Raw genomic sequence first — 116,520 nt, forward strand, 5'->3', positions numbered from 1 at the left:
GTGTCTTTGGAGTGAAGCCAGTTTGCGTGAGGAGATTCGGAGTGCGGAAATGGAGCGACTGAGCGAGGGAGTGAAGCGTGTGGAGTGAACGGAGCGAGGATCAAAGAGCAAGGATGGAGTGTTTCTTCCCTGCACCCGCTGAGGATCCCTGGAGCCCTGTCTGTCCCCTCACGTTGTATATAGTTCACCTGGTGCTTAGTGTAGATAAAGACTGTTTTCTGCTTTGATTCCAAGTCTTCGTAGGAGTCCATTCTGTCAGCCCTGACACTTGCAAGTGAACTAAATATTTTTTTTAAGTGTTAATGCAAAAAGTAAGTTGTGGACAACATCATTTTGTAAATATTCCCAAAAACAAGCTTTTTGGGGTTGTTTGAGTTGAAATGAGGTATGAAATGTTAGAAAGCATGAGTAGCTCTGGGGGAGGGGGGGGGGAATCCCTGCCTTAGAGTATCTGCTGGTAAAGCTAAAAGCTAACCATTAAAAACAGCACACATGTTAAGCCTTAATAAGATTTAAAATAAACTTATCCAGCTGTTTCAAGGTGTTTAATATGAGGAGTGAATCAGATGCACACTTAATGGAACTGAAAGCAAGCCATTTATTGTGGGCTGACAGCAGGTTGTACAAAACTTGAAACAAGTACAAAATAATAAAAATGAACAATAAACTTAATAAAACCAGAAACTAGAAAACATACTAAGGCTAGCAATACTAGGGGAGAACAGACACTGACAAAGGACAAGGAGAGACAGCAGCTTTATATACAAAGAAAGGCAATTAGGGGAAGTGGACAGATGGGGAGAACAAGACACAGGTGAACAGAGTCAAAGGCCGTTTCTCAATTCTCAAGTACGCGAGTACGTACTCGCGTTCTCGGTGAGTACGTACTCGCCGAGAACGCGAGCACGGACTCGCGATATGTACAATTGGTACACCTGCGTACGTGATGATGTCACATGTCCGGAGTTTTTACTGCCGTCCCCTCCTAATTTAACTGTGAGTAACATGTTATGAAGCTTAACTTTAATCACAGCCAAACCGGTTTACTCAGGGACAAATAAAACACTGAAATAAACCAAACATTAACATTTAGAAGTGATCTAAGTGACTTATATATCATTTTTAACCTCAGTAGTGAAACCTCTATTAATAAAAATAGTGTACATGTACATACGTGTACATACCTTAATAAAAACAAGCAGGTGAGATGTTAGAACGCTTTTATTTTTATTTTAGTGGACACTCAATACTATAGAGTTTGATACTATAGAGTTTTCACGGGGGGGGGGGGGGTTGAAAACGATGTGCCGGGAGTCCACTGTTGAGTTTTGGATGAAATGCATTCTGGGATATTTAGCTGTACACCGATACATGCTCGATAAAACGGGCGGAGCGAGAACACATCCGGGACTTTTTCGCATTCTCGGCTTGATGCGTACTTCGAATTGGAACAGTACTTGGTCTCCAACTGATGACGTATCACGAGTACACGAGAACGCAAGTACGCACAAGTACGCATATTGAGAAACGCCCAAAGGGTAAGCAACACTGAACACAACACACACAAGACTAGCAAAATAAAACAGGAAGTAGCTAATTAAAGGAACATCTAACATTATGATGGAGAATATACAAGATACGGGCAAACATGGGCACGAAAAAAACTAAAATAAGAGACAGAAGACAGAAACTTCAAGAAAAAAGCCTTAGGCTATATAACAAAATCAACAAGAAATAACTAATACAGCTACAAAACCAAAATTATATGACTAGAAGTCAGACAGAAAAAATAAAAATGACAGAAACTGAAAGTAGAAAAAGTGAAAAGGCTGGATCGAAAACTCCAGGATTCTGACAAACTAATCAAATGAACTGGGAAATTAGCCACAGAGACCAAAACCATTTTCTTGTGTTATCCTGTAACCATGTTTATTTCTACTGTAAACTTTGAGACAGCCTCAAGTGGACATTTAAAGAACTGCAGGCTTTGGCACTTGGACATCATTTTTCAGCCCTGGAGATGACCGCTTATGGTTTACAGGTTGTATTTTACACTTCAAGTAAATCTTTGCATCACCTGCTAATGGTACAGCTCATGGTTGGGAGCAGCAAACACAACATAACTGCTCTCCTCCTCAAACTGGCGTATTGAGCTCCTTGGTCAATATGCCTGTTCATCATATCTTGATAATGCCATCTCATTGAGTTGCGATGATGGTTTCCTTGTTACATCTCCGAGGTCGTAGAGCAGAGGGGCTTCCTCTTTCCAAGTGCTTGAAGATGACTTTTGAAAAGAATTGATCCACCATGGGGATCTCCATCTGCTGTAAACATCCAAAAATGTTTGTGGGGTAACATTATTGATGGAAAAATGTGATAACCTTGAAATATTTTATATCTTACCTGATTTTCAGCTTGACTGTCCTTCTTTGGCTTCCCTGCAGGATGGACAGTTTACATGTTTAGTATTCAGTACGTCTGGTGATGTTTTATTTTGAAGAGGAGAGAGAACAGCTCACCTTTACAGCCTCGCATTGATATGACAGATATGATTATGACTATGATGACGAATGAGGTGACCCCAGCAGCAGAGTACACGTACAGCAACAAGTTTTCTGTGTTGTCAGGAGCAGAAGTTGTGCTGACTGCAAGAAAAACAGGTTTCAGTCAGTTTGGATTTAATACAGCTACAACAACACACACTTAACGTAAAACCTTTCTTACCTCTGACATTATTCTGTGTAACAGTGATAATTTCACTATGATCTGTAAAAACAAAACAGAGAAGCTGTCTGAGGTCTGAACAACACAAAAATATCATGAGATTGAAAAAGTCCACTGTTCAGTGTGAGTGAAGGTTTCTTAGAGAAGTATAATTAGTGAAAAATCCACACTCACCGTAGACATTGACAGTGATGGCATAACTCACACTCCCTCCACCTCGACACTGATACTGACCAGAGTCAGTTTTGAGAATGTTTCGGAAGATCAAATAGAAGATCCCCACTGGTTTGTCTAAATGTTTCCACTCTGTTTTAATGTGACTGTCACCACTGACATTGACGGGGACACCAGTTTCCTCAACTTTATACCAGGAGACTGTTGGTGGTGAATCATTGCAAAAAAATACTGGGCAATTAATCCAAAGTTGTTGTCCAGCTGATGCATTATAAACTGTGTTGCGACGTACTTTAATTTCTGTGGAACAGTCAGAGTCACCTGCAGAAGAGAAATTATAGTAAACAGATAAAGAAGAAAAATTAGAAGTTAAGAAATGTTTGATGTTAATTTTAGTCTAATTAAGATCATATATATCGTATAATACACATGAGATTGATCGAATTAAGACAATACATTTATAAAAACACTTGAGGGCAGCACGGTGGCACGGTGGTTAGCACTGTTGCCGCACAGCAAGAAGGTCCTGAGTTCAATTCCACCATCAGGCCGGGGTCTTTCTGTGTGGAGTTTGCATGTTCTCCCCGTGTTTGCGTGGGTTCTCTCCGGGTACTCCGGCTTCCTCCCACCATCCAAAGACATGCAGCTTGTGGGGATAGGTTAATTGGATAATCCAAATTGCCACTAGGTGTAAATGTGCGAGTGAATGTGAGTGCGAATGGTTGTCTGTCCCTGTGTGTTAGCCCTGTGACAGACTGGCGACCTGTCCAGGGCGTACCCCGCCTCTCGCCCTATGACAGCTGGGATAGGCTCCAGCGCCCCCCGCGACCCTGAAAAGGATAAGCGGAAGCGGATGGATGGATGGACTTTTTAATTGGACCAAACAAATAAATATATAAACACAAATACACATTGTGCACATTCCTAAAATCTTCTTAGAAAAATTAAAAATTAAAATTAAAAGTTTAATATATACTTACATACATACACAAGAATGATAAAGTCCTATTGTATCCAACAATAAGATCAAAAGAGAAGTAAACATGGTGTATGACAGACAGTAAAATTAAAAAATTAAAAACAATCAAGAAAAATCACTTTGTGACATTTATTTGATGATGAGTGGAAAAGTAATTTGCATGAACTCCAGCAGTTCAGCAAACTGTGAGTGAACCCGTCCTAACACAAAGGGGAACCTAAAGCCACCTGTATTAATTTCATGTCTACCTTTTACTGTCAGATATTCCACTGCTCTTAAATACTGAGCTCACAGTCTCACTACAAGATCCACCAGCAGGTGTCCCGGGGACGTTTATCATATGACAGAAAAACTGGAAGTTTAAACTTCTGTTTTCAGGACAGCACCGATCATTACTGTCCTGTAGAAAACCTTTAAGAAATTATTTTGCTTTTCACCCAGAAGCAGTTTAAAAAATAGCTGTCAGATGTTTGCTGTATATCAGTATAGTCCGGACCACCACTGGCACCCTGTGTTTTTCACCAGCTTCACCCTGAGCACATGTGACAGATGTAAATGAGAATCTGTGGAGATTATTCTGCCATTGTGGGGGGTCACACAAACTGCTGAGCACCATTTTGAGTTGCTACAGTAACCGTTTGCCATAATCGACTAGCCTCAAGTCATAATTTTTGTCTGACTATGAATTCGGCCTTTGTAGGTCTATAATTTTCATCTCCAGTATAAAATGTGGCATCTTGTCATTCCTAACACACTACCCAGTCCATAGTTTTCCCCATTTGCATTTTCAAAGTTTTCCTTTAATTTGTTTTTTTAGCTGCATAGTTTATAAATGACTTTGCACTCCAATTCTTAACCAGTGCACAGAAAAGGTTTCATAGGTTTGCATGCTGCAGTGGTGTCCACCAAGCAGTAAATTCATGTAAGGACGTCATCTGTGGTGTGATGGCTTCAGTTACAGCCACACATATATTGGGTAATATCCACCAAACATCACAGTGCTACAATCAGTGATGGGAATAAAGGTGTTAAAAGTATTGGCATTACTAACGCCATTACTTTTTTCAGTAACAAGTAATCTAATTATTATTTCTATCATTACAAGGCCGTTATCGTTACTAACAGAAAATGCAGTCTGTATTTTTTTCAACACACAGACAGGTGAAGCTATCTTCGCCTTACCAGGAGCTAGAGGGGTGAAACAATTGTACAAGTGCTACTGGCTGGCTGAGGAACAATAAAGCAGTCATTGTAAACCAATCACATGACCAATTTAAGATGACATAGCCAGAAGATGCTATGTCAACCCAAGAAAACCCAGAGTCTCTATTTTTGTGTTAAAAGTGGGAACTTAAAACTATGTACCAGTTTTTAAATGTTCTATCTGTAACAGTAAAAATATTAAATTCAGCCGTGAACAGAGAAACAACGGCCTGTTCAGACTTCAATGGAGCCATTTAAAGTTAATAAGAATCACTTACTCTGAGCATCCAGAGTGAGGATGAGGATTGTGAAGATCAGCAAATAGAGGATGGTCCTGCATGAGTAATGTTTCATGGCAGACACTTAGTAAACCAGCTGCCTACATGTGTAAAGCCTATGTGCTCTGTAGAGACAGTGCATGGTATCTGGCTGACTTCATCACTTCCTGTTTCTGATTACAGGCGTCTTTGGATGCATAATAGTGTTAGTTTGTGCTTTGGAGGCTGATACACTCAGTATATATCTACCAATTGAAACTTTGGGCACTGATGAGATTAAAACAAAAGTTGTTTTTTTTTTCATTGCTTTAGAAGAAACACAGTATGAGAATAATTTGTTATAATATTTTAAACCTAACAGATATGGAGAAAATTTAATGTTTTTTAATCGTAAAAAATGATTAATTTTACATTTCGCATTTCCAAATGAACCGCAAAAATTTCAAGAGCTCATTAGTCATTCATGTAGTCGTGAAGTGAGCGGATAGCTTGTTGCTGTACGTGATATGTACACGTACAGCAACAAGTTTTCTGTATTGTCAGGAGCAGAAGTTGTGCTGACTGAAAGAAAAACGGGTTTCAGTCAGTTTGGATTTAATGCAGCTACAACAACACACACTTAACGTAAAATCATTCTTACCTCTGACATTATTCTGTGTAACAGTGGTAATTTCATTATGATCTGTAAAAACAAAACAGAGAAGTTGTCTGAGGTCTGAACAACACAAAAATATCATGAGACTGAAAAAGTCCACTGTTCAGTGTGAGTGAAGGTTTCTTAGAGAAGTATAATTAGTGAAGAACCCACACTCACCATAGACATTGACAGTGATGGCATGACTCATACTCCTTCCACCTTGAACTTGACACTGATACTGACCAGAGTCATTTCTGAGAATGTTTTGGAAGATCAAATAGGAGATCCCTGCTGACTTGTTTAAATGTTTCCATGCTGTTATAATGTGACTGTCACCACTGACATTGATGGGGACAATAGTTTCCTCAACTTTATACCAGGTGACTGTTGGTGGTGAATCATTGCAAAAAATAACTGGGCAATTAATCCAAAGTTGTTGTCCAGCTGAGGCATTATGAACTGTGTTGCGACGTACTCTAATTTCTATGGAACAGTCAGAGTCACCTGCAGAAGAGAAATGATAGCAAACACATAAAGAAGACAAGTTAGAAATTAAGAAATGTTTGATGTTAATTTTAATTTAATTAAGAACATAAAACAATATATTACACAAGAGTATGATCAAAGGTCTTTAGACAATACATTTATATAAAGATTGTTTAACTGGACAAAAACCAAACAAAAATATAAACATAAATACAAATTGTGCATATTCCTATAACCTTCTTAGAAAGATATTAAAAGTATAACAAATACTGACTGTACATAAAAAAGAAAAAGTATGATATGCAACAATAAGATCAAAAGAAGTAAACATGAGGTATGACAGACATCAAAAATTGAGAGAAAAAAAAAAACAGAATAAAAAGAAAAATCACTGGGTGACATTTATTTGATGATGTCATGATAGGCTTTGCGGCAGACAGGCAGCAGGAGTGGTGGACCCAAAATGCAGGACTCTTGGAGACAGGACTTAAACTCAAAACCCAGCTTTTTTTGCTGGAAAAAAACTCTCAATAAATTAAACTCACCAAAACAAAACCAAAATCCAAAACTCTGAACATAGGTACGATGGACTGAATTGGAACAGCGACCCTAAACAGGAGACAATCACACAGCACATAGAGGGCAGCAACATTGATGACACGACAGACAGTAAAGGAAAACACAGGGCTTATATACACAGGGTAGTAATCAGGGAATGGGAAACAGGAGGGAGACACAGCTGGGAGGAATTAGGGCAAACGAGACAAGGGGAAGTAAAACTGAATACACTGACAGAAGACATGGACTTTCAATGTAAAACATGAACCAAGAAACAAGTAACAAAGATGCAGACTGAACTAAATCTAGAATAATGATAATCAACACAGCACAACTAAAGAATCAGAACATAAATCCTAGTACAGAAAAAACACCAAAATATTATAAAAAAAAGAAAATGCTGGGTCAAAATGACCCAGAACTGTGACAGGAAAAGTAATTTGCATGAACTCCAGCAGTTCAGCAAACTGTGAGTGAACCCATCCTAACACAAAGTATTGTATTAGTGTATTAACTTCATGTCTACCTTTTACTGTCAGATATTCCACTGCTCTTAAATACTGAGCTCACAGTCTCACTACAAGATCCACCAGCAGGTGTCCCGGGGACGTTTATCATATGACAGAAAAACTGGAAGTTTAAACTTCTGTGACAGCACGTATCATTACTGTCCTGTAGAAAACCTTTAAGAAATCATTTTGCTTTTTCTTTTGTACCAAAGAGTTTTATGTTGAGAAGAATAAGATAAACCCTGAAGATTCACAGTAGTTTAAAAAAGAGCTGTGAGATTTTTCCTGTGAGAATATCAGCATAGGCAGGTCCACCACTGATGACCTGTGTTTTTCACAGATGGTTTGGTGAAGGGTCAGTGGTGGAAGGAATGGTGATTAAATCTGGGAATTAAATTCTTGCACCCACTATCAGACTCTACACTGGTGCAGTGAGTCCTGGGCAGAGATGGGCAGTAACGCGTTACTTGTAACGCGTTACTGTAATCTGATTACTTTTTTCAAGTAACGAGTGATGTAAGGGATTACTATTGCAAAAACGGTAATTAGATTACCGTTACTTTCACGTAGGAACGCTGCGTTACTGCGTTACTAAAACCGTGATTTTTTGCGAGAACGTCTCATGACAGTGACGTAAGCGAGTGCGACGTTCGTGACAACAGCTGTGTGCAGATCATAATATATCGAGTGCGGGACAGAGTGTAGCATGCAGCGTTTAAAGCGTGGAAGTACTGACCTTATTTTGAGTTTGATTCTATAAAAAGTGACAAAAACATTAGTGTCCGTTGTGCGTGGGAAGAAAACTTCTTTTTACAGCGAAAAAACCCCTAAACTTCCAAGCAAGCACCGAGTGTACTATGACGTAATGTGAAATTCACAGAGAAACTCGCGGATTCTTCCACTGACCACCGCGGCACACCTGCACCAGGGTAAACCTCCGCCTACCCCAGTCCTGCTTTACAGGTGAAAATAGAGCAACAGGACCGCTGAGTCTTTGATTTTATTTATTTTCTGCTGTGTTTTACTTGCATCTATTTGAAAGAGTGAGTGTAAACACAAAAAAATATTTTATTTTATGTGCTGGAATGTGCAGAAAATAGGTTTAAATGTTAAACAAATTTCTTCCAGTCAGAGAATGTTGCATATAATTAAGTTTTTGCTTGATGCATAAAGTTAAAAGATTTATAGTTTAAAGTTTTAAAAAGAGACGTTTCCATTTGATTACATTTTGTATGATGGATTATGCAGAAAAAGTAGAATTGGGCTGAAAGATCTATTGCTTTATCACCTATTCAGGTTGTAAATTGTGTTTTTAAAAAGTAACTAAGTAACTAAGTAACTAAGTAATTAATTACTTTTGAAAATAAGTAATCAGTAAAGTAACGGGATTACTTTTTGGGGGAAGTAATCAGTAATTAGTAACTGATTACTTTTTTCAAGTAACTTGACCAACACTGGTCCTGGGTTCCTCCTGGTGCACAACAGTATCCGGCCTTATGTGGCGAGAGTGTGCACATGAGAGGATGAAGGAATTTGCACCAATGATTGGCCTCCACACCAACCTGACATAAATCCAACAGAACACTTATGTAATGTTATGTTTCAGTCCATCTTACACCACCAGGTTGCACCTAAGACAGTCCAGGGACTCAGTGATGGCCTGGTCCTGATCCGGGTGGAGATCCCCCAGGACACTAGTCCTTCCTCAGGAGCATGCCCCGATGGTGTCTGGCATACATTCAAACATGTGGGGGGGTCACACAAACTGCTGAGCACCATTTTGAGTTGCTACAGTAACAGTTTGCCAAAATGGACTAGCCTGAAGTCATCATTTTTGTCTGTCATTGAATTCGGCCTTTGTAGGTTGATAATTTTCATCTCCAGTACAAAATGTTGCATCCTTGTCATTCCTAAAACATTACCCAGTCCATAGTTTTCCCCATTGAGATTTGATGCATTTTCAAAGTTTTCCTTTAATTTGTTTTTAGCTGTATAGTTTAGAAATGACTTTGCAGTCCAATTCTTAACTAGTGCACAGAAAAGGTTTCATAGGTTTGTGTCCACCACACAGTAAATTCAGGTAAGCAAGTCATCTGTGGCGCATCTGTGGTTTGAGCACTTTGCTGCTCTGGGGTCTGAGTTGAAACCAATTCTTTCTTTTAAAACAAGTTTCATGTTCAAATTTCTGAATGTTAAAGGCTGGCTGTTTTTACGATTGGCTCAAAATGCACAAAAAGAGACTCAATATGAGGTGAAACAGCTGCAGTGTGACCTTAATTGAGATTCTGTTATGTCAGAAAAGTTGTCGAAAAAATATTCAGATTTTATATTGATTCAAGATTGGTACAGTAAGTTGATGGTATTGTTTTAGTAATATTAAAAATTTATTTTATTAAAAGCGGGTGTGAATGTGAATGCAAATGGTTGCCTGTGTCTGTGTGAGCCCTGCAGCAGTCTGGCAACCTGTCCAGGGTGTACCCTGCCTCTCACCCCGGGACAGCTGGGATAGGTTCCAGCCCCCCGCAACCCTGAAAAGGGATAAGCAGAAGCGAATAGATGGATGGATGAAAATTAAAACATCCAGAAAAACTCTAAAGATCGTTACATGTGTGAACTCAACTAAAATCTGTAGCATAGCATCAAAGACCATTTCACAGCGTCTTGTTTTGTCCTTCATGTTGAGGCTTTCTTTGAAGGCGGAAGGTTTGAAGGCTGCGCGGTCAAGCCTTTCAACGCATCCTGTAAATTACTATAAAAACTACTAAATGCCTGCTTTGGATTATTGTGTATAGCAAAAGATAAAGGATATTTTAAACCTTTTACAGCTGTTTTCCACAATTTTCGATGTGTAACAGTAAAATTTTTAAACTCAGCCGTGAACAGAGAAACAAAGACGTCTTCAGACTGAAACGGAGCATTTAAACTTAATAAGAATCACTCACTCTGAGCATCCAGGGTGAGGATGAGGACTGTGAAGATCAGCGAATAAAGGATGGTCCTGCACGAGTAATGTTTCATGGCAGACATTTAAGAAACCAGCTGTGTAAGTGGTTAAAACCTGTTTGTGCTCTGTATGTGACAGTGCATTGTATGTGGTTGACTTCACTTCCTGCTTCTGATTACAGGGGTCTTTGGATGCATAATGGTGTTAAAGTTTGTGCTTTGGAGGCTGATACACCCAGTATATATCTAACACTGGCAACACTGGAGCTCTGCAGCACACGGGAAAAACACACTGAGATAAAACCTTAAGAAAGTCCATTTGCAAGAGTAAAACACAAATCAAGAGACTGTCTTCTTCTGTCAGAGTGTTATTATTTTTGGTCATTTTTGGCTAACCCTATACTTATGCATTTTAAGAGTCCTCCATGAAGGTGGTGCATCTATATAAATACTTCTTTCACGTCTCAGTCTTTTGCACTTGTTGGCACCTTACATCTTTATCTCTAGCTACAGTGGCCATTGTGATCTCACCCACAGGTTTGAGGTCTGTTGTTTTGAAGCCTTGACTTTTTGAAAGGTGACATTTTGTTCTCTGTTTGCTTATTTATTTATTTTTTAACACAGTGGGAACATATTTAGTTCACAGGGTTAGACAGACTAGCTCTGATTGGCTTGCTTGATTAGTAAAATTCTTATCCCTGTGACATTAAATAGCGTGGTACCTTTAGCGAACTTAAAAAAAATTCTCAAAATAAAATGAACTTCCTGGAAAAACTAGACAGCATACTTCTTAGAGCAGGAGCATCCAACATGTTGCTCCTTTTCAAATAAATTTCAAAACTTGTGTAGTCAAATTTGATTGGTCAATCATCAAACAAACTTATATGTACGACAAATCAAATTCATAGTTTTCCCATGAGATGATTATTTAACAATTACATGACAAACAGTTGCATTGCTGTCAAACCTGATGAGTCTGTCATGGTCCTCAGTCTTTGGACTCAGTGGTTTTGGTTTTGATTATTATCTTATGTTTTAGGTTCATTCTTGTTGGGAATTTCTTGTTCTTAGGTTCAGTTTCTGTTTTGTATTTCAAGCTCTTTTTGTTCTGTGTCTCTGTTCCTGCCCTGGTCCCACAGCTTTGTGTTCCCTCCCTGCTGCCATGTCTTGTGTTAAGCTCGTGTCTGTGCACACCTGTTGTATTTCCTGTTTTACTTTGAAGGTCCTTGTCTTATGTCAGTGTGTTCAGCTTATGTTTCTCCTGTCTCATCAGCTCTGATTTCTCCCAGCTGTGTTGCCCTCCTGTTTCCCATTCCCTGATTGGCCCTGTGTTTTCTCCTGCTTGTTACTGCTCTGTCTGTGTTGTCTCCCTGTGTTTCCACCATATGTAGGTTTCAGGTCAGTTTTGCTAGTTTGCTCAGTTTAGTTTTCTCTCGCCAGCCGTGACAGAATCAGTGGTGACGGGCAGTATGAAGAAGGCCAATGCAGCGACAGAGGCCTCGTTTAAAGTGGTGCATATTTTAACAAAGCACAAAAAGCCCTTCACTGATGGCAGGATTGTAAAGGAGGCTATGACTGCAATGGCTGAAATGTTATTCAGTGACTGTAAAAGTAAGACAGAAATTTTGTCTGTTATTGCCAGTGTACTTGGTGCAAATACTGTGGCAAGTACACCGGCAATAACAGACAAAATTTCTGTCTTACTTTTACAGTCACTGAATAACATTTCAGCCACTGTGACAACTGATGGAGCTCCTGCTGTGACAGGTTGTTACTCAGGATTTAATTGGACCTGGACTTTAAGTTTCTGAACTATCATTGCATCACTTACCAACAGGCTATATGCCCATAGTTATGGAATTTGACCATGTGGTGCTGCCTGTTGTTGGTAATGTTAATGTCATCAGCTCCATTTGAGCAAAGGCAAAGCAACACCGAAGCTTCAAGTTGTTCCTGGAGGAATGCCCTGTAGAGGGAGTGGGATCACCTCCTCCACACTGAATAAGACGGTTAAGTCGGGGTTAGATACTGAAATGCTTTCTTTCATTGATCGGTGAAATTAAGGCTTTTATGGAAGTGAGGCAGGAGGATACCACACTATTATCTGATATCACCTGAGTTGCTGCTTGATCTTGGTTTCCTGACAGACGTGACTGAGAGAGAAAATTTATTACCTGAACCTACAGATACAAGGCAAAGATAAAATCATTTTTAGTGTCAATGCTTTTGAGAAGTAAAACAGGCACATGTAACAAAATCATAATTGAATAAATATCTGTGTATTTGTAATTGCATTGTTTTGTTTTGACAGCATTGTTTTAATTTAGTAGTGCGAGATACATTTCTTTGTAGTGTATACAGACATAAAAATGTACATACAAGTGAACTAAATATTTTTGTTATGTTAATCAAAATTTTAAGATGTGGACACCAACATTTTGTTAATGTTCAGGCAAGACGAGCCTTTTCGATTGGTTTGTGTTGAAATGAAACATTTGAAAGGATGAGTATCTCTCAGAAGGGAAAAAGGTTGGAGACCCTGCCTTAGAGTGTCTGCTGCTGAAGCTGAAAGCTAAACATTAAAAAACAGCACACACGTTAACCCTTAATAAGATTTAAAAGAAACTTATCCAAAAGCTGTTTCAAGGAGTTTAATGTTAGGAGTGAATCATAGAGGCAGACTGAATGGAACTGAAAGGAAGTCATTTATTGTGAGCTGTACAAAACTTGAAACAAGTAGAAATTAATAAAAATGAAAACAATAAACTTAATGAAACCAGAACCTAAAAAACATGCTAAGGCTAGCAATACTAGGAGAGAAGAGACACTGACAACAGCTTTATATACAAAGAAGGGCAATTAGGGGAATTGGAGACGGATGGGGAGAATGAGACACAGATGAACAGAGTCAAAAGGTAAGCAAAACTAAACACAACACACGCAAGACTAGCAAAAAAAAAACAGGAAGTAGCTAAATAAAGGAACATCTAACACTGTGAAGGAGAATAAACAAGATACGGGCAAACACGGGGACGAAAAAAAACTGAAATATGCAAGAGAATACAAACAAACTAAAACCGTGAACAGAAGACAGAAACTTCAAGAAAAAAGACCTGAGGCTATTGATATAACAAAATCAACAAGAAATAACTAATACAGATATAAAACCAAAATTATATGAGAAGAAGTCAGAGTCAGACAGAAGAAATAAAGATGACAGAAATTGAAAATAGAAAAACTGAAAAGGCTGGATCAAAAACTCCAGGATCATGACAAGCTAATCAAATAAACTGGGAAATTAGCCACGAAAAACAGAAGCATTGTCTTGTATCATCATTTTATCTATAAGGACTGGCTTTTGGACACAGCCTCAAGTGGACATTTAAGGATCTGCAGGTTTTGGCACTTGGACATAAATGTTCAGCTGTGGGGATGACCGCTTATGGTTTACAGGTTGTATTTCACACTTCAAGAGAATCTTTGCATCACCTGCTAATTGTACAGCTCGTGGCTGAGAGCAGCAAACACAACAGAGCTGTTCCTCTGTCTCTCTCTGCCCACATGGATTGGTCAATATGCCTCCTCATAATCTGTTGATAATGTCATCTCAATGTGTTGCATTGATGGTGTTCTTCCCTTGTTACATCTCCGAGATCGCAGAGCAGAGGGGCTTCCTCTTTCCAAGTGCTTGAAGATGACTTTTGAAAAGAATTGATCCACCATGGGGATCTCCATCTGCTGTAAACATCCAAAAATGTTTGTGGGGAACATTATTGATGGAAAAATGTGATAAGCTTGAAATGTTTTATATCTTACCTGATTTTCAGCTTGACTGTCCTTCTTTGGTTTCCCTGCAGGATGGACAGTTTACATGTTTAGTATTCAGTACGTCTGGTGATGTTTTATTTTGAAGAGGAGAGAGAACAGCTCACCTTTACAGCCTCGCATTGATATGACAGATATGATTATGACTATGATGACGAATGTGGCGATCCCAGCAGCAGAGTACACGTACAGCAACAAGGTTTCTGTGTTGTCAGGAGCAGAAGTCGTGCTGACTGAAAGAAAAACAGGATTCAGTCAGTTTGGATTTAATACAGTTAATACACACATATTATGTAAAACCTTTCTTACCTCTGACATTATTCTGTGTAACAGTGATAATTTCACTATGATCTGTAAAACAAAACAGAGAAGTTGTCTGAGGTCTGAACAACACAAAAATATCATGAGATTCAGAAAAAGTCCACTGTTCAGTGTGAGTGAAGGTTTCTTAGAGAAGTATAATTAGTGAACAACCCACACTCACCATAGACACTGACAGTGATGGCATGACTCATACTCCTTCCACTTTGACACTGATACTGACCAGAGTCACTTCTGAGAATGTTTTGGAAGATCAAATAGAAGATCCCTGCTGAGTCTTTTAAATGTTTCCACTCTGTTTTAATGTGACTGTCACTGCTGACATTGACGGGGACATTAGTTTCCTCAACTTTATACCAGGTGACTGTTGGTGGTGAATCATTGCAAAAAATAACTGGGCAATTAATCCAAAGTTGTTGTCCAGCTGATGCATTATAAACTGTGTTGCGACGCACTCTAATTTCTGCAGAACAGTCAGAGTCACCTGCAGAAGAGAAATTACACAAAAACAAGAAAACACACAAAGAAGACAAGTTAGAAATTAAGAAATGTTTGACTTTAATTTTAATTTAATTAAGAACATAAAACAATATATTACACAAGAGACTGATCAAAGGTCAGACAGTACATTTATATAAAGACTGTTTAACTGAAGACTAATAAATATATAAACATCTCCATCATCTGCAACAATAAGATCAAAAGAGAAGTAAACATGAGGCATGACAAACAGTAAGAATGAAAAAAGGATTAAAAAGAAAAATCACTTTGTGACATTTATCTGATGTTGAGTGGAAAAGTAATTTGCATGAACTCCAGCAGTTCAGCAAACTGTGAGTGAACCCGTCCTAACACAAAGGGGAACCTAAAGCCACGTGTATTAACTTCATGTCTACCTTTACTGTCAGATATTCCACTGCTCTTAAATACTGAGCTTACAGTCTCACTACAAGATCCACCAGCAGGTGTCCTGGAGCCGTTTATCATATGACAGAAAAACTGGAAGTTTAAACTTCTGTGTTTTCAGGACAGCACCTATCATTACTGTCCTGCAGAAAACCTTTAAGAAATTATTTTGCTTTTCACTTTGTTCCATTAGAGAGGGAGAAGATAAAAAAGAGCAGTTTAAAAAATAGCTGTAAGATTTTTTCCTGTGAGAATATCAGCATAGGCCAGTCCACCACTGGTGACCTGTGTTTTTTAACAGATGAGAGCAGGTTCACCCTCAGCACTGTCTGGTATGCATACAAGCACGTGGGGGTCACACAAATTACTTAGTACCATTTTGAGTTGCTGCAGTGACAGTCTGCCAAAATGGACTAGGTCTGAAGCAACTGGTTTTTCAATTGGATTTTCAGTCTGTCTTTGAATTCGGCCTTTGTAGGTCGATAATCGTCATCTTCATTACACAATGTGGCATCCTTTCATTCCTAACACATTACCCAGTCCATAGATTTCCAATTGAGATCTGATGAATTTTCAGTTTTCCTTTAATGTTGTTAACTATAGATTAGAAATGACTGTGCACTCCATTTACCAAAATTACTAAAGTAATCTTAGCTAGTGTTCCAGTTTTTGAATATTAGAGGCTGGGTGTTTTTATTACTGGATCAAAATTTTCAAAAAGAAGATAAATATGAGGTGAAACCGCTGTACAGTGACATTTCATGAGATTTTGTAATGATAGAAAAGTTATAGAAAAAAATTTATATTGATTCAAGATTAGTATAGTAAATGGATGGTGTTGTTGTAGTAATACTAACATATCCAGAAAAACTCTAAAGAACGTCCACATGTGTGAACTCAACTAAAATCTGTAGCATAGCATCAAAGATCATTTCACAGCGTCTAGTTTTGTCCTTCATGTTGAGGTTTTCTTTGAAGGCGGAAGGTTTGAAGGCTGCGCGGTCAAGCCTTTCAACGCATCCTGTAAATTACTACAAAAAAAACTTGATGCCTGCTTTGGATTATAGCAATGGAGTATAGCAAAAGATAAAGGATATTTTAAACGTTTTACAGCTGATTTCCACAATGTTTGATCTGTAACAGTAAAATTTTTAAACTCAGCCGTGAACAGAGAAACAAAGATGTGTTCAGACTGAAATGGAGCCGTTTAAAATTAATAAGAATCACTTACTCTGAGCATCTGGAGTGAGGATGAGGACTGTGAAGATCAGCGAATATAGGATGGTCCTGCACGAGTAATGTTTCATGGCAGACATTTAAGGAACCAGCTGTGTACTTGTGTAAAGCCTGTATGTGCTCTGTATGTGACAGTGCATGATATGTGGTTGACTTTACTTCCTGTTTCTGACTAGGAGTGTCTTCGGATGCATACCAGAGTTACCAGAGTACCAGAGTTTATGGTTTGAAGGTGGACACACTCAGTATATATACCAGCTGAAACTTTGGGCATTAATGAGATTAAAACAAAAGCATAGATTTTTTTTAAATTCATTTCTTTACAGGAAAAACAGGATGAGAATGAGTCATTATAATCTTTTTTAAAATCTAACAGATATGGAGAAATATTATAGTTTTTAATTGCACAAAATGTTTAATATTACATTTCTATTTCCCAATGAATCACAATAATTACAACAGTTCATTAGTCATCCATGTAGTCAGAAAGTGAGTGGATAGCTGATATGATACAGACAGATAACCATTACTGCTATCATAGGTGAAGTTTCTCAAGAGTTAATTCAAGTCATGGATGTGCAACAGAACAACATCACAGTGAGTGTATGACAAAAAAACAAAAAACAAACAAACATTCAAATCAATAAAGACAATCATAAAAATCTCCAAACATTTGTTTTGTACTACAACTTGACCTGACTACAGCTTCTGTGACACCTCTGTCTTAGAGGACAGTTTACTCATGTGTCATGTACATGTACACAAATACATTGACAATAATCTTCAGAACAAAGATCATCTCTCTCTCCCTGAGTTTGTTATACCTGTATATGGCTCTTAACCCACATCCCTGCAGACGTTGTACATCTTTCCAGATCTGGTCACAAATCTACATTTTTCTTATTTTAAAAGGATGCACTAATATCCCAGAGCTGATATATTTTCAACAATTTTTACTCTAACACAAAAACAGTGAGAACCTAATTTTAGTAGCATGTTAATAAATATTTGGTAAACTAATGAGGAATAATGGCAGGATCATCGTGTATATAGAATTGATCTAAAATACACTACAACGCTCACATTCCTGCTAATGAACTAACATGCTAACAGGAACAGGGCTGTTGTTTTACATCATTTTGGCACAGGAGCTCTGCAGCACACAGGAGTAACATACACAAATAAGTAATCCTGACTGCTGTTATATTACCAGCTAGTTTGGTATTATTTTCAACCCTTTACTTTTTGACATGCTGTCATGTTATTCCTGGTGTAAACTTGGACATTTTAACTACAAGGATTGACTTTTGTAGTCAACCTCAAGTGGACATTTGAGGAACTGCAGTTTTTGGCACCTCTCATTTTTCAGCCCTGGAGATGACTGCTTATGATGCCACATGACACAAACTGCTTCTATTAAGCACCATAAGAGGCAACAGCTTTGGTGTTAGAATCCCTAACAGCTTTAAATCTAAACACAATGTGATGTTTGTGCCTATTAGTCCTTACTCTTTGCAGTTTGCTTGGTACAGGTTGTATTTTATGGTTGATTGACGCTGGTAGGTGTAATTTGCTAGGTACACTGGTTGATACTGTATGTGCTGAGACACTGTGCCCATATATATCAAACATGCTCTAACACAGCTCTTGTTAGTGTACCAATTGTTAGTGGCATGAAATCTGGTGAAGAATCTCAGCATAACTCTGCTAAATCCCAAACTGAGCAGAGGCATAATCAGCGAGAGTAAAAACACTTATGAAGGCTTGTAGGCTTTTAAATATTGACCAAACTGTGAGGGTTCTAATTCTGCTATTTAAATTATCAACAAGTCTTCAGGATCTCAGGTAGACAAGGTGTGATGGTCTGTGCGGTATGACTCAACGATCAAAGAGCAGTTTTGACAGAAGTGATGAGTTGTGTTTTATGTATCCACACTCTTTACTTCGAGTCTCTGCATTCCCTTCTAACTGTTCTTCAGGTCTCCTCTGGTGGAGTTACACCAGCTTCAGATATTTATCAGTTGTCCTCTAGTGTGATTTAGTCAAGCAGGTTTTTGGTCTTTATCCCAGACGGATGGCTGCGTACTCTGAGGTCTCCTCCACCTCCATCCGTGGCCGATGAGCCCGCTGAGGAAGCCCGTGGTTGAGAGCAGCATACACAACAGAGCCGCTCTCCTCCTCCACTCTGTTCCTCTGTCTCTCTCTGTCCACATGACTCGGTCCATAAGCCTGCTCATTATCTCTTGATGATCTCAACTCATTGGGCTGCCTTGGTGGAGCTTTCCTCTTGGTAGATCTCCGAGATGGCACAACAGAGGGGCTTCCTCTCTGTGAGGGCTCCAAGCTGGGTTGTGGAAGAGGTCGCTCCACCATGGGGATCTCCATGTACTGTAAAAATCCAAAAAATTTTGAGTTCAAATTATTGATGGAAAAAATGTGATAAGCTTGAAATGTTTTATATCTTACCTGATTTTCAGCTTGACTGTCCTTCTTTGGCTTCCCTGCAGGATGGACAGTTTACATGTTTAGTATTCAGTACGTCTGGTGATGTTTTATTTTGAAGAGGAGAGAGAACAGCTCACCTTTACAGCCTCGCATTGATATGACTGATATGATTATGACTATGATGACGAATGTGGCGATCCCAGCAGCAGAGTACACGTACAGCAACAAGGTTTCTGTATTTTCAGGAGCAGAAGTTGTGCTGACTGCAAGAAAAACAGGTTTCAGTCAGTTTGGATTTAATGCAGCTACAACAACACACACTTAACGTAAAATCATTCTTACCTCTGACATTATTCTGTGTAACAGTGGTAATTTCACTATGATCTGTAAAAACAAAACAGAGAAGTTGTCTGAGGTCTGAACAACACAAAAATATCATGAGATTCAAAAAAGTCCACTGTTCAGTGTGAGTGAAGGTTTCTTAGAGAAGTAAAATTAGTGAAAAATCCACACTCACCGTAGACATTGACAGTGATGGCATGACTCATACTCCTTCCACCTTGAACTTGACACTGATACTGACCAGAGTCGTTTCTGAGAATGTTTTGGAAGATCAAATAGAAGATCCCTGCTGAGTCTTTTAAATGTTTCCACTCTGTTTTAATGTGACTGTCACTGCTGACATTGACGGGGACATTAGTTTCCTCAACTTTATACCAGGTGACTGTTGGTGGTGAATCATTGCAAAAAATAACTGGGCAATTAATCCAAAGTTGTTGTCCAGCTGATGCATTATAAACTGTGTTGCGACGCACTCTAATTTCTGTGGAACAGTCAGAGTCACCTGCAGAAGAGAAATTACACAAAAACAAGAAAACACACAAAGAAGACAAGTTAGAAATTAAGAAATGTTTGACTTTAATTTTAATTTAATTAAGAACATAAAACAATATATTACACAAGGTCAAAGGTCAAAGGTCTTTAGACAATACATTTATATAAAGACTGTTTAATTGAAGACTAATAAATATATAAACATATCCATCATCTGCAACTATAAGATCAAAATAGAAGTTAACATGAGGCATGACAGACAGTAAGAATGAAAAAAAAAAGATTGAAAAGAAAAATCACTTTGTGACATTTATTTGATGATGAGTGGAAAAGTAATTTGCATGAACTCCAGCAGTTCAGCAAACTGTGAGTGAACCCGTCCTAACACAAAGGGGAACCTAAAGCCACGTGTATTAATTTCATGTCTACCTTTACTGTCAGATATTCCACTGCTCTTAAATACTGAGCTTACAGTCTCACTACAAGATCCACCAGCAGGTGTCCTGGAGCCGTTTATCATATGACAGGAAAACTGGAAGTTTAAACTTCTGTGTTTTCAGGACAGCACCTATCATTACTGTCCTGCAGAAAACCTTTAAGAAATTATTTTGCTTTTCAATTTTTACCAAAGAATATTATGTTAAGAGGGAGAATTTAAACCCAGAAGCTTCAGAGCAGGTTAAGAATGCCTGTGAATTTTTTCAAATTAATTATTAGACATTTTTACTGAGACAAGAATTTGACAATAATAGTTATGCTTTAAGTGAAGTCCATATAAACTGGTAAAAATAAATAAATATACCTTTTGTGTTATTTGATTGATTTTTGATTCCTGTTGTAAAAGACGCACCTGGGAAAAACAGAAAAATGTGCCATAAATGTATTAATTTTCATGGAAATTGTCATAAAGTTATAAATAATTTTTGCATAAGCAGACACAATTTATAAAATCATAATTTTCAGCTGCTGCTGTCCCAAAGTGTTTCTGTCGTTTAACATTCACTTTAAACCGTGTTTTTAGGCAGAGTCCAGCATTAGGGCAGACAAATATTTGGGTCCCACCTTCATGATTACTATTAATATTAGCACTGACAACTGTATCACCTTTAGACCACATTTAAGGACACCTTGTAGTAGACCAGAGTGACTACAGCAAGTAATCTGTAGAAAAAGGCGTTTTAATAAGCACTACTGTGAGCTGATATTTGCATTGTCAATTTCTTAAATATGTGATTAAAGCACAAGATGCTTTTTAAACATTTTTAGAAACAGAAATTTTACGGGATGTGGGGTCCATGTGGGGCTTCATTGGGCCCAGACAAGAATTGCATCATCACAACAGGTGACCGTGTCTGTGTTATCATTGTTTCTCCTCTTGTATAATTATAATAGTATGTTTGTGATCACTGTCATGAGGGAAAATCCCTCTCTGAGCAATATTCTTGTTTCTCTTTTAGCATTTTTGTAACAAATACTGACACGTAAACAAACGTGCATTCATGCTGTTTTCTAATAGCATTATCTACACTTCTTACGAAGCCTGATATCTGCTCAGTCTGACGCCTCACAGTCAGCACTGTGCGGTGTCTGTAGCGGGCCTGGTCGGATCCACGTAAAACACAACAGACTTTATCTGATCCACAGAAATATTTTGATTTCATTTAACTAAAGATCTTTGAAGCCATTAATCAGTATTCTTTTTATGAGCATTGGGCGAAGTTATTTTGTGTTTTATGAGCAGTTTTTTTTTTTTCACTTCATGTCTCACCCACTCCAGTCTTTTTGGTTTTTTGTCTTTCTGTTTGTCTAGACCATTGTTGACCTTTGGTTATGGACAACATTGCTCTTCCTACTCCATTAAAACCACTGCTGCACATCTTGTGTCCTCTCTAGGAAGTTGCACAGTTTCATTTCTTACTTGTGTGGCTAATTCCTTTTAACACAGAGTCACAGACACAACCTCTCCCAAAGTCCACACAGTGTTTTTAACCTTATTCATAACTGAAAATTACAGCAGCTCTATTATGTCTGACGTGATACTTTCTGCTTCCTAATCTTGAACTATGTTTGTTTTTAATGACAGCACACACAAGATTAAATACCTGACACTTCACCTTTAATATTTTTAATTATATTAAAGGAGTGCACTTATTTGCATATGTCACTATAATGGCTGTGAATAAAGTTGCGTGCATCTTGTGTTTCCCATGTGAAATTAAACAGGAAATTACACGGAGCTAGTATCTCGCCTGATCCAAACCATCACACACACAAAAAGCACAAGGAACATAAAGTAGGCGATTAATTGAGCTGATGAGCAGTTTCTGAGAAATTCTTTTTAATATTTTTGATCTTTTCCTCTTGTGTAAATTGTTTCCATCGAGCTCCCACACGTAAGAAACCCTGCTGCTGTGGGAGAACAGAAGCAAAAGTTTTAGCATCTGAAACAGAAAGCTCTGCAGGTCTTTAAAGGCAAGTTGTGCCGTTTATGGCAGAATCTGCCTTCGATATCTGATACCACCGATAGTTTGAGTTTGAGAGTTTGAGATCTAACTGAATTCTGCCTCTGATCTTTTCTAAAGCTGCACGACTGGCAGCTACTTTTCACTCTAAAGTTACATCATATGTGGATGTGGCACTTTCCGGGTCACAACCTTTAAAAAAATCAGGCCAACAACTTTAATCAGATCATTTCCAGCACGACTGCAAACACCTTACTTCTCAGCCTGACTGCCTGAGAAGAGAAGAAAGCAAATACTCCACAAATACTGACACAACACGATCTGTACAAAAACATCAACTTACTCTGAGCATTTAAGGTGAGGAGCAGCCCAACCAAGATGGACACATGGAGGATGGTCCAGCATCGATTAGGCCTCATGATGCTGAGAAAAGCTCCCGTCATCGTCCAGTAACAGCCAGCCCAAGGCAGTAATGTTCCTCCAAGCGCATTATTATGTGATAAACCAAAAAGAGAAACACTGATATGAAACTTGCTGCTTCCTCTTTCTGCTCACTCCTTTCCCCTTATCTCTGTCTCTCTCCCACCCTCTGCGTGATTGTAGCTGGGGTGTGTACACCAGTGGGTGGTCTTGCTTCTGCAAATCTTGCAAGTCAAATTCAGTGAAATATCTCAAAAACAGGGGGTTCCCACATGAGCCCTCTCTCGCGCACACTTTTCATTTCAGAGTCTTGTTTCGCTCTGTGAACCTGTGCACCTTCATCATCACTTCTGGGTAGAGTGTGTGGTTCACCTTCTTTAAGCTGACTTCCTTTCCCCTCTCCTTTCCTTTTAAGTTGCCGTCTGCCTCTCCTGCAAACTTGTGCGACCTTGTGCAGAGCACTGTGGTTTGAGCGGAGGGTGTACATTGCTCTGAAGAGGAGATGGGGACTTTGTGGCCTGTTAGGCTTTAATGCCCACTCTGTTGACATGTGTGTGTGGTTGCTGTTTTGGTAAGACCATCAACCTGTGGACCCCCTATCTGTTAGTCAATCACCTTCAGTTGGGTTTTAATGGAGTCCTCCAGGAGGTTTCTGAAGATATAAATCAACACCGAAGATGTCAGGCTTGCTTTTTTATCTTTTGAATAGAAATATACTGTGGTTGGGGGCTTCACCTATACTTAAAAATACACTGACCTATTTTTCTTTTGCCCATATCTCTCAGCTTTGACCACCAGCATCTGGAAAAGTAGCTATCCACTTAAAAAAAATAATCTGCCTGTTTTACAAGTAAAAATATAATTATAATATTTTGTAATGCTGCTTCCCAACTGGAAATAAATTTGCTTAATTTTTTCCAATTCTATATCTGGAAACTAGTCTGCATTTTGGAGGGGAATAACGTAAAAACTACTTATTTAAAGGGAAATTTTTATGCTATTCGGGAAAATTTAAAAAAAAAAAATGTCACAGCGCTGTTTGTAGAGCAGTCTGTTCACCCGAGGAATGAACTAATTTCTGAAACAACAGCGCTGTCAGCCGGCGGTACGGCTAAGTACAGGATGAAAACCATACGCAAGCGCCCACTCTTTACGTAATGACGTAAGGAGGACGTTTCCGACGACCCGAAAATGGCGGAGTACCTGGCATCCATTTTCGGTACAGAGAAAGACAAGTAAGTTTTAAACAGTTTTCAGTCAGTTTTATATATTATTCATTCTTAAAGTCGTATAAGATATCGCTTTTATGTAAAGTGTGCGTGCAGTGGTTCTATTTTGCCGGCGGTGGGGCTTATTTTGTACCCACAGCTCAGCTGCATGTCCCAGTCAAGCTAACCTTAGCAGGAGGAAGCTAACGTTAAGCTAAAGCTATGAATGAAACCCATGCCCTGGCTAACTTGCAGCCTTTGCGTACTGTTAGTTTGCGCCAAAACATTCAGTTGTTTTAAATGTCTCCAGTTTGTGCGTGCACGCGTTAACACTGGAAGTGTATGTTAAAGATATTTAAAAAAATAAGAAAGAAGAAGAAACACCTAACGCGTGGCCCGCTCAGTTAAGAAGCTGATTAGCAGAATAGCTGTCAGGCTTGTATTGTTCCGCCCCACCGGTGGAGTGCAGCAGAAAGCATCTTCCACTCTGTGCCTGCTGAAGTCTTAAAAGTAGCTTTAAGTTTGCTATACGTTTATGTTCTGATGTGATGATTTCTACAAGTAGGATCTTTGGTTTCGTACGGGCGAGGTCTAGACGACTAAAAACACAACAGTGGTTGAGATACCCAAGCAGAGCCATGTAGTCATCATCACCGTACTTGCATTATTAGATTAGGGAAACGTACAATTCCACCCATTTGTACTGCGCGTATTAAGAGCCTAGATGTAATTTAATTCCCGGACAAACTTTGGTCAAGTATCGCGTTAATGAAAAGATCAGTAAGTAGGCCAGCCGTAGCTGTAATGTTCACACGGTCTACTATGCTACTGATGTCTTTTAGTACTAGCAGTGAACCCCGCAGTGCTTCATTGCTTCAGTCTTATATGAAAAATACGTGACGTGGTGGTAATGTGTCATGATGGCGAAAAAAAGTTGTTCATGTACACCAAACAAATGACTAACATATATTTATTGTTCTTCTTTCACATTCATTGTATAAGACAAAGTAATCAGTTACAGGCACTATTAGTGTTACTGTTTGATGAACTCTTTATTTACAGGAATGCGCGACTTGTCCCAAATAATAAAACAAAACTGAAAATTGTTTAGAAAACTGTATTTACTAACAACAATGTACACATATTGTAGATGCTGGTTTTGAGATAAGCTACTACACATAATATGTATATATATATATATATATATATATATATATATATATATATATATATATATATTTCAACAGATTTGTGGGTCATAAAGTATAATTCCCAAATTCAGTATAGTTGTTGATAACCCTGGTAACCTAAGCAGTTTGTATAGGAAGTTTAGTCCATATTGCATAGTCCATCATTACATTAAGATTATCATTTGTATACAATCAACAAATTTCACAGAGAGCTATGAGTTGATTAAAATGCTGTTAATAGTTAAAATAAATGCTAAAAATATGTTTTGGGAGTTTTTTGGTACCTCTTTTTTTTTCTTCTCACATCTGTTCGAGTAAGTATTAAATGTAAAACACATAACACCTCTGCACCTGGTGTCTGCAGTACTCTGACATTTCACGTGTCCTAATGAAGCAGACACAGACTTTCGTTTCCTGACTGGGTTTTGCCCTGACTTCCTCTGGGAGTGGGTAAAGCTCCAACTTGTATAACTTCACAATGACTCCCAAGGACCTGACTGCCATGGCCCTGATACTTTTGGATTTCGTTCTGTAATGCCCCCCCTCCCTCCCATTTTGGTCAGGCCATGTAAATCTGGTCTTTCTGTTTTGCAAGGTAGCGTCTGTGTTTTGTGGACTTAGCCAGACGTCAGGCCTGGTCTGGCAGCGACAGCACCTGCAAGACTAGAGCATCTACAACAAGTGATTGGGTTGTGAAGTGTAGTTGGTCTCATTTTCTAACTTTGTTGGCTTTATGGTCTTTAAAACCAGCCTCAGATGTTAACAAACCTTCAACCAAACCTTTGTATTTATAACAGTCATTTCATTCATTATCTTACCAGTGCAAGTGTGCAGCATTGTGCTGTTTTTGTGCAGTGTTATGGGTGTGGCTGTCTTACTCTGGTGCAGCTACTGTTATTGTATTTTGCATCTGTAATAAAAAAGTTATTGTCTATTGCTTATAAAGGTTATATCTCTATGCTCTGTATTAGGTTTTGTCTATAAACGGTTTAAGACCCATCACTCATGGTTCAGAACAAACAGGGTAGTTGCTTTCTGCTTTTTCATTAGTTCTGTTAATATGTCAACAATCTTACACCTTAGCAACACCCAAGGTCAGATTCTGAATATGTGTGATAATGATTTTTCTTCTTTTTTCAGGGTCAATTGTTCCTTCTACTTTAAAATTGGAGCTTGCAGACATGGAGACCGCTGCTCGAGATTGCACAACAAACCAACCTTCAGCCAGGTGGGTATCCCAGCAAAGTTCCTTTTTAAATTGATGACTTTATTGTATGAGGTCAACCACGAACCCTCAGCCCTGCAGTAAACTGATAAACAGTGTACCTCCTGACCCACCTAGTTTGCCCTCTCGACTTAATGAGATGCGCGCCGTGGCCCTGAATGATTTAGACACGAGCATAAAACCGCTCTTATGTGCTCAAAGTCTTTTTGGTTTTAAAGTTATGCTAGGTTTGCATGGTGTGTGTAAACAGTGGGGGTTTTTCCTGGTTCAAAATGAGCCTTTAGAAGTGGCTACGCTCATAAGCACAATTGGTCTGCATACATAAAGCAATGAGTCTTTTACCCTAAAAAATGTCTGTGAATTTTCTTGTTAAATGTATCCCATGCATGAGTATATTTGATCCCTTTTACAAGAGAACTTGTTCTGGTTCTGGTGATTTTCCTTCGGTGGGCGCGTGTAAATGTGAGAAAAAAGTGTTCTGGTCATTGTCCTGTTCATGTTGTTCCAAACTCATGTGCTTTGTTTGTCCTTGTCTCAATGGTAAATGGCCTGTATTTATATAGCGCTTTACTAGTCCCTAAGAACCCCAAAGCGCTTTACACATCCAGTCATTCACCCATTCACACACACGTTCACACACTGGTGATGGCAAGCTACGTTGTAGCCACAGCCACCCTGGGGCGCACTGACAGAGGCGAGGCTGCCAGACACTGGCGCCACCGGGCCCTCTGACCACCACCAGTAGGCAGCGGGTGAAGTGTCTTGCCCAAGGACACAACAACCGAGACTGTCCAAGCCGGGGCTCGAACCGGCAACCTTCCGATTACAAGGCAAACTCCCAACTCTTGAGCCACGATCGTCCCAGATCGTCACTGACTTCTTGTTGATCATTTTCAGTGTGGGTTTTTTTTTTCATTTGTTTGTTTTTTTGTTTGTGTGGTATTCAGGAACCTGTGTTTTGAAACTGGGAAAAAGTTAGTGCTTTATGTTATGCGAAGTATGTGAAGTTGCGTGAGGTAGGTTAACTGAGGTTACTGTGAGTGTGGGCTAAAATGTAGAGAGTGGGGAAGACGTGGCAAACTTGCCACAAACCTGGCCAGCCTACATTCCAGTGCAGTTTAACATTGACCCTAATATGTCACACTTATCATATTTCTTTTTCTTTTAAGTGTGCTAAAGCATGATATTCCTGTCAGGCTCAAGCTGAAGTTTATGTTACCAGAAAAGGTTGAAAACCTGACACTCCTGGCTCACCAGATACACCTTTTCTTGTTTCCTCCACAGACCATCTTGATTCAGAACATCTACCGCAATCCTCAGAACAGTGCGCAGACAGCCGACGCTTCTCGCTGTAAGTGAAACTTTCATCAGCAACGTTTTCTTGCTGTTTCCTAAAAGCACTGGTCCAATATAAAAGCACAACCGAGGGACTGCTTCAGCTTTCTTCACTGGAGAACTGGTTCGGACCCCATTATCTCCCACGAACCCCAACAATGTTGATGTGCAATATCTAACCCAGTGGTTCCCAAACTAGGAAGGCACAGTTATGAGAGTAATGGCCCAGCAGTGCTGAATAAAATGACACATGGGTCTGTGAAGCAAAGCATGGAAAGACCACAAAATATACCGAGGCATATCTCAGTCTCTGCTTCACCACAGTGTGCAATGAAGATGGACCACTGTGTCGTATAATGCTATGCCTCTTTTCCACTAGCACCTGCTGAACTTGGTTTCAGTTGTTTTCCATTAAAACTGAGGACCACCTTAACGCAGACAGGATCGTTTTAGTAACGCGGCTCGAAACTCTTATGATGTTGTTTGCATGCGACACAAAGAAAACCTCGAGCTCTCTACGGATCCTGTCATCAGCCATCAAACACAACAACGCCTGCCACTTTAAAAAAAAAAAAGTACCTCCTAACAGGCACTACCACCTAATGGAAGACCATAAAAACATAGTCGAGTAAATTATTCCACATTAAAAAAAAAAATAAACATGGTTATACTCAAAATAATGTGTAGTATATTATAACAAAAGAGAGAATAACAAAAGTCTCCACTTTGAACTTGTTTTGACTGAACTACAAACTTTTTAAAGTATGTAGCAGTTTTTAAATTACTCCCTTGGTGGAGGTTTGTGCTCCCAGAGTACTTGTTGCTTCTTATTTATTTATTATTTTTCTTTAATAATTTCACATGCTTAAATTGTATTTCTGTTTTGATTACTAAAAAGCTGTTTGGAGTTTGTGAGAAAAGAGCGTGTATACGATTGCATGTAAGGGGTGGCCTTGAAAAATGTTTTTATCTACTGATGGAGGCCCTGCAGAAAAAGTTTGGGAACCACTTGCATAATACAAACAAAAAAAAAAGCATGAACACCTGCTTCTGATGCCTCTGCTTTTACGTAACTCAGAGTGCAGTAAACAACCGTCCGACTAGTGACACTAAAGCAAACAGTGCTTGCAAACTGTGCTGATTATGGAAGAAATGAGATCAGTAAATATGTCGAGCCCAGTCTGGCAGAGCTGAAGCAGACCCTCTCATACAGGTAGGTGGGTAATGGAGTCATAGGCTGCCTGGGGTTTGAGAATTAGCTTGTCTGTTTTTCTTTGGGTTCTGTGATCAAACTACACATCCAGCTAGCTTTAACAGGCCTGTGTTTGGTTTAATGTTGATAGACTGATTAGTCTTTTAATACACAGCTACTCTGTACTTGATAAATAAAAAAAAAAAAGAAATGGAAATTTGTAGTACTTGAAGTGGAGCTATTATGCTTTTTCCTATACTCTGTTATAGACGTACTTGTGGATGTTGTCCAAAGTTTCAGATAATGTGCTGTGTGTGAGCATATGGACGAGTAGTGCCTGTGTGCCTTCAGACTGCTCTGAATGCTCAGATTCGTAGAGTTTTTTTATACTCTTGGTTTTGTATGATGTCATAGAGAAATGGGTACAGAAACGCCTCCCACCTGCTGCTCTCGTTATGAGAGGAAGCCGATCAGAACACAGTTTACTTAAAGAGAGGGCAACCGGAGCCAAATCAGATAGATGTAGAAAGATGGTGAAATGGGCTTTTGTGCCAAGGCGTGAACCATGCAGAGCTACTCTAGTAGTAACCAAGAATTAAAAATTTGGAGCTTCAAGTGAACATAATGGGTACTTGTGGTGGATTTAGAAGTAGAATGGGAGGCAGAGCCTTCAGCTTTCAGGCCTCTCTTCTGTGGAACCAGCTTCCAGTTTGGAACCGTGTGACAGACACAATCTTTACTTTACTTTTTGATAAGTCATTTAGTTAGGGCTGGATCAGGTGACCCTGAATCCTTCCTTAGTTATGCTGCAATATGTCTAGGCTGCTGGGGGATTCCCATGATGCATTGAGTGTTTGTTCTTCTTCTTGTTTCACTCCCTATGTGTTTATACACCTCTGCATTTAATTATTAGTTATTATTAATCTCTGGCTCTCTTCCACAGCGTGTCTTTGTCCTGTCTTCATTCGCTCATCCCCAACCGGTCGTGGCAGATGGCTGCCCCTCCCTGAGCCTGGTTCTGCTGGAGGTTTCTTCCTGTTAAAAGGGAGTTTTTCCTTCCCACTGTCGCCAAAGTGCTTGCTCATAGGGGGTCATATGATTGTTGGGGTTATTTTCTGTTTTCTTATTGTAGGGTCTTTACCTTACAATATAAAGCACCTTGAGGCAATCTGTTGTAGTCATTGGGCACTATATAAATAAAATTGAATTAATTTTAGTAATAGATCCACTTCAAAGAAAAATCCAAGTGAGGCTGTAAATGTTTTAAAGAACAAGTTCAGATTATCCATTATTTTAGGTGAATCTTTAATGAATGAATGAATCTTTAAGCAGAGTTTTCATCTAATGAATCAACTCAGAAACACTAAGAGACTAAACAGGTGTCATTGCTGATCTCTTACCTCCAAAATTAAACCTTGAGTCAAACAGTGTTCTCTTAGACCTTTATTAATATTACAGCCTTTTCATGATGAGCTAAAATATTCAAAAGCTACATTATACAGCGTGATTGTGCAGTCTTGCCTTTTTGTACCACAGATCTGCTATATTAACGGGAAAAACAGTGGAGTGGTCTAGTTTTTCCTGAGATTGTGCAAACGGGTGTAACCATCACATGATCAGCAGGAGCAATTTCACAACAGAAATTATCTAATAACATTGTTTTCCTCCTCAGCTCTGTATTCGGTTGGATTTATATCACAGCAGTTTACGTTTTGTATTTCAGACCATTTCCCTCTTGAACATTTACCTTCATAACCTTGAAAACTGCCCAGTCTGCTGATGCTTACACTGTAAGTTCTCCCTTCATCTGCAGGACCCTCCAGCACTGACTGCACTTAATTCATTATACCACACCTCCCCACATCAATTCGGTCAAGTATAGAATTGTGTCCTCTGTACACACACACAGTTTTTGGGCCTCATGCTGTTTTGCATGTTTTCCAGGCCTAAACTCAAATTAGCCCAGTCAGTGTCATGCACTGATGTGCAAAGAGCAGCTTTTCTTTCACTTCTCTCATTTTCAAGATGTGATTAAACCAAAAAGCTATAATTAAAGTACTGTTTCTGGGTTTTCTACACTTAATGTTTTCACACTGAGTGCACAGTGATTGCTTCTGCATTACTGAACCTGGCTTCTACTAGTGATGCCCCCGACTTAGTCAGGGGTTTGTCATTAAAATGCATATTTAATGTTAGGATCCCTGTGTACTCAGTGAGCAGTTCTGTAAAGGTGGCAAAACACTGCAAAAAAAAAGTCATTTTAAAGTAAATCCACCAACCTGGAGAAGGCTAAAGGGTTTTCTTGTGAAAGACAGTTGTGTAGCATCTCCTTCAGAATTTTTACTTTACATTATTAAGTTGGTTTAGTAAGATTTGATGTTGCTTAACATGGTCTGAGTTTTTAACCACCAGTGTCTGTCTAGCTTTGACATGACTGTCCCTTTCTGGGCGTTTTTTAGGTGCCGTCAGCGATGTGGAAATGCAGGAGCACTACGATGAGTTCTTTGAGGTGAGTGAACTTTTGTTTCTCCTTTGTGTCCCACGTGTGGCACTGTTGGACGTCACGAATGTGTTATCTGCATATTTCAGCCAAAAAGAGCAACTGGGGCAAGGTGTTATTGACAGTGTATTCATGAAGCAAGAATCTTTTATTGGTTTAGAGGGGCTGGTATTTGGCTAACTAACTAATAACCCAATAAAAACTGAGTTCATCATGTTCATAGGTTTTGAATATGAGATTTAAAAACAGTTTGATAACATGCGTTTGTAAAGGTTAATAACTGGATAATAGCTGTTGTATAACTTATTACTCACAGATTAAAAGCCTGTCAGCATGACTCCACAATAATAACATTGTTTACTTCACAGTCTTTACATTACCGCCGCAGTGCTTGCCCTCTGTACTTTAGTTAGTTCATGTGGTAGGCTGGGTTAACCAGTTTCCTGGTTATAAGAGGTGCGCTATAAGAATAGAACTGGTTTGACAGGTTTCTATTGTTTGTTTGTTTTTTCCCCCCGTCCTATTTCTGACACAGGAGGTGTTCACAGAGATGGAGGAAAAGTATGGAGAAGTGGAAGAGATGAACGTCTGCGATAACTTAGGCGATCACCTCGTCGGCAATGTCTATGTCAAGGTCAGTTTTAGGATCTTGGTGTATTTAATAAACGGGGTTGAATCATGATGAGCTTCAACCAGTAATTTCCTAAGTATGTGTGTGTCTTTTGGGTGTAGTTTCGTCATGAGGAGGATGCAGAGAAAGCCGTTATGGACCTGAACAACCGCTGGTTCAATGGCCAGCCCATCCACGCAGAGCTCTCCCCAGTCACTGACTTCAGGGAAGCCTGCTGCCGCCAGTATGAAATGGGGTGAGTATTGTGCAGAAAACTGAGTGTTAATTTAATTAACCAGCTGACTAATAAACTATAGAAAGAAAAACTGTCTTCTTATCTAGCGCCAAACCACAGCAACAGTGGCCTCAAGATGCTTTATATTGTAAGATTAAAACCATATGATAATACAAGAAAACCCCAACAATCAGACAACCTATATGAGCAAGCATTTGGTGAAAGTGGGAGGGAAAACTCCCTTTTAACAGGAAGAAACGTCCAGCAGAACCGGAGGGGCAGGGCAGTAGTGAGTAAGAAAGGAGTCGAGGCTAAACTTCGTTCAAACAAATATTGCATGTTGCATTTAACAGAATTTTGAAACTGTTGAATAATCAAACTGAAATGTGTGTCACTTTGTACCATGTGTAACATCGCACGCTCACACAGTGTCAAATTAGTTTGCTGTCGATGCTGGCACTATCAGCCTGTTTAACACTTGGGTGGTTATATACTAGTTACTGTGGCGCAGCCGCTCATTTTTCTACATAAAACTGCTGCAAAGCCACACTGGTTAGCACGGCTCAGTGTCTTGAAAGAAGGACTGAGGTGCTGCATTACATCTTAGATACTGTTGCTGTGCTTTATTGCATACGATTAATTAATTTAACCGACTCGTATTTCTGTTGCTGATTAGTGGGGACAAAAACGTTTAAACTTCTTGTCTTCTATCGCCCTGGTGATTTAGTATAGCTGTTTGAATAGTGGCCAAGAATTTAATGTACCTGAAACTTTGACGGTTGATAAGATAATGTGGACAGTGTCATCATGCCGCTGATGGATAGATGACAGAGCCTCACCGTTCACCCTTGAGCTAACGCAGCCAAGTGGAAAAGGCAGCTAGCCTCAGGATGCAGCACTCGAAGCAACTGTAATGGTCCTGGCTCACTGAGTGTAAAACAATCACATTTAACTAAAAGCACAGCATCAGCTGACACGTTGATGGCACAGAGCAAAGGAGAAGCGTGCACACGCAGTTACACTCTGTCCTTGGTCAGTGATAGCGTCTTTCCAATCCTTTCCTTTACGAGTCCCCGTGTGATTTTTCCATTGGATCACGGGGGTTGTTTGCTCTCCCTCAACTCTGGAGGCAGATAAAGATTCGGTGTTCTGCTTGGTGGGTTGGCAGGGCTCCTCAGAATGTGCAACTATGAGCCAACTTTTCCTCGTGGCACAGATCTACCAAATGCAAGGCCAGCAACTTTAACCCTTCACGTCCTGTTTTCCTGTGATACATACTGTAGGATAATACTGCTAAGCTAAGTTCCATTGTTTCCTGCTCTAAACTGAAGATTGTTCTTCATGCATTTATTTCATCACATCTGGCTTCATTGTTCACTTGTTTAAGCAAAAACCCCCGAATGGCGTACTCTCACATCACACAGTTGCTGATCCAGCTCCCTGTTGAATCCAGGGTCCATTTTAAGATTCTGGGTTTGACTTCTAGAGCTTTTCATAGGCAAACATCAGCTTACATGAGCAAACTTTTAGATCCCTGTGTTCATGTGATCAGGGCCTGCTGGCTGAGCGTCTTAGGAACTCCGTCTTCTTTACGAAAACTAAAGGAGACGAGGTTCTGGGACTCTGGAACGCTGTCCTTCTAAGATAGAGATCTGTGACTGGAACTTGAGACTTTATATTCTGGTGTTTTGTTTGAAGCACTTGGTGATGTTTATGTAGAAAGGTGCAATAGAAATAAAATTTTACACACTTGCTTACTTACAGAGAATGCACCCGAGGTGGTTTCTGCAACTTCATGCATCTGAAACCAATATCGAGGGAACTGAGGAGGGAGCTGTACGGCCGCCGCAGGAAAAGGTACTGAAAAGCCCGAGAGCGAGACAACTGCTTTTGTGTCTCGTTTTTTAATTTGAAAAATAAAGATCTTTTATTCTCTTCTTCACCAGGCACCGCTCACGGTCGCGCTCCCGGGAACGACGCTCCCGCTCCAGGGATCGACGGCGGGACCGCGAGAGGAGGAGGTCGAGGGATCGAGAACGCTCCGGAAGATTCTGAAAGTAGACGAAATGGACCCACCAAATTTCTCCCCCTAAAGCCCAACAGTGATGACAGTTATTTTGTTTTTTGTTTTTGTTTTTTTTGTGAATTGTTGGAAGTGTTCTTTCTTTTATTCCCTTTTTTTTTTTAAGATGAGCTTGTGCCGCTTTCTCAATAAAAAACAGATTTGTAACTGCATCTGCACCGCTTTCTTCAATATTCAATCCTGTTCTAGGAAGGATTTTATTACGATTTATTAAGATAAGATAAGAACTTTATTTATCCTGAGGGAAATTCTTTTGTCATACACATGCTCAATGCAGCAAGAGAGACAGAGAACAGAGGAATAAGACATACATGGCGGTCAGTTCTGCATTTCGGGGCGATGAGTCTTTTGCTACGAGTGCTCCGATGGTCCATCATGGAGGCGTGCATGGGGTGGGAGGGGTTGTCCATGATACAAAGAAGCTTTTTCAGCATTCTCCTCTCAGACACCTCCAGGTTCTCCAGTCTGACACCCAGGACAGAACCAGCCTTTTCAATCAGCTTGTTCAGCCTGTTGGCATCAGCTGTCTTCACCCCACTGCCCCAGCACACAGCTGCAAAGGGCACAGCGCTCTCTACCACAGAGTGATAAAACATGGTCAGCATTTTCCTACAAACGTTGAAAGACCTGAGCCGCCTCAGTAGGAAAAGCCGACTCTGCCCTTTTTTTGAAGACAGCATTGGTGCTCTTGGTCCAGTTTACAGTCCATGTGTACCCCCAGGTACCGGTAGTCCTGCACGATCTCCACATCTGCCCCTCTGATGGTGACAGGGGTAGGAGGAGGAGCATGCTTCCTAAAGTCCATGATCCTTTCCTTTGTCTTTGTGATGTTTAGTTGTGGATGGTTTAGCTCACAGCACTCAACAAAGCTGTCCACCACACTCCTGTACTCCTCCTCCTGTCCATCCCTGATACAGCCCACAATGGCAGAGTCAGAGTGCTGCTCAGTATGTTATCCGAGCGGCAGCTCTTCAGACAGACATGCTGTGGTCGACTTGTCAAATTTTCATTCTGCTATATTTTTATACCAAAGCTGCTAAACAGAGACTAATTTTAAAGCTCCTTCGTGGTCCTGTCAGACTGTAAACTGTCCTTCACACAGTCACTAACAGCACAACTGTTGCTGCATTTTTCTGGTGAATGGCTGATGCAATGCTAACTAAAGCTTAATCAGCCAGTTCTTTTGCTACTTCCCCCTTTTTTTTGTACACTTGCTTTGATAAATATTTATCTCCAGGTAGATCTCAGATGTGAACTTATTTTGTCATAGTATTGATTGAAAAAATTATTAATATAAAGTTAAAGATGATCAGGAGTGGGTTAATTGAACTGTTTAAAATGTTAAGAAGCTTAATGAGTTATGAAGATACAAATACTACAATAAAGTAATAAAGTAAGCTTTTATGAAAATACAGTACACGTGTTGTATTTTTAAATGCTTCTCGGTAGTTAAAAAGAAGCTTTTTATTTTTGTTTTTAAAAAAGGATATTTTATAAATCTAGTTACGGTGTCAAAAACAACTAAATTATTAAACCCTTGCTTGCTTGAATTTAAATTTTACGAGAAAGAGACGCTCGTGAGAAGCTCTCAAGTTGTTACACGCGGTGTGTGCGTGCGCGGGGGTGTGTTTGGTCAGTAAAAAGTAAACAGGTGCCACGGACTACTTTACCTCAGCGTTTTTTTTTTCCCCCCTCAACCCCTTTTAAAGAAATCTCCGCTCTGATTGGTACAGCCCACAGACAGACGCCCCCACCGCAGCCAATAAGAGCATCTCCCTAAAAATTCTGCGCTCCATACAGTTTCGTCCACGTGCGTCGGCACGTTAAAGGCTTGCTTTGTCGGAAGTTGATCCCTAGGCTGTGCAGTCGTCGGCTCGTCGTACCGGTGTGCGGTTTTCACGCAGATTTCAAGGCACAGATAAATCTCCAGGTGAGTGAAAATAAAGCCGCCTGACACAGAGGATGGAAACGACGAGAAGTCGACGCATTTAAACACTATTTTTTCTAATTAAATTAATTTATATTTTCCCATGGGCTGGTAAAAAGCTGCCTCCAGCTCCTCAGTTCTGATGCAACATTGTAGCTGCGCAGTTCAGGCTTTTGTTGGACCTTTTCTAGCCCATGTGTTATAATTCAGTTGTTCACATACACGCTGCAGTGTCCTATATTTATTATATTAAATTATGTGAGCATTACTGGGGTTTTTTTTGTATTGTTTTTACAATTAATCGTATTTTTTTGTGGTTACCTTTTGTGGTTTGTCTCCTTTGTATCCCGCCACATCATCTATTATTTTCAAATGACGCAGCTTTTATTTCTGTCGTGCTGTTTCCATGATCTGGTTCGTTTTGAACAATGCAGCCAGGTGAGGTTTCCCCCCTTTTGTTTTAAAGAATATTCGCTTATTTACACGAAGCCACAGATTCCTAGGGTTCTGGTTCAATCCCGCTCTAGTGATAATTATCTTTTTTTTTTCCCAGAAAATTGTAATAATTTTTTTTTTGACTTCGATAGCTTTAATTTGTATCGTTAAATTGTTTTATTTAAAAAAAAAAAAAAGGTTAAAAACAACTATTTTCCTATTAAAGGTCATGCAGGTGGGTGCACCTTTACATAACCTTTCTATGGCCATCATTCCTGCTATTCGCATTTGCACATCATTTGTGATGGCTCAGTGGATATCTATAGTGTGCTATTGTTTTGCCAACCAGCAGATACTTCGGTTGTGTTTGTTGCTGCCAGAGTAATTAAATGCTCCAAACCATAAAGAGATGCTGCAAAGTCATAGTCACCACTGGACTCGCAAGGGTGGTGAACATACCAGAGGTGCTTTTCTTTTTCTTTAAAAAAAAAAAAAAAAAGAATCCCTCAGCATAAGCAGATAAACATCTGATGAGGGATTTTTCATTATAGTGGGCCGGTGTTGCCAAACTCTGATCTTTTGTGTTATGTTTCTTTAGCCTGGGAGCTTTAATTAGGGATTGGACTCTTGGCTTAAATGTGGCGTATTAAACCAAACTAAAGTTTAAGCTTGGCAAATCCTCTTTCAAGTCTTTCTTGCCCTGCAAGCCTGGCTCAGACTTGTGTTGTGTGTGTGTGTCTTCCCCCAGGAGGATCATATTTCCCTGTTAAACCCTGTAAGGCCAACACATACCACACACATTTGCCAGCACCGATGTTGCAAGTGTTACTGTAATTAGCAGTGTGCCTAGCAGTGGTAAGGGTTGGCGGGTTAGCGGTCGACACCTGTAATTGGTTTGTGCTTCTTTTTAAATTTTGGATAGCAGATCAAATGCATTTATCATCGTAACTGCAACATTCCCCGAAAGCATGTGAAAGCCATCTCCACCCTGTGCAGAGCTGGGAGCTGCAGGCTTAAGAAAATGTGTTTAGTCCATTCCTGTGGACATTGTCTGAACTCATTCTGCAGTCAAAGAGAGGGGCCCCTGTTGTAACAGCTGGCCCTACCGGTGTGTGCTCTGTGTGTTAGTGAAGCCTCATGTGCTGCCATTGGAGCTGGGGGATGGGAGGGAAACAACAGGATGTAGTAAGAGGAAAGAAAATCTGTGGCAGTCTTAGCTACTGGTAGTTATTACTTATCTGTCTTTATTTGGTTCTGTACTTGTTTTGTTTTTTTTTAAGTCATTGATTGATTGAAAGTCTTATAAAGTTATCACAATGACAGAAAGTAGTAAGATTAAAATATACTGAAAGTATAAGAAGCTGAATACTTCTAAATATAAAGCTGTTGTTGTACTGCTCTCGTGTTTGGAGTCGTATAACCGAATTGTAGCTTGTTCCCAGCTAATCTTTCTTTTGTTCCTGCTAGTTTAGCCAATCTGCCAGTCAACGGTTTAGTCCTCTTCCTGGAAAGTTATTGGTGAAGTTCATGTCTGGTATTTCACCTCGTGCTTAATAACCCAGCTTATTTGTCAAATTAACGATCAAAGACTGGATTTAAAACTTCCCTTTGATCTCATCAGACTGTTAAACACCAGACTCAGATTTAAGGTAATGCTTAACATTTGGTTATCCATTAGTAGCATTTATAACCAGTTATAACTAATTACAAAATCTTTTTATGGTTTAGATTAACTACATGTACAAACAGTGAGATAAGTGGTGATTTTCTTTTCTGTAGATCCTCAAAACGGATGCGTGCCTGCAGAAGTCGGTGTTGTGTGTCTAAATCTTGACTCATATCCTGATATGTGGGACTGGCAATCAGTCTTATGATTTATGAAAACAATATTGCTTTCCAAACCCCTAAAAAGAAGCTTTTGTTCTCTTCCTGTGGAGAAGAAATTATGTAATATTAACTGAAGTTTTATCAGCCCCGCCCCCCCTTACTTACTCCCACTTTTGCTTTCTCACGTAGCTTTGAGGAGGGCAGAATTTGTCCACTCGTCATGACTAGGCTAAATGTTATGTGATTAATATATGCTGGACTGAAAGCAGTGGTAGATGGGGATGAGCTGTGGATTTGTTTTAGCAGTGCAGATGTGACTCAGCATTAATAAAAGAAAGGAGTGGTTCAGTGTTTGCTTTGCACTGTGTTCGCTGATTGGTGAAGATGAATGTAAGCTTTAACAGATTGTCCTTTAGCTCACATTTGTCATGTCTTGGAATTTTTTTTATTTTTTTCAGGTTATCATGTTTATCATAAAAAAGCCCTTCTTTTATATTGTAAGGTAAAGATCCTACAATAATACAGAGAAACCCCAAAAGTCAGACAAATCCTGTGTCCAAGTAATTGGTGACAGTGGCGAAGAAAAACTCCTTCCTTAACAGGAAGAAACCTCTGGCAGAACTTAAAAGTAGAGAGGGTATCTATCCCAAAGCTGGTTCCACAGCTGTGGATAATCAGTCCAGCACTTGTGACTGAAGTATCACAACTGTATGTTGGGTTTCCACAAAATTGCGCACCAAATTTGTCCAAATACTCAACTAGAAACCCATCCAAATGTAAGCATTACCATGCATTCATGCGGTTCTTGAAAGGTTGGATTTCCTTCGTTTGGAAAGCGTTCCACTTACAAACATGACATGTTGGATTTTATTGCTCAGAGGATCTAAACCGCACTTTAATAGTTATTTCTGTAAAATACAACTCAGTTGTCAGAACTATTGGTGATGACTTTTCTAAAAAGTAATCTTGGTCACACTTAGGTCACACAAAGAAAATGATTTGCAATACTCATGTTTTTACACACTATACTCAGATGGGATATCAGACTGAAGGATTGAGCCCAGTGGGCTTAGTAAACTCACAGGACTGAATATTTTGAGCCTAAATGAGCAACAGAAACCGGAGCTATTTAGTTAATAATAGAGAAGTGCATCATGCCTTTGATACCTGAAGATGCAGGTTGCAGAGAAAGAGACTACTGTTTGTGACAGAAGGTCAGAAACCACAGTATTTAATTTCTTGGCTGTGAGCCGAGTCACTGATACAGGAAAGCTTATCAGAACATGCTGTAAGAACAGTGTGTTACACAATTAGATAACCCTGCTTCCTGTTGTTTTTGTTTTTCCTAGGTTGAGCCATGCCATCAGTTCCTTCATCCAAAGAGACCACAGTCAAGAGCCCCGTGTGCCCACACGCTGGCAAGCTGCACGGCTTCAGCAACGGAGAGAACAAAGTCAAGAACGGAGTTGAGAACCTGAAGACGGAGGAGGAGTCGCAGGAGGCAGCCAGAAACATTCAGATCAAAACAAAGCATTCTTCTCCCGAAAGGAAATGGATCCGGCCCGACCTTCCCAGCCGCTGCACGTGGAGCCTGGAAGCCTCAAAATCCGACTCCCCTCACACACAAGTTCCAAGGTCAGAATGCCAGTCAGATATCCACTGCTTCTTACACCTCAGCACTGTTGTGTTGATCTGCTGTTACAAATACTGTTGACCAAAAAGAACGCAGAGAAACTGTGTCGTAAAGGTGTTACACTGTTTGTTTAAAGCTCTGAGAAAGAGGTGGTTGTTTTTGTTGTTGTTAAGACTTCTCAGACCAGTGAAGTGAGTGGAAACGGGTGCTATTATCTCACACTAGTGATAGCAATAAAAGTCAGTCTGAGCCTGATAAAGAAGTGATTACCTTCCAGTTTATCTGCATAGCCAGACATGGCGCTTATGTTTATCGTCTCGCTGAGGTTTCTTCTTCTTTCTTTTTTTTTTTTCCTTTCTTTCCTTCTTCTCTCAGGACTGTGCTACCAGCCATTCTCCCCAACATCCTGAACAAAATCGGTGACACTCCCATGGTACGAATCAACAACATCCCCAAAGCCTTTGGACTCAAATGTGAAATATGTGAGTCATGCCACATTCAAGCTGAGACACATTCACAAGTCGGTTAAGGTCTGACTGGTTACCTTTTAATACTGTGCAAACTTGTGAGCGCTGGTTGGGGTGTGAGCGTTTCTTCAGATCAAAATTGTATCTTAATTGTTTCATTTGGCTTCTGTGATTAATGTTATTGTGGCACTTTTTTTTTTTTGTGTAGTGGCCAAGTGCGAGTTCTTCAATGCGGGCGGCAGTGTCAAGGACAGAATTAGTCTGCGGATGGTGGAGGATGCTGAGAGAGCCGGGATCCTCAAGCCTGGAGACACCATCATAGAGCCCACCTCTGGAAACACCGGTAATCCCCTGCACGCGCCTGCGCTGGTGTGAACAAATACAGCCTGCGCTCTAAAACCCACTCAAATCTGCTTCTTTGTTTTGTTTCTTAAGGTATCGGACTCGCTCTGGCTGCTGCAGTGAAAGGCTACCGTTGCATCATTGTCATGCCAGAGAAGATGAGCATGGAGAAGGTGAATTTCCTGTCATATAGAAACCACAACTCACAGAAACACTGCAGTTTTTTTTCTGTCAGAGTAAAGCATGTCTAGACTGCTACAGCTAAATTGAAGGGTAGGATTTCCTGAAAGAGAAATGCGGTTTCTGTTCAGAGGGGCTTTTCCTGAAAATGTTGCGAAAAAATATGCAAATCGCAGCCTGTTACGGAGGCAGAGGTCACACTTTAGCGCTGCTATTGCATCATATGATGCAATCTTTAAGGGTTGACATAGAAATGCTGTGCAAAATATAAATCTAGTGTATATTTGCAAAATATGTTCAAAGTTTTTGTCTGAGGTCTACATTCTCTTATTATCTTGTTTCTTTTATTTTTTGGATATTTCTTTTAAAGTTTTTTATTTATTTATTTAAATAATTGTATATTTTGTGTGTGTGGTTTTTTTGTTTTGTTTGTTTGTTTGTTTGTTTTTTAAAAAGATTTTAATAATATTTTTCTGATTATTTTTTCCCTTTTTTTGTACAGTTTTTTGAACATTACAACAAGCTATTAACAAATCGACAGTATTCCTTTTTAATTTCTTTTTTAATTAATTTATTTTATTAATTTATTCCTTTTTCAAGCTGTTTTTCCACCGTAGCTTTCATTAAATTACATTAAAGTAAAAATGTTAGTACCCTTTTAAAAAGACTACTGTTCTCCAAGCTTGCTGCATATCTAATTTAATCATAAATCTATTAATTCTAATGAATCTTGAATGTTTGAACAAATTCCTATCAGTGTTTCTCACTGCAGTCAGGCCATCAAGTACAAGTGTTAATATTTGTTGGATGTTTTTGACAGGTGGATGTCTTGAGAGCGCTCGGAGCAGAGATCGTACGTACGCCCACCAGCGCCCGTTTCGATTCGCCAGAGTCTCACGTGGGCGTGGCCTGGCGCCTTAAGAACGAGATCCCCAACTCGCACATCCTGGACCAGTACCGCAACCCGAGCAATCCCCTGGCTCACTACGACACCACAGCCGAGGAGATCCTGGAGCAGTGTGACGGTACGAGCATCCTGAGCTATAAAATTTACAGAAACTCCTTCAACGGCATTATTGCTTTTTCCTTAAAACTCACTTTAGAAGTTCACTGGAAATCAAGTCACCAAGGTTGTTTGTCTCTTCTGTGTTTCTACTGACAGGTAAGGTAGACATGCTGGTGGCTGGTGCAGGCACAGGAGGGACGATCACAGGCATCGCCCGCAAGCTGAAGGAAAGATGCCCAAATATCAAAGTAAGCTCTTTCTTGAGATTATGTTTCTGCTCTTTTTCCAAATAAATATCTGCTGAGCTACTTGTTGCTTATGAATGGTGTGTTTTGTGTGCAGATTGTTGGTGTTGATCCTGAAGGTTCAATCCTGGCTGAGCCTGAGGAGCTTAACAAGACCGATAAGACCCAGTACGAGGTGGAGGGCATCGGGTACGACTTCATCCCCACCGTGCTCGACAGATCGGTTGGTTCAAGCGGCGTCTATAATCCCATCTCCTTTTCTAGGTGAGCATGGTGATGTCGTATGTTTAATTTTTTTTTCTTTTTTTTTTCTTTTTTCCCTCAACATTTCCAGGTGGTCGATACGTGGTACAAGTCCAATGATGAGGAGTCCTTCAACATGTCTCGTTTGCTGATCAGAGAGGAAGGCCTGCTGTGCGGTAAGTCTTTGTGGTCCCTGGTTTAGGTAGGCTCTTTTACCCCAGGACTTATTAGTTTTTTATTTTTTGGGTGGCCAACACATAGCACTTATTTCAGGGCCTGTTCTGAGATAGTGACTTGTGATTGGCCTTGAAAAACAATATGGAGCTTTATGCTGATTGGTTCAATTCATTCATTTTTTGATTTATCCTACCACTGATGGTCCCAAGAGACTTTGCTTCAACCGGGACAGGCAGGAGGAATGAGGAAAATGTTGTGGGCACCTGGGTGCCACTTAAAACAAAACTAACCTTTTGCCTTTTTCCTGTGACAGGAGGCAGCTCGGGGACGGCCATGGCAGCAGCTGTGCATGCCGCCAAGGAGCTGAAAGAGGGCCAGCGCTGTGTGGTGATCCTGCCGGACTCCATCCGCAACTACATGTGAGTTTCCTTATGTGTTTGTGCTAGAGGTCCTTCAGATATATGCAGACAATTTGTTTGCTTTCTTTATGTAAACACAGATCAATCTTTTCTTTATCTTTTCTTAATCTTTTCTTCTTTACCCCCCTCAAGGTCAAAGTTCCTGAGTGATAAGTGGATGGTACAGAAGGGCTTTTTGAGGGAGGAGGACCTCATGGTGAAGAAACCATGGTGCGTGTCATTTAAAAAGACCAAATCTCCTGTTGTTCAGTCTCCCTCTGTGTGCACTCATGAAGCATGCCATCATGTTCTCACAGGTGGTGGAACTTGAAGCTGCAGTGTTTGAACATGTCGGCCCCGCTCACTGTCCTGCCTACCGTCAGCTGCCAAAAGACCATCCAGATCCTCAAGAATAATGGCTTCGACCAGGCGCCGGTGGTCGATGACACAGGGTGGGTGTGCTATAGGTAGAAAGATCAGCTTTACAGCAGAAAAGCACAGAATGTTTGATCTTTACATATTCCTGGAAGCTGTGTTTTAGACCCTGAAAACCTTATCTTTGACTAACCTTTAACTTCACTTCTTGTTTATGTTTGTTTGTGTGTGTAGATTGATCCTGGGCATGGTGACTCTAGGGAACATGCTATCTTCGATCCTTGCAGGGAAGATCAACTTGTCAGATCCTGTCAGCAAAGTGCTTTACAAGCAGTTCAAACAGGTTAGTTTGGTTGGAAAGTTAATGGATTTTAAAGACTACCCTCTTGATTCTGATTGGCTGAGGACGATCTCTAGATGGAAAAAAAAGATTGTAAACTTGCTGAACTAGAAAGTCGGGGTTTGAAATAAGGCTCCGGGGAAAACAACATCAGAAGGACCCCAGCCTGAAGCAAAAAAACATCGAAACTTTGCGTCTTTACCAACTGTTAGCATCTACGACACGTTCATCTGTGTGTGTGTGTGTGTGTGTGTGTGTGTATATAAAAAGTGTTACTATGACAGATGTGAATGAATGTGTGTGTATACATCTATATATTTATTTATATACATCTTCAGCACATCCTCTTATTTTCATTAAGATCACACTGACTGACAACTTGGGAAAGTTGTCCTCGATATTGGAGATTGACCACTTCGCCCTGGTGGTACATGAACAGATCCAATGTGAGTACAGCATTGTGCGTGCACACACACACACACACACACACACCACCAGAAGTTTGTGCTGTGGCTGCTTGAGCTCCTGTTGTCTGTGGATGTAAGTCCTGACAATCTCTGTGTTTAAACTATGACAAAGGGTTAGTGATTCGATGTGTAAAAACACTGACTGAGTTTGCGTGTTTGCAAAAACCACATTTTTAACAGCTCTGTGAGCTCAGTATATCCGCTTTCTGCTGCTCCTTGCTTGCGTATAGATGCACGAGCTCAGTGTGAGAATCTGCGGGCAGGCTTTAGACGACCTTGACCTGTCCAAGTAGAGACAGTTTAGCAAACAAAAAGCTGATTGTTTGTCTGTTTGTCAAGGTTACATTTAAGCAGGCTTTTTTTTTTTCTTCTTCAGTATTGAAATCCAAAATGTGCAGGCTGAGAAGGAAACTTCAATCTTCATCTTTTTCTTTTGGCTGCGCCCATTAGGAGTGGCCACAGACGACCTTACCCTGCCCCTAACATCCTCCTTTGTCACACCAACCCTTTGCTTATCCTATATCACTACATCCTTCAATCTTCTCTGTGGTCTTCCTCTTTTCCTCCTGCCTGGCAGCTTCATAATAAAACCAAATCTGCATCTTTAAATTGATCAAACATGGACAAACAGACCTGTCAATCAAACTTACACTGTGCAACTTTTATCATCCCCATCTGGCTGTCAGTGGTCACACAAACCCTGTAGGCATTGATTTTAAAACGGTTGAACTGTAAAATACAGAGATTTACCTGCCACTGATCGTAATCAGCTTTAGATGGTGAGTAATGCGCACACTGTGGTGTGACCAGCTCGATTAATTTACACCCCCCCCATACTGCACATTCTGGCATGAGCACTCCCTGGTGCTGGTAAAATGGAGCTCTGACAGCAATAAATAAACTCCAGAAAGGTGGCAGCTACTGTTACACGTCAGCTGATACACAAGCGTAAGTGTAGTATTGCTGATGCTGAACATAACTGACATTCCACGTGTGTATTTAATCATACTACACGTGTCTCATTTACATGCGTATACCGACAATAGCATGTGACCACACTGTATACTGGATACTCTGCATCAAATGGCTAAGGGACAAAGCTGGCATTTGGCAGCTAAAGAGACAACTCCGACGGAATATTGAAAAGTTTATAGAGCGCACTTGGCTTGTTCCACTGCCCCCTAGTGGCCAGAGTCCTATATTACAGCAGTAGGAGGGTGGTTTTTTATATGTGTGTGTGTGTGTGTGTGTGTTTGGGTTTTTTTTTTTTGTTTTTTTGTTTTGTTTTTTTTGGTTTTTTTGAAGTTGTTACTGATGAAAGTTTAGTGGAAGCATTGCAAAACTTTAAAAGTTTTAACTCATCTAGCAGACTAATAATCTCTCTATTACTGTCTTTCCTCCTCCTCGTCCTCCGCCAGACTTGACTGATGGCTCTCACAGCAAAAAGCAGATGGTTTTCGGGGTGGTGACGGCTGTCGACCTGCTCAACTTCGTCACAGCCCGGAAGAGGCTGGAGCGCTCCATGTCAGAATCCACCGATGAGCTGAATTAAAAACAAAGACACTACATGCCTTTACATTTCTTACTTTAATGTGACGAACACGTTGACATTCAGTTTAGCGTCTTAAAATTGGCAGAAAGTCTGTTTTTCAGAAGTTTTGGTTTGACTTTGGCTCTTATTTCTCTCTTTTTGAATCATTTTTCTATGTTTGACCTTGAGTCTTAAAGCGTAATAAGCAGAATAATTTGTCCTACTGTCAGCTTATGATGGGGGTTGTTATTATTGCTTAAGCCTGTAGTGCTCAAATCTTTTAGAAGTTTTGTTACAGTGTAGACTTTTATTGTTTTGTATCAGACTTGAAGAGAGGCTGTGAGGAAAGTAAATGATTGTATCATCACTGTGGCCTTGTGTACCAGACAGGAATACAAAAGTCACATTCAACTCATTTATTATGGGAGTTGCTGTGTGTATGTGTATATATGCATATTATATTTTCATTATTGCTCACTGTATGCTGATTTCATGATTATTCAAGTGTAAAGTAGTCTGGACTACTTAATCTTTGCAGTGTCTAGGAGAAAACATTTTCTATGACATCATTTTTCCTTAATGAATGTATAAGGCTAAATAAAAATTACACTCTGTAGCGGTGTGGCTTCTTGTTTTCCTTTGTCACAATTTGAGAAAAAAATATTCAGAAACAAAAAGATACTTAGGGACACTTAGGTATTTAATAATCTCATTCCTACCAAGCTGTACCTCCCAACCACTCTGTTAAAAGTGGCGGGTAGCTACACCTTGCTGGTGCTAGGTTGGACCCATTTTGCCTTCAGAACTGCCTTAATTCTTCCAGCAAGGTGCTGGAAACTTTCCTCAGAGATTTTGGTTCATGTTGACATGATGACATCACACAGTTGCTACAGACTCGAATCTCTCGTTCCAACACATCCCAAAGTTGCTCTGTTGGATGGAGATCTGGATCACTGTCGAGGCAGTTTGAGTACAATGAACTCCTTTTCATGTTCAAGAAAGCAGTTTTAGATGACTTCAGCTTTGTGACGATGTTTGAACAGTGGTCTCATAGTACCAAGGGACCCAAAATGCATTAAACTCATTACCCCCTGACATCATTATACCACTTAACAGCAGGTTGAACTATTCATACAAAGTAGGATGGATCTGTTTTTGTTATTTACACCAAATTCTGATACTATCATCTGAATGTCACAAATTTGAGGCTGCCAAGAGCAGTCGATGTTTTTCCAATCTTCCATTGGCCAGATCTAGAGAGCCTGTGTGACATGTAGCCTCAGTGTGGTTTTCTGCATATAACAAGTGATTATTTGAGTTACTGTTGCTTTCCTATCAGCTGGAAGTAGTCTGACTGTTCTCCTCTAATTGTTGATATCAACAAGCCACTTGTTACTCAGTTGATTTTCCATCTTTTTCAGACCATTCTCTGTAAACCATAGAGATGATTGTCTGCCACCAACAACCATGCCACATGAAAGTCACTTAAATTGCCTTTCCTCCCCATTCTGATGCTCTGGTTGGACTTCAGTAGGTCATCTTGACCATATCTATATGCAGAAACATGTTGAGTTGCTGCCATTTGACTGGCCGAATAGATATTTGGATTATCAAGCAGTAGAACAAGTGTACCTACTGAAGTGGCCATAAGTGCAGTTTGTTCAGTAGTGCTGAGTGGTCTTTACATACACTGTGAAAGCTCTCTCAACACTGTCTACAGTGCTTGCAACAGAGTTAGTGTCATCCTTCAGTAGATGGGGGCAAATTTAATTGGTGTTTTCAAAGTATGGTGCAACACAACGCAAGCTCATCATTTTTCTTTTTCTATACAATTCAGATATATTCAGATAAAGGCCCATAACCTGTGTGGTCCTTCTGGGTGCCTAAAACTTATGCTGTCGAAGTGCTACAGGAGTGTGTTTTTTAGTTGAAATTTAATCAATTTAACAATATGAGTGTTTAATAAAATACAAGATTGCCGCATTTAAGGTAGGTTGCTTCTTTATTAGACCTCATGTAATAGTTAGGTTACATTAGTTTACATAGAGCACCTGAACACACCTATTCAAACAATTCTATAAATATTTGAAAATGTACTTTATATAATATATTTGTGAACAGGCTGATCCATAGCGCCACCTCTGGTCTGGGGCACCTTCTTGACCCAGTGGAGGTAGTGAGTGACAGGAAAATGGTGGATAAGCTGTCATCCCAGTTAGAAAACACCTCCCACCCTGATGCAGGACACTCTGACAGCACTGAGCAACATCTCCAGTGACAGTGGCATGTAAGGAGCCACTGTCAGGCTCCATAGTGAACATGAGCAGTAGACCATCCATATACACATGTGAATATCCCACATACACACAGTGGGGACTGATAAATTACAATATTCGATTGTTTTCCACTAGACTGTGCAATGCTCAACACTCCTAGTAACAGCCTTTGCACTGTTAAACATGCTATTTTGTGGTTATTAGTCGCAGGGATGTTTCCAGGACTTTTAAAAAAAGAAATCAGTTTTCAAGCTCATGTGCAGCTCTGTGTCCTATTGGAGATTTGTTATGTGAAAAGTGGAGCTACATAAGAATTTAAAAATAATCTTGCCATGGTTGTTTTGCAAAGTGGAAAAAAGGATTTTACTTAAGTAAAAGTTATAATCCTATGTAAGTAGCTTAATGGAACACATAGTATATTTGAATATTTTAAAGTACCTAAAGTAAAGGTTCTCATGTGAAATGACACTTTTCAGAATCATATGCATAACATTACTAGATTCTAATTATTAATTTATTGACGTGTGTGTATATATATCTCTTTAATGTTGCAGCCATTGTTGACTTTAAATATTTACACAATGCTGAGCAGGGTGATCTATAATAATGCAATTAATGTGCAAAACCAAGGCTTCGAAATAAATAGTGTGGAGTATAAAGTGCAATAATTGCATCTGAAAAAACTGGAGTGTCTGGAAAAATTGTGCCACCTCACGCCCCCCTTCTAAACACGCCCCTGACTAATCTTTTAAAAATGTCAAATTTTATCATTGTATATTGAAATTATAATTCTTTTACCTTGTATATTTTACATTGTTTTCTATTGTTGTATAGTAGTAATGGGACTAATAAATGCTATCTTGTCTTATGACGTGTAAAGATTTGTATATGAGCAAAACTTAAGTTAGACCAGTTCAAATGCGCAATGATTTTTTCCAAGCTTATAAATGGGACGTGAACGCAAATATTAAGTCATTAACGCGCCGTGTTTGTGTTCGCCATGTGGTTTGTGGCGCATGTAATGGTGTTCTGGTAACACCGTAATTACCGGGAGGCTAGTCTAACTGGGCGTCTATGAGTTATCATAGGCATCCCGCCCTCCCATCGGCGCGTGTCGGTCTAGTAAATGAGCGCGTCACTTCACGCTCCCGGTATCCAATCAGCGCTGTCAATGCAAGTCGTTGACCGTGGCGATGTATGTGTTGTGTGCTGGCTGCTACGAGCGAGGCTAGACAGGCAGTATGGCGGAGGAGAGCAGTGTGTACGAGTTAGAGGGTCTAGAAAAACAATTGCAGACTTTGTTTAGCCGCTACTCAAGCGATGAACTCCGAGGCGACAGCGAACCGTTCTGCTTTGACTTTTGCAAGGTATGGAGCCGTAGCTGAAGTTGGCGGCATGCTTGTTGTCAAAGATAAGCATATATGTTAGCCGACTCCCCTCCCCCAGAACTACTAGTTACACACAGCTAGCATTAGCGGCTAAGCCCGTTATCATTTAGCTAACTAGCAGTAGTCCCTTTAAAAACAAGCATATTGGCGTGACAAACAGCGTGTCAAGTAATCCGAGCTCACATACACACGATTTTAGCAAAACTTGGGAGCCACTTAAGCAGTCATTTAGTGACAGTGCATGATTAATGCACCAGTTTTCAGGCTGACTTGGCTAATCGCTTGAGCCAGCTAGCCCAGAATTTGCTTGCAAGTTAGCATAGATGGTACGCTGAATGTTTATCAAACTACCCGCTGGTCAGGATTTTGCACGATTACAGTACGTTTTGGCAGCGATTACGCTGAAATTGGGTTAATATTTGGTATCCTCTGCAGTTGGGCGTTTGTTTTACAGCCCACTTTTCGATATGTCACAGCAGTGGGAAAACAATTCCTGCCATCACTAAATGGTCTCACAGTGGTTGCATCTCATGCAAAAGCGCATTGGAATGGCAGTAACTAATAACCCTGTACTGTTAACAACAGAGAGATGAATTCAGGTTTGCCCAATTAGTGACACTAGAAATAGCCAGGTGTACTACTTCCTGTTGACAAATCCCAGCTGTAAGCCATCCAAACTTTAAAAGTAAGCATTAAACGCGTGACGCATCAACATTTGAAATTTGACTTGATTTCTTTGGAACTGAAGTTAGGGTGCTAGTGCTTGGGAGTATAACAAAATGAGAAGTAATTATTACACCAGATATTTTAAAATAATATCACACATGGTATTGAGTTTGTTGTTCATAAATTCGGTGCCAGACTCGGGCTGTCATGCTTTGCTAACATGGTTAGATTTAGCTTAGTAGGAAACTAATTGTTGCAGTTGGATGAGGGCCTAAACTAAACACTGGCTGAGGGTTAACACTTCACTGCGTTCCACTGGAGATGAGCTGGATCTCCACCATTAGAGGGCAACATAAGGACATTAGGATGTCATAGGTCAACTGTAAACAGATATTGTTTCATGATGGGCCTGTAGTACATGTTCAAGTAAAAATAATCTAGGGTAGCTGTCCAAAACACACAGATCTAAAGTATAACATTATATAAACAGATCCTTGTAATCGAGTGCAATTAGAAGCATCAGCAGTGTTGTTGTGTTTGTACTCAAACCTTTAAAAATGCCACATCCATAGAGATGCTGTGCAATTGCACTTTGTATTGTGCTTTTGTTTTAGATGTGTTTGTTTTTGTCTTTGCAGCTGGTGGAGGAGTACGCCTCTCGCTGGCAGGTGCCCCTGCCTCAGCTCAGGATCCTTGAGATTGCTCTCTGCTATTTTGCTCGAGCCTCATCCTTCTTCACGTCAAACTGTGATCACGTGCTCCGCACACTCAGTAGCCTGGCTTTGTAAGTACACAGTCCTCCCTAAAAAGGTTGCTTTCAGTCTTTGCTGATCTAAATAGCTGCCACAGATTTGCTGTGATTTTTGGTTGTTTCCAGGCTGAAGTTTTCTTATGTTATAAGTAGTCTGGATTATTTATAAGTGCTGTTGTACTTACAGTATAAGTCAGGTGAAAGCAGCACCTTTGTCTATATTACAAGCAAAACTATCCAGAGTAGAGGGATGTTTGGGAAACAAAGCCAGACACACATAGTTGGACAGCAAAGTTGAATTGTTTATTAATGACACAGCTGCTTTTAAATCTGTTTGCAGAGGCTAAACCAGTTGAGTGATTTCTGTGACTTCCAAAGAGCAGTGAAATGCAAGGTTGTAGACATAGTGTCAGCTGTGGAGGTGATCAAATTAGGGACGTGCGGGCTAGTCAGTCAGATAAAATATTCCAGCCTTTGGCAGTCAGCATCGGAAGTGGTAATTGGCTAAACTAGTTATTTATGTGCACCACCAGTTAACTGTTGTTCCTGAGACATTATGCAGTCATTCAGCATCGCTAGAGATGACTCTCTCTCTCTGTGACAAATGAGGTTGTACGATCTGACGAACTGTATTGGATGACAATATTAAAACGTCTATTGATTATTTCGTGCACAGTGTTTCCTGCAATATTTTTTTCATCACCTCAGATGACAGTTTGCAATAGTCACAGTGGCATCACAGAAAGACGAGCAAAAACAAATGCCGGAGCTCATTCCTAAAAGAGGGGCTACCTCTGTAGCATGGTGCGGTTATGAAAAGTCTGACACGGAGCAGAAAACCCGTCCCTACCACAGAAACAATCCCCTTCTACCACCTACGCAACAATCATGTGAAAGAGTATGGAGAAAATAAACCTCAGACTCAAACTCTAGAACAGGCTTTTCTCTGCAGTACGCCATATAATAAAGACTCATGAATATAATAGTGGCCAAATATATGGTTTCATACATTGGTCAGAGCACTCGACTCCAGGGACATGACGCCCAGCCGAAAACACTTCACACAAGTAGAGTTGCCTCGTTTATATTACGCGTCAGTGGGGCTGTGCGATATGACCAAAATCTCATATCCCGATATTAAGACATCTATCATCCGATAACGATATAAATCACAAAAATGTAACATTTTCTGTAAATTCTGTGAATGTCGGGCAGCTCGACTTGCGTGAAGTGTTTCCAGCTGGGCGTCGCGTACCTGGAGTCGAGTGTTTTAACTGATGCATGAAACGATACATTTTTAGACATAGGTTGTAACGGCCGCCATTTTCTTTGTGAGTATTTATTACACAGCGTGCTGCGGGGAAAAGCCTGTTCTAACGTTTGAGTCTAAGGTTTATTTTTTAGCACCTGACTCTTTTTTGCTTCTCATCCGTAAATACTCTGCATCTTTCACGTGATTCAGTTTATTTTGAAAAGTCTCAACAGGATCTTGAGCTTTATTGTGAAAGGTTTATGTGGAAAATAAACAAGCGGACACGAGGTGGTTTTACCGTCGTTGTTGCCAACGACAACGCATAAAAACAAGCGCTTGTCCGTCTGTAGTGTGGTTATATTAAATATAAGAGAAAGAGAGAACTTCAGGAAATTAATATAGCCACTACAGTGACCATCAAAATGATGAAAAAATATTGCCGTAAACAGTTTATTTTGCGACACCACGAAACAAACGATAGCGTAAAATGAAATGATAGACGTTTTTATATTGTCATCCGATATATATCGTTATATCGAACAGCCCTACGCGTCAGACCAAAGTATTGGAGGAAATTTGCAACGTAGCATACCATGTTGCACCAACAGATATGTGGATGAGCCGAACAGCACATCCCTGTATGAGTTTGATGGAGCACGGCATTTGAGACTGCACACTCTTCGGTCGATGTTCGGAGACAGGCTAGTTTCCTGACGACCATACAAGATCAGTAATGATAGCCGGGGGCCTCAGGAGGAAGCTTTTGCATGCCTGCGTGGTGTCATTTAGTTTGTGTCACTAAGGGATAGCGCCTCGTAGTTTATTACATTTTTGATTATTTAATTTAAATGTAAAAAAGAAAGAAAGAAAAGAAATAGTAATTTCAATTTGGTGATTAAATAAACCAGTGACTTAATTTACGGAAAATACACTATGTTGTGATATACACTGTTATGGGGATAAGAAATCACTTATATCAGGACATGTGATTTTGGTCTTATCAGTACAACCAAAATGGAAAGTAAGATAGCTAACAGCAGCTAAAGCTAATGCAGCACTGCAACACTTTATCTAGAAATTTGTCGTTGGATCTCGGCTGTATTGGCTTAAACTGACATAATAAGCACTTGACCTGAGCAGTGTGTGACCACATTTTGCACAGGCGTGTGGTCTGCTGGTGCAGTGTTTGCTGCACTTGACAGACTAATTTCACATTGTGTGTGGGCAGTGTTTCACACAGTGCGAAGTGTCACACATGATCATGAGTCATTAAAAATATGATCTAATCACTTCCTTTCATACTCAAAGGTTTGAAATGGCTCTAAAATACACAATAATTATTAGCCTCATCCAGAGTGCCAACTTTTTGCAATAGCCACTGTAGTTTTTTAATTAATTCTTTTTAGTTTTGGAGTAGTCAGTCCTTCTGATTGTATTTTCCTCTCCTGCTTAAATAGCTAATAAATTAACTCAGTGCCATTTTCAGATGAATGAAAAGGGACAAAATTAAGAGGCATAGTTGTTTTTAAATAATGGTCAGAAGAGCACTGGTTTGTGCAAATGTAGCTGGAGCCCTGCTCATTTCCTATTCTCTTAGTGATCAAATATTGAAGGTGGACTGCTGCCATTTCTGTCTGGCTGCTGTAGAATTTTCTCAGCTTCTACTTTAAGAATAACATTTTTAGACACAAATAATTGTTATCTCGTTAAACAACCACTGTTAATGTTACAGATGGGAAGTGCTGATAACATTAATATTACAGTTTTATTATTAGCCATAAGCCAGTTCCTTAATGATAGCTTGGCAGACAAATAATATGGGTAATTGCTAATAGTTAAAAAGCAAAGGTTAATGTGTGCACAGACCAAATTAACATTTAGGAAAACTGTTTAATACTTCAGTATTGTTGAAATAGGAGCCTTACTGACCTCACAAAGTTCCTATTAAGAATAGGGTGTCAGTTTGCTGTTTCAAGTGTTCAGCTGCTAGTGAGGGAAGAGGCTGTTTGCCTGCCTGTGTAGTAAGGGTGTGAAACAGAGCCTCAAATTTTATCATGGTATTTCATAGGGCTCTTTGATATAATGATATATATCGGATGACGATATGAAAACGTCTATCGTTTCATATTATGCTATCGTTTGCTTCATGGTGTCGCAAAATAAACTGTTTACAGCAATATTTTTTCATGGTTTTGATGGTCACTGTAGTGGCTCTATTAATTTCTTAAAGTTCTCTCTTTCTCTTATATTTAAAATAACCACACTATGGACGGATAAATTACTGTTTTTACGCGTTGTCATTGGTAACGACGACGGTAAACCCAGCGTGTGGCTTCGCCGTCTGCTTGTTTATTTTCCACATAAACCTTTCACAATAAAGTTGAAGGTCCTGTTGAGATTTTTCAAAATAAACCGAAATAATGACAAACAGAAGGACCAGTCAAAACAAATCGAGGACCTTATTTCTAAACGAGGGGCTACCTCTGTAGCATGGAGATGGTTTGTTTATGAAAAGTGTGACACGGACCAGAAAACTGTACTATGCAAATTATGCAGGAAACCGGTCCCCACCTCAGACTCAAACATGACCAACCTCTTCTACCACCTACGCAAGAATCACGTGAAAGAGTATGCAGAGTATTTATGGATGAGAAGCAAAAAAAGAGCCGTCAGGTGCTCAAAATAAACCTTAGACTCAAACGTTAAAACAGGCTTTTCCCTACAGCACGCTGTGTAATAAATACTCACAAAGAAAATGGCGACCGTTACAACTTATGTTGGTTAAAACACTCGACTCCAGGTATACAACGCCCAGCTGAAAACACTTCACGCAAGTAGAGTTTCCCGAGATTTACAGAATTTACAGAAAATGTAAATTTTTGTGATTTATATCGTTGTTGGGAGGATAAATGTCTTATATCGGGATATGAGATTTTGGTCATATCACACAGCCCTAGTATTTCAAGAAAATTATTAGAATATTTATAATATTTCTTGAAATATAGAAAAAAAAGCTGATATATAAAAAATGTTTTATTGCTACTCTCAGCTGGCAGGCGGTGGCATTTTTAAGTGTAAGTAAATAAAGGGCAATTTCCATCCTTCTCTTCCAATGAGCTTGCCATTGTTGACACACTGCCCAATTTGAAGTGTGACTCTATTGCCACTTGGTGACAGCAGCAGTATTGCAGTGCAGTAGTAGAGACACAGCATAAGTCAAATGTAATCATCAGCGTAGCCTGGGTAGTGTTTTTAAGTAAAAGCATAAAAATAACTCCTTAACACTTACACTCAGCTGCTTAGAGCCCTGCTTTTCCACCATGTAACGGCATCAGTAACTTCCATTTTCTGTTTGCTCTTCCTGTCATATGTTGTGCAACGAGCATGTGCTCAAGTGATGCTCTGGAGTCAGCTGTTTACATTGGGTCATACCTTCTGGTAGTATCTTCTCCTTTGTAGTCTGATTGTAGTCGATAGTGTGTCTATTGATTTTTGCTTCAAGTGGCAAAATACATTTGTTGTTTTCACAGAAACAGTTTTCTTGCATATTTTGCGAACTTGTGCTTTGTTGGAGGTTGTCGAAGTAACTCAGTTTTCAGGTAGGGAATTATGATCGGAGATTGACGCGCAGCTCTTGCTCTCAAACGTGCCTGGGCCAGTGTTGTTGTTATGCATAATGGAGAAGATAAATTCATGATATTGCTATAACAATTATATCACAATATGGTATTCCTAGGTGTTATTATGGATGATGTGATATGGCACAGCCCTGAAGTCTGCAGCAATCCTGTGTGAAGTTGTCATTTGGAAGAGGCAAAGATGGCACTGTTGGTAAAAATAGTGTTGTAAATAACTGATGACTACAATCTGACAACCCTACGTGATATCTATACTGCCTGTGGTACTTACAGTACATAAATACAGTTACCGCTGAGTTTTCAACATTTGGTATTGAAAGGTATCTGCTCTGGTGACATCTCTATGCTCAGCAAAGTCAAAATTAAATATATTGACACTAGGGATGTACCAATTTGATAACTCAGCCAGATATGTTCCAAAAGCTAGATTGGTGACAACAGGCTGATCTTTTCAGTTAACTGTTCAGTGTTTTACTACATCACACATCAGCAGCAGTGCACCAGCGGCTAGCTTGAGAGCAAATGTGACATGGAGGAAGCTAACAGCAAAGGGTCAGCAGTTTGGCGTTTTCTGTACGTTTGTAGTTTTTGAGGTATCTGTAACTGGTGGTTGACACGACTAAAAAGCTCTCACAAAGAGGATTTCTCTTTCGGCTTCTCACACATTTTTTTTTCACACTTATTCCCAACTAGTCTAACACTTGTTGGGAAGCTTGTATCACCCTTCCAGTACCAAAGCATTGTGAGAATATAGGCTTATTACTAGTGGTGCAACGGATCACGGTTGATTCGTAATCCGAACCGATCCCACTCCACGGTTCGGGACGCACGTGATCCGAAGATTCGAAAAAGAAGAAAAAAAAAGTATGTGTATGGTGCGCGTGGTGGGTCTGTCAAGCGATAGTTATGGCCAGCGCTAGTGGTCCAAGTGGAGGAGCAGAGGAGTTTGCGGTATTTAAGCAGCCCTTTGCTGCCCAATCTGACCGGGCTAAAGCTATTACAAAAGCTACTGGGGTGTTTACCTGCAGACGGGAGGCCGTATTCCGTTGTGCAAAACAAGGGGTTTAAACTATGATGAACGTGCTTGAGCCCCGCTGTGATATCCCATTGCGCGTCCACTTTAGTGGCTAGATTGTTCCAAGCATGTATGAGCAGGAAAAGTTTAAAGTTATGGCTGAGCTGTCCCAGGCATCTTCTGTTGCCCTAACTACAAATGGGTAGACCTCCAAGGACACGGAAAGCTACGTGACCGTGACCGCTCATTATATCACAGCGAGTGCGATATAATGAGCAGTATGTATTATTGTAGGGTCTACCTTACAATATAAAGCACCTTGAAGCGACTGTTGTTGTGATTTGACGCTTTATAAATAAAATTGAATTGAATTGAATTGAGTGGTAGATACAAAGCCCTATACTACCCTATATTGTACCATAATTTGTTTTTATATAATTGCGTGGAATGAGTCTTGAGTTGATTGTTTTTAACAGGCAAAAAATACTTCAATAAGTAAATAAGTAAATGTTAATTTTTTTTCTTTTTTCGCTGATCCGAAAATTAATCCGATCCGTGACTTAAAACCGTGATCCGATCCGAACCGTGAGATTTTTGATCCGTTGCACCACTACTTATTACTCATCCAGTTGACAGTTAAAAAATACCGCCAGACATCCATCTTAAATTGCTGAAAATGCTTTAATGTTTGCATGATAGTCTCAATTCCTCCTTTGAGTTGTTCGTCTTTTCAGAAGCTTGCCTTGTGTAATAGGTTCTTGAAAATGCACACACATAACGTGACACGTTACATACTATTGATAAAAAAACTAATTAAAAATTAGCCACATACATATGAAATTAAAATACAGAAAATCCTTTGTAGTTCCTTAGTTTCAGTGTAGATGTCAGCATCTTACTTGTGGGTGTTTGGTGGCAGCTTTTATGGAAGTGAAGATAAATTGTTTTCATTGCTTATTTTTGCTCATAAGCAAATTCGCAAGCCAAAGAAAGCATTGACATGCTGCCAGTCACAGACCTAAATATATCCATCAACCCTTTATATTTCATCACGTCCCTCAATAACAGAGTTCCTTAGAGCCACACAGATAGCTAGTTTACTCAGAATATCCAGATTTAAGTTTTAAAGTAGCTTGGAAATGAGCATTTATTCCTTTGATCTCTCCACAGGAGTGTTTATGAGTTGCTGCTTTTCTTTGACCAGAACGACTTCTATCAGGAGCCACTGAAACACTTTACTGATACATTCCAGGTGAGAATAAAGAGCTTATTATCTTCCCAATAGAACAGTGAATGCATGTTTGTCAAATCTGATTATGTTCATTATCACTCATTTCACTGCATATGTAATTGTCAGGGCACTCTATCATTTGGGCTAGACCTTTGCTGCTGTACCTAGAAGTTACTTTGTGGTCCCATCTTTTATGTACTCTGTGACACGATAGCACAATTAAGACACTTTTGTGTTTTTTCTTTATTCTCGTCCAGGAATGTTATTTGGCTCTTGCAAAGCATCAGAATGTTCACTTACTTCAGGTGGAGCGTTTGGTTCAGGGCGGCGGGCCTTGGGCCAACCCGACCGTACAGGCAATCCTCAGCGAGTCCAGTTTACCTCAGAATGACGGTCAGTGATGTAATTATTATGGGTAGAAATGCTAATACTGGAGTAACTGTAACACACCAGCTACCTTTAAATTTTAATCAGCTGTCTTTTAGAAATTAAAAGAAACATTTATAATACCAGAGTTTTAAAAAAAAAAATTAACAATAATTTCTCATATTCTGTGAGAAATCAACTATTTCATTTGCTGAATGGAGGAAAATTAGGCTTCTGCTCCTCCAGATTCCATTGTAAATTCTTAATGCTGTCTGCAGGTTATCTAACATAAAACTGTGTTATCACTGGTTGTTCTCGTACAAAATTAAACTCTCTCTGTTCTGACTTGGCTTTCCTTCAGTGGATGGATGCATCAGCTCTGAGCTGCCAGTGTTCTTTGAGCTTCGCGTGCGCTACCTTTTATCCTGTGAGCGTATCGCTGAGGCTATGGCCCTGGCTAAGTGTTGTGCTCGGCATCCCAGCACAGGACAACACTTGTTCTTCCTCCAGGTCTACCTCACATGGCTTTACAAAACTTCACAGCATGACTGTCTACATAAAGAGGTGGGTAGAGTGCAGTAATAAAAGACTTTGCCCTTCCGTGTAAACTTGCTCTGTGGACATGCTTGTATTATATACGTCTTTACTAAGACTTGCTTGAACTAGAAATCCTTTTCCAATGTTTTTTAGGTTGCGGATCTTAATGGTAAAAATGCGGTGCACATCATCTGTAACTTGGAGTTTGAAGAAAAGGATGAGTTACTGTTAGCTCTCAGCACAGCCTTTCTGTCCCAGCAGCTCTGGAGGGGAGATATGTACTATCTGTGGTAAGTAAACAGAATAAATTTTAACAAGTTATCTGTTTATAAATACTAAGTGAGGGCTGTTCTACAAATATTACAGCAGGCGAGTTATTTTTAATGCAGTGTTTGCATCCCTTCAGCTAAGTATCAAGAACAGATTTTACTTCTTTCTCCCCTCCCTTTGCAGCGATCTTGTGTTCTTGTGGACTAAACTTCATACTCGCTTGAACACATCCAAGCAAGTTCTTCTAGAGGAGACTCGCCAGCTGATGCTGTCTGCCACTAATGTCAACTCGATCTTCCCATTCATCAGATCCATACTGCAAGAAGTTAGACCATATAATAACATGTTAACTATAATAATGTTATATATATATTCATGGAGATGAATATTTAACTCCTTTGTTATATCTCATTAGGTCGGAGAAGATGGTATCCAGTTTTGTGTGGAGCTCTGTGCTAATGCACTGAAGTCTTGTCTTCCCTGTGATACCCTCACGAAATCACTAATCTACAAAACCATCGCCGGCCTGCTACACAATGATCTGGAGGTATGCCGAGCGTGTGCTCTTCTCATCTTCTTCTTGGAGCGCACTGTTGAGTCCTACAAGATGGTCTACCTTCTTTACATGCATCCTGATCAAGAGTACCACGCAGAGTGCAGCTCTATTGGAAATAATGTTCGCTTTGAAACGCTGCAGGTTGGGCATCTTTTTTTGTTTATATATTAACAGACTGAAGTTTAATCTTAAGAAAAGTAAAGTCTTAGTAGTATAGACATTTCACTTGTGGAAAAACAATATGATATTGCTATATCTTATAAACTCACACTATTCTGTCTCGTCTTCCTACTGTATGGATTTCTGTTTATTGTCATAAGAGCTAGCTATAAGAAGAAATCCTTGTCTTGGTCCAGTAGTTGAATTGCTTCCAAATAGCTAAGTGGTTAAAATACAGTCTACAAAGTTCTAAATCACAATGTCAGATGTGGTAATCAGAAAATTCTCCACGTATGTAGGAATGGTGCTTAAAGACTTTATACTTTTGTTCTTTTCTCAGGTCTTGAAGAAGGATCTGTATTTTGATCCAGAGTTTTGGAACCTCATTGCTTTGAGGACCAACTGTTTGAAGCTGATGAATGAGAAAGGGGTTAGTGCTGCTCTTGAAGAAATCATGGAGGACAAATGGATTTCAAACTACTGCACCAAAGACTCTGCTTTCCGATCAAGTGTGTTGGCATGTCAGAAAGGAAGTAAAAGTGTACTTCAGGCAGAAGCTAAAAAACGGCGTCATAAAGAGGATACAAATGCTGCATCGAAAAGACTAAGGATGGGCACAGGAAAAACACCAGTAAATGTTGATCACAGTGCAAAGAAGAAGGGCAACCAGGGGTCAAGACCTTTGAAGGAAAGATCTGCTGAACCTTTGAGGCGCTCATTTTGGCAGCTAGACAGAATACGGGACAGTGTGGGCCAAGCATACGAACAACATAGACGCATTACACGGTTGTCTGAAAAGAATCTCCCAAAACGGAGAATTAGAAAACCAAAGTGGCTCCTAGAAGACTCGGGAACTCTTGAAGAGAACGTTCCCCTGAAGGTCAAAAGACATGGGTTAAAACATGACAAGCACCATCGATCATCTCTCAGATCAGAAACGGGTCATATCAGGAACCATGCCAAACACAAATCTTCAGTGAACCCTCAGTTAAATGAAAGTGAAGACATTAAATACCAGAAAGGGTTTTCTTTGGACTGTCCTAAACCAGATTCTCCTCCACAAGTAATTTTGGAACTTTCCCTACCAGACAATGAACTTGTGGGTACGTTTAATGACGATGTTTGCAACCGAAGGAGAGGGTTCCCACAAGTGCTTCTTTACAAACCTACTTTGAAGCTTCCTGCAACATCACAACCGGTCAAGACTGTGCATCGTAACAAGGTGATTCTCAGAGCACGGGATCCATCTATATTTGTCCAGCAGTTACATTGTTATGCAAGGCGGCAAAAAGGAAAAGGTAATGGGCTAAATATTCACAGCTCAGTATCCACAATCACACGGTCATCTGTGCACGGTAGCCCTCCAAAAGATCCGCTTTTTGGAGAACCTGCCACTGAGATGAAGGATGGAATTGGCTCTCCAACAGCAGCAGCAGTTAAACATAGAGGATCCTCACTTGGAGAAATCCAGACTTCTTTCTCAGGAAAGATATCTTCAGTAAGAGAGCTCTCTGAGAAGTCAGCTTCTGAAATGGGAGATACCACAGCGTCTTCAGCAGCAACAGAAATTCCAAGTTTAGATGAAATCCCTGAAGTTTCCACCATTGCTTCAGCAGAAGAGGCCTGTGAAGAGCCCACTGTTGAAATGAAAGTTACTATTGCCTCAAAATCCACAGTTTTAGGCAAAGCTCCAACAGCAAAAGATTTCTCAAAAGCTGAAGTTTCTCAGACTTTAACATCAGGGAGAAAGAAAGTTACTGACAAAGTCCACCCAGTTTCCAATAAAGGGATTGCTTTCAAGTCTAGGACTGCTGATCGTGCACAGTCACAGTGTCAAGATGGAGAACAAGAACTTAACTCTTTCCAGACCGAAAGTGAAGAAGGCAAAAGCGATGTTTCTGCAATAGATCTCACAACGGTTTCACCTATAGACTCAAGAGGACATGTGCCTTGTAAAAGTGACTCAAGTCGGGGAAGAAATGAAGCCGCTCTAAGGAAGTTAACCAAAACTGAGGCTTCATGTACAGACCATGACAGTATAAGTGACATATCTTCGCTAACGCTAGTAACAGAGATGGTGACTGATCTTCCCCCTGGGCACCTTAATCAAGACCTGGAGAATGACAAAGAGCAAACTCCAACCAATAGTGCCTCCAAAGACTCTAGAGTTGGAAGTAAACCTAAAAATCCTCAAAATATACGGACTACCTCCAGCTGCTCTTTACAAGAACAGGAGGCCTTGGAAATTGATGGGACAGTGCAAACTCAGGATGGCAGTTTAGATACATGGGAGAACAGCGACCTTATGGAAACGCCACAAGAATCAGAGGAATCCAAGTTAGAGTACTGTTGTACCTTCTGCAAAAAGGATTTCAAGGGAACTCGTGTTGTGGCACATGCAATGTTCCATTATCGTAAAGATGAGTGCATGTTCTGTGGGAAAGTGTTCACAGATGACCTCCTGGCCATGATGCACCTGTCTGATCATATTGAGAAGCTAAAGAGGATTAAAGCCCAAGAAAATGGGGTGCCTGACACCAAAGATGTCTCAACACCTAAAACCAAAGCTAAGATGGCAAACACATCTTCTGGGAGTCAGAGTAAGGGGAGACCAAGGAAATCAACTGCCTGTCCTAAATCAGTAAGCCCACCACCTGAAAGCAGAAAATTAAGATCCAATGACAAGCCTGCGGATGGTCCATCTTCACAAGAGGAACATAACACGTCTAAGCACCTTAATACCTTAAGTCCTGTTCACAAAGTAAATGGGCATATCGACAAAAAGAAGGAATTTAACAGACCGAAAAAGGATGTGGAAGCTAAGCAGGTACTTGAACAAGATGCAGATGTAGGCTCTTCTGCAGCTGACAAAGAGTTGGCCTGTTCCACAGAAGATAAATTGAAGGTGAAAGCTACAAAACAAATTTGGAAAGTTGTTACAGAAAAAAATACAGAGCCACAAGAGAAAATTAGCTGTCCCGCAGATGGATGCTCTTTTTTTACTGACATTTCAAAGAACCGTGTTGCACTTCTCTACCATGCACTCGATGATCACTACGGTGAGCTGAAACCTTTAGAACTGGCGTTCCGTGTCGGAAACAATAAATGTAGTATTTGCATGAGGGTTTTATGGAGTTTCGAACATTTTCAACACCATGTTGAAAGACACAGATGGAGTCCAAGGCATCCTTGCCTTCATCAGGGTTGTACTGCCAGGTTCAAAAGCGGAATGGAAATGAGACGCCATGCCAGGAAGCACAGTCCACTGCAGGCAGTGTGCTGCCTCCCTGGATGCTCTCATTTATTTATTTGTCTTTGGGCATTGAACCTTCATGAAAGGGAACACTATACTTCAAAATCTACTAATTCAGACAAAAACACAAATGCACAAACAGGCAACAAACGTAATGATGCATCAGCTGGAAGGCGGCAGCAGAGTTCGCCAGATACTCTCACCGCTGCAAAGAAGACAGAGAGTGTGAAGACTGCTCTAAAGTTACGAGAACAGGCAAGTCAAGAGTTGTCGATAAGAAAACAAGATAAAGCTGCTCCTCTCTCCATCAGCAGATCGTCTTTGATAAAACAGAAGTTGAAAAAGAAAAACGAGAGCAAGAATTCAAATGTATTAAAGAGTCTTTCCAACAAGGACACCTCTGCACAGCCTAGTGATTCAAGTAATAGATTAAGGCATAATTTGAGAAAAGGGCAAGTAACAAGTACAACCCTGATGGCTCCCAAAATTCACAAAGTTATCTCGTCATCATTGTTAAAACACAGCAGCAAAGTCAGGCATAACCTGAAGAAGAAAAAACAAATCAAAGTAAACACAAAAGGTCCTAAAAGAAGAGGTCGACCACCCAAGTTAAATAATGCAATGGATGATGAAAAGATTAGTGGTGGTCAAAAGGGTGAAATGGTGAAAGAAAAAACTGCTCTGGCCAAGGCTCAGAAGAGCCCTGCCCAGCTTCGAGAGAAAGCTGTCAGTGCAATGGAGAGTAACAAGCTAAATAAAGAGAAAAGTCAGCAGGTCCAAGATGGAGGCGAACGTAGAGCCATGTCAACCAGCAAATCAAAGAAATCGGTGAGCAAGGACATCAGAAGAAATCAAGTCCAACTAAAGTCTTCATCATTTAACAGTTCAAAACCATCAGGCATCACCAACTCTGGAATTAAAAAATACAGGTCACTAAGAAGATGGGTTAAAATTAAAAATCATTCTGCACCTTCAGATCTCAAGAAGGCAAAGAAGATTGCAAACAGTAACAACAATGAGACTTTCAAGAAAAACCTAAAAACTGTCATCGAATCAGCCTTAAAAAGCCATGCCACATCCAAATCTGCTGTCCCACAAGTCGAGGCCAAAGGAGCCGCAGTTAAAGGTTTTGCTGATGATGAAGTAAAAGTAAAGGTGGAAAACAAAGACTTGACTGAAAAGGTTTCTGTTGACTCAGAGCTTTCTGTCCCAGCTCCCTGCTTAAACGTACCTCCCACCACTGAGAAGGCACAGAAGTTAAAAACAGAGGGAAAGTCAAAGAAATCACTTGTTAAAAAAGAAGACAAAAAAACAAGGACTGCTTCCTCAGACTCGAACAAGGAAAAGAAGCACAAGATAGTAAATGATGAAGTCGACAAGGAGACTGTCAGGAGGGATTCCCAGACTAGAGAACCAGCCTTAACACAAACTGTTAAGTCTAAATCGGATGTCCCACACGTTGAGGCAAGAGCAGCAGAAAGTTGTGCTGATGAGGGGAAGGTGAAGGTGAAAAACACAGATGCGACACACAATGGCTCCTGTGACTCTGTGCCCGTTAACGGCTCAGATGTTCAACCCACACCGCAGAAAGTGCAGAAACTAAAAAGGGAGAAAAGGTCAAAGAAATTACTAGCAACAAAAGAAGGGAAAACTACTCGAACTGCTTCTTCACACTCAGGCAAAGTAAATAAGAAGCACAAAAATATTAACAAAAGGGGGGACAAAAAGTCTGTCAAGGCAGATCGCAGCAAAATGTCTAAAGAGAAAAAGACGGCAAAGTCAAAATGTCAAAAGGGCGACTCGGCAGAATCTGCTCCTGTTGACGAGAAGGGAAAAGGAAAGGAGGAAGACTCAGGTGCATCATTAGACGGCTCAGTTTCCTCCAAACCTGCTGCTACTTCTGACATCCTAAATGAAAAGACTTGTCTGCCTGCTGCGCCTGAAGGAAGCATGCCAAAGGTAACAAATAAGGAAAAATCCCAGAAAAAGAAAGCCCTAGACCCCAGCAAAGCAGATAAGAAGCGAAAGCGTATTCAGAAAGATGACGCAAAGACTGTGAAGAAACATCGCAAAGATAATGCGGCTCAGTCAGCATCTAAGAAGCCTGCAAAGTCTAAATCTGAAGTACGACCGCTTGCTGAGGCCAAAGCAATGACTGAAGGGAGCCCAGTGGGTGATGGAGAGAAACCTTCTGCAGAAACAGCACAGGCTACAAATACTGGACCTGGATACTCTGTGATAACAAATGGACAGATGTCAGGCGACGCTGAAGACACGAAATCCTCGGTGTGCAAGGACACCCTTGCAGAGTACAGCAAGAAGCCGTACATGCGTCTGCCACCTACAGCATACCTGGATGAGAAGTACATCACCATGCCAAAACGAAGGAAGGATGCGTTGTCTGTCCCGGCGTCTCAGATGAGCAACGATTTAGAGCAGGCCTGTTTGACATCAGCCGTGCAGAGACAACGATGTGCCAACTGTTTTGCCACTTTCAACAGTGTCGAGGAACTTCAGAGTCATCGCCAGCTGCAAAAGTGCTCAGACCTCTTTGGATTTGACTCCGATGACGAGGGTGAGTAAGCTGTCTTGGCTACTGATGGAAATGTTCCAAATCAGTAAAAAATGGTGAAAGCGAAACATGCTTTACAGTGCAGAAGTTTATAAACAGTCTGTGCACAGTCATAGCAGTCAGCTACACATACAGACCAGTGTTTAAAGAGGAGAACAAATGATTTTCTTGTCTAAATGGTATAATTGAAAAGAGGTGCTGTTAGTGTTCTAATAATATTTCTTGTGTTTTATTGATGCGAGAAGTTCAAATATGTGAATTTATTTCCAATCTTGAAAAGTAAGGAGATATAGTTCTGAGATTTTCTTTTAAAAAGTAAACAAAAAAACACCCTGCAGGCTTTGTAAAGTAAATGCTGTCTTTTTCTTGTAATTTTTTTTTATTTTTTATTTTTTATTTTTTTTAATTTAAGACTTGAAATGTTTGCATTAGTAGGGACAGCTGAAGACACTTGCTGTACAGTAGGCTTCACATCAGCTTAATGAAGTCCCTTAACTAGACATCTTTTAGCATAGTCTGTGGTCAGATACAAGACACACCCATCCTCTCCAGCAGCTGATTTTTAAAGATTTTATAAATATATTTTGTGGCTTTTGTTCCCAAGGCTGATTTAAACTGAGTCATTAAAAAAGAAAAAAAGAGCTGCATGCTACTTTATGTAGTTATTGTAAGGATAGGATGTTGTAGCATAACATTATTTTATGATTCTAACATCATTTTCTCTCTCGTTTTTTTTCCTCCTTTTTGTAACTTTAAGGCATCGTGTTTAATTGAAGTGAAAAGAACTGAGGCTTGGGATACATCACCTGTGGACCTACTTGGAGCCCGAGGATGGATCGTACCTCAGCAAATTAGTGCACTCTGAACGGCTTGCTTACTCTGTGCAAAGACTCGCGCATCTGGAGACACACAGCAAGAACTGAAAGGCTTACTGGATTTCTGCTGTGGGGTGTTTTTAAAGAGTAAAGAACGAGAGCAGCCTGATCTAATAGCCAATCAGTGCAAACAGCTACTGAACTGAATCCCAGTCAGTTTGTGAGAAGGACAGATACTGAAGTGCCTGCTCTGGAATTGCCATGCTGTTTTCCAGCTGTTTTACCTGGTTTGGACGCTAAACATTGTGGGTTAAAGACTGGACTTTTGAAAGCTGTGAAAAAACAAATAAACTGACAAGGCTGTTGCTGTAATAAGGATACATATTTTTCACAGTAAGCCATAAAATATTCTTTGCTTTTTGCACTCTTCTCATAACATTTCTCAGTTAATTTGTTCCACCCTGACTAAAGTGGTGGGAATATACAGTGAAAGAATCCTTTGCAAGTTCATGCTGATTTGACATGCTAATTTAGAGCGAGTCTAAACTCTAAAGTTGTAAGATTGCTGTATCAAAGTCCTCTTTGAGAAGTTTTTTATTGAATATTTCTTGTTTAAATACTAATTTTATTTCTTATTAAAAAAAAAAAGAAGTGGTTGATTAGGTCTAAGCTGCTTGTCCTTACCATGAGTAACCAGTAGGAGTCAGTGCTCACCAATCTCTTAATCAGTAAACAGTTTTGTTTTGGTTTTCTTTTGGCAGTGAATTCAATATTCTTTGCTCTTTTTGCAACATAAAAAGCTGCTCCTGTTCTTTAACACTGTATGATATAAAGAAATGCTTTATTTTCTATCATATCTGGAAAACTGAATCAAGCAATAACTTAAAACCACCAAAATTTGCCAGTATCCCTCTAATTTATTGCTGGATTTGGTTCTTTATCATTGTTTGTTTGATTTTAATTCCCTGACAGTTCAGGAACTGACCCTCTGGCTTCTATTTAATCATGTAATCTTAATTATTTTTTTTAAACCATAGAGACATTTTTGATTTCTTTATTAGGATGAATCTTCTCCTTCAGAGAGAAACATAAGCGGCAGGAATAAACAGTTTAAAATGTTACTGGGAGGCCAAACCAGTCTTTTCACAAGCAGCAGCAGGTTGTATTTATTTATGTTTTATTTTCTATCTTTTGTAAATATTTGAAGAGTTTCAATGGCTAATTATATAAGGGGATGTTGGAGCTGGGTTTATATTTTGTTCTTGAAGAAAAAAAATAAAACTTATTTCAAATGGCGTTGATTCTGCTGGACTTGTGATGGTATCTGTTCAGAGATATATTAGACCATGCGGGACATATTGTCTTTAAATTAGAAGAAAGAACAGCTTACTCCAAAATTAGGAAATGAAATACTTTACTGCTCTGGATAAAAATATGACACAGATGGTAAAGAAAATACTACATTATGCCCTGAATAGACTTACAGTATTGTTTTTATCAAACCTTTTTGCATGCCTTTAAGCCCATGTTAATATTAAAGTTTCAAATATTTTCATGTGTTTCAAAGGTGCGTTTCTACAGAATGGTACGTAACATTGCTATGAAATAAATCATATTGCAGATTGTCATGGTCAGAACAGCCTAATAAGATATTGACTTATAGTGATATGACCCTCATCTACAATAATTGAATGATATACATTTCAAGCTAAATTTGAGTTTGCATTTAGCTGTTGAGCTAAACTTACTAAATGTTTATTAGGTACAACCTTCTAGTAGTGGGTTGAACTGCTGCCTTCGGATCTGTCCTAATTCTTCATGGCACATATTCAACAAGGAGCTGGAAACATTCCTCAAAGGTTTGGTCCATATTGACATGATGGAGTTACACAACACATCCATGATGTGAATCACCTGTTCTACTACTCCTCAAAGGTACTCTGTTGATAACCAGCTGTAGGGATACAGTGAACTCAATTTCATGTTCACGAAACCAGTTTGTTTTGATAATGACAACATGGTGTGTTATCCTTTTATAAGCAGCCATCAGAAGATGGGTACACTGTGGTCATAAAGGAATGGACATGGTCAGCAGCAATAATCAGGGTCCCAAAGTGTACCAAGAAAATATTACCCATAACCCTTACATCAACAACAGCACCCTGAAATGTGGATACAAGGCAAAATAGATCCATGGTTTTAAGTTGTTGAGTCTGAGCCTACCATCTGAATATCACAGCAGAAACAGACACTCTTTGGGCCAGGCAATGTTCTCCCAGTCTGTTAATGCCCAGTTTTGTTGAGCCTGTATGAACGGTAGTCTCATAGCTCACAGGAATGGCACCCAGTGAGGAGTTCTGCTGCTGCCTCAAGGTTTGACGTCTTGTGCATTTGTAAGTGGTTGGTTGAGTTTCTGTTGCCATCCTATCAGCTTAAAGTAGTTTTGCCATTTTCTGACCTCTGGCATCAACAAGGCATTGTCCAGAGAACTGCTGCTGACTGGATATTTTTTTTTTTTCTGACCTTTCTCTGTCAACTCTAGAGTTGGTTGTGTGGGAAAATCCCAGCAGGTCAGCAGTTTCTGAAACAGAGCATGTCTGGCACCAACAACAATGACACATTGTCCTTTAAATCACCTTTCATCTTTCAGCGAGCATCTTGACCATCGACATGCCTAAAGGCTTTCAGTTGTTGTGACTGGCCAGATAGAGATTTGTGTTAACAAGTAGTTGGATAGTTGCTCCTAATAAAGTGGCAATTGGAAATTTGATGGTAGTCACATCTAAAGTAGAGGAAAAGAGCTATTTCTTTGTTAATAATTCACCAATTAAGGAGTCAAACATCTCAAGAGGACTCCCAGTATTGGAATTTGGATTCAAAAGGACTCAATGCAAAATCAAAAATCCTTTTGCGAGATTATGGGACCATTAAGGGTATATATGTTACCAGTAAAGACTATGGCAGTGATGATCACGGGATCCTTTCCATGGTAAAGAAAAAAATGCATTAAGGAGGTAGGGATGTTATCATCCAACCCAGCTCTGAAGAGAAGAGTTCATAAGAGGCAAAGCATTCATAAACTTTGATAACAGATGGACAAAAAAAAATAAAGAAGCTGCATCAGGTGACCCTGAATCTTCCTCATTCAGTGAGGAAGAAGTGTTTCTTCCTCACTCACTTTTTTCTTTTCGCTCACTACGTGTTTATACACCACTCTGCAATTAGTCATTAGTTATTATTAATCTCTGGCTCTCTTCCACAGCATGTCTTTGTCCTGTCTTCCCCCAACCCATTGCTGATGGCCGCCCCTCCCTGAGCCTGGTTCCGCCAGAGGTTCCTTCCTGCTACAAGGGAGTTTTTCCTTCCCACTGTCACCAAAGCAGTCCTCATAGGAGGTCATATGACTATTGAGGGTTTTTGTGTTTTCTTTGTATTATTGTGGGGTCTTTACCTTATAATACAAAGTGCCTTGAGACAACTGATGTTGTGATTTGCCATTAAATAAATGGAATTCAATTGAACCGAACTGTATTGAATTGAATTGGTCATGTCAGAGATATCTAGATGGACTAGATGGTAATGTCCATGGTGTCCAGTTTTCAAAATTGTGAAAACTGTACAAATACCTGTGGTTATGTAGCCGAGGCTTGCTGTGTTTAATGTTAGTAACTACTGTTAATCACCGCAATCAGATAATGATGTAGACAGATGGAGAAATCAGACACACAAGTCCTGAGCCCATTTAAGAGGCTGACGGTCACGAAGGCCAGACAGAAAGCCGATCTCTTTGTTTTCCGTGACTTAATACTGTTTGTTGTCTTTAACCCAGACATAGTGAGTGTGAGAAGGCTGAAGAGGAGGGAGAAGAAGAAATGAGAGACACCATAAAGACTCAAATTTCACCCACAGGTGTCTGTGTGTGTGTGACTGAGAGATGGATTGCCATAAGAAACGTGAGCAAAATAATGTGCATTTTTCATGCATTATGGCTTTTAAAGGCACCAGTAACAATCTTCCAACTCATTTTATCAATTATTATTGTATATATGTATTATATTTATGTATATTTAGATGCAGAAAATGAAAAGCAATGTAGCAGAACATTGTACAAAAACATACATATTATACCTACTGTATTTCTTTGGCTTTAGAAAAATTTGTTTTAATTTAAAAGCAAACAAAAAATGATTAAATTAGCACATCTGCAGCACAGACATGTTAGGCAGACAGGGCTTTTAATCTCTACTTCAGAACTACTTTTAAATATTAAAGCATGATAAAGTTCTCTATATCCATATAGCTCAAAACTGCAATAATTACCACAATGCAATAAATATATGTTGTTTTTATAAGCGCGTTCTATGTGTCAAAATAACCTATTAGAAAGAATATTTTGCAGGGTAGAAAAAAGTAAAAAGACATGTAAATTGCTTTGTTCTACAACAATATTTAGTTATGAGTGACTTAAATACAGAATCTTACAAATACATAATCTTCAAAATCACTGTTTTAAATATGACAAAATTTAAATATGTACAAATAACATTATTTGGAGCGTGTGAAGTTAAATTAGTAGAAGACCCAGAACTGTACCCAAATGTTAACGTCAGTCACGACTGGATTCAACCATGCATGAGAGAAATCTTCAAAGAGCAGCGCTGCAGTAGAGGCAAGTATTAACTGGTAAATATAACAACAGTTGGGAGTGTTTCAGTTATCATTTGACTAAACAGGGTCTGGTATGTAACCTCTACTGAAACAGCACCAGAGCTTTTTTTTCATATAAAATATAGTTTTATCATCAGTCTAATTACCTTGAAGAAAGCATTTGTTTTTTTTAAAGTAGGAATATAAGGCCCCAGGCACCGTTCAGTCGCTTCCCAAGTATTTCCCTCAGCCCCTCAAGTATCTCGTCTCTCAGGGATGCCAAAGTTTGAAGTTGGCTGAAGCTTGTTTTATTTTTTCAAAAAGCACAGCGTCTACTCTGTTATTATCTTATTCCACTTTCCATTTCACGCAAGTGTGAGCGGTGCCTCTACTGCAGGTTGGTGGCTGGCTTTCTTGCTCCAACATGTCGCAGGGATGAATGCTGGCTCAGTCTGATTGGTCCATGTTCACTGTTGTACTTTTAGCTAGTCTCTGGGTGTAATCGGTTGTTTCCAGCTGGGATCATATTCTAAACAATGTTAAGAAGACAACAGTCCCAGAGAGTCAGATGTCTCTCCACATTTTGTCTCCTTTTGACTGCTTTTCACTCTGTGGGCGGCTGCTTTGGTCTTTTTGATCAGGGAAGCGCTCTAATCCTCCTTTTGTTGATAGAGAAGCAACACTGCACACAAGTGGTACTTGCAGTCTGTTGTAAGTCATCACATGTAAATATGTAGGTCCACTTCCTGCCCTTTTGACTAGCGACATTCCCACCTTTCTGACCTTTTGTTTCCAGACAAAACAGCCCAATAAATGGGAGGGTGTGCAGTCCTGCTCCTGCTCCTGCCTTTGGTTCCTTAATTCCTCTCAGACCTCAGGTAGTTGGGGATACATTGACACACTAGGCGGCTGTAGTAAAATCCAGCCTGGCATATGCGTCTGGGGTTTCTGCAAGGCAACCTGTAACAACTAGAGACAGGAAGGGACAGATCAAGAGAAACAGAGGGGATTGAGAGGTAGTGTAAAAAATAATAGAAAAGGAAAATAAGATAAAGAAAAGAAATGAGAGCAGGAAAAGAAGACAAAGGGGGAAATGAAATGAGGACATCCAGAAAAAGATTTTTGAGATGGGTGAGGTTGAGAGTGGGAAGATAGGAACAGAGGAGAAATACAAAGGAGGCACACTGGAGATTATTTTTGTCTTGGCATGCTTACTATTGATTATTCAGATCATCATATCCCTTTTGGGCAAACCTTCATCCAAGTTTTGTTTGCATCAAAGGATTCTGTGTGTGAGGAAAAAAAGAGGGAGTATTTTTCCAGAGGGGGGGAGATTCTGAAAACTCTCCACTTCAAAATCACAGTAGGTGTACGGTCCTTTGTGAACCACCTCCTGTGACCAGATGTTAAATCAGACTTAACCTTTTAAAGCCCGAACTATGAAAAAATTACCAGAAAATTCTTTTTGCTAAATGGAGGGTCTGTCGAACCTTCTAGCAAATGTTTTAAATTAAATATTAATGTATGTATGTATAAGTTTTAATTTCTGTTATATTTACATCTGACATGTTTTTCAGATGTAAGTTATTGATTAAGATGTGCCACATACTGTGATGAAAAATGATGTAAAAGTCTCAAAAACCCATGTGTGAAACAGGATAAACTAGGCATTAAAGGTTGAGAAAAAAATAGACAAAACTGAGTAAGAAAAGAAAAACTACTATTAAAAAATGTGGAATTAGTTTGCTATTTGTGAACTATGCCTGTGAAGTCCATGCTAAATTACTACTTATCCTTTTTTGTGTCAAACATAAAAAAATGCAAATGTCAGCAAAATAAATTCCAAAACTTAAATGCAGCTTAAGGATTGGTTAATTTAACTTCTAATTTTTCTAAATGCTGCTTTCCAAATGTATATATTGCATATTTTGATCACATGTGGAGAAATCTGAATTTTCCAGATGTAGCATGAGAAAACATCGGATTATGCTAACCTAGCTAGTAGGTTTGACTTTCAGAGCGTAAAGAGTTGTTATTTGAGCTGGGTTGTTACTGGTTTGTGTTAAAAAGTATAATTTCTTTTCAGTTGTTGAAGTATCTGATCCAGTAGTAGTGCATCTGCAGTAGTTTAATAAGAAATGTCAGTTTTTGGATATTTCCTGTTCCTATTAATGCAAATGTAAGTTAACAGTTGGGATAAAGAAATGTAATATACAAAACGCATAAACTGGTTCCTTTTCTCAGCTTGCACAGTGAAAACTGAACAAGCGCTACGCAACGACAGGAAACAGAGAAACTTTGCTTTCAAAGTAGAACTAGCACGTTTTGGAAAGTGTTAACAGCACTGTTAATGTACATAAAAAGAAAATATTGAACACCATTCATACGATTCTCTCACTTTTACACAGCTAATGGGTGTAACTACTGGAGGATTGTATGAAGGATGTAATTTAGGTATTTATTCATATATTTAATGACTCAATTATAATTTTAAAAAATTCGTAAAGATCTGTTATTACTCTTTCTGAATGTTGGTAAGAACATAACTTTTTTCATGTTTTAAATAGCTGTGTTTTTAAAAAAACACAAACTCTTTCTACTCTTTCTTGAATTAATTTGCACATCTGCATTAGCAAAAGTATTATTACAATAACATTTCCCATTATACAAATTCAATAACTACAAATTAATTATGCATGAAGTTGTTATTTTTTTTTAATTTCTTGTCATTTCTAGTGACACGTGTCAGCTATAATTAATTTGAGCTTGTCTACGTTTGTTTCATTTTCACATATTAGCAAGCTAAGTTTTGCTACATTAGCTCCTTCTGCTGACTACAAGCTAAACTAGCTTAGCAGTTGTAAATAAAGACATTATAAGATAAGACTTTGTAAACATTTAGCTGGTATCAACTAATCTTGTAAAAACGAGTCTTTATTTTTTGAAAAGAACTTATTTTGTTTGTCTGTCAAAGTTTTAATCTTTTGCATTTTAGCGAACGAGTAAGAATCTTTTATTTTTGCATCTGAATTAATTTGACTTGTGTGCAAACACTTTAGAGGCTCTGTAGGAGACATTTACTGTGTACTTAACTAGGAAGAGCCAAATTTTTTAATTTAATTTTAAGTTCCTAGGCGACTCCTAAATGAGGTATTCAGGGCATGGGCCCCTGAGAGGAGGCCCTGGGGCAGAACCAGGATACACTGGGGAGATTACATCTCTTGGCTGACTTGGGAATGCCTTGGTGTCCTCCCCGGAAAAGCTGGAGGCTGAGGGAGGTCATGGGTGTCTCTGCTTATGCTGCCCCCATGTTCCGGACCCAGATAAACAGGATGGATGGATAGATATTTTATGCTTTCATATAATTTTAGATTTAAAAAAAGAGTAATAATAACTGAATAGACAAAAAGTGACTAAAAATGGAGGCTACAATTTTCCACAAAGAGTGAATTTATTTCAGCTCCCCTAAGCTCAGAAAGTGTAGAAAACTGGCATTAAAGGTCACTTGCATGTAAATCCGTGAACTTTCCCACATGGAAGGCCACTAATGTAAAAGCCCAGGTCTGCGGTTGTGTTTTCTTTGTGCCTGTCACTCCATCTGTCTCTGAGCTGCCCTCTGTCTGCTCTGATGGTTGCTCTGCTCACTGTCATCAAGTTCACCCAGTCTCCTTCTGTGTCTCTCTGCAGGCCTCTCGGGTCAGGGGAAGGTTGATCCCTTGCATGCTAACTGTGGGAACCGAGGCACGCACGCAAAACACACGCAAATATTTAGAATGCCTCAAGTCCATAAAAGGTCACATGGAAACATGTGAGCAAAAGAAAATGGAGGGAGATGCTTGCTTTTTCTTGTGTGGAATGTTTGACGTCTCCATCGAGAGTTGTTTCTCTTAATGCTCTCACTCTTTCCGTGGGTGATGGCACCCCAGTGGGTCACCAGCCATTGGAAGCACCACGTACAGGAGCAGCTCTCCCAGTATAAGCCAGTGTTTGAGGGAGCAAGTATGGAAGTGGCTGTGTACATATTGTGCTCAGATTGCAGCACACCAGTGAAAATCTACACCGTGTGCAAACTCTTTCCAAAATAAAACTCCATATCCATAATTCTAAAACACTGAGCCTGTTTACCAGTCGTTAGTGCCAAGTTGTATGTTTTCAGTGATTGTTGTAATCACTCTCCAAGAGATCACCTCCTGCTGTGGTTTGAATAAATGATTTCCATTGGCACGAACAAATTGTCATGGTTTCCATTTCCTGGTTTCCATTTGATTTCTGATCCTTGCTTGGATTTAGCTGATACTGTTCACACTTTCTTAGTGTCCCCTTTGTCCTCACTTCTTTATCTTTCTCTGTTTTGTCTGTGTGTTGGCTTCCCGATTTTCTTTCTAATGACTTTCTTTGTGTGTTTCAAGTATTTGTTTTCCCTCCTTTTATTATTGTCACCTGTGTTCAGCTGTTTTCACCTGTAACTAATCAACCCTGTGTGTGTGTGTGGTCTGTCTGATATCCTCGTGTTGGTTATGTACCGGCCATTGTTATAGTTTTGCAACTTGGAAAAAAAGTCCACAGGGTTAGGTTAGGGTTATGGGGTTAGGATTACGACTTGGTGTGCGGTGTTACGGCGTTTCCACGTTTAAAAACTATGACATAACTATATTGTGACTGGTCACTTTCAGTGTTGATCCTGGACCAGCATTAGTTTTGTTGATCCAGGAACAACTTCAGCACAACAATTACAGATTGAGTGGGCGTGTTTGTGGATGTCTGTTCAACTTCCTCATGGCACTTGACTTCCTTCCTTTTCTGGAATCCTTCTTTGTTTAAACCAGTTTACTGAACTTTGTGTATTTCTGTTTTTGGAGCAGGAATTAAAGGCTCAGATTAGTTTATTTAACCAACCTCATTGTTTTATGTTTGTGTCCTTTAAATCTCTTTCAGAGATTTGTGTTCTGGGCCACATGTGTCAGTCAGTGCGTTTACATAATATGGAGGAAGTGTTTAGTTGGGGATTTTTTTACATTGGAACTAAGAAGAGGAATTACTAATTCCAGTGAATTGTTTGGATGACACATGCATAGCAACCAGACTCGGACACTCCTTTTAGTGTGCGTAAGTACACATTATTGGTGGTGTCAGGTTTGACTGTGATTTTAAACCAAGAGGAGGGTATTTTGTGTCACATAGAGACAGTGACAGAACAGAAAGTAGTCTGCCAGTGGAGGTGAAATTCCATATTCGACATCAGTGATTAGTGGTGGATTCAGGTTTTTTAAATACAACAATCAACTATTAATGGATATAAATAAAAACCTAATTAATGTCTTTGATTAAGTGTGTCTGCGGTTAACAATTTTCTTTGATCAGATAAGGTTCTTATAAGTTTAGTTGGCAGACGCCTACAGTGTGGATACCTGAGATGAACAAACCAGACAGCCACTTTGGCTCAAAGCCAGTAGCAGGAATGGACTCCTGACTGCTTTTTACACCTACCTGCAGGTGTTTGGGTTGAACTTCTTGCCCTGCCGCATGCACGACTCATGACTCTCTCTGCACTGACACAGACAAGTATCTGGGTTCAGAGGCTGGTGTCTGGGACATTCTGCGGCACACACACAGCCGCACAGATCATCATCCCACCGCTGGCCAGCAGGGCACAACTTCCCCTCGCCCTGACCTTCGCACTGGCATTCACCTGAGAGAAAATCATCAAGAAAACCGAAGAGGGAGGGTGATTTTATGAATCAAAACGAAACTTTATCAGATATTGCGTCGCACATGCCCGACAGCACTGTCGGGCTAAATATTTGATGGTCGTGTTTCTACATGTAAGACATTTGCATGAAGCTATCTTCCCCAAACTTCCCTGTATCTGTGTATTTTTGTCTCTCGAGCTTGCTCATTTACTGTCAGAGTGATGGCTTCGTGGCGCATTTATTGTCAACTGCTCACGGTGAATCCAAATGCTTGAGTAAAACTTAATTTTCAAGAGCTGCACATTGACATTTTGCACGACGCAAAACAACATATTTAAATACAATAAATTACACCCTTGCTTACAGGTGTTGTGGTCCAGTTTCCAGCCTGGATCACAGCTGGCTTCAGTGAGTCCATTTTGACAGACACAATCGCACGTGGACTCTTCCAGAACCCGGTTGGGCCCACAGAGAGCCAGCAGGCCAGAGTCCAGCACTTCTGGAAGACATAAAAAAGTGAAAAAAATTATTTTGTTGTTGTTGTTTTTTTTTTTTTTCAGATTTATGAAATATTGTGCAGATTCATGATCCCCAGAGGATGAAACACTGTAACTGTGAGGTTGGCATTTTCCCAGGAAAAGAAACAGATTCCTTTGATGTTGTTTCAGGAAGGCCATCCAGTGTTTGGCACCACCCACTGTGGCGATCCCTTACAAATAGGGGAGCAACTGAAACTAGCTCATCTATACAACATATTGTCATGAAATACGGGTTAGGGTTAGATGTTCAAGTTCCCCAGAGGATGAAATCAAATGCCTTTGGTGGCCTCCTGATAATATTCAGGTCAACATTTTAATCTGTCCAGTACAAAAGATTCCCTTCAGCTGTACCTTGAGCCAAGATTTGACTTCATGATATATCAGCTAAACACCAGCCTGTTAGCATGATAGCATTTAGTATGCAGCCTCCCAAAGTTTAGTGTTTTCATGGCTGTCAGTTTGGCAGGCAGCTACAGGAACTGTGGTTAAGTTGCAGTGAGACTGGCATTTTCTTTTCTTAGTTCACATACCTGTGGTAAATCCAAAGAAGAGAATACTTTTTGGTTTACACTTATACTAATGTTGCCTGTGGAAACATTAGTTCAAAGACGGACCTCTCAGTATAGATCAGATGAACATTTATGAAAACGACAAACAATAATATCTGTCAGGAGAGGTTACTTTATTATAAAAAAAGAGTGATAGGAACTGTAGTTCACTACATGATTGTACAAGTAAAACGGCACAAAAACATTCCTGCTACAAATGAATAGGCAGTACCTCAGGGAAAGATTTGCCACCCAAACGCCATCATCATCATGTGGGTGTTGTTACTGAGTTTTTTTTATCACATCCCAAAACGTGCTCAGTGGAAGTTTTTTGCATTATTGTTGCATTCCAGTTCAGAGTTGTGACCCAGTTAAAAGGACATGTCTGAGTTTTAAAAACAACACGATTTCTAACACGTTGGAGTGTTGGAGTGTCCATGCTGCAGAAAGGGTGGGTCAGACAAATACCAAACTCTGCAGTGAGTTCTTGACCCATGAATTAATCTCTGTTTTTCATGTCATGAAAATGATGCTCAACTTTAGTAAGTTGCTTTGACATTCTCATTTAAAGGCTTTATTTGGAACATAAGTCAGTGTGGTTCACTGGATTTACCACTTTGGTTTCATTTGCCAAAAAGTTTACTCTCTGAATCTTTTTCCACCATTGTAGTTCTGGTACCAATGCAGATCCCTTTCTGTGTTTGTGCCTTTTGAGTACCATGGCTCAAGAGGCTTGAGAACCAATTATTATGCTGCGTCGTTAGGAGAAGTTGGGGTAGTGGTCTCCTTGGCTCTGGTGCTAGTCTTGTTTCAGTGCAAATGGGGGGAACTAGTTCTAGATTGGCCATCTGCGCCACATCAGTGGAAAAACTGTAATTGTCGGTTTTGTCTATAGTGGGTGTCAACCACATGCTTGAGAACCACTGATGGACTAGACTGAATATGCATCAGCATGAGTAGAAATTGACTAATTTGACCAACATGACTCATGCATGCTTACCTGCCTCTCTCTCAGGGTAGTTTATTGTGTCTGCAGAGACGCACACACAGTTTGCTGGATCCCATATTGAGCCCGAGGCACAGGCACGTTCAGGAGGAGAGCACCTATCAACACACAGACACGCACTCACGCTATATTATAAATGCATGGATACACAAAAGAGTGAGTCATGAATGGCTGTAAAGGCACCCACGCGTCACTCTTCACCTATCACTCCAACTCACAGGTGATCTGTTGCTGCTCGTCTGATGATGGAGCGGAGCGGCCGCTTGGGGAGGCAATCGCATGAAGTGTGGTTGATGAAGTTTGCCATGACAACAGTGCGTACCATCCTGGACTGGGACACTTTCATCAGCTAGGAGCGGGAAGAGGAAAGTTAGACGTGCATGTGCGCATAAAATTCTGAATTGTGGAAGGAATTAGTGTTTCTTCTTTTCTTTCCTTTTCTTCTGCTGCAGTACTGCTGATGTTTAGATGTTGATGTAATTGTTGTAAGATTGTGCAACTGTGCGTGACTCTACTGTGTATATTGTCTTAACATCATGTCCATTTGCAGCCAAAGGCTGTCCCACTGGAGTAGGGTGTGTTGTGATACAGACAAGCTGGTTACATAAATGGGCAGATTGGTTTCTGTCCTCTTTCCTGAGGCAGTTTGTGGTGCAAGAGCATAAAATCTGGAGCAGAGTGTTAAATAATTCAAGTGCTGAAGAGTGTACAAGATGTTAGATACAAGGAGGTGAAAAAGAGACTCCGGGCGCATGGCTTACCGTCTTGTTCACAAGCGTGTAACTTGTATTTGTGCAGTAAAAAGCTTCGTTGTTGCAGCATCCACCGCAACGATGCAGCGCCACACAATGAGGGAGGTAGAATTGACTGGTGGATTCTGGGTATTCTTTAGCGACTTCAATGCACACCTCTCTGGGCTGGCACGAGGTTCGTTGGATCTCCTCCAGGATGACTGAAAATACAGCCAACAATGCATGACAACAGGAACTGCACCCCTCTGTGAAGGCCACACCAGACATCTTTGAACCACACCTTCAGTTTAATTTTAAAATTACTTGAGCACAATCTGAGATGAACAATGACACATGACATATTACATCATGGCATTATTTATTTATTCAGCAAAAACTAAGCAAAATGAAGAATGAGTCTGAGAAAACCGAAAGATGTCTCACAATTCAGTAGCTTATAGAACCACCTTTAGCAGCATTCACTTCAAGTAATGGTATTCTGTATGGCTTTATTGGTCGGTTACATCATTATGGAGGAATTTGGGCCCACGCTTCTTTATAGTGTTACTTCATTTCATTGAGGTTTGCGGGAATTCAGCTCTCTTAAGTTCCCAGCACAGCATTTCAGTGGAGCTGAGGTCTGGACTTTAACAGGGTCGTTACGACACCTTGATTCTTTTCTTTCTCTGTCATTCTGTTGTTGACTTGCTGCTGTGCTTGGGGATCACTGCCCCTTACATCATCTGGTTTGGGCCAAGCTTTAGGTGTGGGACAGTGGCTTCACATTTGACTTTAGGACACTTTACAGAGGAGTTGACGGTTGACTCAGTGACTGCAGGGTGTGAGGTCTTTTGGCTGCAAAACAAGCCTAAACCATCACACCTCCACCGCCGTGCTTGACAGTCAGTATGAGGTGTTTGTGCTGATATGCTGGGTTTTCTGTCTATCACTTTGGTCTTGTCCGTCCAAAGCACAGAAGTCTTCTGATTTGTTCAGATGCAACTATGCAAACCTAAGTCATGCTGCCATGTTTTTGGCAGCATGACTTGGGTTAAGAGGCCTTCTCCTTAAAACGGTTTCAGACACATCATACATAATTGTACTGCCGTGATCTTTAATATTGAACATGCTAACTGAGACCTGTAGAGTCTGAGATGTGTTTTTTTTTCACTCTGAGCATTGCACAGTCTGACCTTGGGGCATCAGTGCTGTCTTGAATGTTTTCCACTGGTGAGTAATCTTTCTCACTGTAGAATGATGGATTTCAAATTGTTTGGAAATGGCTTTGCATCCCTTTCCGGACTGATGGGTAGCAACAATTGCCTCTCTAAAGATCATTTCTGATGTCTTTCTTCCCTGGCATTGCGTGAACACACACCTGAATGCTGCAGATAAGCAAACTGCCAAAACTTCAGCTTTTCTTTAGAGGTGCTCACACTTGCTGATGATCAGTTAATCATGTGACCTTGATTAGCAGTGCCTGGCTTCTACTTACCCTTTTAATTCTTATGGAAGCGGTAAGGGTGTATTCAGGGTTTCACATACTGCCTCTGCATGTTGTTGGTTTTTTTTTTGAGATAGTGAAATATTTCATGTGTTGTTGTTCACATATTTTTCCACATGAGTGTATAAACACCCACCTGAGGATTCAAAAACCACATTTGGGATAATTCCCGCCACAATTTGTTTCTGCAGAACATTTTTGACACACAGCCGCTCAGTGAACAGAACAGTAATTTCCATTGTATGCTGGTAATTATAGGTAGATTCTGTTTGTTTACCCCTTTCTTCATTTTTCTGTTTATTAGAGGTTTTAGGGAGAGGAAATCCTCATTCTCTGCAATACCAGCTACTTTTTCTGTCTCCAGTACAATGAAATCCATCTGTCAGTCCTTAAAAAACACCATTGTGTGGTTATATCACTGCTACACTTTTTCACTTTGCCAGTCTGTTCAAGTATTTCAGACTGCTGTGATTGAAAGGCTGACATTAGCAGCAATAACACTGTCTTGACTTCCACAAATCTAATGATTCTGCTGGAATGTAAGAAGAAATAATAATAAACAGACTACCTCTGTGCAAGCACGTCAGTGTTTACCTTGCAAATTGTCATCATCTTTGTAAAGAGCCTCCTCCCTCATCGGAACCCACATGTCCTGAATGTTAGCATTGAGTAAAGGGCTCATTGAAGATGTGGATAAAGACGATGAAGAGGGGGATGAAGAGCTGTGCCATGACCTCTTCCTCAGGCACTGCTGAATCACACTGTATTCAGGGTATAGGAACTGTAGAAGGTCATCCACACTTTTTATTGTCTCCAAACTGAGCTGGTCATTTGACTACAACAGAGCATGGAAAAAAAAAGAAGAATAGAGATATTATACTTTTTACACATGTAGACAGCACGAATAGTAAAAAGAGTTATGGAGACAGAAAATGAAACTAAAAGATGATAAACAAATGTCACAAATCTTACAGCTAAGAGGGTGTTTTGGTTGTGTAATAAAATAGAAATAATTTAAAAACACTCTCTTTATAGTTTGGCTTCAGAACGATTTAGTCGTGTATTTTTGGTGAAAAATTGTTTGATACAGCGTCGAGTTTGCAGGTTTGTTCTGGGTAAACAGTGAATACCTCAGCTGCCAATGTGTTGTAACATGTTGTTTTTGGCTACTGTTCGTTAAGAGCATGCATGTCCTCTCTTCACCTGCACACACTGTTATTTTTTAATGACAAAAGAAATCCAAAGCAGGAAAACTTAATTTGAGAATACACATAGGGTATACATAAGCCTACAAATAAATACACAGTATATATAACACTATGTAAAAGCCTTGAGTCACCTTCATTTTTTTGTATTTTGCTAGGAAATTGGGAAATAGGTGCAGCGATTTATCGAAATAAAAACAGAGTTTGTGCAATTCTAACAAGCTTGAAAGTCAATATTTGGTATGACCACCTTTATTCTTCAACACAGCCTGAACTTAAGAGAGTTCAGAGTGTGTTGAATAATAAAGGCAAACTCTTCTAATTTCTTTAAGTCGTGTTCAGGAATAGTTCTCCAGGCTTCTTGAAAGACATTCAAAGCTCTTCTTTGGATGTTTCTGCCTCTTGTTCTCTTCTCTTGTCAACATGATGACACACTGCTTCAACAGTGTTGAGGTCCGGGCTCTGGGGAGGCCAATCCATGACTGGTAGTGCTCTACTGTGTGTTTTTTCTATCCAGGTATGGTTTTACTGCACTGGGGGTGAGTTTTTCATTGTCATGCTGCAAAATGAAGGTATTGCATGGTGGATCTAAATCTGATGGCACTTTTCTGCATACAAAATTCCATCAATTTTGCTAAGATCCCCAAAACCAGTGGTTGAAATGCAGCCCAAAACCATGACCGTGTTTTACAGATGAAAACTGACCGTTGTACCTCTCTCCTGACCTCCAACATATCAGTTGTGATTTGAATGAAACCTTTAACATTTGGATTCATCACTCCACCACATGTGTTGCCCCCTGTTTTCACCCCAGTTCTTGTATAATGTGGCATACCTCAGCCTTTCCTCCCTGTTTCTCCACCATAAGCCTTCTTGACAGCCACCCTTCCACTGAGATTATTTCTGATGAAGCTTCAGTGAACAGAAGATGGATCAACTGAAGGTCCAGATGCATCTCTCAGGTCCTGTGTCAGGTCTTTGCTTGATTTCCTTCATATTTCTTAAGGACATGACTTTGAGATATGGTTCATCTGCTGATAGGTTTTAGATAGGCACTTCTTTTTTCCTCCACTTGTATAGTTTCCTCAAGTTGTTTCAAGGACACTGCACATCATGCAGTGCCACGTTTTTAGCTTTTTGGAAATCATCACAGATGCTAAAGAGCTATTTTATGCCTGTCAAACTGTGTCATCTTTGGCATTTTTCATAGATTTGGCTACAAAAATGGGAACAAGTTTGGTTTTTTTGTGACAGCTGCTGGTAATAAAGTGCCTAAAGATACAATTTAAAATTGGTTCTTTGCTAAGTTGTCTTTTATGTGCAGACAAAACACTAGTTAATCCCTTGAGTTAGGAGCCTTTTTTATGCTGGAATGATTCATAGGTCAGTCTCAACTGGCTTAACAAACAAAAAACATTAATCTGAAAATTAGCAGGTACACAGACAATAAACCAGTCAATGTCCAAAGAAAACCTTTGAAAGAACTTCAGAAAGCCTGGAAAACTATAGCTCAACGGCACTTTGAAAAAACTACAAGAAAGTCTGGCTGCTTGGAAGGAAAATATAAAGAAATGAGGGGTGACTCAATGGTTTTGCGTAGTATTGTATGAATCATCCAGAGTTACTCTACTATAGTCTAAAAACAAAAGACAGAGCTGGAAATGAGCATAACAGGTCAGCTTCCATTGAAACAATGAGATCACAGCCTCGCTTTTGGAGTTTACTCTAGGACAACACTGGGCCTCCTTAAATAGACAAACATAATGGAGATTATTCAATGTGGTGGATGAGATCCATACAATAAATCAGTTTAAAACAGATATCACTCTATAAACCATTCCAGCTGTGAGTCATTCCCTTAATGATTTTCCCGCCATCATGATAAACGACTCTCTTCTGTTTTAATAGAGTAGATGAAAGATGAGAGATTAACTGGCTAATAGACACTGCTGTATTATCTGACTAAATGTCAGCAGGGAGTTGGTCTTTGAGTGTCACATTTGAAGTCTTCCTGGGAACATGGGTGGGTTGTTTAATTTCCCAGGCTGAGAGAGAGCAGACTGGCACAGCTGGCACTGCCTAAACAGAAACTGGATCTCTGCAGTGTTATCACTATTTCCATTTATCTCTTTCTATCTGCCTCCCCCTCCTTTTTCATTTCCCTCCATCCGTCTTACCGAATATCAGCATACTTTACTGTCATTATTGACCTCCCCTTCATAGCAGTTTTTTTGTCCACCTGTTACTATAAATATGGAATTCTGTATTCAGTGTAAAAAAAAAAAAACTGCATAAAAATCTGTATACACGAAGCTCCAGCTTGATGATCCATGACAACTTCATGGTGGCACTACTGGAAATAAGAAATGCTGTTTTTAGACCATATCTGCTTTTGAGATACGTAAGTTAAATGAACCAACACTGGTCTTGTTTCCACCTCAGTGAAACCAGAACCTTTAATCCCAGGAACTTTTTTAAGGAACCAAAATGTTCTTCTGTTTTTCTGTGTTTCTCCCCAGTCTCTAAAGCCCTGTAGACAGCTGTTTTTACACATGAGACTCCTTTGCACTCTGTCATCCCCTGAGCTGTGCCACACATGTAACTTTTGTTTTGGATGGAAATAGCTGTCAGGTGATGTAAATCTATCTGACAGCCATTTTGCACATTTATAAACTATAAAATAGAGCTGAGTGCATTTCTTAAAATATAGTTGATCAACTTCAGCAGAACAGAAAAGAACATAGTTGCCCTTTTTTTACGGAATTAATTCAAGGATCTTTTGATTTCCTACCAATCTTCTGCCCAACCTAGGTTGCTTTTAAAAACCAGTAGAAAGAAAAGTTTGTGGTATATTTACTGTAGAATTGTTTAGCGCTGTGTTTCTCATTACAGAGCAGATGACAGACTCTTCTCTCTCTTTCTTATGATGTATTCTCTCATTTTGCTCTTTTTCTCCTCCTCTTCCTCCTCTCTTGCATTGTTAGTTGATCACATGACATGAGGTAATCGCTAAGGGACTGTGAAGTCATAATGGACTGATCTTGCGTCCATTGCTTTGGGGTGTGTCTAACATCAGACATTGCTTGCATATAGACACACACATATGCACACACCCATGCATTTCTCACTCTTATTATTATTGCTGTTGTTGTAGTAGCAGTAGTAGTAGTATTACAACCACATTAAGTCTGAAGTTATTGTGACTTAAACACAGTTAAAAAAAGATACTGATTCTATTTAAAGTGTTAGTGCTTCCTCATACACGTATGAAAATAGTGCTCAGAAGAAAAACAAGTCCTCTATCTTAAGCGTGAAAATCACTATGACTCATTGTTCTCATAGATGTTTTTGATAAGTCTGAAGTTTTTCACTTATGCACCGAGCAGCTTCCACTAAACGAGGTCTACTTTCCTAGAGCAGGAAACCAAACACCGAACCATTTCCTGGCTGGCTCGTAAACAGCCTTTGTTGTCAGGTAAACGTTCAAAACCATGCTGACTTTTGTTTTTTTCTTTCTTTAGTCATAACTTAATAACATCACAGAAACAAGCAGTTGCTTTACAAAACAAAACAAAAAAGTTGTGTAAAACAAATTTATTATATAAAGAAATGCATATCTTCTAATTTTGTGTAATGAAAAGCAATTGATAACCTCTATATTTAGAAATCTACCCCATGATGTCTGTGATCATACTATTTGTATGATTTATCAATAAGTTGCTTTCTAGAGTCTGCAAGGATTCTTCTTATAACTGGTTCTTAAAATTTCTTATAATTTGTGTTTCAGGCTTTTGAAGGATTCAGGTGTCCCACAGGGATCAATACTTGGCCCCCAGCTGTTAACGTGATACATTAATAAGTTATAGTACAATATAACTTATTAATTTAATATAATATAACAATATAAATTATCTGATAATATCACACAATATAAACATTTTACAAAGGAACATCAAATGTTCACTTCTATGCGGATGATACCATCTTGTGTGCAGCCAGCTCTATGGCGAAGAATCTTCCTGTTTTAAATTTTCACTGAAAGAAAAACTGTTTGCACTTGACTACTGTTAGTTTTGGAGTATGAATTTGCATTTAAGCACCTAAGAAGATGGTGTTTTCTTTAATCTTAAGTGCATTACACTTTTTTTGTTTTGTTTTTTTGTTTACATAGTAAACAAAAACGATGCCACTTTCTTTAGGTTCTGATAAATCTACCAAATTTGATTCACAGTATACAATCTGATGGAAAACTAAATATATCCCATGATTCAGTAGCTTGTAGAAGAAACTTTGCCAGCAGTAACTGGAAGCAAATGTTTTCTCTATAACTATGAATCACTTGCATTTTTGTGGAGGAATTCTCTTTATAGTGGTCCATGTATTGAGGTTTGTGGACATTTGTTTTTGCGCTACTTGCTTCATCTCCCACAAAATTTATTTAGGTTGAGGCCTGGACTTTAACTGGACCAAAGCAGGATGTTGTTGTTTTTATTTTATTTTATTTTTTTTAGCTATTTTATTATAGAGTTACTGCTCTCTTTGGGCTGATGGTCCTCTTACATGATCCAGTTTGTTTGACCACTAAAAACAAGCTTTAGCTGTTGGACAGATGCTCACTTTTAACTGCAGAATACTTTGGTATACAGAGGAATACATGGTTGACTAAATGACTGGAAGGTACCCAGGTCCTGTGGCTGCAAAACAAGCACAAATCATAACTCTTCCGCCACCATGCTCATGTTGAATTTCCTGGGAAGTCCCAGGATTGTGACATAGTGACAAACATAACATAATTATTATTAATTGGATGACTGTGGTTTAAGAGGTAGAGTGGGTTTTCATCTCAGAAGATCAGTGGTTTGATCTCCGGTGGTTCAGGTGTGCATCCTTGAGTGTCAAAGTATCTTTGGGCAAGATATTGAAACCCAAGTGGCCCCACTACATCCTTTTTAGTGTGAATGTTGGGTTTAAAGCATTTATGCACTTTATTTTTCATTTGACTGTATGTATTTTATGCCATTGAAGTATGCCAGTGTACCACAGAATGAACACTGGATCCATGTGTTTTTTCCCCTAAAACATAATTGTATTTATTTTCCAGTTGAACATTTTAATGTCCATTGTTATGCTTATGATGCCATTATTGAAAGCTTATTCCAAACTTCATTTAGACAAAATGTTTGGTTTTCACTGCATTACTTATCTGTAATGTTCCTACTCTCCACCATAACAAAATTCAAGCTAAAGCAAGGCATCACTGAGCACCTTGCATTTTGTTAAATAGCTTATAGTGTGCAAACACATCATGTCGGAGCAAAACAATTGCTGGAAGACTTAATATTCACAATTTGATGAAATATATAAGACAGCTATAACAATAGCCAGTTGAAGTTCTGCAAAAGTTACATGTCCCAAAAAATCACTGTCATTTGGAAGGCATCAGGTTAGCTGTGTTGTTATTTATAAGGACATGCTATCAAGCTTAGTTAAGTTTAAAATGAACAACTGGAAGTTGTTAGGTTTAAACACCCCATGTGGATTTTATTGATTTTATGAGGACTGCATTGTGTAAACCATTGTGATTGTTGGAAATGTTCCTTGTGTAAAAAGATTACATCTGTGAGATTGCCTAAGTAAATACAGCTTAAATAACGCAATCCTTACAAAATGTATTCTCACATATAGAGTTTCAGTGCTGACGGTGGAGGGGACAATCTCAACAGTTGGGCAATCTGCTGTCTCTGTCTACGTATCAAGCACATAGGCTAATGGTTCTTTAATGCTATTTCTATACCATCTGTGTGCCATCCATGGAAGCATCTACAATTCTTCATTCATTCAGCTTTTTCTCAAAAATTTTCTTCTGTATGGAATCGATTGTAAGCAAAACTAACATGATTATCATGTTGTGAAGTGTGAAGTGTAAATTCTTACCTGTGTGCCCATGTCTCCAGATTGGTAATAGTCTGTATAGTCTTGTCCTGAGCACAAATTGCTGATATTAAGCATCCATAGGAGCACAGCTGGTATCCACATAGTGAGGATATAGAGAGAAGGGGGGGAAGGAGAGGAGATGTCAGGACAGAGGAAGAGGAAGTTGGCGGATTTAAAGCTTGATGTAAAGAGAAATCCAGGAAGGAGGAGAGGAAGGTGGAGGATAAGGAAAGAGGTTTCGCAGATTTTATGGGTATCTCTCAGCTCCTCTCTTCATTCTATCCTGGAACGAAGTTGCTCTTCTGGCACAGGTTGGTTAAATTTGGGAAATCAGCTGAATAAATCATGATGAGGAAATCTACTCCTCTTCCTCGTGTCAAACCACAGCTCGTTCTCGCGCGCTCTCTCTCTCTAGCCTCTCCTGTCGTCTCGCTGCTGTTCCATTCTTGCCGTTGGCCGTGATGTCAGGTGTCTGTTAGTCGCTGTTTGTCTCAGTTTTGTCTTCACTTTGTCTCCTCTTTATATCTTTCTTGGCCTTGGCCTGGACCTACTCCTCGGTCTCTGGCCCTTTTTTGTTTGCTGACTCTCGCATTTATCTCCCTTTTCCTCTCTCCAGCCTTGGTCGTCCTTGTCAGTCTCCTTTCCTCGCCCTTCACACTTGTGCACCTCCTCGCCTTTTTTATCTGTATTTTTTTCCTCGTCTTTGCACAACAGCTGTGCTCTTCCCTCCCTCCTCTCTCTCTCTCTCTCTCTCCCTCAGATTATTTCTGACTCTTTATCTGTCTCCTCTTTCTTCCCCAGAAAGCTTCAGGGCAAAGCTCTGTCTGTCTGTCTCTCTGGATTTCCCCCCCCTGCTTTCTGAATCAGTCCCAACTTTTCTGTCAGGGTGTGTGATCCTTAGAAAAGCATCAAAGGGAGTTGAAACAATAGAAAGTGGCTTATTTAAAATCCTGCCCTGAAAAAAAAGAGAAGGAAAAAAAAGAAAGGAAAGACTCAGTCGTTTTAAGTTCTAGTCCAAACAGAGTGAACGTGCGTCCTGTTCACAGACGTCCTGCTGGAGTGAATGAGACAAACAAGAATGGCTTGTATTTAATGGGCGGGGTAAAGGATTTGAGAGACATGGTTCGTACAGCTGATTATACTGACCCCCCCCACCCAGCCCAGAAATTGCAGGCTATGCAGCGCCTGGGCACTGGCACATTTTCCCTCAGCACATGCCATCATCTTCTTTATTTTAAGATTTAAATTCCTTGGACAGGCTGTTTTTCCTCCGCTCCTGTGGGTTCCATAATTTGATTCTCTCAGACACATAACACGCTGAACTGTCACTTTTTAAAATCAGATTATCCTCCCACATTCCCCATCACTCTTCTGTTTCTCACACAGTTGTTATCGTGACATCTTTTGTCATTCTGTCTCTGTAATTCCTGGTAACGGGAGCAGCTGCTGGTGGGGAAGAAAAAAATGCGCACGCTCGCTCACCTGGGAGTGATGAATGTGAGTTTCCTAACTGCAGCTCTAAGTGCCTTTTTATGAGCTCTTAATACCTGCCTCTCTCTCTCTGGTTTATCTCAGCTGCCCCCAGTTCCTGTCGATTTCTCTTCACCCCCATGAGCACTATTTCTTTGTCAGGACTAGTCTGTGTGTGTGAGAGGCAGATATGAAGCTCTCACACCTGCAGCTCACAGCCTTTTCTGACATTTTTTACCCCTCTCAGGTTCCATCTTTGCCTTTTCTTCACTCTGGCTTTCCCTTTTTTTTCCTGACCTCTGGTTTTGTCCCTTACAGGTCCTAAAAAAAGACAAACTTTACATACCTCCTTAACTATACTGCCCCGAGGCTGTGGGCATGTGTGTCACGGAGCAGCAGCAGAAGGAGGAGGAGGAGGAGGAGAAGAAGGAGAGAGGAACAGCAGAAGGAGCTTTTATCTTTTTCTATATTCTGAAATCTTTTTTTTTCCACTTTCCCCCTTTACCGACAACTATAAAGTAAATTACGGGGATGTCAGACAGACAGACGGTATATAGAAGTGAAGAAAAGCCAGGAGGAGGAGGCAAAGAGAGGTGTGTCTGGGAAACGCTCGAATGAGAAAACATCCGATTTTTGGGCCAGTCACTGCCAGCCTTTTGAAGGATTAGATGCGCACGCATGCATGCACGCACGCACACGCTGGCAAGTGCCTGCATGCAGTTTGCTTTATGTGTCGGAATCTGCTCAACCAAACTCCACATTCCAGTCATTGCTTTCCCCTCTTCATCATGTGAGCACAGAATTACCAAATAGAGATCAATATGTGAAGAAAGGCTCTATCAGCATGAATCTGTGGCACCACTCGAGAAATCTTTTATAAAGAGAGCAATAACCTGCTCTATAAAATTCACCGAGATGCTTACAATGGTGTCGTCTGTTTTCTTTGGGCCGTGAAGGGAATTTGACCTCACTGAATCATTGTTAATTGATCAGAAGGTCTCCGGTGGCTGACAACAAAACCAAAGATCCCATAAACCTACGCAAAAGTGACGTCAGACATGAATGACATGACATTTGAAGGAAAAATTAATTTGTATAATTTGGTGGTGGGGTGGGATTGGTTGGTCTTCATTATGCAATGTGCATGGTGTTCTTTGAGAAATATCAGGTGACACAAGCTACTAACCGGTTTAAAACAGTTAGACGGGTGTGTGCCGTGGTTGAAGCATAAACAAGGCTACACAGTAAGGCTAACGGTAATTTAACAGGCTTTATTCACCGAGCTGTCAAAATGACACCTCAAGCAAATCTTGTTATGAATGCAGCCCAGATTGTGGACATATTTGGCCCAATCTGGGCTACTTTTGGTGCCTTCGCCTCATCAGAGAGAAATATGGCTGTAGCCAGACACACTTTGAGTCTTGAGTCAATTCCCCTAAGTAAAGGCCAAATGTAGCCCAAAGAAATCTGCAGATTTTTTCAGTACTTCACAAGATTCCCATTTTAAAACCCGATCCATAAAAGGTTAGACCATCAAGAAAAAATGTTTCCAGCTCAGACATGTTAAAAATGAATGCAAGAAATTAAATGGCAAAAAGTTATAAACCACAGGGGATTTTTTTTTTTTTATTAGAGGTCTAAAAGACATCTGAAGCCTCAAAGCCATCGTAACTAACATCCTGTTACATTTGGTTTGAAAGAGAGTTAAGCAAATGTCTCGTTGACACTTGGACATTGTTTCAAAAGTCCACATGTTGTAGTGTATGGCACATTTTAAAAATTATATATATATTATTTTGCCATTTATAAACACTCACTGGACACTTTTTCTAGTTACCATGTGACTCTCTAATCAGCCAATCACATGGAAACAATTTTACACATGTAGACATGGTAAAGAGGACCTACTGAAGTTCAAACTGAACATCATAATGGAGAAGAAAAGAAAAGTGATTTATGTGACTTTGAAGGTGGCATGGTTGTTGGTGCCAGACAGGCTGGTCTGAATACTTCAGAAACTGCTGATTTACTGGGGTTTTCCAACACATTTACCTTTAGGGTTTACAAAGAATGTTTCGAAAAAGAGAAAATATCCAGGGAGCAGCAGTTCCCTGACCTCTGTCATCCCTTGTTGATGCCAGAGGTCAGAGGAGAAAGGCCAGCATGTCTCAGACTGAGGAAGGCAACAGTAACTCAAATAACCACTTGTTACAAGAAAAGTATGCAGAAGAGCATCTTAGTTTGCAAAAGAGCGCCCAGTATGGTCTTCTGCCACTCCTGTCACCTAAGAACAAGACACTAAAATCTGACAATAGAAGAACATTTCTTCTGATGACTGAGAATTTCTGCTGTGAGCATTCAGATTGTAGGGTCAGGCATGAAATCCTGCCTTATATCAATAGTTCAGACTAGTAGTGGTGCTGTTTTGGGCCCTTAGCATCAAATGAGTGTTGTTTAAGAGTCACGGCATACATGACTATTTCTGCTGATCATGTCCATCACTTTAGGACTACATCTTCTGATGGCTTCTACCAGTCGGATAACACACCATGTCACAAAGCTCTAATAATCTTTTTTTCTGTTTTTTGTCTACATGATAAAGAGTTCACTGTATTCAGATGACCTCCACAGTCACCAGATCTCAATCCAACAGACCACCTTTGGCTCGTGGCGGAACAGGAGACTCTTATGTATGAACATTATGTATTATGAGTGAACAGCCGAGAAATCTGCAGCAACTGTGTGATGCTATCATGTGAGTATGGACCACATTCTTTGATGAACATTTCCAGAAGGTTGTTCAATCTGTGCAGTGAAGAATTAAAGTTGTTCTGAAGCCAAAAGCAGGTAAAACCCAGTACAAGTGAGTTATAACCGATAAAGTGGCGAGGGTCTATCTACAAGAAAAGGTTTTTTCTTGGGGGTCATGGCTTATTGTGCGTTGCAAGTTGACCTTAGGCGGACATTCAGAACTTATTGTTTCTACTAGCTCAGGCGGCACAGTCCTAACCAATTTTACCTGCCAGAAAACTGTACGTGAGTTTGAATCTCCTGAAAGCAAAAGAAATATCCTCTCTCTTTGTTTCTTGAAGAAAGTTACTGTTTTATTTGTGAGAGCTACAAAGGCTATCTGTGACAAATGAGCCTAAAATCAATGTGGCAGGTGACCTGAAGCTGAAATATTAGAGGTAAAATGGTGAATTAGTCCAGCTTGCAAACAGCAGGCAAACCAAATAGTATAAAGGTTTGTGTTAAATCATTCAGCTCATCACATGAGTTGGATTAAAAACCTATTTCTTATCGAGTGTAAGCCCCAAAGTGAACTCTCCTCTCTGAGTTATGTAGTACTTTTAAGAACCTCTTACTATAACTGCTTTAAGATAAGATAAGATAAGATAAGATAAGATAAGATAAGATAACCTTTATTAGTCCCACACGTGGGAAATTTGTTTTGTCACAGCAGGTGGACAGTGCAAAAGTTACATAGCAAAATTAGAATACAATAAGAATAGAATAGAATAGAAATAAGAATACTGTACACAACTGTAAAGAATAGAATAAAATAAAATAAAATACTATATACAGTAAATAAAATACTATATACAGTAATAAAATACTATATACAGAACTGAAATGGTAACAAAACATTTAAATATCATAAATAACTGAACAAACAGAGAAATGTGGCTGATTTAGAGAAACAGTGGCAGAATCAACTGCTTGCTAGAGCCTGAACAATTTCACAGCCACATTTGCCATTACTGAAGCAATGGTGTCTTTATTCTGGCAGAACAAAATCCCAGATTACAGAAGGAACGAGTTCAGGTACAGAGCCTAACCTACAAAAGTAATCAGAACTCAGAGAGCAGTCTCGCTTTTTTCCCCAGCTGTCCTTATGAAGTGCTGATGGTCTCTCCCGACATCCTGTGCTCAGCATTAAAAAGGGCGCCCTTTGCATTAGGCAGTGAGAGAGCCCACACAGCCGTGCCATTGTACTCCCAAATTGTGGAAAAACCACTTCCTCTGTTTTCAGTGTCTGCTGCAGTTCAGAGCAGTACTGCTGTCCTCTGCTACTGAGCTGATGTTGATGAGACTTGAGGCCCTTCAACTGCTTTCTCTGTCTTGGTCTTTGTTCTTTAATCTCTAAGCACTAACTTGGACATTGTGCTGTAAATGGTCATAGCCTGAGTGCAGAAGTGCAGGATAGAAAGTGTTGCCGATATGTAGTTTTCTTTCCCCAATAAAACAATAAATTATGGGTTTATGTTTTACTGATATATTTATTGATTTTAAAAGTACAGTTTTCCAATGGATGGTCAATTTCCCCCCTTCAGACGTGAAAGAGATGCAGATTTCTCTAAAACATGTTACGCCTCACTACTTTTTAGTCATTTACACCATCAGCCGGTTGTTGTGCTGGTTTACCAGGCAGTTGTGTTACCAACATGGAGGTTGCAGAGTGCCCTCTGTTGGACAAACCCTGCTACAACCCAGATAGATGAAGGGTGTTTCTCCCTGCTTCTGTTTACTTTTAAATTTTCATTTATAAGGGGAGGGGTCAACAAAACACTAACATTAAAGGCGTTCAAACACTGGACTCACCTTTTCTATATGCATTCGTTCACACCAAACGCATAATTTGCTGGACAAATTTGCGGCATTTATTGTTTGGATCAAGCGGTACTAAATATTCATTGACATTTTAGTAAACTGGTAAAAGAATCCTATTTCACCTCCGACACACAGCCAAATGTTGCTTATGGTCAATCGGCTCTCTGAAATTATTTCCTTGCCACCTCAGATTTGGTCCCAACTCTGCCAACAAGAGCTCAAACTGCCCCACTGACGTCTCAAAATATGTACGAAAGCATCCATGATACAGCTTTAAACCATGAAATGTTGAACCCAGAATCTGTCTTTCTACCTTTTGAGGATTAATGCTATGCAAAATCCAAACTCTTTGAGCGTGTATGTAGGTTACACGACAAATTTGAGTGCTTCAGAATTTCATGGGTTTTTTGGAGCGTGCTCTGTGCATAAAGACCTTTAGGCTTCAGAATGTGGTGTCCACAAACCAGTGGCTATGTTACGTTGGCTTCATCTTTAAAATACAGTCTATAGTGAGATTTCACGTTGAGCTCCATAATCAGTCTTCTGAGTCATTTTTTAATCTTTGTCAGAACCCCTAAGACTGTATCGTGCTGTGCAAACAAACCAAAGAAAAAAGCCAAGCTGTGTTCCAAACCGTTTATTTGTAGGCAGTTTCCCCCACAGATGCCTGGTATTATAGCATGAATCACGCCAACAGGATTAGAATATAGAAAATAGAATATAGAAATATTATTTGTTTCATGTTGCCATGAATAGTTAAAGATTTTGAGGTGATACGCTGAGGGTTTTTTGTTTTTTTTTGCTGTAAGTTAGATTTTCTTTCCTTACAAAGCTGCAAAGAGGACAAAGTTAGCTTAGTACAGTGTAAAGAATGAAAATAGGGGGGTGGAGTTGGTCTGGCTGGATCTGAATGTAACAAGAGTCTTATTTATACACGCACTGCAGCCCTGAACTTTTTCAGACTCAGCAGACAGAGGTGTATGCGAGACCTAGTCAAATTGGATGGTTGGAAATTCTGGAAGGTCTGTGACCTTCCACCTCCTCAGTGCAAACTCTGTGACGACGGATTGTGTGAATGTGTGAGCAGGCATCATGTATCCTGCTCCTGCCTTTTACAGGCTCTATTGTAGTAGTTCCCCTCAGCTAAACCAAACAGAGTGTTCTTCACTGTGTCCAGCAATGAAAAGGTGTCTGACATTAATGCACAACAGTGGAAAATAATGTGTTAAAGTCAAAATGTACTGTGCGATTTAAGGATGGTGCTGTCCTGAGAACATTCACCCAAATAATTGCCTTAGAAAATACAAAATAATCCTAGATTTTATTTAGCGGGCAGAAAGAAGGATACCTTTCCAACCATCCCACTGACATCAGCAGTGTTGGTAAGCAGGACGACGGTGTCGAACTGTTTGGCCCAGCAACACATTTCCATTTCTATCTGTCAACAGCAAGTTACAGAGAGTACCTGGAAAAATTTACACAGGTACACCGAGCACCTGTGATTTATGATCATTTATAATCCTGAGGTAATGAACGAAGCATTAAATTCTGCTTTAAACCTGCTCTGCCAAAGCCTCTGACAGCAGACGGATGGCCTTGGATTTGACTTGTGCTTTGGCCGATGCAGCCTGAGTTTTTGAGGATTTAAATGTCCTTTCCCAACGTCCCTCTCGGTTTGATGTCAGCGCCCTTGTTTGACTTATCTTATGTCTATGAGTCGTGAGATCCTCGTGCGGTGTTGTAACGCAGTCTGCAGGCGTGTAATTAGATGCTTGGTGGATTCAGTGTAATGACGGCTTAAGTTAACAAGACCTTCAATTACATTACGGAAAACTTCCAGTTAAACTGTTTATTTAAGTCATTAAAAAAACTCAATAAATTAAAGTTGCTTGGGACCCTCTGCAATGTTTATGGTTGCATCCTGTGTCCATCACATTGGTTCTCTTCCTGTACTACCTGTAGTCCCTCCACCTACACAGGAAGTAGACCGCACATAGTCAGATAATCCTGAAATCTCCCCAGAAGCTGGCTGCTGCAGTTTTCATAACCTCTAGGATTTGCCTTTGTTTGTGTCATTGGACCTCCCGGGTTATATGTGTGCATCCCACCTCCATTCGCATAGACTCTCTGACACAAACTCCTGTGTCTTTGATTTCATAACACGTGCAGCAGATTCCCCACTCAATCATCTGATGTCTGGTTGATGGCGTGGATGAAGATTCCCTTTCCTTAAAAAGCGGTGAGGCGGCAGATCACCCATCATCGTGTTATTTTACACACCAGACACCCTGAATACTTTCTTCTTGGTGTCTGGTATATGCTTTTTCTGATATTTTCTGGATCTTTACACCATAACTGGCCTGGAAAGACGTGAAGGATTTGCATTAATGAGGAGAGTGTTCATGAGTAAGACAAGAAGCTGGTGCCCCCTGCTGGCCAAACCACAAGACTGCACTGAATTTAGGGCTGGAAACAGTATAATGACAGGAAATTGTAAATAAATTGGTATTTATATAATCCTTTTTAATCTATTTGAGCACTCTTAATACAACCACGTGCACTTTTAACGTAACATTCACACACTCACACTCCAATAGGGCAACTCAGGGTATGGCGTTTTGTCCATGGATACTTTGACATGCAGACTAGACGACCCAGGGATTGAACCACCAACCTTCCTAACAGTAGGCGACCTGCACCGAATCTTAATTAGGTTAGTGATTACTGTAAATCCATACTAAAGCAAGGGCAATATGCAGCTCATTGTACATGTACCTTATATGGATCCAACATCCTTAAACACAGCACTCCGTTAATTTCCAGTGCCAGTACAGTAAATACCAGTTCACTGAGCAGAGGGTCAGGGATTTTCATACAAGTACAATCTCTTTAAGGCTTTACAGATCTTGAACTCAGTCCAGTTTAGGAATGAGGAAGTTCAGTCCCTGTGGGAACAGAGGTAACACAAATGTGGTTAATTTGATGTGGATGACGAAGCAACTGGCAGGAAGATCTGAGCTTGGTGGATTAAAGGAATTACTGGCTATAAAATCTGGTGAAAGCGGCCCATCCCTTTCAATCACTCAAGCCAGCTGCTGTGGCGCAAACAGCACCACGGTGTTCATGGGTAAGCGGGAGGATCATCCCTGCTGGGCTGGAGCCAACCTGGGCACAGTTCACTGGGAATTCTGCAGAGGGGGAGGAGATGCATAGTAGCAAACACTCAGTTCATGTACAGCGCTGTGAGAAGGTTTTTGCATTTTTCTCAAACGTTACAGATACTAATTTTAATTTCACACAAAGAAAATCCAATTACATTTTTAAAAAAAAAAAAAGCATTTTTCACACAGGAGCTTACCTGTGTGAATAAGTATTTGCCCCCTAAACCTAATAATTGGTTGGGCCAGCCCTGGCAGCAGGAACTGCAATCAAACACTTGTGACAATGAGTCTTTCACATAACTGTGGAGGAGTTTTGGCCCATTCATCTTTGCAGAACTGTTGTAATTCAGACACTCTGACGGGATTTTCAGCATGAACAGTCTGTTTAAGGTCATGCCACAGCATCTCAATCTGATTTAGGTCGAGAGTTTGACTTGGCCACTCCAAAACCTTCATTTTGTTTTTTTAAGCCATTCAGAGGTGGACTTGCTGCTGTATTTTCGATCATCGTCCTGCTGCATAACCCGAGTGAGTTTCAGTTCATGAGCTGATGGTCAGGATTTTCTGGCAGAGAGCAAAATTTACGGTCGCATCAATTACAGGAAGTCATCCTGAAGCAGCAAATCAGCCCCAGACCATCACACTACCACCACCATGTTTGTGTGTTAGTGTGATGAATTTAATTTTCATACAGTGTCTTTCTTATTGTTGAATCATTAGCTCTCACTATAATCATAGCAACATCTTTAGATGTTGTTCTGGGGTTTGTTCTGACGTCCTGGATGAGTCATTCATGCGTTCTGGGAGTAATTTAGCTCAGCCAGCCTCTCCTGGGAAGCTTCACCGCTGTTCCAAGTTTTCTAGATTTGTGGATAATGACTCTCACTGTGGTTCACTGGAGTCGCGAAGCCATTTCTATGACTTTGTCTCTCATCTGTTTCTTTGGATTGTGGCATGATGTGTTGTTTTAGCCTACTTCACTTTATCAGACAGGCTTTATTTGAACTTAGCTTTCCCCCAAAAAATGGTTAATCACATTTTATTCATCATTTAACAAGAAAAAAATCCCCCAACTAAACAGAAATCACGAAGAGGCTAAATCCTTTTTCACAGCACTGTATCTACCAGTATTTACATTTTCAGTCATGTATCTGTTTGTACTACAGACCCAATGAGGCAAACATCAGTGATGCTTAACACCTTTGTCCATTATAACTATGGGTGAGGCTGTCACACCTTTGTAGCGTTGGTTACTGATCCTGCTCGCCTCTTTGACACAGGAGACACTAACTTTGAAACTTTATTCATATAAATACAAACGAAATAAAAACAAATAGCAGGTTCTTTCACATACATTTTACTGAATGAGGTTATCAATCTACCAACTGACAAGCTGCTTAGACTATCTTTTAGCTAGCACCGACACGATGCTCATTAGATATTTTTACCTTTAAATCAGCAACACCAAACTGGCACAATGTCTTCAAAATTATTATTATTATTGTTTTTAAATAAAATCAAATAAATGTTAATATTATAGGGGAACGTGAAGGCCCGAGAATCAGTAGCCAGGGGTCATGCCATTTTTCTTTTTTCTTTCTAGTTTTTTTCATTCTTCTGGTAAAATATACGGCAGAATAAACCGCAGACAGGACCAGTGCTGCCCTCTGCAGGTTGTTTGCACTGATTTGTTGTGAATAGCTTTAATCATCGAACGTCATGCAGCACTGAGCAGGGAACATGCTGCTGGTGCATGATGGATGTAGAAAGCCTGCTGTTTCCTGTCCCCTAGGGTCTAAAACAGGCCATATATGAATTTACTGTTATATTTAGATGACATGCTCACAGACCTGGAGTTCAAGAAGCTTCAACAATGAAGTCAGAAACCTTTTCAGCAGAATAGATTTCACATATGAACATTGATCCCAACAGGTTCATTGTTATTATTATTATTATTATTAATAATATTGTCTAAATAAGAAGTGCAAAGAAACTCCAATAAAAAGCCAAATCATCACATTGATAAGAAAATCTGTTCCATGTGTTTACTATGCAGCTGTCTACCTTTAACCTCTAAATACTCGCAGATTTTGATAGTTAGCACTCAGACATGTGCTGGAAGTATTGTGGTATGAGTTAGTTTGTTGCTGCGTGCAGGTTGTATGGATTGTTGAGAAAGTACAGTGTGATACGAGTTTAGGTAGTTCTATTTTTATTTTAAGGATAAATGTGGTTTGTTAGACATCATATTTAACATACTGAAAGATTTTCAGATTGAAAGAGTAAGACGGCTGCAGGTATTTCTCATACAATGACAATGTTTTTGATTCAGCAAAGTAAAGTCTGAAAGAGCCCTTTACAGTCAGACTGTGTGACAATAAATGACAACAAATAAGCAGACTTTAATACCTTCACAGAGATTATGAAGAAAAAAAGCCATTAACAGGAAGCAAACTGACTAACCTCTTTTATTGCAACTTAGCACATATTTATGAGGAGTTATATTAAAGGTCATATAGTACAATGCATGCATATTTCCTGCAATTTTCAGGTGCACAGGAGATCTGCATCCAGTGTCACTACCTGCGTGGGTCTGCGCTGCTGCTCATTATGTACTGAACAAAAGGTGATGCTGGGCAGATGTACACCCACATTTAAAGGTGAAAATTTATCATGAAAGTTGAAAAATGATTAAGTTGTATTGCGCTGCCTACAGGATGTTGACCTCTCTGGAGTGAGGCTGCAGTATTCTGAGGGTGACGATGAATCTGATAGCTCTTCTAAACCAGGGGTAAAACAGAACATAAATCACAGGGTTCACACAAGCATTTGTAAGCATGATCCAACACACCATGGCGTAAGAAGGCAAGCTCAGAAAGGTGTCCACACCTGCAAGGGAAGGATAATAATAAGGGCAGAAGCACATTACAAACACAGCTATCAAAATCCCGAGTGTCCTGGCTGCTTTCAACTCTGATATTTTAGCAGCTGGAGCTGCTCTCACAGCCACCTGTGACTGAATGGCACGCACCTGAGAAACAGCAACCACAAACACCCTCATGTACAGAACAAACATTACGCCACAGGGGCCGAGAAATGAGAAAAAGAAATCTACTGTTCCTGAAGTTCGGCTGATGAACACAACACACTCCCCGTGACAGGAGCTTAACCTGTCCGGCCACCCTAAGTGTTCCATGAGAATGCAGCCATTGTAGAGAAGAGAGCAGGCCCAGCAGACACAGACTGAAAGCTTCACTCTGTTCACTGTGATCTTTGAGGAATAGAGCAGAGGGTCACAGATGGCTATATAGCGATCTACAGATATGAGCACCATGCTGCCCAGAGAGACAGAGATAAGGCAGTAAGACAAATAAGGACTGAGAGCACACATCAGCCTCCCCAGCAGCCAGCACGTCTCGATGTAGCGCAGGCCCTCGATGGGCATCACCAGCAGCCCCACCAGCAGGTCAGACACGGCCAGGGACAGGAGCAGGGCGTTGGTCGGGGTGTGGAGCTGCTTGAAGTGGGAGATGGAGACGACCACGAGCAGGTTGAGCACCACAGTGAGCAGTGAGACTGAAGCCAGCAGAGTGTAGAGAAGGGCGGCCTGGGAGGTGGGTCGCAGCAGCCGCCTGCAGGAGGAGTTGAGGTTGGGGAAGCAGAGGGGAGGACCTCCAGAGCCGTCCATCAGGGAGAAAGGGAAGACCTGCAACTGTGCTCGAGAGTCTTCATTTATCTTCTTCAAACACACACTGTCATTTTTTTCTTCTTCTTTTTTTTAAACATGAATGATGAAACTTCTTGTCTTTGTTTTCATCACCTCTCCTTCTTCCTCTGTATAAATTCAGCAGGGATTTAATTTAGTTGAGCTTTGAGAAAAGTTTCAGAACTGTGCTATTAACCACTTACTTGACTATTTAAATATTAATATAAATGTATAAGTTGTACTCCTAAAACCTTCCGAACCTTGGAATTTGTGTTTATACTGATATAATAATGAAAAACACTAGAATGTTCCAAAACTGTAATTGGAACTGTTATGTTGATTGTACAGTAGCTTTGCATGATGATTCTAGAGTAGCTTTGCATAGTTCATGGTTAAAAAAAAGACCTCATTTGTATGATGTTGGGCCTTGGTGCTGCCCTTCAGACCAAGATGTTTTAGCTCCTCTCTCTTTAGGGTCACCCTGTCTTTAAACCGACTGTTCTTCTTCTAATTGGCTGCCCCTCGTAATCAAGATGTTTCAGTCAGAATGTTGCAGGGGACACTGCTTTGCTCAAAGCTAGAGACATATCTGCTAGAGACATATGTCTGGGTCCCTCAGACCCAGACATATCTGGGTCTGAGGGACCCAGGTCCCTGATCAGTTGGTGACTTATATTATATTTTGTGTTTTTGCTGCACTGTGCTGCTGTCCCTGTTTTCCAGGCTTATATGTATAGGCAGGTGTGTGTGTGTGTGTATGTGTGGGTGCGGCCCTGCCAGGTGACTGACCACACCTGAAAATTATGCCACGCACCTGCAGCTGATCAGCCTCGTCGGGGGAGCTATTTAAGAGTGTGATTGAGATCCCACCAACGCTGGATCGTTGTGTGAGACTCCACGTCGGTTTTCCTAGTAAGCCAAGTTTTGTGAGTTTATGCCTGCTGTAGTTGAGTTTCTTGACAGCTGCCTTTGTTATTTCCTCCCAGAGGAGTGTGGAAAATGAGAAGGCAGCAAGCGCAGGGTGTGCGGACACACAGGAGCGGAGAACATGGAGCACGGACTTCAGGAGCAGAAAACACGACCCAGTAGTCAGGGGAACGCACGGGGTTTTATTGGTGTTTATATTTACTTCACCGTAAATAAACGCACTGCTGTGCTCAATTCTAGAGATGAACATATCTGCTCTAATGGACTTGATATAGATCTTTGATGAGTGAGACAAAGTGAACAGGGGCGGATCTAGAGAAATTTTCTTAGGGTGGCATGAGGGTGGCAAAATCAAAGCCTCCCCCCCCCCCCCCCCCCAAACACATATGCAGGTGGTTACATATGGTTAAAATGATTCAAATGCAGTAAGTATACACGTTATAGTCGATAACTTAATTATTGTCTGTAGCCCACATAATTACACACTTTAGTTACATAAAACATGTGAATTTTGATTCTATGTACTGTATAGCCTGTATAATAAATAAATATGTAGCCCAATAAGTATAAAATCCAGAAAGCTACACAACATGGGGCGGTTCATTTACAAACACAAGTCTAACTCAAGTTTCACACTGTTCTTTGTTAGAAAACAATCACATTGTTACAGCTTAAATTACACAAAATGTCAGAAATCTGCACTGTCATGAACATAAATTTAAACCTAATTTTTCATGATTTGTTGGATTAACCCTCTGAGGTCTGAAATACAACCGGCCATTTTTGACTCCTTTTGAGTTTACGTTTGTATTTCACCCTCAAATTGTTTCATTTTATTTTTTCCCCCTTGCGTTGTTTGGTATCATTCTTTTCAGCTCAACTGAATTTAGTTGTTTTTTTCACTGACATACTGCATTAGTACTACTATTACTATTAATAGTACTATTACTGATCTGAAATCACACAAAGAACTTAAAATCCTAGTAGTATTTTTTTACTGTAAAAAAACCACAGACATGTTGAGTAAATTTTTATAACTTGAAATGCAAATATAAATTGTACATTTTGTAAACATATACAACTATTTATCTAAAAATGCAGCCAATACAACTGCCGTTTTTTTTTTTCATTTTCTACAACCATTTAAAAATATTACTAAAACTAAAATGAGAGAACAATCAGGTGTCGCAATAAGATGCCCCACAAATGATGTGTGCCAATTAAAAAAAAAAAGTTTGTCCACCAAAAGACAGAAGAGAACAGCACAGGGATAAACCTGCAGGCCTGACAACAGGAGGTATATCACTCCGCTGGTTTTCTACTTAGTGACAGTTAGTGATGGTAAATTTGATTCTTTTTACTGAATCGAGTTTTAATGAGTCACTCACCAAAGTGAATCGGGTTTTTTGAGTCATTTGAGTCACTGAGTCAGTTGACCAGAGAGTGCAAAAAATGTACATTTTCACTCAAACTTAATTTGTTTCTCTTTTAATGTAAATCCTACTGCTAAGATGAGTGATTCTAAAAGAAAACAACAATAAAGGGAACATTTATTTTGTTTATTTTTATTTTATTAGTATTTTCCTTACATGGGGTTAGTGAGGGGGTTAGTGAGTCCTGAGTGATTTGCTTACGCTACGATTCAGCACAGGAGGGAGGGGGTTAGTGAGTCATGAGTGATTTGCTTCCCCTATGGCGTTATTTTTGTGCCACTATTCTGAGCGCACTTAAAAAAAGTTTGCAGGTGCAAGTGTTGCATTTTGAGGGGAAATTTATTTTGAGCGAAGAAAAGCTAAATTTGAGTGAACAAAACTCATTGCTGCGTGCAAAAAATATATTTCAGTGTTTGCTACTATCCATACACACACACAACAGCAGCCCCTCTCGCTCAGTTTTTGCATTTCCACTTGCTTGTATGTGTTGCTTGCGCTCTCAACATTTCTGCCCATGCGCGCTCAACTCTTTCTGTACACCGTTATATTTGTGCCACAAAACCAGCCAATCACAGACTTGGATGCAAAAAAATCTGATTGGCTGTTTTCGTCTCCAATCAGCTCGAAATGACGAAATGCAATATCCCAGAATCCATTTCGTCCAAAACTCAAACGAGGCAGTGACGGAGGAACACAGAGTGGCGGAGTTTGAAATATTACTCTTTCTGGGTCACAAAATAAACTTTTAAGATATTTTCATGCGAGAATGGTGCTGTGTAAACTTCAAATGTCTGCTCGATTCATCAAGACATCACACATTTCCATAAGTGCTCTAATGTTTTCGGATATGCCTGTTACCCACCAGCTGACCGGGTGGTCACTCGGGTTAAACATAATATATAAGGCTGAACTGACAAAAAAATCGGCCGACTACACCACCAGGTATTATAGGAAAAACCATAAAGCCTTTGAACTAAAACAAACGCTGTTGTGACAGTGATGCACACTGTCTTGTTGGCATATATGTATGATTTGTGTCACCTTCATGTTTTCCTCTCACCGCATATCCAAACCGATATCACGACCAGCAGCTTTTACAGCTGTGGCTCCAGCAAACGTCAGCTGATACTAGAAAGTAATATTAAATTAATTCTAACAACAGCTTATCAAGCTTGAACGTGCTGCTGTTGTTTAGCGCAACATCCGCTGGTTTCCTCTTTCTGGCGCAAAGTGGGCGAGAAACAATCAAGAGAGACGATCAGCTGATCATTGATCAGTTTCATAACTGAAGTAGCAACAGGAGAGGGAGGGGGGAGAATGAGAGAAGAACAGGCAGCTGACAGCGTAAAGACAGAATAACTCCAGCTTTGTGTCTTTTTCATTCTAGGTGAAGTACGGGACGAATCGCGTTCCTTCTCCCCTCAATACAGATGTATTGTAATTGGTCCAGCCCAGAGTTGATCATCACCAATTGGCTAATCCACCTTTCATTGTTTATACCGTTACAAAAACAAACTTAAAAATGAAAAATCACCATCGGCCCACCGGGCAAATGCCCGGTATGCCCAATGGCCAGTCCAGCTATGCGGTCAGCTGGTGGGTAACAGGCATCTCCGAAAACATTAAAGCACTTATGGAAATATGTGATGTCTTGATAAATCGAGCAGACATTTGAAGTTTACACAGCACCATTCTCGCATGAAAATATCTTAAAAGTTTATTTTGTGACCCAGAAAGATTAATATTTCAAACTCCGTCACTCTGTGTTCCTCCGCCACTGCCTCGTTTGAGTTTTGGACGAAATGGATTCTGGGATATTGCATTTCGTCATTTCGAGCTGATTGGAGACGAAAACAGCCAATCAGATTTTTTTGCATCCCAGTCTGTGATTGGCTGGTTTTGTGGCACAAATATAACGGTGTACAGAAAGAGTTGAGCGCGCACGGGCAGAAATGTTGAGAGCGCAAACAACACATTGTGAGCAAGTGGAAATGCAAAAACTGAGCGAGAGGGGCTGCTATTGTGTGTGTGTGTGTGTGTGGATAATAGCAAACACTGAAATACATTTTTTGCACGCAGCAATGAGTTTTGTTCAGTCAAATTTAGCTTTTCTTCGCTCAAAATAAATTTCTCCTCAAAATGCAACACTTGCACCTGCAATTTTTTTCTACGTGTGCTCAGAATAGTGGCACAAAAATAACGCCATATTCCCCTATGATTCAGCACAGGAAAGGAGGGGGTGAGTAGCTCAAATGTGCTGTTAGCATGTTAGCAGAGCGATGCTACTGTAAACCGAGGAGCTATTGTCTTGATGTGAGCTTCTACTCGGGTTTTTTCTTCCAGTTCAGAGCAGAAATGTTTTTGTTAAGATACTGGATGTTGTGTTTTTCTTCACAATTTGAATTATAAGCTAAATAGGGCCAAAATCTTATATCTCGATATTTCATTTCATATCCCGATATCACGATATAATATATTTTCTTTGTATTCAGTGAATAGTTTATATAATCACCACTCCTTTTTTTTTTTCATTTAAATTAAAAAAAATCAAAAATGAGAAGTACTCAACTTGTAATTATTTCTGTTCTTTTATTTAGAACATTTGAGCAAATGTTTGACTTAGAATGTAAACATAAAATGTTAATGTATCAAATATAAAACACTTTTCAAAAACAAATTACTAAAGGGCCAATATAAAATACTGCTATATAAAATGCCTGACATAAACAAAATGTGAACTGTAGCAGCAATAACTCTCACAACATATATTAAATATAAAAGGATCAAAGCACTAACAACTATATAAGGCCAATAAACCCTTTAAACAAAATAAATACAAGTCTAACATTAACTGTCAAAACCAAATGTAAACATTGTACTTCAAACTGTAGCAGCAATAAGGCTTACGACAAAAATATATTAAATATATAAATAAAACACAAATTTCCAGGTTTGCATTTTAGCATTATATGAAAATAACAGTAAAGACAATTCAAACAAAAATAAATACAGACCTGTCATATACATTAGTGTATAAAACCCAAAATGTAAACATGTTTTTTTTCACGCTTAAACTATAGCAGCAAACTGAGGTTGACAAAACAAATATATAAAACCTATAACAAGCAAACAATACATTCCAAGAAGGAATTACAGCGTACAAAAATTAACTTGGCAAAACAGTGCTTCAAAACGTTTGCCCCATCTTGCTGAATCTCAGGGAATTGCTTTTCAAGGTTGAGAGCCAGGAATACAAGTTGGTCAACTCTTTCTGGTTTAAGTGCAGACCTTTGGCATGTTACAGTGTTTCCACTTGTACTGAATGCCCACTCTGAGGGTGCACTTGTGGCAGGAATACACAGGTATTTTTCAGCCAGCTTAGCCAATAGTGGGAAATGTGCCTCATGCTGCTTCCACCAATCCAGAGGGTTTGTTTCTGGGCAAGCTTCCAAGGTTCGGAGATATTGATTGAGCTCCTTTTCAACTGAATCTCTAGTTGACAGAGGGGCTGTTTGGCATTGTGTTGTTTTTTTAAAGTAGCTGCTCAAACTCTTCCTTTGCCTCTTAGCACAAACCTCTGGATCATCTTTAGAAGCTCCAGCTGATGGAAGGGGGGCTGCCTCTGCTGATGCCGTCTGTTCAGCCACCAGGTTCTCCAGCTCTGACATAACTCTGGTCTTGATGTTCGCAACCTTCTCCTCTTTAATATATGTTGTTTTGAAACGAGGGTCAACAAAGGAGGCCATGTCAAGCAGCTCCTCTTTGGTTTGGTCATCATATTTGTCATTTAAATAATTCAGGATGCCCTCTTTGATGGTGGTGGTCAGCTGTGTGTCGTCATCCTGAGGCTTAAGCACTTGAGTGTTAAAAAGATGGAGGACTGCTTTCAAGTATGACACACTGGTATAATGCTCCCCAGATAAAGCATCCGTAAACTCTGTGAGAGGACTCAGTGCTTTATTCAAGGATTCAAGAACATCCATGTCCTGCCATGTTAGGACTAGATGTCTTGTTTTTTTGTCTGCACGGAGAACCTGTGAGAGCGCTTTCTCTTGCTCTATAACTCTGTTAATCATATTTTGTAGGGAGCCCCACCTGGTACGGGTGTCTGTGATAAGCTGGTGAGCAGGTAAGCCCAATTCTGCTTGAACCTTGGCCAGTTCACGTTGTCTTTTCCATGAATTGGAGAAGGCACTCACCAATCGCTTGCAGACACCAACTGCTCGTTCCACCTGAGGTAGTTTCAAATTCCTCTCTGTGTAAAAAAAATGTAAGATACATATATTTATCGGTTACACTTTAAAGGCAGAAGTAACACTTTTTAGGCTACATTCTAGTAAAATGTTAATTTGCACATAGTAGTGCAGCAAATCTCCGTTAATGAGTTACAGCTGATCGCCCCGTGCGTGGGACTGGACGGCGCTAACGTGTTGATGCCGTCCAGCCCCAAGCACGGGGCGATCCGCGGTAACTCGTTAACGGAGATTTGCCGTGTTAATGCAGTTGTGGCGTAAACGTAATTTTAACAAGATTAACGCTGACAGCAAACGCTGCAGGGAAAATTATGCCTTAAGCAAATTGTTTTGGTAGCAATTAATCTTCCAAGCTTTTAACATGCTCGTTTAAATAGTACCTTTACAACTGTAATATCCTACGTGGCCTGCTATTGTTTATTATTACTGAATATGATTTTGCATTTAGACACTCACCAATGGCTAGGTGGAGATGGTGACCAAAACACTGTAAGCATGTCCACTCATTCAGCTGAAGTGCAAGGATGTTGTTTGCAGCATTATCCATAGTGACACACACTAGACGATCCCCACGACTCAAGAGCTTCCCTGAGGCCTCTGGCTATCATTTCTCCTGTATGATCATCAGGAAAATAACTTGTCTGCAAACATCGACTGTAGAGTGTCCAGTCTCGGATGAAATGCACTGTCAAGCTCATATAAGGATGCGTTGTGCGGCTCGTCCACATATCCATTGTTGTAGCGTAGTATGCAGTGTTGTGGACTTCATCCTCTAATTTGGCCCTACACTCGTAATATAAACGAGGCAACTCAACTTGTGTGAAATGTTTTCGGCCGGGAATTATGTACCTGGAGTCGAGCAGTTTTATTAATGCATGAAACCCCTCTTTCTCAACGGTGTAAAAGGGGACCATATCTTTGCACATGTAAGTTGTAATGGCCGCTGTTATGTCCTTCCATCTTTGCGAGTCTTTCTTATAAGCCGTCCCATGGGCAAAAGCCTGTTCTAAGGTTTGAGTCCGTGGTGTATTTTGAGCACCTGACGGCTCTTTTTTGCCTCTCAGTTGTAAACTCTCTGCATGCTCGCTCACGTGCTTTTTGCGGAGGTGGTAGAAGAGGTTTGTCGTGTTGGAGTCTGTGGTAGCGATCGGTTTGCAGCATAATTTGCACAGTACCGTTTTCTGGTCCGTGTCAGACTCTTCAAATCCAAACCATCTCCATACTACAGAGGAAGCCCCTCGTTTAGGAACAAGGTCCTTCTGTGTGGAGCTACCTGGTGTTGCCTCGTCTTCATCAGCCATGCTAGTGTGTCTGCATCCATGTGGTGGCCATCAAAACAATGAAAAAAATATTGCCGTAAACAGTTTATTTTGCGACACCACGAAACAAACGATAGCGTAATGTGCAGCGATAGACGTTTTCATATCGTCATCCGATATATATTGTTATATCGAACAGCCCTAAAGCTAGATATATTTCTGCTAATGAAATTAATGATTCATGAGTCAGTAAAGTGATTCTCGAGTATTGAACGATTCGGTCATGATTCGCGCATCACTAGTGACAGTGTTTACACTGCAATGTGCCTCAGTGACATTCATTAGTGCCCTCACTGACACACAAAACAAAACGACTACACAACACACAAAGTATACACTCCACACTAAACGTCACAAATCTCCCACATCTAAAAAAACTCTCTCTCTCTCTCTCTCCCTCCCTCTCACTCGCTCGCTCTGTCTCGCCGTTACCGTCACTCCCAAAACTTTTCCCTCTTCCTAAACAAAAAATCCCACATGTTGACTTTTTTTTTTTTTTTTAAATTGCTCGACATGGTACATTTTTCCACCGATAGGAAAGAGGTGGCTTTTTCCCCTTTCTTTACTGTTTTCGCGCTGTCCTTAGAAAACGCTTAAAACACACACACACAAAAACGTGACGACAGTATTTAGAAAAAAGCGTGGCTTATATATATATATATATATATTATCATTACTCTGGATTTACTGGGCTGTAATTAAAATTTAAAAACTTTGAAGTCCAAACTTTCAATGTGGGCTGAAATAGAGACTCAGCGTGGCTGCAGCTTGTTGCTATGTCAGTAGAGCTGGGCGATATGACCCAAAATTCATATCTCGATATTTTTTAGCTGGATGGCGATATAAGAGATATATCTCGATATTTTTTTAAAGCCATAAAGTAAGAACAAAAAGAGTTCTTAGTCAAAGCTGTGTCCCAGATGTCACACAGGCACTTTTATTAACATACAGCATAGATGTACATGAAAAAAACTACTCAAAAATAAATTATGAGCATTTATTAAATAATGATGCTCTATAAATAAAAGAAAACTATGTTGTTTTGTGCATAACGAAGAGCTCACAATTGTGCAGTCAAAATGTAAACTAACAGACGCTGAGCATAATAACATAGACAGATTTCACAGCTGCTCTGTTCCCAACTTCTACTGCGTGACTGACAGCCTGGAGTTTGAAATCCGCTTCCTAACCATGTCTCTGAACAGGTGCCATTTATGGTCCTTATACACACACAATACGGTAATATTACTTCAGTACGTATCACTCCGCGAGGCTCCTCGGTAGCCGTAATGCTCCCACAATCCATCAAGGTGCAGCTCCGTAGCTTACCAAAGTCGAACTAAAACATTTTTTGACAGATTGCTGAGTGCTGTGTATCACATAAAACCGGTTCGCGGTCATCAAGCACAACCAGAATTCATTGAGAAAATGAAAGGATTTCAGGCCGTGCATGGCGTTAGCGTGGCTAGCTCGTTAGCGTGGTTAGCTCGTTAACACGTTGACGCTGTCCAGCCCCACGCACGGGGCGATGCGCAGTAACTCATTAACGGAGATTTGCCGTGTCCATCTTGTCACTGCCTGCACGTGAAGCGATGGGGGAGGAGGGGAAGTTGTGTTCAGTGAAGGAGAGGCGAGGTCGAGTAACGTTACGTAAAGACAAAAGTGGACGAAAGAGAGGCAAACTTGCGGCTCCGCAACTATAATTATAACGTAACATAGACTATATCGATATAAAGGATATTGTCACATCTTATATCTCTTATAAAAATATATCGATATTTTTAAAAAAAACTCGATATATCGCCCAGCTCTATATGTCAGCTTAAAATAGTCATGTGATTTGGAGGTGCAGCGTGTCCGTGTACCACAGAGGGTTAATAACACTCACCTTCCTTCCATTTCCAGAGTGTAACATTCAACCACCTGTGTAAAATCCGAAATTCCCATGGTGTTGTTCAAAATGTGCTCTGGTACAATCATAAGCGTGGCTTGCTACTGAAAACAAGAAAAAAGCCGGTCCTGCTATGGGCTGAACCATTTGTTAATGGTGGAGGGGGGGAACACTATGCAATATATTCAGTTTTAGCATTTATATTCACTGTTGACTGTAACTACGCTCAAACTGTTAATACTATCTTATTTTAATAAACAACACTGTCATATGCAAAACTGGGGTGGCACTTGGGGTGGCAAGGGATCATTCATGCCATCCTTCTAGATCCGCCCCTGAAAGTGAGTGAGACAAATATGCAAAAAATAAGAACTCAGGAAGCGGGCAAAAAACCTTTTCACGGCACTGAATGTGCTGCAGATCAGGAAGGTTGGACTTGATGGTCCTCTCGACTGAGTGGTTACTTATTCTGTTTTACAGCAGGAATTTTGAACTTAGATTTTACTTTAATTCATTCCAGCTGCAGTACGCATAAAGTAAAATTAGTTCAGCAGGTTATTTGGGAGCATTCATCTCAGTTGATGATGCACTGGCTATAGGAACAGAATAATATGAACACTGTGAAATGCATTCATATGCAACACCACATACTGTGGGTCAGTAAAACACAAATTCGGGCTTTCATTTATCATTTAGGTATTGTATCTGTGTTATCTGTTATGTACAGAAGTCATTTTTTCTTTGCTCTTGTAAACATAATCAGCCCCTTGAGCATTTTTGTTCCAAGGAATAAAAAAACAAGTCAGTCACAGGTCTGGGCTGATATTTTCAGAATTGTTATTGGCCTGGATTTATCCATTAAATCCAACATCTGAATTTTTTTCTCTCCCCTGATTCATACACCAAACATTGTTGTATTAAATTCTTATCTTCTCTGTCACGGGGGGATAGAGTGCCTCGTATTAGTTAGGCACACAGACGGTAATTCTCTGTTACTCCAGTTTAGATTTGTCTGTATTTTTGTGCCACTGTCGAGCTGCTGAGTTTCACAGACCTGCTTCACACAGACACCAGGAAGTGGTTTTCTTTAATATCCACAGACTTAAAACAATTTGAATGTGTGATGTTCTACGAACGAACTATAGTGTGTCTTTTTCCCTCCATTTCTTGAGGGGACGGTGTATTACATAGAGTGTGTTTTCATGGTTATTTAAATGAAACGTGGCAGAGACAAAGACCATTGCAGATCAGTTATTGTTTAAAAACACAGCTGGAAGGACAAGTACATAAAAGCTCCAGTGAAATGCTGAATAACAGTGACAATAATTAATCAGCATTAGCCACTGCAGAGGGTAAAAACACACAGAGTTTATCTGAAAAGGCCCGCTGATCAGCCTGTTTAATCATGCATACATTTATTATTATACTGCATCACAGTAAACTTGCATTTACTATTATTGCATATACAGCATGTGGCTTCATGTATGTGATAGTTTTGTACAACTTGTGGTTATATTTTGCAGTAAAATATGCACTTTTTAAAAATGTGAGTATTCTGATAGTGACAAAATGTGGAAAAAGGCATCGCTCCATCTTCATCAAGATGGACTTCTATAGATCATAGTCATTTGAATGTTTTGTAGCTTAGTATTTGCATGTGTATTATTTCCCCAACAGACACTAATGTGGTGAACGTGGTGTTTGATCGTGAGGGCACTGTGAAGGGTCTCTGTGGAGCATCAGAACATTTTTTAGAAAAGACTAATGACTGGTTTGTTTCAGTGCTGCCTACAGGATCTTGACCTCTCTGGAGTGAGGCTGCAGTATTCTGAGGGTGATGACGAATCTCATAGCTCTCCTAAACCAGGGGTAGAACAGTACATAAATCACAGGGTTGACACAAGAGTTTGTCAGTGCGATCCAAAACAGCACGGCGTAATAAGGCAAGCTCGTAGAGGTGTCGTCACCTGCATAGGAAGGATAATAATAAGGGCAGAAGCACATTAGAAACACAGCTATCAAAATCCCGAGTGTCCTGGCTGCCTTCAACTCTGATTTTTTAGCAGCTGGAGCTGCTCTCACAGCCACCTGTGACTGAATGGCACGCACCTGAGAAACAGCAACCACAAACACCCTCATGTACAGAACAAACATTACGCCACAGGGGCCGACAAATGACAAAAAGAGATCTATTGTTCCTGAAGTTCGGCTGATGAACACCACACACTCCCCGTGACAGGAGCTGAACCTGTCCGGCCACGCTAAGTGCTCCATGAGAATGCAGCCATTGTAGAGAAGAGAGCAGGCCCAGCAGACACAGACTGAAAGCTTCACTCTGTTCACTGTGATCTTTGAGGAATAGAGCAGAGGGTCACAGATGGCTATATAGCGATCTACAGATATGAGCACCATGCTGCCCAGAGAGACAGAGATAAGGCAGTAAGACAAATAAGGACTGAGAGCACACATCAGCCTCCCCAGCAGCCAGCACGTCTCGATGTAGCGCAGGCCCTCGATGGGCATCACCAGCAACCCCACCAGCAGGTCGGACACGGCCAGGGACAGGAGCAGGGCGTTGGTCGGGGTGTGGAGCTGCTTGAAGTGGGAGATGGAGACGACCACGAGCAGGTTGAGCACCACAGTGAGCAGTGAGACTGAAGCCAGCAGAGTGTAGAGAAGAGCGGCCTGGGAGGTGGGTCGCAGCAGCCGCCTGCAGGAGGAGTTGAGGTTGGGGAAGCAGAGGGGAGGACCTCCAGAGCCGTCCATCAGGGAGAAAGGGAAGGCCTGCAACTGTGCTCGAGAGTCTTCATTTATCTTCTTCAAACACACACTGTCATTTTTTTCTTCTTCTTTTTTTTAAACATGAATGATGAAACTTCTTGTCTTTGTTTCCGTCACTTGTCCTTCTTCCTATGGGCTCAAAATGTGGTCATAAATATTTTGTACTTGTAAATCAGGATTTGTATGTGTAAAAAGAATTTGTGTGTGTGTAAAAAAGATTTGTGTGTGTGTAAAAAAGATTTGTATGTGTAAAAAGAATTTGTGCGTGCGTAAAAAAGATTTGTATGTGTAAAAAAGATTTGTGTGTGGACTTAGCCAAAACCCCCCTGCAAGTCACAAGCACGAATTTCGACCCTATTTTTCTTCCTTTCATCTGATTGGTCAATGTCATGTCAATCACAAATGTAACAATCCAATCAGAGATCAGATGGGTTTGGCTGTCGGAGGGGCGCTTTTTTTGAACTGCAGGTCTTTGAAGGGAATAAATGCCCTTTTACACAGTGTTGCCAACTTAGCGACTTTGTCGCTATATTTAGCGAGTTTTCAGACCCCCTAGCGACTTTTTTTCTAAAAGAAGTCGCTAAAAAAAGACGTGAAAGCGCGTATCGCTTTTACTCTCAACAAGCAGCGGGTGCTTTATCGCAGTCAGTTCTTCTTTTACTCTTATGCTGTTTTGTGGATCACAAGGTTTAAAACTACTTATAAACACACACACACAAACTCCACCAGAGTGCTTATTTCGGGTCACTTTTGCCGGTCCAAGCCCGGGTAAAGGAGCAGGGCTGGAATTGTGACATTAAAAAAAACAATAATTACTAAAAGAAATTTAATTTATAGTTCTAAATAAACTCTAAATGCATTTAGGACGTTTTTTACTCACTTTATGTCTCTTCCACGATGTTATTTCTCTCTCCAGCAACATTGGTTACAATTATATTAGCATGACCAATTATGCAAATTAGGTGATGACGTCATTTAGCGACTTCTAGCGACTTTTAGGACAACCAATAGCGATTTTCCTTACTGAGGAGTTGGCAACACTGCTTTTACATGCCAACCCAGCGTTTTCCTTCATCACCAAGAAGGAGAACAGTCTGTGGTCGTCCGAGTTTGGTGATTTTTGTGTCACAGGTCTACGTGTTTAATACAGCGCTGCGGACCGCGGGGGGGGCAGTGTTTTGGAAATGACAGTCTTCATTACAAAGCTTTCTTCATTATGAATTAGCACACATGTTTTTATTGAACATTTGAAGAACTAGCAAAAAAACCAGAAACTCTTGTAGAGGACATAAAGTCAGAGATAGAAACGACAAGGAGCAGGTGCATCTAGTACAGGTAGAGCTGCTGCAAAAACCCACAGAGCTCAGCAGCCAGCGCAACAAATTCTGGATCCTTTGCTTTTAGTTAGTAAGTAAGTAAGTAAGTAAAATTTATTTATATAGCACTTTTTAAGACAAACGCTGTTACAAAGTGCTTCACATGGGAATGAAGGCATGTCAAACAGACAAACAATATAGCAATATAAAGGAAGTATAAAAGCATATCAAACAAAGCAATAGTACAGTATAAATATAGAATAAAACAACATATTACACACTAACATTACCCAAATGCCTGTCTAAACTGATGTGTTTTAAGCTGTTAGCAGTTAGCATTAGCAGCACATCCTGCGTTTGATGTGAAAGGACCTTTATGCTGCGCACTGTGACTCACAGCAACGGTCCCGGGTCAGCCCTGACTTTGTGTTAAACTAATCCTAAAGTAATAATGGTATTTCTAACCACTGATATACCACAACTTTATCCTTTCAACAGCTGCGGACCTAGCTGCTATCGGATATTTATATAGAGATCCTCCAGCTTCAAACTGTATTACCCTTCAAGGATCTGCAGTTCAAAAAAGCGCCCCTCCGACAGCCAAACCCATCTGTTCTCTGATTGGATTGTTACATTTGTGATTGACATGACATTGACCAATCAGATGACAGGAAGAAAAATAGGGTCAAAATTCGTACTTGTAACTTGCAGGGGGGTGGTTTTGGCTAAGTCCACACACAAATCTTTTTTACACATACAAATCTTTTTTACGCACGCACAAATTCTTTTTACACATACAAATCCTGATTTACAAGTACAAAATATTTATGACCACATTTTGAGCCCATATTCTTCCTCTGTATAAATTTAGCAGCCCAAGATGTTTTAGCTCCTCTCTCTTTAGGGTCACCCTGTCTTTAAACCGACTGTTCTTCTTCTAATTGGCTGCCCCTCGTAATCAAGATGTTTCAGTCAGGATGTTGCAGGGGACA

At 40.0% G+C, this 116,520-nt stretch overlaps 8 protein-coding genes, 1 long non-coding RNA gene and 1 pseudogene across 11 annotated transcripts; 3 read left to right on the forward strand and 7 right to left on the reverse strand.

Annotated features, from left to right (window-relative positions):
* Positions 1 to 1,482: 1,482 nt before the first annotated feature.
* LOC109197094 (B- and T-lymphocyte attenuator) lies at positions 1,483 to 17,020 on the reverse strand. 2 transcript variants are annotated; one of them, XM_025902830.1, is made up of 8 exons: positions 16,775 to 17,020; positions 6,173 to 6,499; positions 5,999 to 6,040; positions 2,899 to 3,219; positions 2,725 to 2,766; positions 2,520 to 2,645; positions 2,404 to 2,438; positions 1,483 to 2,324 (listed from the first exon to the last, which is right to left on the reverse strand). In XM_025902830.1, exons 1-8 carry the CDS (start codon positions 16,857 to 16,859, stop codon positions 2,199 to 2,201), a joined length of 1,104 nt encoding a protein of 367 aa, XP_025758615.1. In that variant the 5' UTR covers positions 16,860 to 17,020; the 3' UTR covers positions 1,483 to 2,198. The 2 variants fall into 2 exon arrangements, with proteins under 2 accessions (XP_025758615.1, XP_019207758.1); XM_019352213.2 differs by lacking the exon at positions 16,775 to 17,020 and adding an exon at positions 10,491 to 10,669.
* An 883-nt stretch (positions 17,021 to 17,903) lies between these two features.
* Positions 17,904 to 23,870, reverse strand: LOC102081783 (B- and T-lymphocyte attenuator-like). Its single transcript, XM_019352214.2, has 7 exons — positions 22,864 to 23,870; positions 20,861 to 20,908; positions 19,742 to 20,068; positions 19,567 to 19,608; positions 19,362 to 19,487; positions 19,246 to 19,280; positions 17,904 to 19,167 (listed from the first exon to the last, which is right to left on the reverse strand). The coding sequence occupies exons 1-7, from the start codon at positions 22,961 to 22,963 to the stop codon at positions 18,841 to 18,843; spliced, it is 1,005 nt and encodes a 334-aa protein (XP_019207759.1). The 5' UTR covers positions 22,964 to 23,870; the 3' UTR covers positions 17,904 to 18,840.
* Positions 23,871 to 24,032: 162 nt separating this feature from the next.
* Positions 24,033 to 34,670, forward strand: LOC100708021 (splicing factor U2AF 35 kDa subunit). Its single transcript, XM_003455996.5, has 8 exons — positions 24,033 to 24,175; positions 26,479 to 26,566; positions 27,848 to 27,914; positions 31,550 to 31,599; positions 32,126 to 32,224; positions 32,323 to 32,456; positions 34,200 to 34,292; positions 34,382 to 34,670. Exons 1-8 carry the CDS (start codon positions 24,132 to 24,134, stop codon positions 34,488 to 34,490), a joined length of 684 nt encoding a protein of 227 aa, XP_003456044.1. The 5' UTR covers positions 24,033 to 24,131; the 3' UTR covers positions 34,491 to 34,670.
* Positions 34,671 to 36,296: 1,626 nt separating this feature from the next.
* On the forward strand, positions 36,297 to 46,727 carry LOC100707752 (cystathionine beta-synthase). 2 transcript variants are annotated; one of them, XM_003455995.5, is made up of 15 exons: positions 36,297 to 36,448; positions 40,057 to 40,342; positions 40,716 to 40,822; positions 41,016 to 41,150; positions 41,243 to 41,322; positions 42,150 to 42,354; positions 42,492 to 42,583; positions 42,678 to 42,803; positions 42,915 to 42,999; positions 43,314 to 43,419; positions 43,552 to 43,629; positions 43,716 to 43,850; positions 44,008 to 44,116; positions 44,475 to 44,559; positions 45,999 to 46,727. In XM_003455995.5, the coding sequence occupies exons 2-15, from the start codon at positions 40,065 to 40,067 to the stop codon at positions 46,130 to 46,132; spliced, it is 1,755 nt and encodes a 584-aa protein (XP_003456043.1). In that variant the 5' UTR covers positions 36,297 to 36,448; positions 40,057 to 40,064; the 3' UTR covers positions 46,133 to 46,727. The 2 variants fall into 2 exon arrangements, with proteins under 2 accessions (XP_003456043.1, XP_019207599.1); XM_019352054.2 differs by lacking the exon at positions 44,475 to 44,559.
* On the reverse strand, positions 40,079 to 40,736 carry LOC112843801 (uncharacterized). The gene is made up of 2 exons (XR_003216315.1): positions 40,611 to 40,736; positions 40,079 to 40,414 (listed from the first exon to the last, which is right to left on the reverse strand). It is a non-coding gene; the product is annotated as an uncharacterized LOC112843801 (long non-coding RNA).
* A 2,749-nt stretch (positions 46,728 to 49,476) lies between the features above and the next one.
* Positions 49,477 to 68,152, forward strand: LOC102079745 (uncharacterized). Its single transcript, XM_005460781.4, has 10 exons — positions 49,477 to 49,754; positions 51,080 to 51,225; positions 58,268 to 58,349; positions 58,586 to 58,721; positions 59,056 to 59,258; positions 59,385 to 59,521; positions 59,685 to 59,826; positions 59,917 to 60,198; positions 60,557 to 66,044; positions 66,799 to 68,152. Exons 1-10 carry the CDS (start codon positions 49,629 to 49,631, stop codon positions 66,813 to 66,815), a joined length of 6,759 nt encoding a protein of 2,252 aa, XP_005460838.1. The 5' UTR covers positions 49,477 to 49,628; the 3' UTR covers positions 66,816 to 68,152.
* A 2,739-nt stretch (positions 68,153 to 70,891) lies between these two features.
* Positions 70,892 to 89,738, reverse strand: LOC100710616 (vascular endothelial growth factor C). Its single transcript, XM_005460779.4, has 8 exons — positions 88,661 to 89,738; positions 82,116 to 82,356; positions 80,048 to 80,238; positions 79,505 to 79,635; positions 79,281 to 79,384; positions 77,558 to 77,692; positions 76,991 to 77,192; positions 70,892 to 72,472 (listed from the first exon to the last, which is right to left on the reverse strand). Exons 1-8 carry the CDS (start codon positions 88,760 to 88,762, stop codon positions 72,361 to 72,363), a joined length of 1,218 nt encoding a protein of 405 aa, XP_005460836.1. The 5' UTR covers positions 88,763 to 89,738; the 3' UTR covers positions 70,892 to 72,360.
* A 6,857-nt stretch (positions 89,739 to 96,595) lies between these two features.
* LOC109196803 (stomatin-like protein 2, mitochondrial) lies at positions 96,596 to 98,001 on the reverse strand (annotated as a pseudogene).
* Positions 98,002 to 100,612: 2,611 nt separating this feature from the next.
* Positions 100,613 to 102,124, reverse strand: LOC100707486 (trace amine-associated receptor 13c-like). Its single transcript, XM_003455994.5, has 2 exons — positions 102,014 to 102,124; positions 100,613 to 101,736 (listed from the first exon to the last, which is right to left on the reverse strand). The coding sequence occupies exon 2, from the start codon at positions 101,588 to 101,590 to the stop codon at positions 100,613 to 100,615; it is 978 nt and encodes a 325-aa protein (XP_003456042.1). The 5' UTR covers positions 101,591 to 101,736; positions 102,014 to 102,124.
* An 11,095-nt stretch (positions 102,125 to 113,219) lies between these two features.
* On the reverse strand, positions 113,220 to 114,197 carry LOC100707222 (trace amine-associated receptor 13c-like). The gene has a single exon (XM_003455993.4). It carries the CDS (start codon positions 114,195 to 114,197, stop codon positions 113,220 to 113,222), a length of 978 nt encoding a protein of 325 aa, XP_003456041.4.
* Between the last annotated feature and the right edge of the window lie 2,323 nt (positions 114,198 to 116,520).

Source organism: Oreochromis niloticus, linkage group LG23 (genome assembly GCF_001858045.2).
Source record: "Oreochromis niloticus isolate F11D_XX linkage group LG23, O_niloticus_UMD_NMBU, whole genome shotgun sequence".
NCBI classification, from domain to species: Eukaryota; Metazoa; Chordata; class Actinopteri; order Cichliformes; family Cichlidae; genus Oreochromis; species Oreochromis niloticus.

Excerpts from the sequence above, each read along its gene's own strand:
- LOC109197094 (XM_025902830.1), bottom strand. The coding sequence starts at position 16,859 with ATGTCTGCCATGAAACATTACTCGTGCAGGACCATCCTATATTCGCTG. Across the intron at positions 2,439-2,519 it reads ATCAATGCGAGGCTGTAAAG|GGAAGCCAAAGAAGGACAGT; the intron begins GTGAGCTGTTCT and ends TCCATCCTGCAG. Across the intron at positions 2,325-2,403 it reads ACAGTCAAGCTGAAAATCAG|CAGATGGAGATCCCCATGGT; the intron begins GTAAGATATAAA and ends GGATGTTTACAG.
- LOC102081783 (XM_019352214.2), bottom strand. The coding sequence starts at position 22,963 with ATGACGGGAGCTTTTCTCAGCATCATGAGGCCTAATCGATGCTGGACC. Across the intron at positions 20,909-22,863 it reads CCTCACCTTAAATGCTCAGA|GTGCGTCTTTTACAACAGGA; the intron begins GTAAGTTGATGT and ends TGTTTTTCCCAG. Across the intron at positions 19,488-19,566 it reads TACACAGAATAATGTCAGAG|TCAGCACAACTTCTGCTCCT; the intron begins GTAAGAATGATT and ends TTTTTCTTGCAG.
- LOC100708021 (XM_003455996.5), top strand. The coding sequence starts at position 24,132 with ATGGCGGAGTACCTGGCATCCATTTTCGGTACAGAGAAAGACAA. Across the intron at positions 31,600-32,125 it reads ACTACGATGAGTTCTTTGAG|GAGGTGTTCACAGAGATGGA; the intron begins GTGAGTGAACTT and ends TTTCTGACACAG. Across the intron at positions 32,225-32,322 it reads TCGGCAATGTCTATGTCAAG|TTTCGTCATGAGGAGGATGC; the intron begins GTCAGTTTTAGG and ends TTTTGGGTGTAG.
- LOC100707752 (XM_003455995.5), top strand. The coding sequence starts at position 40,065 with ATGCCATCAGTTCCTTCATCCAAAGAGACCACAGTCAAGAGCCCCGTG. Across the intron at positions 41,151-41,242 it reads GCCCACCTCTGGAAACACCG|GTATCGGACTCGCTCTGGCT; the intron begins GTAATCCCCTGC and ends TTGTTTCTTAAG. Across the intron at positions 44,117-44,474 it reads TTTACAAGCAGTTCAAACAG|ATCACACTGACTGACAACTT; the intron begins GTTAGTTTGGTT and ends ATTTTCATTAAG.
- LOC102079745 (XM_005460781.4), top strand. The coding sequence starts at position 49,629 with ATGGCGGAGGAGAGCAGTGTGTACGAGTTAGAGGGTCTAGAAAAACAA. Across the intron at positions 58,350-58,585 it reads ACTTTACTGATACATTCCAG|GAATGTTATTTGGCTCTTGC; the intron begins GTGAGAATAAAG and ends ATTCTCGTCCAG. Across the intron at positions 59,259-59,384 it reads ATGACTGTCTACATAAAGAG|GTTGCGGATCTTAATGGTAA; the intron begins GTGGGTAGAGTG and ends AATGTTTTTTAG.
- LOC100710616 (XM_005460779.4), bottom strand. The coding sequence starts at position 88,762 with ATGTGGATACCAGCTGTGCTCCTATGGATGCTTAATATCAGCAATTTG. Across the intron at positions 80,239-82,115 it reads AGATGATGACAATTTGCAAG|TCATCCTGGAGGAGATCCAA; the intron begins GTAAACACTGAC and ends CTGTATTTTCAG. Across the intron at positions 77,693-79,280 it reads CTACCCTGAGAGAGAGGCAG|AAGTGCTGGACTCTGGCCTG; the intron begins GTAAGCATGCAT and ends TATGTCTTCCAG.
- LOC100707486 (XM_003455994.5), bottom strand. The coding sequence starts at position 101,590 with ATGGACGGCTCTGGAGGTCCTCCCCTCTGCTTCCCCAACCTCAACTCC.
- LOC100707222 (XM_003455993.4), bottom strand. The coding sequence starts at position 114,197 with ATGGACGGCTCTGGAGGTCCTCCCCTCTGCTTCCCCAACCTCAACTCC.